The sequence below is a fragment of the Phyllobates terribilis genome, unplaced genomic scaffold, assembly GCF_046119375.1.
Source record: "Phyllobates terribilis strain yellow unplaced genomic scaffold, ASM4611937v1 Scaffold_204__1_contigs__length_3514536, whole genome shotgun sequence".
In the NCBI taxonomy this organism is placed as follows: domain Eukaryota; kingdom Metazoa; phylum Chordata; class Amphibia; order Anura; family Dendrobatidae; genus Phyllobates; species Phyllobates terribilis.
In genome coordinates, this window is record NW_027362964.1 from 33104 (window position 1) to 177282 (window position 144179).

Consider the following 144179-nt stretch of genomic DNA (forward strand, 5'->3'; position numbering starts at 1 on the left):
CCCTGAAAAAAGCCCTCCTGTATCAAGAATCTACCTGCCGGGTCCTCATGAGATTTAGAGATTTGAATTGGACATAAAGATGATATAAGTATGGCCACTCCACCCTTTTTATTATTGTTATAGGCAGAGTAGGCAAAAGGGTAATGATGCACCGCAAATCTAAACGTCCCACTCCGGTTATAATGCGTCTCCTGTAAAAAGGCAATGTCCGCTCTCTGAGCCTTCAACTCCTGCAGTGTGAGCCTTCTTTTTCTAGGGGAATTAAGCCCCTTTACATTCAAAGTGATCAACTTAACCATTGCTAGTGAGAAAAGGTGAGCTACTGCTTATAATCATACTCACTGACAATCGTTGCAGCCTCCCGCCCCATAATGACCTGCCAAGGAGCTCCATGAATAACCCCTGCTCTCTTGATAAGGAAAAGAAAAGGTAAAAAGGAGGGAGGGGAAAGACAGTGGGATGCGGGGGAGACACAGACTAAAACAAACCAACATAAAGAGAAAACATGTACAAATATCAATACAGATCAGAACAATTTTCCCAAGAGTAACTCTTGGAAAAGGGTTATTACTGTGGCACAAGGTGAGCCCACTAAGTTTCAAAAACGTAGTATGCAGTTAAGGGAAATCACAATGTTCTTGCTATCCAACAACCCTTTGGAAAAATATATTGGAGGGAGTCCAGAAAAAGGGGAAAAAAAACTTTCCTGTGAGATGAGAAACAATAACCAAAATCCTTGTCCTGAAACCCAAGGAACCCCACTGGGCATTTATAAACAGGTTGTCAAAGTGACACTTTAAAATATTCATTCATTTAAGGCATAGAAAAAAATCAAACATAAGTATTTCAGAACTTGACGTTGAGTACCGGCTTGTAAGTGAAAAAGAGCGATAAAGACAAAAAGTAAACCCTCTAGCGAAGCCGCTTATGCTCTGGGTTTTACAGTCAACCATAGTTATTCTTATGCACTCCAGAGGACGGGCCCTGCTCCCCAGGCCTGCGAGGCGTCGTTCCCTCTTTGCCCCGCCTCCCCACCTTTTGCCATACGGGAGGTGGAGCCTCCGTGGGGCAAAGATTGTTCCATTCCGGAATGTTCGGTGCTGTTAGTTAGAGGTCCCCACAAAACTTGTCCAAATCCCCCATAGAGCGGAGCGCTGCTGACACCCCATCCCTGCGAGCCATTAAAGCAAAGGGGAAGCCCCATCTATAGGGAATCTTCTTATCCAGGAGCATGCTGAGCAGAGGTTTAAGATGCTTTTGTTACGAACTGCTACAAACACTAAGGAAAGATAGGAAAACTGTCCCTACAATAGGACTAAGCTGATTCCCTACGATGCAGCGGGGGACCTGTTCCTTGTGAACAGACCCGCCTAAGTCCTCGGCTAGTCTGAACACAGATCTATAGATCTAATGGAGGGGTCCCTACAAGAACTAAGGACTGGGATATAGTTGGACACCTCCTAACAGAAATTGTAGCAGAGCAAAGACAAACAAACAAAAAGTACTAGTGGTCAAAAGACCAAGCAAACTACAGAGTAAGGTACAAGGAACCTGGCTAGCTTAAGAGTAAATGTAACACTGAAGTCCAGTAAGGCCAGAAGGGTGGAGCTGGATTATATAGGCAGAAAGTCATGTGACCAACAAAATAGGAAAAAAACTAACAGGAGGGTTCTAACAGTATCCCCTCTTCTATGAGGATCCTCTGGATCCTCCAGGCCCAGGTCTATCAGGAAACCTCCTGTGAAACGCTCCGACAAGTCTAGGAGCAGAGACATCATCCGCCCTTACCCAGGAGTTATCCTCGGGACCGAAACCTTTCCAAGCGACGAGATACTGCAATCTCCCTCTATGCCATCTAGAATTAAGAATGCGAGAAATTTCATATTCACCGTCTTTCACCACCGGAGGAACAGAGACAGTGGCGTCCCTATCAGAAACATCAGCTTTTTTCAATAAGGAAACATGAAACACCCGGATTAATCTTCCAGGAGGTAGGAACCTCCAACCTAACAGCAGATTGGTTAACTACCTGAAGCACCTTAAACGGCCTTACAAACTTCGGGCCCAATTTCTTAGAAGGAATCCTCAACCGCAGATTCTTAGAGGACAACCAAACCATGTCACCAACCGTAAACAAAACCTCTTGACTAGTGTTGAGCGATACCTTCCGATATCGGGAAATATCGGATCGGACCGATACCCAAAAAGTATCGGATATCGCCGATTCCGATACCGAAAACCAATGCAAGTCAATGGGACAGAAATATCGGAATAAAAATAAACCCTTTCTTTCCTTGTAGGTTAATTCTACATGAAGGAAAACAACTAAGAATAATGTATAATGTATTGGGGGAGGTGGGGGAGACAATAAAGGCATAGAGGTTTAGCCCAATCAAATGGAATAGCAGGAATTAATATTTTTTAAGACGTTCTGAGTTACGGAAATATTGACTATGTTAAGTTTTTTTATATTTTGTCAGATATTTATGTTTCATTACTTCCATGCTCTTCACCTTCTTTTTTACTTCTCCCACACTTTCCCCATTCATCATCCTCAGCATCAGCATCTTTTTCATCAACTTCTTCTTCACCTTCTACATCTTTTTCTTCTTCTTCTTCTTCTTCTTCTTCTTCACCTTCTTCCTATTATTCTTTTTTTTTTACATTCTTCATATTCTTCTTATTCAACTATTATTCTTCATATTTTACTTCTTCATCTTCTTCATCTTCTTCTTCATCATATTCTTATTTGTGAAAGGCATTCCTGTAGTTGTTATCTATAAAAGTTTGAACATTACACCTTTCGTTCTGTCCGTCACAAAAGATTTACAACAGGATATGTCCGAGTTCAGTTTGGCCTGCAGTAACAGGTCTTTTCCAGGGGCACCACGAGGAGGAACAGACTCACCCCCATACACTGCTTAGTCATCTTCTGCTTATAATTTAGATATTATCTTTTGCTCTGATTTTTAGTCTTATGCTTAATGTTCTTCCGCTTTTTGTTCTGCAGCTTCTTGTACTTCTGCTTCTTGGTTATCTGTCTCTTGTTCTTCTGTATCTTGGTGGTTGTCTTCTTCTTCTTTGTCCTCTTGGTCAACTTCTTCAGGGTCATCTTCTTGGTCTTCTTCGGGGTGATCTTCAGGGTCGGCGTCTTCAGGGTCGTTGTCTTCCGGGTCCTCGTCTTCGGGGTCCTCGTCTTCAGGGTCATCGTCTTCAGGGTCCTCGTCTTCTTCTGGGTGGTCTTCAGGGTCCTTGTGTTCAGGGTCGTCTTCGGGGTCATCGTCTTCTTCGGGGTCGTCTTCAGGGTCCTCGTCTTCAGGGTCGTCGTCTTCGGGGTCCTCGTCTTCTTCGGGTTGGTCTTCAGGGTCCTCGTCTTCGGGGTCCTCGTCTTCTTCGGGTTGGTCTTCAGGGTCCTCGTCTTCAGGGTCCTCGTCTTCGGGGTCCTCGTCTTCTTCGGGGTGGTCTTCAGGGTCCTCGTCTTCAGGGTCCTGGTCAGGGAGATCCAGAGTGATTACCAAAAACCATTTCAAAAAGCTTGAACTTGGAAATGTAGCAGAAGGTACAAGAAGGCTGAGGAACTGCCGAGAACCAGCTGATGGTACTGGAACCTGGATGGGTAGCAGAAGGTACAAGAGCCAATGGAACTACCGAGGACCAGCTGACGGTACTGGAACTCGGTTACTGAGCAGGAGGTACCTGTGCCAGAAAGCACTACCAAGGACCAGCAGACGTTGGTGGAACTTGGATACCGAGAAGGAGGCACCTAAGTCAAAGGCACTGCCGAGAACCAGCTGACGGTACTGGAACCCGGATGGGTAGCAGAAGGTACCCATGTAAAAAAAAGTTGCAAGGCCGCGAGCCGGCCGCAGTACCAAAACCCACAGTCCTACAGGGGGTGCTTGTCCTATTGGCACTATGGAACCAGCCTTCATTGCCAGATCCTGCAGCCCACATAGGAGTCACCTAAACTGCAGGCACCACAGAGTCGGCTAACCCGACCGCAACACGACAGGACAACGCATTGGAGGCAAAGTGACGTTGACACTACCCGGAAACAGCTGGCGTGCTGGAAACAGGCTGGGCAGGAGGGAGTACCCGTGCCAAAGACACCGCTGGGAAACAGCTGGCGGTGCTGGAACCCAGGGTAAATACTAAAAACAGAGTAGAGCCAGAGGCCTAATTGGAGCAAGTTTAAAATCAATAGTAGTGTGAATGTGGACAGAGCAGGAGAATTTGCCGGACACACGGCAGGGAAACAGATGATGTTACTGAACCCCAATAACACGGCAGCAAGCGTTGACTGTGCAGACGGCACTTCTGAGCAGCAACTAGCAGTATTGGAGCCCAGGGTAAATACTAAAAACAGAGGAGCCAGAGGTGTAATTGGAGCAACTTTAAAATCTGTAGTAGTGTGAATGAGGACAGAGCAGGAGAAATTGCCGTCCGCACAGCAGGGGAACAGCCGACGTTACTGAACCCCAATAACACGGCAGCAAGTGTTGACTGTGCAGACAGCACTTCTGAGCAGCAACTGGCAGTGTTGGAGCTCAGGGATTACAGTTCAGGTGGTAGAAACATGAACACAACAGGAGACCTGGATACTGTTGCCAACCAATTATTTATTCTGGAAGAGGACTGGCAAATTCATGCAAGATCCAGGCCTTGTTCATTTTGAGAAAAGTAAGCCGGTCAACGTTATCGGAGGATAGTCGCATGCGACGGTCTGTTAGTACACCACCTGCGGCACTAAAGACGCGTTCCGATAATACACTAGCAGCAGGGCAAGCTAGCACCTCCAATGCATACTGGCTAAGCTCTGGCCATGTATCCAGCTTACAGACCCAAAACTTGAAGGGAGAAGAGCCGTCTGGGAGTACACTGAGAGGGCAAGACATGTAGTCTGTCACCATCTGACGGAAACGTTGCCTCCTGCTGACTGGAGCCGTCTGTGATGGTGTAGACATTTGTGGCGGCGGGGACACAAAACTTTGCCACATTTGGGCCATACTGGTCTTGCCTTGTGCTGAGGCGCTGCTTCTGCTCCCTCTTTGTGTAGAGCTTCCTCCACTGTCTCGACGCACTGAGCTGCTTTGTAAAGCACTAACAGCACTGCTCTCGGTTGGAATGGAGAACATGATGGAATGCACCAGTGCGTCTTGGTACTCCCGCATTTTAGACTCCCGGTTCAACGGTGTTATGAGGCTTTGTAAGTTGTCCCGGTAGCGAAGATCTAGGAGGGTGGACACCCAATAATCAGCCGTGTTGAGAATGTGGGCGATGCGGCGGTCGTTTCTCAGGCACTGCAGCATGAAATCAACCATGTGCTGCAGACTGCCAACTGGCCAAGAAACGCTGTCCCCTGCTTGAGGCGTGATCTCTGCCTGCTCTGCATCACCCCACCCTCGCTCTAGATACTGACTACTAGAGCATTGTGTACCTCCCTCCTCTGGACAGATGTATTCCTCCTCCATTGACTCCTCCTCATCCTCCTCACAAAGTGTCCCCTGCGTAGGCCTTTGTGAGGAACCATGTTGCGCAGACTGTAGAGAAGCAGATGGCATTTGTGACTCCTCATGCTCCACCTCTTCCAAAACCTCGTCCCTTAGTGCTTGCAGTGTTTTTTCAAGCAGGCAGATATGGGGGATAGTCATGCTGACTAGTGCATCATCTGCACTCGCCATCCACGTGGAATAATCGAAGGCACACAAAACGTGGCAAATGTCCTTCATAGAGGCCCACTCAGTGGTGGTGAAGTGTGAACGGCGCGCACTGCGACTTGTTTGCGCCTGCTGCAGCTGGTACTCCATTACTGTTACCTGCTGCTCACACAACTCTCCAACATATGTAACGTTGAATTCCACCTGGTGGGTAGGTCACATATGATGCGATGTTCCGGAAGATGTAATCGCCGCTGCAGAGCTGCAATGCGCGATCTTGCGATGCTGGAACGCCGCAAGTGAGGGCACTCTATGTGGACCTTGTGAAGCAGTGCATCAAGATTCGGATAGTCCCTCAAAAAACTCTGCACGACCAAGTTGAGCACATGTGCCAGACATGGGATGTGAGTGAGGTTGCCTAGGCCCAGAGCTGCCACCAGATTTCGGGCATTGTCACACACTACCATGCCTGGCTGGAGATTCGCTGGCACAAACCACACGTCGCTCTGCTGCTTGATGGCATTCCAGAGCTCCTGCGCTGTGTGGCTTCGATTCCCCAAAGAAATTAATTTTAATACGGCCTGTTGACCTTTGGCCACGGCTGTGCTCATATCGGTCATCACAGCAGGTAACCGTTCACGGGTCGATGTGGAGGTAGACCGTGACGGCTACTGCAGCGCTGATTCAGAGGAACTGGAGTATGAGGAGGAGCCAGTGTGTACAGACTGGATTCCTGCAATCCTTGGAGTTGGCAGAACACGTACAGCGCCACTCTCAAGATCTGTACCCGGCTCCACAACATTTACCCAATGGGCAGTGAGGAAAAGGTATCGTCCCTGTCCATGCTTACTGGTCCACACATCGGTGGTCAGGTGGACCTTGCTACTGACGGCGTTTTGTAGCGCATGTTTAATTTTTCCCTCCACATGACGTTGCAGGGCAGGGACAGCTTGCCTGCTGAAATAAAAGCGGCTGGGCACGTTGTATTGTGGGACTGCCAATGCCATAAAGTTACGGAAGGTGTCAGTCTCCACCAGCCTGAATGATAGCATTTCAAGGGCCAGTAGTTTAGCAATGCCAGCATTCAGAGCCTGTGCTCGGGGGTGGTTTGCCGAGTATGGGTGCCTTTTCTCCCATGCCTGTGCTAACGATGGCTGTAGACTGGCCTGGGAGTGTGAGGATGACAGGGAAAGTGGTGCTGTGGGTGGAATTACACTGTGTCTCTGTACAACAGTGCCAGAGATTCTTCCATGGCGATCCTGTGAGGAAGCCGAACCAGCTGTGTGTGAGCTGGAGGAAGAGGCTACAACACGAGCTGAAGAGGTGGTAGGTGGCACTGTAGGTTGGCCTATGTCTTCAGTGTGTTTTTGTAACTCCACCACGTGCTTGGTCCGCACATGTTTCCACATATTTGTGGTATTGAGGTTGCTGACACTTTTCCCTCTTTTCACCGTCTGATTACACAGCTTGCATTTGACAAAGCAAATGTCATCTTCAACTGTGTCAAAAAAGGACCAGGCACTGCAAGTCTTGGGAGCGCACGCTTTGGATTTTGGAATAGCCATGCTCCTAATGGGTGCCGAAGTGGAGGCTACAGGCAACCAAGTCTGCTCCCTCCCTCTCCCTCCTTTTTGGACCGTTCGGGGAATCTCTTCCTCAGAGCTGCTCCCACCACCTTCCTGTCCCTCACGCCATGATGGGTCAAAGACCTCATCATCTACACCACCCTCTTCAAACAACTGCTTCTCCTGGGTAGTCTCGACAGCACAGTACGCACCAGAAAGTGGCACCTGAGTCTCATCATCAGATGCGTACTGAGGTGTGCTGCTGACCATAGGCACTGGCCCACCTGCCTCTTCAGATTCAGAAAGACAAAACGGTTGTGCATCACTGCATACTACCTCTTCTTCAAATTCTTGAATTCTGCTTGGCTGGCCCCCTCTTTCCAAGCCAAGAGATTCAGAGAACAGAAGTAGAGATGGCTCCTGTCCAGGGCTCTCTGACTGTCTGGGCAATTTGGCAGGCGGTGAAGAGACAGATGGGTGCTCTTCAGTGCTCAGGACTTGAGAGGATCTGGAACTAATTGAAGTCGATGAGTTAGCTGCCATCCATCCGACAACGGCTTCAATTTGGTCCTCCCGCAGCAGTGGGGTACGGCTAGCTCCTACAAACCTGCGCATAAAGGACTGTTCCCTGGTAAAACTGGGGGATGCTGAGTCACTGGTGCCCGCAGCAGGCACAGAATCCCCCTGTCCTCTCCATGAAGGCACAGAATCCTCATGTCCTCTCCCTGCAGAAACTCCACGACCACGACCACATGCCTTACTCCCTGCCTTCTTCATCTTGATAGACTGATAAAGATAGGCAGAAATGTACTAAGGGCTTAGTGTGCTTATTCCTGAACAGCTGCTAACAGGTATAAGAAACACTCATTTTATAAAGTGTGGACTAGACTTTAATATGAGCTAATGTGGCCCACACAACTGTAAAGTGGAGTGTTTGGTGAACTTTATTTAGTTTTTTTTGTCACAAAAAGACACTGGATGTGCCCAAAGATGTAATACCGATAGTATCACAAACTTTTTGTAGCTATTACAATGTAGGAAGGTAACCTACAATGCAATAGATGAGGCTACAGAAAATAGGCTAATACTAATCTGGCTGGGGCTGCAGGGCACAATGCTGCAGAAAGGCTCCTCTAACTACTCCTATATAGTGTGTTTGGAACCAATTTAGCTGAATACGGATGGAACCACCACACTAATAGGAGAAATGAGGAAAAATTATGAATTAGCAATAAAGGACAATGTATGAGGCAGTGACACACACTGAGTGCACTACAACCAGACGTGGCTGAAGCACACACTACAGGGTGAGCTGCACTCACACACACAGACCTTGCTGACAGCGGTGAACAGTGCAGATGCAGAGCACTGTGCACTAGCGCTGCAAGACAAAAAAAAATTCTCTATCTACTCCTATATAGTGTGTTTGGAACCAATTTAGCTGAATACGGATGGAACCACCACACTAATAGTAGATATCAGGAAAAATTATGAATTAGCAAAAAAGGACAATGTATGAGGCAGTGACACACACTGAGTGCACTACAACCAGACGTGGTTGAAGCACACACTACAGGGTGAGCTGCACTCACACACAGAGACCTTGCAGACAGCGGTGAACAGCACAGAGAACTGTGCACTAGCGCTGCAAGGCACAGCGATTTATAAAGTAGCTTGGGTAAAGCAGAATAGACCAAATAGGTAGCTAAAACTGTCCCTCAGAACAACAGCGTCCTATTCCTAACTGAATTCACAGCAGAGTGAGCTGAAAATGGCGGCGGCGGCTTTTATAGTGCATCATGACATCATTTCAGCAGCCAATCACAGCCATGCCATTAGTTAAGATGCCTACATGCCTAACAGGATGTGCCCACAATTCTTAGGATCCTCATTGGCTGAATAAAATGAAACTGGCTCATTGCATTATGGGAACTTCCGATTCCGGTATACGATATTGTAAAAGTATCGGAATTAAGTATCGGAATTCCGATACTGCGAATATCGGCCGATACCCGATATTTCAGTATCGGAATGCTCAACACTACTCTTGACGTTTCCCGTCAAAGTACCTCTTGGACTTTTTGTTAGCCTCTTGAAGGTTACAACGTACATCAGTCCAAACTCTCTCCAAATCACCGGAAAAATTCTCCTCCTCCGGCTCAGCCGATACCAATTTGGAGAATGACCCAAACGACGGATGTCTCCCAGTACAACAAAAAAATGGAGAACACCCAGCAGAAGAGGATGTATGGTTGTTAAGAGCAAATTCAGCCAGTGGCAAAAACTCAGACCACCCCTCTTGATTGTCAGCCACAAAACAACACAAAAACTGTTCAACATCTTGGTTCTTTCTTTCTGTCTGTCCATTAGACTCAGGATGATATCCAGATGAAAATGACAAATGAACTCCCAACCTGTCACAAAAGGCACGCCAAAAACGAGCCACAAACTGAGGTCCCTATCGGAAACAATGTTGGTAGGAACGCCATGGAGCCTGACAATTTCCTTAACAAAGTGTGCAAATTGAAGTGGTCAGTGGGGCGCTAGAAACTGGATAAGGCGCTGGAAAAGGATAAAACAAACCTCTTTATTGAAGTATTAATGCCCACAACGCATTTCTGCAGCGGTCTGCTGCCTTCATCAGGTGGAGTTAATTTCCTTAACAAAAGCCTTAGCGAGTGTCTTAGCGCAGGGCAGTTTGATGAAGCGAACCAAGTGACACATCTTGCTAAAACGGTCCACGACCACCCAGATGACAGTGAAACCCTCAGAGGCAGGAAGGTCAGTAATAAAATCCATAGCAAGATGCGTCCAAGGTGCACTAGGAACTTCCAGAGGGCAAAGCAACCCCGCAGCAAGAGCATGTGAAGACTTTGATCTAGCACACACAGTACATTGACGCACCCACTTAATGACTTCCTTCTGCCATCCAGGCCACCAAAAACTGCGACCTACAAGTCTCTTAGTCTCCGAAATTCCTGGATGACCTGCCAACCGAGACTCATGACACTCCACAAACAAATCTCTCCTAAAGTTCCTAGGTACAAACAACCTCCCAATGGGAGTGTTAGATGGGGCATCCTCCTGGGCTTTCAGAATCCCATCTTCCAAAACGGAGTCCAATGCTGCTATCACAACACCTTCCTGTAAAATGCTCTCCTCCTTCTCGGTACCAACCATGGGAGAAAAACTGCGAGATAAAGCATCAGTTTTTACATTCTTGGTACCTGGGATGTAAGTAACAGAAAAATTAAACCACGAAAAAAAAAGTGCCCACCTAGCCTGACGGGCATTCAAGCGCTTGGCAGCATCAAGATAGATCAGATCCTTATGATCAGTGAAAACCTGAATAGGAAATTTAGCACCTTCCATGAGATGACGCCAATGTTCAAATGCGAGTTTAATCGCCAGAAATTCCCGATTACCGACATCGTAATTAAGTTCGGTCTCATAAAATTTTTTTGAAAAAAAAGCACAGGGATGTACTCCATCCTTGTTTTCCTAAGACAAAACAGCACCGACCCCCTCCGAAGAAGCATCAACCTCGACCAAAAAAGGCTTGGTCTCATCAGGCTGCATAAGGATGGGGAAAAAACCAAGCAATGTGAACTGAGGACTAAGATGGTACACATGCAAGAAATAGGAGCATGTTCACACTAGCAAAAAGATGCAAAACCTACAAAAGACAAAAAATATATCTCATACCCTACCATCATTATAAATAAATGTAAAGCAAAGTTGCATATGAAATATAGGGTACTTAGTGAACTATTTTTGATCAAAAAAAGTATACAAGCCGTCCCACCAGCGACAAGGTGACCCTAAATTGGGACGGTCCTACACTGTCTATATTAAAAACCTTACTGTATATCAAAGTTGAAGTAATGCATATAAAAAAGAGTAGACAAATAGAACTGGGTCCCAATATCAGACCACCTAAGCCCGTGGTAAGCTACATATATACTAACCAATTATTTCTCATTCCTCATTCTACATTGATAATTTAAATAAAGAGATCAAGGTACTCAGTAAATCTGCTATTTCAAATTTTTATTACTGTTATCACAAGACATACACACACCCCATAAAATCAAGTCAAAAAACCCCTAAGACATAGAAAGCCCCAATAAAATTGAGGCAGTGTGGTCAAGAGATATCACTATAAGCACAAAAAATACAGTTCAGAGAGTAGGAATGTAAGATTATATCAGTAAAATTCCAGACCTCTTAGTTCCATATCCTTAATAATAGATATAATCTTACATTCCTACTCTCTGAACTGTATTTTTTGTGCTTATAGTGATATCTCTTGCATATGAAATATAGGGTACTTAGTGAACTATTTTTGATCAAAAAAAGTATACAAGCCGTCCCACCAGCGACAAGGTGACCCTAAATTGGGACGGTCCTACACTGTCTATATTAAAAACCTTACTGTATATCAAAGTTGAAGTAATGCATATAAAAGAGTAGACAAAGAGAACCGGGTCCCAATATCAGACCACCTAAGCCCGTGGTAAGCTACATATATACTAACTAGCTCAACAAAGGGGATGCGACACCCCTAATTTGCACAGAATAAAAACAAGACAAAAAACCAAGCAATAGTGAACTGAGGACTAAGATGGTACACATGCAAGAAATAGGAGCATGTTCACACTAGCAAAAAGATGCAAAACCTACAAAAGACAAAAAATATATCTCATACCCTACCATCATTATAAATAAATGTAAAGCAAAGTTGCATATGAAATATAGGGTACTTAGTGAACTATTTTTGATCAAAAAAAGTATACAAGCCGTCCCACCAGCGACAAGGTGACACTAAATTGGGACGGTCCTACACTGTCTATATTAAAAACCTTACTGTATATCAAAGTTGAAGTAATGCATATAAAAAATAGTAGACAAATAGAACCGGGTCCCAATATCAGACCACCTAAGCCCGTGGTAAGCTACATATATACTAACCAGCTCAACAAGGGGGATGCCACACCCCTAATTTGCACAGAATGCAAACAAGACAAAAAACCAAGCAATGTGAACTGAGGACTAAGATGGTACACATGTGTGGCACCCCAGGGGTCTGGTTTCCACAGTAATGTAATGTTATGTCTGAGAGCAGGTGGGAGGTCCTTTGGTCAGGGATCCTGTGCATGCCACACCTCCTGCCCAGTCTTGGGAGGGGAAGGACTTCCCCTATATAAACCTGGGGCTGAGGCAGGGTTAGTGAGAAGGAAGACAGAACAAGAGTAGAGAAGAGAAGCAGCATAGCAAGAAACATCAGGAGCTCTGTGGGGAGCAGTGTTACAACGAGTCAGGGGCTGGCAGCTGCAGAGCTCGCCCTGACTGAGAAGATTTCTTACCGGACCCGGAGTCCGAGGCTGTGGGGACTAACTCCTACCCAGCAGCAGAAACCGTCCGGCAGAGGATTTCAGGTCCTCTGGCCCAGAAGCCCGAAGGCACGGTCACACGCGTGGGACCAGCACCGCCATCGTGGAGCGGAAGCCATTAGAAGGCCCCGAGTCACCGGCCATACGGGTGAGCACCACACGGTACACTCAGGGACGTGGGCTACTTATTCCCGCCTCTAGCAAGGTAGCCAGAAGAGTACAGTTAGTTGGGAAGGCCTACAACTCCGCCTGGCCAGGGGAGATCCCATCTGCTCAAGGACTGACCAGGCCCCGATCACTAGCAAGTACTCCGGGAGGGTCTATCTTTGTCACCAGTAAAGACCCTGAACTACACCGCACCGTCTCTGAGTGGTTCCTGCTACCCCCATCATCCACGTCGGCTGCCCTGAGGCCATACCCCTCCCGTTGGGGGTTATACCATCCACGCTGCACCATCCTTCCACCGGCCTCAGCGGTCTGCCCTGCAGCGGCAGCTCCATAGCTGCATTCAACGGGTGGCGTAGTCATCAACCATCTACTGCTAGTACTCTGCCACTTAGTCTGACTCCCTGGGCACGGACCGGGTCACCGCCACGAGACTACAACCCTCAACAGATCCGGCTCCGGGTAAGCTCCCGCGTGCGCAACGCAGCGCGACACAGGCCCAGGGGCGCGTCACATGCAAGAAATAGGAGCATGTTCACACTAGCAAAAAGATGCAAAACCTACAAAAGACAAAAAATATATCTCATACCCTACCATCATTATAAATAAATGTAAAGCAAAGTTGTATATGAAATATAGGGTACTTAGTGAACTATTTTTGATCAAATCTGTATACAAGCCGTCCCACCAGCGACAAGGTGACCCTAAATTGGGACGGTCCTACACTGTCTATATTAAAAACCTTACTGTATATCAAAGTTGAAAGTAATGCCTATAAAAAAGAGTAGACAAATAGAACCGGGTCCCAATATCAGACCACCTAAGCCCGTGGTAAGCTACATATATACTAACCAGCTCAACAAGAGGGATGCCACACCCCTAATTTGCACAGAATGCAAACAAGACAAAAAACCAAGCAATGTGAACTGAGGACTAAGATGGTACACATGCAAGAAATAGGAGCATGTTCACACTAGCAAAAATATGCAAAACCTACAAAAGACAAAAAATATATCTCATACCCTACCATCATTATAAATAAATGTAAAGCAAAGTTGCATATGAAATATAGGGTACTTAGTGAACTATTTTTGATCAAAAAAAGTATACAAGCCGTCCCACCAGCGACAAGGTGACCCTAAATTGGGACGGTCCTACACTGTCTATATTAAAAACCTTACTGTATATCAAAGTTGAAGTAATGCATATAAAAAATAGTAGACAAATAGAACTGGGTCCCAATATCAGACCACCTAAGCCCGTGGTAAGCTACATATATACTAACCAGCTCAACAAGGGGGATGCCACACCCCTAATTTGCAAAGAATGCAAACAAGACAAAAAACCAAGCAATGTGAACTGAGGACTAAGATGGTACACATGCAAGAAATAGGAGCATGTTCACACTAGCAAAAAGATGCAAAACCTATAAAAGACAAAAAATATATCTCATACCCTACCATCAATATAAATAAATGTAAAGCAAAGTTGCATATGAAATATAGGGTACTTAGTGAACTATTTTTGATCAAAAATGTATACAAGCCGTCCCACCAGCGACAAGGTGACCCTAAATTGGGACGGTCCTACACTGTCTATATTAAAAACCTTACTGTATATCAAAGTTGAAGTAATGCATATAAAAAAGAGTAGACAAATAGAACCGGGTCCCAATATCAGACCACCTAAGTCCGCTGTAATCTACATATATACTAACCAGCTCAACAAGGGGGATGCCACACCCCTAATTTGCACAGAATGCAAACAAGACAAAAAACCAAGCAATGTGAACTGAGGACTAAGATGGTACACATGCAAGAAATAGGAGCATGTTCACACTAGCAAAAAGATGCAAAACCTACAAAAAACAGAAAATATATCTCATGCCCTACCATCATTATAAATAAATGTAAAGCAAAGTTGCATATGAAATATAGGGTACTTTGTGAACTATTTTTGATCAAAAAAAGTATACAAGCCATCCCACCAGCGACAAGGTGACCCTAAATTGGGACGGTCCTACACTGTCTATATTAAAAACCTTACTGTAAATCAAAGTTGAAGTAATGCATATAAAAAAGAGTAGACAAATAGAACCGGGTCCCAATATCAGACCACCTAAGCCCGTGGTAAGCTACATATATACTAACCAGCTCAACAAGGGGGATGCCACACCCCTAATTTGCACAGAATACAAACAAGACAAAAAACCAAGCAATGTGAACTGAGGACTAAGATGGTACACATGCAAGAAATAGGAGCATGTTCACCTAGCAAAAAGATGCAAAACCTACAAAAGACAAAAAATATATCTCATACCCTACCATCATTATAAATAAATGTAAAGCAAAGTTGCATATGAAATATAGGGTACTTAGTGAACTATTTTTGATCAAAAAAAGTATACAAGCCGTCCCACCAGCGACAAGGTGACCCTAAAATGGGACGGTCCTACACTGTCTATATTAAAAACCTTACTGTATATCAAAGTTGAAGTAATGCATATAAAAGAGTAGACAAATAGAACCGGGTCCCAATATCAGACCACCTTAGCCCGTGGTAAGCTACATATATACTAACTCGCTCAACAAGGGGGATGCCACACCCCTAATTTGCACAGAATGCAAACAAGACAAAAAACCAAGCAATGTGAACTGAGGACTAAGATGGTACACATGCAAGAAATAGGAGCATGTTCACACTAGCAAAAGATGCAAAACCTACAAAAGACAAAAAATATATCTCATGCCCTACCATCATTATAAATAAATGTAAAGCAAAGTTGCATATGAAATATAGGGTACTTAGTGAACTATTTTTGATCAAAAAAAGTATACAAGCCGTCCTACCAGCGACAAGGTGACCCTAAATTGGGACGGTCCTACACTGTCTATATTAAAAACCTTACTGTATATCAAAGTTGAAGTAATGCATATAAAAAAGAGTAGACAAATAGAACCGGGTCCCAATATCAGACCACCTAAGCCCGTGGTAAGCTACATATATACTAACCAGCTCAACAAGGGAGATGCCACACCCCTAATTTGCACAGAATGCAAACAAGACAAAAAACCAAGCAATGTGAACTGAGGACTAAGATGGTACACATGCAAGAAATAGGAGCATGTTCACACTAGCAAAAAGATGCAAAACCTACAAAAAACAAAAAATATATCTCATACCCTACCATCATTATAAATAAATGTAAAGCTTTACATTTATTTATAATGATGGTAGGGTATGAGATATATTTTTTGTCTTTTGTAGGTTTTGCATAAGGATGGGGGCAGCACTGAACCTCTCCTTGAGATACACAAAAGCTTCAATGGCCTCAGTAGTCCACTGGACCGTATTCGCACCTTTCTTGGTGAGATCGGTCAGCGGCTTAACAATTATAGAAAAATTCTTAATGAATTTTCTGTAATAATTGGCGAAACCCAAAAATCTCTGTATCGATTTCAAACCAATAGGCCTAGGCCATTCCTGTACCGCCTGAACCTTCACCGGGTCCATCTCAAAGCCCTCGCAGGAGATAATGTAGCCCAAAAAACGAATTCTCTGCACAGCGAACTCACATTTCTCCAGCTTAGCAAAAAGTGAATTGTCACTTAACAACTGCAATACCTCACGTACGCTCTGCCAATGAGACTCCAGATCCGGCAAATAAATCAAAATGTCATCCAAATACACCACCACATTCTTACCGATCAATGGTCTTAGGATGTCATTAATAAGGTTCTGAAAAAACGCTGGTGCGTTGGTAAGACCAAAAGGCATAACCAGATTCTCAAAATGACCCACCGGAGTGTTAAAAGCAGTTTTCCACTCATCACCTTCCTTCATACATAACAAATTGTATGTCCCCCGGAGATCAATTTTAGAGAACCACTTGGCCCCCACTAACTGGTTGAACAAGTCAGGAATTAATGGCAGTGGGTAGGAATTGCGTACTGTAATTTTATTAATTTCGCGAAAGTCCAGACATGGACGTAAACCGCCGTCCTTTTTTTTTTTACAAAAAAAAATCCAACAGCCACAGGTGACTTAGAAGGTCTAATGTGACCGGCGGCCAAGCTTGTCTGTATGTATTCCTCCAAGGCCTTTCTCTCAGGGATAGTAAGATTAAATAAGCGACTCCTGGGAAAAGTAGCTCCAGGGACAAACTCAATAGTACAATCATAGTCCCTATGAGGAGGCAAAACTTGCGACTCCTTCTCAGAAAAATCCTTCCAAAATCCTGAATAGGTACAGGTAATTCCCCTCTTTCACAGCAGCAATGCAACCGTTACAACATTTATCATAACACTTAGGACTCCAAGACTTAATTTCATTGGTAGACCAGTCCAGTACAGGATTGTGCAATTTTAACCAAGGTAACCCCAAAACCACTGGAGAAGGCAAATTATTTAATACCGCCAAATCCAAATTCTCTTGGTGAATACCATTAATGGTGAGGGGAAATTCAAAAACCTTGTAATACATTTCAAGGGAGAGCCATCAACAGCAACCACAGAAATAGGGGATGACAAAAGTTTAGATTCTAATTTAAATTTTTCCAAAAATCCCTCATCAATCACATTGAGTGTAGAACCACAATCCACAAATACCTGAAATTCAAACAACTCCTCCTGGAATGAGGTGCTTCCAGAAAGAAATACTCCTTTTGAGTTTGAACAAGCTATACGGGCGTAACTGACCTTTTTTTTTTCCTTGTTCAAACGAAGCACACAGTTCTAAATAAAGTGGTCAGATTTACCGCAATAAAAGCATAATCCCTTAGCAAACCTGCGGTCTTTTTCCTGAGAGTGGGGTGACATGGCCCCAATCTCCATCGGTTCTCCACCTTCCGAGCAGACCCTCTGCAAACTAGGAGCTGCCATAGCAGTAGATTTCTCTTCATTAATCCTAGCACGCAGTCTCCTGTGCACACGTATAGCTAATTGCATTGCCTCCTGCAAGGTTCCAGGTTTTGGGAAGGCAATCAGCAGATCCTTAACCCTTTCACCTAGACCAGCAAGAAACAGACATTTTAATGCTCAGTCATTCCATTCCACTTCAGCTGACCATCTTCTGAAGTATGTACAATAATTTTCCACATCACCTGATCCCTGCTTCAAACGTCTTAATTCAGTTTCAGCAGATGAGACTCGATCAGGATCATCATACAACAACCCCATAGCAGAAAAAAAATCTTCCACAGATCTAAAACACGGATCATTAGGTTGTAGAGAAAAGGCCCATCCCTGTGGTTCTTTGCGCAAAAGTGACATTATAAACCCAATGCGCTGTGATTCATTCCCCGAGGATCTGGGTCTTAAACGAAAATATAATAAACAAGCGTTTTTAAAGGAAAAAAAATATTGCTGTTTACCATAAAAAAATCTGGCAGTCCTACCTTCGGTTCGACAAAATGAGCTCCAGGACAGCTACTCACGTGTTGCTGGAGCTCGGCCACCTCCAAAGACAGTCCGTGCAGGCGTTGAGCCAACTCCTGAACTGACACTGTGCTGAAATCTGGATTTCTTTCCTTAGAGTGTTTTTTTTGGGCTGGACTTACTGTTACGAACTGCTACAAACACTAAGGAAAGATAGGAAAACTGTCCCTACAATAGGACTAAGCTGATTCCCTACGATGCAGCGGGGGACCTGTTCCTTGTGAACAGACCCGCCTAAGTCCTCGGCTAGTCTGAACGCACACCTATAGATATAAGGGAGGGGTCCCTACAAGAACTAAGGACAGGGATATAGTTGGACACCTCCTAACAGAAATTGTAGCAGAGCAAAGACAAACAAAAAGTACTAGTGGTCAAAAGACCAAGCAAACTACAGAGTAAGGTACAAGGCACCTGGCTAGCTTAAGAGTAAATGTAACCCTGAAGTCCAGTAAGGCCAGAAGGGCGGAGCTGGATTATATAGGCAGAAAGTCATGTGACCAACAAAATAGAAAAAAAACTAACAGGAGGGTTCTAACAGCTTTCTCTTCTGCAGGGTAATTCTAGACAGGTCCGGGAAGAGCTGGATGTCCGCCTCCCCTATACTTTATGGCTTTCTGGGCCCTTGCCTTGGCCATTATCTTTTCTTTCAGCTCAAAGTCATGCAAGCAGGAAATGCTGTAATACCTTTTGGCTTCAAGGCTCTGTGAGCTCTATGAAATTTGATCGAGGCAGGCTGGTTATCACCCAGGATAGAGTTGAAGATCTCCTGAAGTATAGCTCTGAGATCCCCCCCCCCTCCGACTCGGGGAGACCCCTCACCCGTATGTTGCTTCTTCTTCCCTATTATCAAGATCTTCAATGTGGGCATGCATATCCTGCATCACTGATTCTTGCTGGGTGGTCACTTGTTGTAGTTTGGTTACATGAGCTCTAGTAGTATTATGATCTTCCTCCAGTATTTCTATACGATTTGCCAAGTGCCTCAGGTCTTGTCTCACATAAGCAATCTCTGAACTGCAGGTATCCTTGACTTCCTTTATAAGGTTTTTGAAGTCTGTCTTGGAGGGTAAATGCTCTAGGTACTTCTGCCATGGGGGGTGGGGGGGGGGCACAGAACTGCAGGCTCCCAACCCGCCATTCATCCTCAGTACAGCCAGGGGAAGAGGACAAGTCTCCACCCCTTTATCATGGACAGTGAAAATATTCCGCTCTCCTTCAATCTCCCCGGCTGCCTGTCTGCTCCTTTTCCCATGGGAATGCATAGAGAAGGTCCCTCCATCTTCTGATGGGGGCTGGGGATGATCAGCAGCACATGCTGTTATTTGTGCAATTGTCTGAGGGGAGGAGGGGGAGGGGGGCTCTGATGTGCACCTCATGTGAGCTGCAACAGTCTTATTTGCAGAGGAGACGACTCCCACAGCTCTGCCTTGGCTTTTTGCTGTTATCTGCCCCGGCAAATCCACATCAGCAGGGGCTGCAAGCTGAGATTGGTTCCCACTCCCCTCACCTCTGTGCTCTGTCTGAAGCTGCTGCATCCCGGTCTGTTCCAGCCAAGATGGCTCCGGGACACCATGAGGTGCTGAGTCCTTCTGAAGAAAGGTGTCCAGTGCGGTCGCTATCACTGGCCCTGGAGTGGATGCCGGTGTCCTAGCATGTCGTGGCCCCATGTGTGCTGTAATTGAGGTGAAAATGCCGGCACTCTGCCTTTTCTATGCCTCTATTGTGTTCAGCTCAGCAGGAGCTCCTCACACACACTTCCTCTCACATTGAGGTCCTGGCCACGCCCCCACTTGGGATGTCTTTGTAAAGGTCCTTGAAGTACTGGAGCCATATGTTCCTGGTCTGGATATGGAGGTTGTAGCTTTTTTGGTTGGATCCTAGGTGGTTTCATAGTTCCCAAAAGCTGTTGTCTTCAAGGGCATCTTGGAGTTGGAGGAGTTTTGTGGAAATGTGTTTTTTCTTTTTCCTTTTGAGGATGGATTTCTAATTTTGTTGCATGGTGTGGTAATTTTCTCTCAGAGTAGAGTTGTTTGGGTCTCTGTGTTTTTTATTTGAGGTCGTTCTTAGAACCTTCCTTATAGCTTTACATTCCTTGTCAAACCAGTTGTTGGGATTTTGTTTACTCAACCTCTTGTTGCTACATCTTTTTGGGTCGGACATTTCTGCCATGGCATAGAGTATGTTGTTAAGGTTCCTTACTGCCAGGTGTACGCCTTCTGCTTTAAGTTCGTACATGTTATTTTGGAAGCGTTGGAGCTTATCCTTGATCTCTGGCCTGTTGATGGCATCTGTATATTTTGGGGCCAACATCTTGGACGAGTTGAAGGAAATAATAGTTTCCGACAACATATAGGGTATTACCGCATTCGGTAGAAATTGCACAATAAATTGTGGGTTCCATTTTTACCTATTAACCCTTGTGTAACTGACAAATTTGCAGCAAATACAAAAATGACATTTTTAGAACTAAAATGTTATATTTACACATCCCAATGTTATGAAATTCTGCAAGGCACCTGTCGGTTCAAAATACTCACTACACCCCTAGATGAATCCCTTAGGCAGTGAAGTTTCCAATATGGGGTCACCTGGTGGGGTTTCTGCTGATCTGGCACTTCAGAGGCTTGTCTCAAGGACCCACAATCTATAATAATAATAATAATAATCTTTATTTTATATAGCACTAACATATTCCGCAGCTCTTTACATACATTATCATCACTGTCCCCTTTGGGGTTCACAATCTAAATTCCCTATCAGTATGTCTTTGAAGTGTGGGAGGAAACCGGAGAACCCGGAGGAAACCCACACAAACACTGAGAGAACATACAAACTCCTTGCAGATGTTGTCTTTGGTGGGATTTGAACCAAGGACCCCAGCGCTGCAGTGCTAACCACTGAGCCACCGTGCTATTCAAACAATCAACCAGACAATGTGAACTGAGGTCTAAGATGGCAGACATACAAGAAACAGAGGCATGTTCACACTAGCAAAAAAGAAGCAAGACAAAAATATATCTCATACCCTACCATAATTATATATAAATGTAAAGCAAAATTGCATAATAAATATAGGGTACTTAGTGAACTATTTTTGATCAAAAAAAGTATACAAGCCGTCCCACCAGCGGCAAGGTGACCCTAAATTGGGACGGTACCTATACTGCCTATATTAAAAACCTTACTGTATATCAAAGTTGAAGTAATGCATATAAAAGGGTAGACAAATAGGACCGGGTCCCAACTCCAGACCACCTAGGCCCGTGGTAAGCTACATATATACCAATCAGCTCAACAAAGGGCATGCCACACCCTTAAATTGCACAGAATGCAAACAAGTCAAAAAACCAGACAATGTGAACTGAGGTCTAAGATGGCAGACATACAAGAAACAGAGGCATGTTCACACTAGCAAAAAAGAAGCAAGACAAAAATATATCTCATACCCTACCATAATTATATATAAATGTAAAGCAAAATTGCATAATAAATATAGGGTACTTAGTGAACTATTTTTGATCAAAAAAAGTATACAAGCCGTCCCACCAGCGGCAAGGTGACCCTAAATTGGGACGGTACCTATACTGCCTATATTAAAAACCTTACTGTATATCAAAGTTGAAGTAATGCATATAAAAGGGTAGACAAATAGGACCGGGTCCCAACTCCAGACCACCTAGGCCCGTGGTAAGCTACATATATACCAATCAGCTCAACAAAGGGCATGCCACACCCTTAAATTGCACAGAATGCAAACAAGTCAAAAAACCAGACAATGTGAACTGAGGTCTAAGATGGCAGACATACAAGAAACAGAGGCATGTTCACACTAGCAAAAAAGAAGCAAGACAAAAATATATCTCATACCCTACCATAATTATATATAAATGTAAAGCAAAATTGCATAATAAATATAGGGTACTTAGTGAACTATTTTTGATCAAAAAAAGTATACAAGCCGTCCCACCAGCGGCAAGGTGACCCTAAATTGGGACGGTACCTATACTGCCTATATTAAAAACCTTACTGTATATCAAAGTTGAAGTAATGCATATAAAAGGGTAGACAAATAGGACCGGGTCCCAACTCCAGACCACCTAGGCCCGTGGTAAGCTACATATATACCAATCAGCTCAACAAAGGGCATGCCACACCCTTAAATTGCACAGAATGCAAACAAGTCAAAAAACCAGACCATGTGAACTGAGGTCTAAGATGGCAGACATACAAGAAACAGAGGCATGTTCACACTAGCAAAAAAGAAGCAAGACAAAAATATATCTCATACCCTACCATAATTATATATAAATGTAAAGCAAAATTGCATAATAAATATAGGGTACTTAGTGAACTATTTTTGATCAAAAAAAGTATACAAGCCGTCCCACCAGCGGCAAGGTGACCCTAAATTGGGACAGTACCTATACTGCCTATATTAAAAACCTTACTGTATATCAAAGTTGAAGTAATGCATATAAAAGGGTAGACAAATAGGACCGGGTCCCAACTCCAGACCACCTAGGCCCGTGGTAAGCTACATATATACCAATCAGCTCAACAAAGGGCATGCCACACCCTTAAATTGCACAGAATGCAAACAAGTCAAAAAACCAGACAATGTGAACTGAGGTCTAAGATGGCAGACATACAAGAAACAGAGGCATGTTCACACTAGCAAAAAAGAAGCAAGACAAAAATATATCTCATACCCTACCATAATTATATATAAATGTAAAGCAAAATTGCATAATAAATATAGGGTACTTAGTGAACTATTTTTGATCAAAAAAAGTATACAAGCCGTCCCACCAGCGGCAAGGTGACCCTAAATTGGGACGGTACCTATACTGCCTATATTAAAAACCTTACTGTATATCAAAGTTGAAGTAATGCATATAAAAGGGTAGACAAATAGGACCGGGTCCCAACTCCAGACCACCTAGGCCCGTGGTAAGCTACATATATACCAATCAGCTCAACAAAGGGCATGCCACACCCTTAAATTGCACAGAATGCAAACAAGTCAAAAAACCAGACAATGTGAACTGAGGTCTAAGATGGCAGACATACAAGAAACAGAGGCATGTTCACACTAGCAAAAAAGAAGCAAGACAAAAATATATCTCATACCCTACCATAATTATATATAAATGTAAAGCAAAATTGCATAATAAATATAGGGTACTTAGTGAACTATTTTTGATCAAAAAAAGTATACAAGCCGTCCCACCAGCGGCAAGGTGACCCTAAATTGGGACGGTACCTATACTGCCTATATTAAAAACCTTACTGTATATCAAAGTTGAAGTAATGCATATAAAAGGGTAGACAAATAGGACCGGGTCCCAACTCCAGACCACCTAGGCCCGTGGTAAGCTACATATATACCAATCAGCTCAACAAAGGGCATGCCACACCCTTAAATTGCACAGAATGCAAACAAGTCAAAAAACCAGACAATGTGAACTGAGGTCTAAGATGGCAGACATACAAGAAACAGAGGCATGTTCACACTAGCAAAAAAGAAGCAAGACAAAAATATATCTCATACCCTACCATAATTATATATAAATGTAAAGCAAAATTGCATAATAAATATAGGGTACTTAGTGAACTATTTTTGATCAAAAAAAGTATACAAGCCGTCCCACCAGCGGCAAGGTGACCCTAAATTGGGACGGTACCTATACTGCCTATATTAAAAACCTTACTGTATATCAAAGTTGAAGTAATGCATATAAAAGGGTAGACAAATAGGACCGGGTCCCAACTCCAGACCACCTAGGCCCGTGGTAAGCTACATATATACCAATCAGCTCAACAAAGGGCATGCCACACCCTTAAATTGCACAGAATGCAAACAAGTCAAAAAACCAGACAATGTGAACTGAGGTCTAAGATGGCAGACATACAAGAAACAGAGGCATGTTCACACTAGCAAAAAAGAAGCAAGACAAAAATATATCTCATACCCTACCATAATTATATATAAATGTAAAGCAAAATTGCATAATAAATATAGGGTACTTAGTGAACTATTTTTGATCAAAAAAAGTATACAAGCCGTCCCACCAGCGGCAAGGTGACCCTAAATTGGGACGGTACCTATACTGCCTATATTAAAAACCTTACTGTATATCAAAGTTGAAGTAATGCATATAAAAGGGTAGACAAATAGGACCGGGTCCCAACTCCAGACCACCTAGGCCCGTGGTAAGCTACATATATACCAATCAGCTCAACAAAGGGCATGCCACACCCTTAAATTGCACAGAATGCAAACAAGTCAAAAAACCAGACAATGTGAACTGAGGTCTAAGATGGCAGACATACAAGAAACAGAGGCATGTTCACACTAGCAAAAAAGAAGCAAGACAAAAATATATCTCATACCCTACCATAATTATATATAAATGTAAAGCAAAATTGCATAATAAATATAGGGTACTTAGTGAACTATTTTTGATCAAAAAAAGTATACAAGCCGTCCCACCAGCGGCAAGGTGACCCTAAATTGGGACGGTACCTATACTGCCTATATTAAAAACCTTACTGTATATCAAAGTTGAAGTAATGCATATAAAAGGGTAGACAAATAGGACCGGGTCCCAACTCCAGACCACCTAGGCCCGTGGTAAGCTACATATATACCAATCAGCTCAACAAAGGGCATGCCACACCCTTAAATTGCACAGAATGCAAACAAGTCAAAAAACCAGACAATGTGAACTGAGGTCTAAGATGGCAGACATACAAGAAACAGAGGCATGTTCACACTAGCAAAAAAGAAGCAAGACAAAAATATATCTCATACCCTACCATAATTATATATAAATGTAAAGCAAAATTGCATAATAAATATAGGGTACTTAGTGAACTATTTTTGATCAAAAAAAGTATACAAGCCGTCCCACCAGCGGCAAGGTGACCCTAAATTGGGACGGTACCTATACTGCCTATATTAAAAACCTTACTGTATATCAAAGTTGAAGTAATGCATATAAAAGGGTAGACAAATAGGACCGGGTCCCAACTCCAGACCACCTAGGCCCGTGGTAAGCTACATATATACCAATCAGCTCAACAAAGGGCATGCCACACCCTTAAATTGCACAGAATGCAAACAAGTCAAAAAACCAGACAATGTGAACTGAGGTCTAAGATGGCAGACATACAAGAAACAGAGGCATGTTCACACTAGCAAAAAAGAAGCAAGACAAAAATATATCTCATACCCTACCATAATTATATATAAATGTAAAGCAAAATTGCATAATAAATATAGGGTACTTAGTGAACTATTTTTGATCAAAAAAAGTATACAAGCCGTCCCACCAGCGGCAAGGTGACCCTAAATTGGGACGGTACCTATACTGCCTATATTAAAAACCTTACTGTATATCAAAGTTGAAGTAATGCATATAAAAGGGTAGACAAATAGGACCGGGTCCCAACTCCAGACCACCTAGGCCCGTGGTAAGCTACATATATACCAATCAGCTCAACAAAGGGCATGCCACACCCTTAAATTGCACAGAATGCAAACAAGTCAAAAAACCAGACAATGTGAACTGAGGTCTAAGATGGCAGACATACAAGAAACAGAGGCATGTTCACACTAGCAAAAAAGAAGCAAGACAAAAATATATCTCATACCCTACCATAATTATATATAAATGTAAAGCAAAATTGCATAATAAATATAGGGTACTTAGTGAACTATTTTTGATCAAAAAAAGTATACAAGCCGTCCCACCAGCGGCAAGGTGACCCTAAATTGGGACGGTACCTATACTGCCTATATTAAAAACCTTACTGTATATCAAAGTTGAAGTAATGCATATAAAAGGGTAGACAAATAGGACCGGGTCCCAACTCCAGACCACCTAGGCCCGTGGTAAGCTACATATATACCAATCAGCTCAACAAAGGGCATGCCACACCCTTAAATTGCACAGAATGCAAACAAGTCAAAAAACCAGACAATGTGAACTGAGGTCTAAGATGGCAGACATACAAGAAACAGAGGCATGTTCACACTAGCAAAAAAGAAGCAAGACAAAAATATATCTCATACCCTACCATAATTATATATAAATGTAAAGCAAAATTGCATAATAAATATAGGGTACTTAGTGAACTATTTTTGATCAAAAAAAGTATACAAGCCGTCCCACCAGCGGCAAGGTGACCCTAAATTGGGACGGTACCTATACTGCCTATATTAAAAACCTTACTGTATATCAAAGTTGAAGTAATGCATATAAAAGGGTAGACAAATAGGACCGGGTCCCAACTCCAGACCACCTAGGCCCGTGGTAAGCTACATATATACCAATCAGCTCAACAAAGGGCATGCCACACCCTTAAATTGCACAGAATGCAAACAAGTCAAAAAACCAGACAATGTGAACTGAGGTCTAAGATGGCAGACATACAAGAAACAGAGGCATGTTCACACTAGCAAAAAAGAAGCAAGACAAAAATATATCTCATACCCTACCATAATTATATATAAATGTAAAGCAAAATTGCATAATAAATATAGGGTACTTAGTGAACTATTTTTGATCAAAAAAAGTATACAAGCCGTCCCACCAGCGGCAAGGTGACCCTAAATTGGGACGGTACCTATACTGCCTATATTAAAAACCTTACTGTATATCAAAGTTGAAGTAATGCATATAAAAGGGTAGACAAATAGGACCGGGTCCCAACTCCAGACCACCTAGGCCCGTGGTAAGCTACATATATACCAATCAGCTCAACAAAGGGCATGCCACACCCTTAAATTGCACAGAATGCAAACAAGTCAAAAAACCAGACAATGTGAACTGAGGTCTAAGATGGCAGACATACAAGAAACAGAGGCATGTTCACACTAGCAAAAAAGAAGCAAGACAAAAATATATCTCATACCCTACCATAATTATATATAAATGTAAAGCAAAATTGCATAATAAATATAGGGTACTTAGTGAACTATTTTTGATCAAAAAAAGTATACAAGCCGTCCCACCAGCGGCAAGGTGACCCTAAATTGGGACGGTACCTATACTGCCTATATTAAAAACCTTACTGTATATCAAAGTTGAAGTAATGCATATAAAAGGGTAGACAAATAGGACCGGGTCCCAACTCCAGACCACCTAGGCCCGTGGTAAGCTACATATATACCAATCAGCTCAACAAAGGGCATGCCACACCCTTAAATTGCACAGAATGCAAACAAGTCAAAAAACCAGACAATGTGAACTGAGGTCTAAGATGGCAGACATACAAGAAACAGAGGCATGTTCACACTAGCAAAAAAGAAGCAAGACAAAAATATATCTCATACCCTACCATAATTATATATAAATGTAAAGCAAAATTGCATAATAAATATAGGGTACTTAGTGAACTATTTTTGATCAAAAAAAGTATACAAGCCGTCCCACCAGCGGCAAGGTGACCCTAAATTGGGACGGTACCTATACTGCCTATATTAAAAACCTTACTGTATATCAAAGTTGAAGTAATGCATATAAAAGGGTAGACAAATAGGACCGGGTCCCAACTCCAGACCACCTAGGCCCGTGGTAAGCTACATATATACCAATCAGCTCAACAAAGGGCATGCCACACCCTTAAATTGCACAGAATGCAAACAAGTCAAAAAACCAGACAATGTGAACTGAGGTCTAAGATGGCAGACATACAAGAAACAGAGGCATGTTCACACTAGCAAAAAAGAAGCAAGACAAAAATATATCTCATACCCTACCATAATTATATATAAATGTAAAGCAAAATTGCATAATAAATATAGGGTACTTAGTGAACTATTTTTGATCAAAAAAAGTATACAAGCCGTCCCACCAGCGGCAAGGTGACCCTAAATTGGGACGGTACCTATACTGCCTATATTAAAAACCTTACTGTATATCAAAGTTGAAGTAATGCATATAAAAGGGTAGACAAATAGGACCGGGTCCCAACTCCAGACCACCTAGGCCCGTGGTAAGCTACATATATACCAATCAGCTCAACAAAGGGCATGCCACACCCTTAAATTGCACAGAATGCAAACAAGTCAAAAAACCAGACAATGTGAACTGAGGTCTAAGATGGCAGACATACAAGAAACAGAGGCATGTTCACACTAGCAAAAAAGAAGCAAGACAAAAATATATCTCATACCCTACCATAATTATATATAAATGTAAAGCAAAATTGCATAATAAATATAGGGTACTTAGTGAACTATTTTTGATCAAAAAAAGTATACAAGCCGTCCCACCAGCGGCAAGGTGACCCTAAATTGGGACGGTACCTATACTGCCTATATTAAAAACCTTACTGTATATCAAAGTTGAAGTAATGCATATAAAAGGGTAGACAAATAGGACCGGGTCCCAACTCCAGACCACCTAGGCCCGTGGTAAGCTACATATATACCAATCAGCTCAACAAAGGGCATGCCACACCCTTAAATTGCACAGAATGCAAACAAGTCAAAAAACCAGACAATGTGAACTGAGGTCTAAGATGGCAGACATACAAGAAACAGAGGCATGTTCACACTAGCAAAAAAGAAGCAAGACAAAAATATATCTCATACCCTACCATAATTATATATAAATGTAAAGCAAAATTGCATAATAAATATAGGGTACTTAGTGAACTATTTTTGATCAAAAAAAGTATACAAGCCGTCCCACCAGCGGCAAGGTGACCCTAAATTGGGACGGTACCTATACTGCCTATATTAAAAACCTTACTGTATATCAAAGTTGAAGTAATGCATATAAAAGGGTAGACAAATAGGACCGGGTCCCAACTCCAGACCACCTAGGCCCGTGGTAAGCTACATATATACCAATCAGCTCAACAAAGGGCATGCCACACCCTTAAATTGCACAGAATGCAAACAAGTCAAAAAACCAGACAATGTGAACTGAGGTCTAAGATGGCAGACATACAAGAAACAGAGGCATGTTCACACTAGCAAAAAAGAAGCAAGACAAAAATATATCTCATACCCTACCATAATTATATGTAAATGTAAAGCAAAATTGCATAATAAATATAGGGTACTTAGTGAACTATTTTTGATCAAAAAAAGTATACAAGCCGTCCCACCAGCGGCAAGGTGATCTGGCACTTCAGAGGCTTGTCTCAAGGACCCACAATCTATAATAATAATAATAATAATCTTTATTTTATATAGCACTAACATATTCCGCAGCTCTTTACATACATTATCATCACTGTCCCCTTTGGGGTTCACAATCTAAATTCCCTATCAGTATGTCTTTGAAGTGTGGGAGGAAACCGGAGAACCCGGAGGAAACCCACACAAACACTGAGAGAACATACAAACTCCTTGCAGATGTTGTCTTTGGTGGGATTTGAACCAAGGACCCCAGCGCTGCAGTGCTAACCACTGAGCCACCGTGCTATTCAAACAATCAGCGTACTAAAAGTCAAGTAGAGCTCCTTCCAATCTGATCCCTGCCGTGTGCTCAAACAGTAGTGTACAACCACATATGGGGTGCTGCCATGTTCAGTAAAAATTGCATAACATATACTGGGGTCCAGTTTCTCATATTATATCACATGTAAATTATATATTTGGCACTAAAACAGTATTTTAGTGGAATAAATTAAATTTTTTGTTTTCACATCTAAATGTTATAGTTTTGTGAATCACCTGTAGGTTAAAAATGATCAATACACCGCTTTATCAATTCCTTGAGGGGTTTAATTTCCAAAATGGGTTCACTTATGGGGGTTTCAGCTGTTTGACCTGTCAGGGGCTCTGCAAATGCGACTTGGCATTAACAATCTATTCCAGACAAATTTATGCTTCAAAAATCATATAGCGCTCTTTCCATGCCATGTGCCAGTTTTCGTCACATATGGGGTATCTGTCATGTGTGTGTGAGATGTGACAGACAGTCGCCCTCGAGTTGTTTGCAGAATATCTTTTCGTTTGACATTACAGACACCTTCTTATCTGTCTCACTCTAGGACCCAGCGTCTACCTCCCTCTGGCTAACTGACACCCAGGCCTGGCTGTTGAAATACTTGCTGTTTGATAGAGGGAGTTGCCGGTGATATTCACTTGTTCTCTTGAGAAGGCTTGGAGCTGTTGCAGTCTGCTTACTTTCTCTTTTGTGCTTGGAGGACGTTAGGAATAATCTCTCTAAAGTTGGCTCAAGCTAAGTTACTTTTCCCCATGTTTGTTTCCTTTGTTGTCTTTAGTTGTTAGTGTTCATCCATCTTGCGTGACAGTATCTTTATGTTCGGAAGAAATTGCATAACAAATTTAAGTTTCTGTTTTCTCCTATTATACACTCTGGAAATTTCAAATTTGGGGTGGGGATAAAACCATATTTTAGCATAGAAAAGTAATTTTCATTTTCACATCCACATTTTAAAAAGTTCTGTGAAGCACCCATTGGTTTAGCAAGCTCAACAAACCCCTACATGAATTCCTTGATGGGTCTAGCTTCCAAAGTGGTGTCACTTGTGGGGCTTTCTGTTGTTTTGGTACCTCCGGGGCTCTGCAAATGAGACATGATTTCTGCAATCCATTGTAGTCAAATTTACATTCAAAATACCAAATGTCGCTTCTTCCAAACCCTGTCGTGTGTCAAACAGAACTTTTTGACTACATGTGGGGTATCGCCTTGCTCAGAAGAAATTAGGCAGCAAATCGCGCTGTCACCTTTTTTATGATACCTCTTGCAAAAGTAAAAATTTGGGGCTAAAGCAACATTTTCGTGAAAAATTAAATGAACATTTTCAATGTGGAGACCAAATGTTATCAAATTCTGTGTAGTAGTTGTGGATTTAAAATGCTCACCATACCCCTGGATAAAATCCTTGAGGGGTATAGTTTACAAAACGGGGGTCACTTCTAGGAGTTTTCTGCTGTTTGGGTACCCTAGGGGCCATGGAAATGCAACATGATGCCCACAATCTATTTCAGTCAAATTTGTGTTCCAAAATTCAAATGGTGCTCCTTCCCTTCCGGGCCTGGCCCTTTCTCCAAACAGAGGTTTCTGACCACATGGGGTATCAGTGTGCTCAGAAGAAACTAGGTAAGAAATTGTGGAGTCCATTTTCTCGTACTATTCCTTTTAAAGAAAAAAAATTGTGGCTAAAGCAACATATGGGAAATGGTATTTGTACAGTATGACTAACAACTTTGAGCATATAAACATTGAAAGTTCATCAAAATTATGATATTTTCACAAATAAACCCAAAACCTATCGATCTAAATTTACAACAAGCAAAGTAAAATGTGTCACGAAAAAAACAAATCTCAGGATCACTGGGATACGTTGAAGTTATTACCACATGAAGTGACACTGGTCAGATTTCAATTCTATGGCCTGGTCAATAATGTTACAGTTGGCTCGGCAACTTAGGGATTAAATTTCCCTCCTCCAGACTCGTTAACAGAACCAACATTTTTTTGGATGAGGGATGAAGAGTGTTGCATTCATTTGTATTTGCGTCTTTATGACTCAAATACAAATGAATCTCTGAACGCGCCGACACTTCCTGGGTGTCACGGGTGTGTCAGAGGTGACAGACAGTTGCCCTGAAGTTAGTTGCAGGAGATCTCTACATTTGGCATTACAGACATCTTCTTGAGACTATCTAAACAGGTTCCAGATGGTATCCGAACGGAGGAAATTAACCTCCACCGCCAAACTCAATCAATATAGTAACAACTAGTGTGGGATATATAAATCCAAACCACCACAAAGAGTAACTAAGGTTTAAAATATATTATATTTATTGGTATTCTTTAAAATTAAAGATATAAAAAAACAGTGGATAACCCATACCACAGATGTAGGGTGTTAAACCATGAATCATTACAAGAGATGTATATACATGCTACTACTTGGCAATATATTTGGGAGGTAAATGATACTGAATTGGGCCCTAATATGCATAGAGAGATATATATTTAACAGGTGAACAGATCAATCCACATCAAAAGATATACACATGCATAATAAATAAGAGCCCAGATTACCTTAAGCCAATGTTTGTATGAATGAAAGCATGGTAAACACCCACCGCTCCGACGATCGTTTCAACACCTTTTTCAAGGAGCGCTGCATATGGGGTGTGCATGTGTTCATTTATATAGGAGTGATGAGATTGAGTTAATCCCCCACAGCTGTGTGAAAGGAACTGCAGAGCCATGTGGCGCGCATGCCTGATGACTGCTTCCTATCAGGCAACTTCCTTCCACGGACGGTGACCAGCAAGCACTCGGTTGCTATGCAACGTGCGTGCCAGTGGTCACATGATCCGTGTGGGGAAGTGCCGGAAGTCAAAGACTTCCTGCATGCGCGACCTGTCTGCTAAAGCATCGGTAAGTATTATAACTACATTGGGGTGAATGAGTGAAGAGACTGAATGAATATTATCGCTGGAGAGTAAGATAAATATGTATATGAGAAAATGAGAGTATTTTATATATAACAGTACCAATGCGTGATATATATATAAGTGTACGGGTGCACATGTATATTATACCACTAGGGACTGAGATGTATATGAGAAGGAAAAATTTATATATAACAATGACTGCTGCATACAATATGTATGAGTGTACAAATGCATGTATATACTATATGTGCGTATATATAAATCCAAGATTGTTATATCACACAGGCCATCAAGACCCAAAACAAATACCATATATAATTATCCTATGCGCCAAGCATAGCCTAAATAAACGGGTTAATTTACAAATATTAATAAACATTCTTAAAGATATATTCTTTGGACACACATAGAGTACATACCTCAACCTCACACAATTAATCTGCAACATGCCCTAACTATTGTATCTCAAACCTACAATATACATGCAAAGTAAATTAAAAAATAAAAAAATAAAATAAATAAATAAATAAATAAATTAAAATTATCCATTGAATGTGCCAAAACCTATTAGACCCATTATGTAAATATGGATTAACAATAAAAAATTGTGTGTGTTGGGAGTGCGAAATGTAAAACAGTTACAAAAGGAAAGTGCATAGAACAAATACAAGAATGTAAATGAAATTAGTGTGTGTGTGAATAATATTAATAAGCATACACTACTGCTAAGTCATCAGGCATGCGCGCCACATGGCTCTGCAGTTCCTTTCACACAGCTGTGGGGGATTAACTCAATCTCATCACTCCTATATAAATGAACACATGCACACCCCATATGCAGCGCTCCTTGAAAAAGGTGTCGAAACGATCGTCGGAGCGGTGGGTGTTTACCATGCTTTCATTCATACAAACATTGGCTTAAGGTAATCTGGGCTCTTATTTATTATGCATGTGTATATCTTTTGATGTGGATTGATCTGTTCACCTGTTAAATATATATCTCTCTATGCATATTAGGGCCCAATTCAGTATCATTTACCTCCCAAATATATTGCCATGTAGTAGCATGTATATACATCTCTTGTAATGATTCATGGTTTAACACCCTACATCTGTGGTATGGGTTATCCACTGTTTTTTTATATCTTTAATTTTAAAGAATACCAATAAATATAATATATTTTAAACCTTAGTTACTCTTTGTGGTGGTTTGGATTTATATATCCCACACTAGTTGTTACTATCTTCTTGAGACTGTCTCTAGGACCAATGCTGTGTTTCAGAGGGAGTTGCCGGCGATATTCATTACTCCTAGTGAAGTCTTCAGTAAGAGCAGTAACTCCTCCTTTCTGGTGTTTGAGGACATGTGCACATTTTTCTGGAGTCGTCTAAAAGCTAAGAAATTTCCCCTGTTTGTCATTCCTTTTTGTCTGTAGAGTTCAGTGGAGATTGACTAGTGCTCCTCTCCTCCCTTCCCTACCCTTAGTCTAACGCCAGGGAAAGGGGGAAACAGCAAAAAGGCAATGGTAGTTACCAGCCAGGATGTCAAGGAACATGCACAACAGGACGCAGCGGGCCCCTTTTTGTTAGAAGGAGGTAACACAGGTGCAGAATGAAGATAACGATAAAGTAGGGACTCGCAAAATCGTGGGGACCCTTGACGGGGATTGCGACCTTACGTATTTTGGCCAAAATATTAACTAATACCTCATATGATATTTTTGCACTTTTTTATCTGACAGGACACAGCCAGGCCCATTAATGGTGACCTTGTGAATTAGGGGCTGGCACCTCTGTGATACACGGATAGGGTGCCGGGCATCCAACCTAATCGAATAGTAGGGGCGTCTAATAGGATGCTGGCTAGGCACGATGCCACATGTATGTGACCTGCACCCTATTCCAAGTTTCATCTGTGTGCAGTTTTAGTGCTAGGCAATCAGGATGAGAGGATGAGAGTGATTGTTCATTAGCATTCTGCACCTGTGTTACCTCCTTCTAACAAAAGGGGCCCTGCTGCGTCCTGTTCTGCATTTTCCTTGACATTATGGCTGGTAACTACCACTGCCTTTTCCTGTTTTCTAATTTGATTTTGGAATTTTTAAAAAAATCTGTTTACTGTTCTGGCTGGGCTCTTTGTTTTTAACGCCAGGGAAAAACAGGGCCAGGAACACTATTGGTTAAGAGCCAATATAGGGTCGATATTTGAGGCAGGGTGTCACTAGACCAAACTAGGAGGTCTCCACTCCCCCCTTTCCCTAGTGTCTGGGCTCCCTTTCCCTCTTCCCTCTGTGTTGCACTAAGTCTTTCCCACACCTTGCGTGACATTATCACCGGCCGAGCACATTTTGAAAGGAGAAAAAAAAAGTAGAAAACTGACACTTTGGTTTTTTTTTTCTCTGTGTGTTTTTGGGCATGGACCTTTTTTTTTTCTCTTTCTCCCTTGGTATGGGTTCAGTTGCAGAGCTCGCAGAGCGGCTGCACATGCTGTCGCTGGAGGTGAATGATGTCCGCGGTGAGGTACAGCAGCAGCATCAGCGGTTACAGGTCGCCAATGTGGGGGTCTCTGCAGGTAGGCCTGTCCAGCCTAAACCCAAAGTTTCCCTCCTAGACAGGTTTTCAGGAGGTAGGGACAATTTGTTTGTATTCAAGGAGGCATGCAAACTGTATTTCAAACTTCATCCTTACTTCTCCGGAAATGAGGAGCAACAGGTTTGAATTGTGATCGCTGTACTGCAGAGAGATCCTCAGACGTGAGGGTTTTCTTTACCGCAGGACTCGGTCTTGGCCCTCATCTATGATGACCCTTACCGAGTCTCCTTGGCTGAGTTTAGGCTATATAGCCTTCTGCAGGGGAATCGGTCAGTAGAAACGTACAGTTCGGAATTCCGTAGATGGGCAACGGATTCCAAATGGAATGACTCAGCCCTTAGAAGTCAATTTTGTGAGGGGCTTACTGAAAGGTTGAAAGATGCCTTGGCATTATATGAAACCCCTCAGTCCTTGGAGGCTGCCATGTCGTTGGCCATACATCTTGATAGATGACTTCAGTATAGACAGGTGAGACCACCTTCTCCGTGGCCTTCTTGTCGGGGTTGTGTACCTCTGTCGGGGGGAGCAGTCTGGGGTGAACCAGTACTGGGGGAGGTGTAGAAACCCATGCAGTTAGGGGGTGTCTCTGCATTATACATCTCCCTGGAGATTCGCAAGATAAAAGGTGTATATTTTTGTTGTGGGAAAAAAGGCCATTTTGTTGGGACCTGTCCTTCAATTCCTAAACAAAAGGAGACTCGATTAACTCTTGGTAGTCTGGAGTTAGATAAACAAGTGGTGCATTTGAGGCCAAACTGCAGTTCCCGCTTTGTCCTGACAGCAGAGGTGGTGCTAAACCGACAAAAATTTCTGTGTTTGTTGACAGCGGAGCCGGAGTCAGCATGCTTGATGCTGAGTTTGTGAAGACTCATGGTCTTGCTTGCTGTACTTTAGATAAACCTATTTCCATTTTTGCCATCGACTCGGCGCCACTTGCACAGAAAGCATTTACTCAGATTGTACATAATGTAAAACTGAGGGTGGGGTCAGTTCATCGTGAAATTATTCCTTGCTATGTCCTGGACAATCTTCCTACACCGATTGTTTTGGGTATTCCGTGGCTTGTTAAACATAAGCCATTGGTGGACTGGCAAGCGGGGAAATTATTGAATAGGGAGATTACTGCCATGCAAATTGTTTAGATATTTCCCTTGCTACTGTCTCTACAGAAATATTACCTGCTTTTCTGTCTGGTTTTGAGGATGTTTTTTCTGAGAGGGGGAGTCAGGATTTTCCTCCTCATCGTGTTTAAAACTGTCCTATTACCTGACCCCCGGTGCTAAACTACCGAAATCCAGACTGTATAATCTTTCTGGCCCTGAGAGATAAGTCATGAAGGATTTCATTGTGGAGAGTCTGAAGAAGGGACAGGAATCCTCTGATTCCTGATTTGTTCAGCCAGGTTGTGGGAGCTTAGGTATTCTCCAAGTTGGATCTAAGGGGAGCCTACAATCTGGTTAGAGTCAGAGAAGGGGACGAATGGAGTTTGGTTATGTCTTTTGGTTTGACTAATACACCTGCGGTATTCCAGCATTTCATAAATGATATTTTTAATTGTTTGGTGGGGCGGTTTGTGGTGGTCTATCTGGACGATATTTTGGTTTACTCACCAGATTTTGAAACTCATCGGGGGCATGTTAAGCAGGTTCTTCAGATATTAAGGGACAACAAACTTTATGCCAAACTGGAAAAATGTGTTTTTGCTGTTCAGGTGGTGCAGTTTTTGGGGTACTTGTTGTCGTCTTCAGGTTTTCAGATGGATCCGGAGAAGATCCGTGCAGTCCTTGATTGGGAACGTCCCGAGAACCTGAGGGCTTTACTAATTTTTACTGGAAATTCATCCAAAATTACTCTGTAATTGTGAAACCCCTTACTGACATGACTAAGAAGGAGTTTGATTTTTCCAAATGGTCGGATGCCTCAGTCCAGGTTTTTTCTTCTTTAAAGAACTGTACCTATACTCAGTCAACCCGATGTTTCCCAACCCTTTATGTGGATGTTGGTGCGTCGGATTTCGGGATTGGGGCTGTGTTGTCTCAGGGTCCGTCCCCTGGTAAATGGCGTCCATGTGCCTTCTTTTCTAAAAAAATTGTCTTCGGCTTAGAGAAATTATGACGTGGGTAATAGGGAACTTTTGGCGATCAAATTGGCGTTCGAAGAATGGCGACATTGGTTGGAAGGGGCTGTCCATCCTGTTACTGTTATTACTGACCATAAGACCCTGTCATATCTCCAGTCAGCTAAACATCTCAAACCTAGGCAAGTCAGATGGTCCCTGTTTTTTAATTAGGTTCAATTTTGATGTCACTTTTCATCCACGGGTCAAAAATGTCAAGAGTGATGCTTTGTCCCGGAGCTTTCCTGGTGGTGGTGAACATGAGAACCCTGTCCCAACATTACAGAAAGGGGTAGTCATTTTGGCACTGTATTCTGAACTGGAGGGTGAGGTGTTGGAGGCTCAGGGGGACACTCCTGCCTCCTGCGCTTCAGGAAGGTTATTTGTACCATTAAATCTGCACCACAAAGTAATTAAAGAGCATTATAACTCTGTGCTTTCTGGGCATCCAGGTGGTAAGGCAACCGCGGACCTCCTCTCTCATCGTTATTGGTGGCCGGGGTTACATCAGGATGTGATTGAACACGTAGCTGCTTGTAGTATTTCCGCGCGTTCTAAGGTTTTCTCATACCCGTCCATCTGGTACTCTTCTTCCGCTACCTATCCCTAGTAGGTCATGGACACACTTGTCCATGGATTTTATTACTGACCTACCAGTTTCTGCAGTCAAAACGGTGGTTTTGGAGGTAATAGATAGGTTCAGTAAAATGGTTCCCTTTGTCACATTGCCTGCACTTCCAAATGCCAAGACAGATGTTCATAAATGAGATTGTGAAGCTTCACGGGGTTCCCTCCGATGTGGTGTCAGATTGGGGGACCCAGTTTGTTTCCAAGTTCTGAAAGGCATTCTGTTCTCGACTGGGGGTGCAGCTGTCCTTTTCTTCTGCCTTTCACCCTCAGTCGAATGGTCAGAGCGAGCGTGTCAATCAGAATTTGGAGACCTACTTCAGGTGTTTCATCTCCGAAAATCAGGAGGATTGGGTATCTTACTTACCGCTGGCAGAATTTGCCATTAATAATCATCGTCAAGAATCCGCTGGCAGGTCACCGTTCTTCGGTGCATACGTTTATCACCCACAGTTTGGTACCTTTAGTGGGGGAGGAGCTTCAGGAGTTCCTGAGGTGGAATGGTATGCTTTGTCGCTTTCCTCGGTATGGCAGGGTGTTCTGAGTAATTTAAAGATCATGGGAGACAGGTATAAACGTATGGCTAACAGAAAATGCTTGCCAGGTCTGGACTTGAATGTAAATAACCTTGCGTGGTTGTCTACCAGGAATATAAGATTGAAAGTTCCTTCTTGGAAACTGGGACTTAGGTTTATTGGTCCCTATAAAATAAACCGCCATCATTAACCCAGCAGCGTTTCGTCTTGAAGTTCCTCAGGCCCTTAAGGTCCACAATGTGTTCTACAGGCCCTTACTCAAAAAGTATATGGAACCTCTTGAGCCCTCACCTCTACCACCGCCCCCAGTAATAGTTGATGGTAATCTGTGTTGCACAGCTTCTGGATACCCACAGTTGCAGTAGAAACTTCACAGAGCAGAGTACTTGGGATAACAAGGTATTACTTCTCAGAACATGAGGTAAAGGAAAAAACGCACAGTCACACAGTACTGCACCAGGAAGTAAGAACAAAACAGAAAATACAAGAGAGATTTTTTTTCTTTTTACAATACAGTAAACAAGGAAACTTTACACAACATCGCCATCTACTGTCAGATCAGCATAAAGTCCTCCTTCACACAAACAAAGAAGTCCACAACTGTTGCATATACCAACAATCTGGAGTTTCAAATTTCAAGGATTGTACATTCTTGTCTCCAACGTCGTTCTCTACAATACTTGGTGCACTGGAAAGGCTATGGTCCAGAGGAGAGTATGTGGGTTTCAGCGTCAGAGGTGAACGCTCCCAGGTTGGTTCGATCATTCCACACCTCTTATCCTGAGAAACCCGGTCCTGAGTGTCCGGAGGCCACTCGTAGAGGAAGGGGTACTGTCACGGGTGTGTCAGAGGTGACAGACAGTCGCCCTACAGTTGTTCGCAGGAGATCTCTACATTTGGCATTATACACATTTTCTTGAGGTTTTCTCTAGGACCCAGCGGCTACCTGGCCTGGGTGTATAAATACCTTCTGTGTTTCAGAGGGAGTTGCCGGCGATATTTATTACTCCTAGTGAAGACTTCAGCAACAGCAGTACTTCCTCTTCTCTGGTGTTTGAGGACATGTGCATATTTGTTTGGAGTCATCTAAAAGCTAAGCAATTTGCCCTGTTTGTCCCTCCTTTTAGTCTTTTGAGTTCAGTGGAGATCGGCTAGTGCTCATCTCCTCCCTTCCCTAGCCTGAGTCTAACGCCAGGGAAAGACAGGGCGAGGAACGCGTGCGGCAATTGGTTAAGAGCCAATACAGGGTCGATAGTTGAGGCTGGGTGACACTAGACCAGACTAGGAGGTCTCCACTCCCCCCTTTCCCTAGTGTCTGGGCTCCCTTTCCCTCTTCCCTCTGTTTTGCACTAAGTCTTTCCCACACCTTGCGTGACACTGGGTTAGTTGAGCTCCAATCAGCTCCCTGATCCAATGTACAGAGATGTACTCATGCTGCTGATGTCACTGCAGCGCGATGAGGTCAACTCATCACCCTACTGATGTCATTGCAGAGCACCATGAAGAAGGAAAAGCCAAATCCTGCAGCAGGTAATGACTCATAGAGACAAATATACTCGGGGGTGCCTTGGTATGGAGAATGGGGTGGGGGCCTTGGTATGGTGAATGTGATGGTCCTTAGTATGGAGAATGGGGTGAGGGGCTTAGTATGAGAATAGGGAGGAGGGCTCGATAATAGAGAAAGGGTAGCATGAGGGTGTTCGCTATGGAGAAGGGGTAGCATGAGGGGGCTCAGTATGGAGAAGGGGTAACATGGGAGGCTCATAAAAGAAAATGGGATAGCATGGGCAGGCTCAGCATGAAGAATGGGGTAGTGTGGGGGCCTCAATGTGGAGAATAATGTAGCATGAGGGGCTTGGTAAGAAGAATAGGGTAGCATGGGGGCTTGGTATGGAGAAGAGGTAGTATGAGATGAGAAAGCTTGATATGGAGAAGGTATATCATAGTGGGGTTTGTCATGGAGAATGTGGTAGCATGGGGAGGCTTGGCATGAAGAATGGGGTAGCATGAGGGGGCTCGGTAAGGAGTATAGAGTTGCATGAGGGGGCTCGGTATGGAAAATGGGGTAGCATGGGGCCTCGGTATGGAGACTGGGATAGCATGAGGGAGTTCTGTATGGAAAATGGGGTAGCAGGGGTAGTATTCAGGTGGCATTATAATGACAATGTCATTTTTAATGGTACTATTTCTGGAAAAATCATCATGGAGTCAGGTACTTATATCTAATGTGCATTTACATTGGTCAGTTTCAGCCTTTAAATGATCGCTGATCTGCTATATGAAGCCAATCGGCAGTCCCATAATAACCTGTTTAGACAGGATGTCATTTTGCTTTCATGTGCACAGAACGAATATTAACATGATCATCCTGTGCACAAAGAAAAGCACTCTTCTCAGCAGTACATGTGTACAAAGGACATTTAAACGGAGTGGTTCACTCCCAAAATGCCAATTAATTTGCTTACACATTTCTATTGGAGACATAGCCCAGGTTATAATTTATTATTTCATGTTTTAGATGCAAATGAGGGCTCTTATGTGCACCCTTGGCTTGGCTAATTATGTCTTCTTAGATCATTACACCCTACCATTTTCAAATTAAAGTCAGTCCCTTTTCTTGATTGACAGAGTTCCATTGGTAATGCTGCAATATCGTACTCATTAATGTGCAGAAACTCTGAATAATATCCTTTGCTTCTATGATCAAAAAGTAGAATAAATAAAGTCCACGTCTCCTTTATACACGGAAAGCAGGGGCGTACATAGAAGTCATGGGGCCCCATAGCAGAAGCTCTAATTGGGCCCCCCCCCCTACAAAAAATAAATATTTGTCTATGTCACAGAAGAGCAGCTCTCATAACTTTCCAGCCTTTAGGCTGTGTGCACACAATGCGTTTTTAATGCGTTTCCGCAGCGTTTTTGCAGCTGCGGAAACGCTGCGGAAACACATTAAAAACGCATGGTAGAAGGGCAGCAATGTTCCCAATGATAATCCGCATGTGCTGTACCCATGCTGCGGATTTTTCTGCAGCGTTTATGCTGCGCTCAAAAATCCGCAGCATGTCCATTAATTTTTCGGAAACGCGGCGTTTTTGCCGCCATTGACTTGCATTAGAACGCGCCAATACCGCAAGACTGCATTTGTACTTGCGTTATTGGCGCATTCTAATGTGCGGATGGTACCCGGGTGTGGAGGAGAGGAGACTCTCCTCCACACCCAGGTACCATTAAAAAGCTGTAAAAACAAGAATAAAATAAAAAATAAGATATATTCACCTTCCGACGGCCCCCGGTCTCCTTCCCTCTGCTTGCGTGCAAGACTGAAGAGTGAGAAATGCAGCAGCTACTGGTACATTTCCCCATCCTCGTATGTGTGGCCCCCTCAATCCCACAATCCCTGGTATGTGTGGCCCCCACAATCCCTGGTATGTGTAGCCTCCTCAATCCCCCAATCCCTGGTATGTGTGGCCCCCTCAATCCCACAATCCCTGGTATGTGTGACCCCCTCAATCCCACAATCCCTGGTATGTGTGACCCCCTCAATCCCACAATCCCTGGTATGTGTGACCCCCTCAATCCCACAATCCCTGGTATGTGTGGCCCCCTCAATCCCACAATCCCTGGTATGTGTGGCCCCCTCAATCCCACAATCCCTGGTATGTGTCGCCTCCTCAATCCCCCAATCCTGGTAAATGTGGCCTCCTCAATCTCCAAATCCTGGTACGTGTGGCCTCCTCAATCCCCAAATCCTGGTACGTGTGGCCTCCTCAATCCCCAAATCCTGGTATGTGTGGCCTCCTCAATTCCCAAATCCTGGTATGTGTGGCCTCCTCAATCCCCAAATCCTGGTATGTGTGGCCTCCTCAATCCCCAAATCCTGGTATGTGTGGCCTCCTCAATCCCCAAATACTGGTATGTGTGGCCTCCTCAATCCATGTATCCTGGTATGTGTGGCCTCCTCAACCCCTCAATCACTGCACACATAAAACAATAAACACTTATACTCACCTTCCTTCCTCACCTCTGCTCCAGCAGCTCATGTCGGCATCTGAGCTGCGCGCGCTCTCAGAAGCTGAGGTGAGCTGCTGCTGCTGCTGGCACATTCACTCCTCTCCACGCCGAGACTATGGGCGTGGAGAAGCTTGAATATGCTTTCTCTTTAGCGGCGGGCAGGCACTGACAGCAGGAGCCGGGGCTCAGCGCTCCTCCGTGCCCGCTACTAAAGAGAATGAATATTCCGTCTTCTCCACGCCCATGGGAGTGGAGAAGAGGGAATATTCATGTACCTTTAGCAGCGGGCACACGTGGTAGCTGCAGCAGCGGCTACTGTGTGTGCTCCGCTCCTCCACTGCCGCAACCCGCTCCTCTGCCGCTGCAACCTCCTACTTACCTATCCTCCTCGCTCCCACGCTGCTTGGGGCCCTCACGGGCCCCCTCCAGCCACGCGCCCCATAGCAGTGGCGTAGTCTGCCGCCATTGGCGGTACGCCACTGACAGAAACTGTACATGTGACTACTCCATGCTTCAGAGAGACGAACCCTTTGAATATTTACTCCTCTAATAAGCTCACGTTTATTACGTTTTCTCGAATCAGATTGATATATTGGGTTGTGCACGCGTCTTCTTGTGCAAAGTGGCTTCGGAGATAAGTGGCAGTTATTTCAGAGGCCATGGACTAACACCCGTCTTCTTCTCTTTTCACACAGGTACATGCTCTTCTCCTGCACAATTCCTCTGCCTGCTGTATATGCCGCCATCTAATGCTCTGCTCTCCTGATTCAACTCACTGGTAGAATTCTCTGCTTGATATTTCTACTTTATCTGTCCCATTCCACTCAATACTCACATATGTCTGTCCTATCCCCACTGTAGATTTTATCTGATGTTTAGAGGTGCCAAACTGCAGAGCCTACAGAGTCCTAGCTCTGTGTTTGATCACCCAGCCATCTCCTGGTGAGATGACCAGCTGCTAATTTAGCCACAAGCAGCTCCCACAATGCCCCTCACCTGATGGTTTAGTGTGCCCTCTATATTTAGAAGATCTTTAAGGGGTGCACACGTGCTGGGTTGTGCACCGTCTTCTTGTGCAAAGTGGCTTCGGAGATAAGTGGCAGTTATTTCAGAGGCAGTTAGTCAGGGCAGGAGTCAGGTAACCAACACTTTGACCACTTACTCTCTTTTAACTATGTTTCTGTTAGCTCTCACTTTTTCCTCTATAGTCCTCCACTTTCTAGTAACCCCTCAAATCCCTACACCTAGTAAGAAACTCTTCATCTCTCCCTCCATCCTCCCCATTCATCTCACCTCCTCCTCCGAATTATTCCTCAAAATTCAATCCTGGATCTCCAAACACAGACAGCCACCTCATGCTCTCTCTTGCTCCCACCTGCTAACACCTTCTCTGCTCCTCCTCACTGCTGGAGATATCTCTCCAAATCCTGGTCCTCCTCGCCATATCCCCACAGTTACTTCTACCTCCTATCCACGACCTTCCACAAACTGTCGCAACCCTTCTAACCTCATACCCATCCAACTAATCCCCACTTCCTTAGTTGCTCTAACAGGAGCTCTATGGAACGCTCGCTCCGTCTGCAACAAACTTTCCTACATCCACGACCTTTTCATTACTAACAAACTTTCGTTCCTCGCCATCACCGAAACCTGGCTCACCCCCTCTAACACACCCACACCCCCTGCCCCAATGGCAAACATGGCGGAGGCGTAGGTTTTCTCCTGTCAGATACCTGCGTTTTCACCCAAATATCACTGCCACCCTCTGTTATACTCCCCTCTTTTGAGGTGCACTGTGTGCGCATCTATTCCCCCTCTGACCTCTAATTGGCCGTCATTTACCGACCCCCAGGGCTAGCCACCACTTTCTTAGACCACTTCACCACCTGACTGCTTCACTTCCTTTCCACTGACATCCCCACTATCATAATGGGTGACTTCAACATCCCCATTGACACTTCCCACTCATCTGTCTCTAAGCTCCTATTCCTCACTTCCTCCTTCGGCCTTGCTCAATGGTCTTCGGCAGCTACTCATAAAGATGGCCACACACTGGACCTCATCTTCACCCGCCTCTTTTCCCTATCTAACCTCTCTAACTCACCCCTCCCTCTCTCTGACCATAACCTCCTCACATTCTCTACCCTCTCCTGTCCAGGTGCACAATCCCCACTCCACAAACTTACACACGCTCGCAGAAATCTCAAACACCTTGACCTACACTCACTCTCTGAATCCCTCCTCCCTCTTGCAGACATAAATTCCTTACACAATGCAGATGTTGCTGCAGCTTCATATAACACCACATAACACCACAATAGCTGCAGCTCTCGACTCGATCGCCCCTCTCACACATACCAAATCTCGCACAATCAACAGGCAACCCTGGCACACCAAACTTACTAAAGAACTGCGACGGGCCTCCAGGGTTGCGGAGCAGAGATGGAAAAGGTCTCACTCCATCGAGCACTTCATCGCATTCAAACAATCCCTCACTATTTTCAAGTCCGCACTCACTACAGCAAAACAATCCTACTTCTCATCTCTCATATCCTCCCTATCTCACAACTAGAGATGAGCGGTGTTCGACTAGAACTGTTCGCCAATCTCAAATTTGAGCTGTTTTGGGCGGTATTGGACGAGCTCGAACGATTTGCAAAAAATTCGGCTGTTCGAGGTTATGTTCGATAACTGTTCGTGCACCAAAAGCATGTCCTGCATGTCTGGCGCTATTTTTGAGCACCAATCATGCAGGGATTGTCTGCCACTCACTGTAATGCCACAGCCATGGTTGTTGTGGCATTACAGTGATTGCCCAAATCGATGGGAACAGTGCCCACAGTGAAACATGAAAAGCCGGCAATTCAGCAGCGGCATACACCGGTACCCGACAATTTAGAACAGAAAGAATAGAGAATCACACATAGATTAGATAGATAGAAACATGTTAGTCACATATATATGAAGTACAGTGACAGTGTTGCTTACTGTACTTGTCATTTAGTGTAAAGGATTTATTAAAAAAAATAATAGTGTTTTCATGCACCGTCTCTTTAAAAAAGCCGGCCGGCATTTCAGCAGCGATACCTGACAATTTAGAATAGAAGGAATAGAGAATCACAAATAGATTAGATAGATAGAAACATGTCAGTCACATATACAGTATATGAAGTACAGTGACAGTGTTGCTTACTGTACTTGTCATTTAGTGTAAAGGATTTATTTAAAAAAATAATAGTGTTTTCAAGCACCATCTCTTTAAAAAAGCCGGCCGGCAATTCAGCAGCAGTACCCGACAATTTAGAATAGAAGGAATAGAGAATCACACATAGATTAGATAGATAGAAACATGTCAGTCACATATATATGAAGTACAGTGACAGTGTTGATTACTGTACCTGTCATGTAGTGTTAAAATAAAGGATTTATTTAAAAAAAAATTGGCGTTTGGTTCCCCATAATTTTAGGCTCTAGCGGATGTTAAGCAGACGGCTGGGGCAGATGTTTGAAGCCTGGGAAGGGGGTAATACCCACGGAGCTTCCCAGGCTACTAATATCAGCCCCCAGCTGAATACCTAGCCTTTACTAGCTATTAAAATGGGGGACCCCCCAAAAAAAATGACGTGGGGTTCCCCCTATTTTAATAGCTAGCAAAGGCTAGGCAGACAGCTGGGGGCTGATATTAATAGCCCAGGAAGGGTGCCATGAATATTGGCCCCCTCCCAGGCTAGAAACATCGGCCATCAGCCGTCCCAGAAATGGCGCATCCATAGGATGCGCCAATTCTGGCACTTAGTCTCGCTCTTCCCACTGCCCTGTAGCGGTGGCAGTGGGGTAATAGGGCTGGGGTTGATGTCAGCTTATAATGCCAGCTGACATCAAGCCCAGGTTAGTAATGGAGAGGCGTCTACAAGACACCCCCATTACTAACCCCATAGTCAAAGTTAAAAGAAAACACAAACACCCAGAATAAAGTCCTTTAATTGAAATAAAGACACAATACTTTATTGTTCTAAATTAAACCATACTTACCATCACGCCCATTCCAGCTGAAGCCAACGATCTCCTGCAATAAAAGTAAAATAATAAAGCAACATCATCCTTACCTTTCCATGGTTCCCACGACAGCTTCAGCTCTGCTACATCGAGATGACGGGCTGGACCGCAGCAGAACGCTGCCATTTAGCTTGCCATGCCGCACACACTGAGAAGCGCAGGCATGCTTGCGCTCCTCAGTGTCTCGCTGTGACAGCATAAAAATGAGACGAGTTCATGTCCAATGAACTTGGCTCACCTCAGACACGTCACTGACAGCGTGGGAAAATTCTCCTGCACTCAGCGCTTCAGCATGAGAATTCTCCCACGCTGTCAGTGACGTGCATGAGGTGAGCCGAGTTCATTGGACATGAACTCGGCTCATCTGGATGCCGTCACAGCGAGACACTGAGGAGCGCAAGCATGCCTGCGCTTCTCAGTGTCTGGGGGATGACAGGCTGGATGGCAGCGTTCTGCTGCGGTCCAGCCTGTCATCTCGATGTAGCAGAGCTGAAGCTGTCGTGGGAACCATGGAAAGGTAAGGATGATTTTGCTTTATTGTTTTACTTTTATTGCAGGAGATCGTTGGCTTCAGCTGGAATGGGCGTGATGGTAAGTATGGTTTAATTTAGAACAATAAAGAATTGTGTGTTTATTTCAATTAAAGGACTTTTTTCTGGGTGTTGTGTTTTTTTTAAATACTTTACTAGAAATTCATGGTGGTCATGTCTAATATTGGCGTGACCCCATGAACTGGCCAGCTGATAATGCCAAGCTGGCCCTAACCCCTTTATTACCCAGTGAGCCACCGCACCAGGGCCCTGGATGAGTTGGGTACAGCGCCAGAAGATGGCGTTTCTATGAACGCGCGTTCATTTTCCGGGGTGGCTGCGGACTGCAATTTGCAGCGGGTGGGGCCCAGAAAGCTTGGGCCTCCCAGCGCTGCGGATTCCAGCCCCCAGCTGCCTAGTTGTACCTGGCTGGACACAAAAATAGGGCGAAGCCCCACGTATTTTTTTTTTTAATTATTTCATGAAATTCATGAAATAATTAAGAAAAAAAGGGCTTCCCTATATTGTTGTGTCCAGCCAGGTACAAATAGGCTGCTTGTGGTTGGGGGCTGCCCGTTCCTGCCTGCTGTACCTGGCTGGACACAAATATAGTGCGAAACCCCACGTCAATTTTTTTTAAATTATTTCATGAAACTAGATGGTGGCCCGATTCTAACGCATCGGGTATTCTAGAATATGTGTGTGGCAGACCGGGCGCAATCAGCAGAGCGGTGTTTAAATTTGGCGCCAAAATCACTGACTGGTCGCGGCCAGCAACCGCGACCAATCAGCAAAGCGGTGTTGAAATTTGGCGACTATATCGCTGATTGGTCACGGCCGGCGGTCGCGACTAATCAGCAGAGCGGGGTTTAAATTTTGCGCCAATAATGCTGATTGGTCGTGGCCAGCGAACGTGACCAATCAGCAAAGCGGTGTTTAAATTTGGCGCCAACAATGGTGATTGGTCACGGCCGCGACCATTCAGCAGAGCGGTGTTTAAATTTGGCGGCAATAATATTGATTAGTCGCGACCGGCAATTTGGAGCCAACAATGCTGATTAGTCGCGGCCGGCAACCGCGACCAATCAGCAGAGTGGGGTTTAAATTTGGCGCCAAAATCGCTGATTGGTGGCGGCCGGCGGCCGCGACCAATCAGCAGAGCCGGGTTTAAATTTGACGCCAATACTGCTGATTGGTCGCGGCCTGCAACCGCGTCCAGTCAGCCGAGCAGGGTTTAAATTTGGCGCCAATACTGCTGATTGGTCGCGGACGGCGATCGCGACTAATCAGCAGAGCGGTGTTTAAATTTTGCGGCAATATTGCTGATTGATCTCGGCCAGCGACCGCGATCAATCAGCAGAGCGGTGTTTAAATTTGGCGCCAATAATGCTGATTAGTCGCGGCTGGCATCCGCGACCAATTAGCAGAGCGGGGTTTAAATTTGGTGCCAATCTCGCTGATTGGTCGTGGCTGGAGTCCGCGACCAATCAGCAGAGCGGTGTTTAACTTTAGCGCCAAGATCACTGATTGGTCGCGTGCAGAGAGCGCGACCAATCAGCGAATCGTATTGGTGAGGACCGGGGAGCGCCGCTGCCTGTGCGGATACTTCCGCTGCGAGAAGCCGGGAGATGAGCGACTGCTCGCAGCAGAAGTATCCCGACCCGCAGCGCCGTTCCCCGGTCCTCCCTTGACACCCTAGCCGTTGATGTCCCCACAGTATCCGCATGATGTTATAAAGATCCGGACATTTCTGTTAAAAATCGCTGATTGGTCGCTGGCGCTGTCCGCGACCAATCACCGATTTGGGCGCCAAATTTAAATATCGGCCGCGACCAATCACCGATCTTGGCTCCACATTTAAACACCGCTGTGCTGATTGGTTGCCGACGCTGGGCGCGACCAATCACCGATTTTTGCGCCACATTTAAATAGCGTCCGCGAAAAAATCAGTACAGCGGTGTTTAAATGTGGAGCCAAGATGGGTGATTGGTCGCGGCCGATATTTAAATTTGGCGCCCAAATCGGTGATTGGTCGCGGGCAGCGCCAGCGACCAATCAGCGATTTTTAACACAAATGTCTGGACCTTTGTAACACCATGCGGATACTGTGGGGACATCAGCGGCTAGGGTGTGAAGGGAGGACCGGGGAGCAGCGCTGCGGGTCGGGATACTTCTGCTGTGAGCCCCCGCTCATGTCCCTGGTTCTCGCAGTGGAAGTATCCGCACAGGCAGCGCCGCTGACATCCATGCGGCTAGGGTGTGAAGGGAGGACAGGGGAGCGGCGCTGACATCCAATTGGTCGCAGCCGCTATTTAAATGTGCCGCACAAATCGGTGATTGGTCGCGGTCTTGACCCGCGACCAATCACTGATCTTGCAGCCAAAGTTAAACACTACTGTGCTGATTGGTCGCGGACGCTGCCCGCGACCAATCACCGATTTGTGCGCCAAATTTAAATATCGGCCGCGACCAATCACCGATCTTGGCTCCACATTTAAACACCGCTGTGCTGATTGGTCGCGGCCGATATTTAAATGTGGCGACCAAATCGGTGATTGGTCGCGGGCAGCGTACGCGACCAATCAGCACAGCGGTGTTTAACTTTTGCGGTAAGATCAGTGATTGGTCGGGTCCGAAGACCGCGAAAAATCATCGAATCGTCTTGGTGAGGACCGGAGAGCGGCGCTGCCTGTGCGGCTACTTCCGCTGCGAGAACCCGAGACATGAGCGGGCGCTCGCAGCAGAAGTATCTCGACCCGCAGCGCCGCTCCCCGGTCCTCCCTTCTGCATGGAGGTCAGCGACGCCGGCGGTCCTTCCGCTGCTACCGGCCGGGAGATGAGCGCCTCGCGCCGCTCATCTCCCGGCTGCATCTCCGTCCCGCAGATGGGTCCGGCGGTCGGGGTCCTTCTGCTGTTACCAGCCGGGAGATGAGCGTCTCGCGCCGCTCATCTCTTGGCTGCATTGCTGCTGAGCTCCTTCCCGCAGATGAGCCGCTAACGGCCGCCATCTTTTTTCAGAAATTCCGCGGCGCTGATTGGCCGCTGCCGGACCAATGAGCGACGTGGGATTTCCTGGACAAACAGACAGACAGACAGACAGACGGGATAAGACAATTATATAGTAGATAATTTAAAAAAAAAAGGGCTTCTCTATATTGTTGTGTCCGGCCATGTACAAATAGGCAGCTGGTGGTTGGGGGCTGCCCGTTCCTGCCTGCTGTACCTGGCTGGACACAAATATAGTGCGAAGCCCCACGTCAAATTTTTTTTAATTATTTCATGAATTTCCTGAAATAATTTAAAAAAATTGACGTGGGGCTTCGCACTATATTTGTGTCCAGCCAGGTACAGCAGGCAGGAACGGGCTGCCCCAAACCACCAGCTGCCTATTTGTACCTGGCCGGACACAACAATATAGGGAAGCCCTTTTTTTCTTAATTATTTCATGAATTTCATGAAATAATAAAAAAAAAAATACGTGGGGCTTCGCCCTATTTTTGTGTCCAGCCAGGTACAACTAGGCAGCTGGGGGCTGGAATCCGCAGCGCTGGGAGGCCCAAGCTTTCTGGGCCCCACCCACTGCAAATTGCAGTCCGCAGCCACCCCGGAAAATGGCGCGTTCATAGAAGCGCCATCTTCTGGCGATGTACCCAACTCATCCAGGGCCCTGGTGCGGTGGCTCACTGGGTAATAAAGGGGTTAGGGCCAGCTTGGTATTATCAGCTGGCCCTAAGCCCGAAATTCATGGGGTCACGCCAATATTAGACATGACCACCATGAATTTCTAGTAAAGTATTAAAAAAAACACAACACCCAGAATAAAGTCCTTTAATTGAAATAAACACACAATTCTTTATTGTTCTAAATGAAACCATACTTACCATCACGCCCATTCCATCTGAAGCCAACGATCTCCTGCAATAAAAGTAAAATAATAAAGCAACATCATCCTTACCTTTCCATGGTTCCCAGGACAGCTTCAGCTCTGCTACATCGAGATGACAGGCTGGACCGCAGCAGAACGCTGCCATCCAGCCTGTCATCCCCCAGACACTGAGAAGCGCAGGCATACTTGCACTCCTCAGCGTCTCGCTGTGACGGCATCCAGATGAGACGAGTTCATGTCCAATGAACTCGGCTCACCTCATGCACGTCACTGACAGCGTGGGAAAATTCTCCTGCACTCAGCGCTTCAGCGTGAGAATTCTCCCACGCTGTCAGTGACGTACATGAGGTGAGCTGAGTTCATTGGATATGAGCTCACCTCATGCACGTCACTGACAGCGTGGGAAAATTCTCACGCTGAAGCGCTGAGTGCAGGAGAATTTTCCCACGCTGTCAGTGACGTGCATGAGGTGAGCTGAGTTCATTGTCGGCTCATCTGGATGCCGTCACAGCCAGACACTGAGGAGCGCAAGCATGCCTGCGCTTCTCAGTGTCTGCGGGATGACAGGCTGGATGGCAGCTTTCTGCTGCGGTCCAGCCTGTCATCTCGATGTAGCAGAGCTGGAGCTGTCGTGGGAACCATGGAAAGGTAAGGATGATGTTGCTTTATTATTTTACTTTTATTGCAGGAGATCGTTGGCTTCAGCTGGAATGGGCGTGATGGTAAGTATGGTTTAATTTAGAACAATAAAGAATTGTGTGTTTATTTCAATTAAAGGACTTTATTCTGGGTGTTTGTGTTTTTTTTAACTTTGACTATGGGGTTAGTAATGGGGGTGTCTTATAGACGCCTCTCCATTACTAACCTGGGCTTGATGTCAGCTGGCATTATAAGCTGACATCAACCCCAGCCCTATTACCCCACTGCCACCGCTACAGGGCAGTGGGAAGAGTGAGGCTAAGTGCCAGAATTGGCGCATCCTATGGATGCGCCATTTCTGGGATGGCTGACGGCTGGTGTTTCTAGCCTGGGAGGGGGCCAATATTCATGACACCCTTCCTGGGCTATTAATATCAGCCCCCAGCTGTCTGCCTAGCCTTTGCTAGCTATTAAAATAGGGGGGACCCCACGTCATTTTTTTTGGGGGGGTCCCCCATTTTAATAGCTAGGAAAGGCTAGGTATTCAGCTGGGGGCTGAAATTAGTAGCCTGGGAAGCTCCGTGGGTATTACCCCCTTCCCAGGCTTCAAACATCTGCCCCAGCCGTCTGCTTAACCTCCGCTAGAGACTAAAATTATGGGGAACCCCACGCCAATTTTTTTTTTAATAAATCCTTTATTTTAACACTAAATGACAAGTACAGTAACCAACACTGTCACTGTACTTCATATATATGTGACTGACATGTTTCTATCTATCTAATCTATGTGTAATGCTCTATTCTTTCTGTTATAAATTGTCGGGTACCGCTGCTGAATTGCCGGCCAGCTTTTTTAAAGAGACGGTGCACGAAAACACTAATATTTTTTTTAATAAATCCTTTACACTAAATGACAAGTACAGTAACCAACACTGACACTGTACTTCTTATATATGTGACTGACATGTTTCTATCTATCTAATCTATGTGTGATGCTCTATTCCTTCTTGTCTAAATTGTCGGGTACCGGTGTATGCCGCTGCTGAATTGCCGGCCGGCTTTTTTAAAGAGAGCGTCTTCTGAGCAGTTTGTCAGCTTTTGGACACCTTTGAAGGTGTTTTATATGTGTTTCTATGTGTTTTTGTTTGCCTGCCATTGGTTTTAATGGTGTTCGACGGTGTTCTAAGGTGTTCGACGAACAGTTCCTCGAACATCCCGGTGTTCGACGAACCGAACCGAACCCGAATACTACGGGGGTGGCTCAACACTACTCACAACTCTAAACAGCTATTTAACACTTTCACGGCTTTCAGTATCACCTCTATGCTGATAACACACAGATCTACCTCTCTGGACCCGATATCTCCTCCCTACTAACCAAAATCCAACAATGTCTGTCCGCCATCTCATCCTTCTTCTCTGCCAGATTTCTAAAACTCAACATGGATAAAACAGAGTGCATCATCTTTCCACCCTCTCATTCATATCCCCCATCTGACCTATCCATCAACATCAATGGCTGTTCACTGTCCCCAGTCCCACAAGCTCGCTGCCTTGGGGTAACCCTGGACTCTGATCTCTCGTTCAAACCACATATCCAAGCCCTTTCCACTTCCTGCCAACTCCAACTCAAAAATATTTCCCGGATCCGTGCATTCCTCAGCAAAGACTCTGCAAAAAACACTAGTGCATGCCCTCATCATCTCCCGCCTTGACTACTGCAACCTCCTGCTCTGTGGCCTCCCTTCCAACACTCTTGCGCCCCTCCAATCTATCCTAAACTCTGCTGCTCGACTAATCCACCTGTCCCCCCGCTATTCCCCGACCTCCCCCCTCTGTCAATCCCTTCACTGGCTCTCCATTGCCCAGAGAATCCTACTTCAAAACCCTAACCATGGCATACAAAGCCATCCACAACCTGTCTCCTCCATACATCTGTGACCTAGTCTCCTGGTACTTACCTGCACGCAACCTCCGATCCTCACAAGATCTCCTTCTCTACTCCCCTCTTAACTCCTCTTCCCACAATCGTATGCAAGATTTCTCCCGTGCATCCCCCCTACTCTGGAACTCTCTACCCCAACACATCAGACTCTCGCCTACCATGGAAGCCTTCAAAAGAAACCTGAAGACCTACCTCTTCCGACAAGCCTACAACCTGCAGTAACCACCACTCCACCACATTACTGCATGGCCTCCTCTACCCCCACCTACTGTATCCTCACCCATCCCTTGTAGAATGTTAGCCCTCGCGGGCAGGGTCCTCGCTCCTCCTGTACCAGTCGCTGACTCGTTTTGTTAAGATTATGTAAATGTTTTTGCTATGTATATCCCTATCACATGTAAAGCGCCATGGAATAAATGGCACTATAATAATAAATAATAATAATAATATATTGATGGGCATAAACAATTTGATCTTTCAACTTTTCTCCCAAAAACCGCAGAATTTCTAAAGTAGACCAATGTGTATCCAGGTGCCGGTGGAGCAGATGCCAAGAAGCTGACAGGACCTTGTCATGTTGTTGAGTGGAAAAAGCTTCAAGAATATGGTTTGGGAGATCACTGAGGCCTGCTATATACAAATTCAGTCCATGTAACTCTTCTAACAGTTTGGAGGGAAGCTGAGCTTTCATGTGCTCATAGGGATGAGCTAGTGAACTTTCTGTCTGTTTTGAGGAATCCAAAAACCTGTATAAAAATACTTAATGTAGAATCTTTATGCACTGATTTCTGATTTCTTCAGCCTCATTGTGAATGTTATTAACTTGTCCAAAGTCAAAAGAAACAGGCTTTGCTTATCTTTCAGGTGCATTTATTTTTTGCCACAGCAATCCACACAAGAGATAGGTGGATTCCACAACGGCAGTCCCAGTCACCCACTGAAAGCCAAAAACCTCTACGTTGTCGGCCGGGAATGGATCAAGCTTCAATAAGAGCCTCTGTAAGCAGTCAGCCAGCACCTTTTAAAGAGGTCTAGTGCTAATCAGTCCAGAACCCTGAAGGACCAACTGCGGATGCATCTACAGTAGTGATGAGTGAGCGTGCTCACAACTGCTCGGTACTCGCCTGGACATCTCACTGTTTGAAATGCTCGGCGAGTACTTTCTGGATGCTCGGGCGGGAGCTTGAGTCCCCGCCCTGGATGTTTGACACTATTTAAACAGCAAGTAAACATATGGGGATTGCCTGCCAGTCACTGAAATGCAGCAGCCATGTTGGTTGTGGCATGACAGTGATAGCATCATCAGGTCTATATAAGAACCTCTGACCCTATGCTCGTCACAGTGTACCATTTAGACAGGCAGAGTAGGGAGAGCTGCAGCTGAGTGATGGAGAGAATTGGCGGTTTATTTAGTGAAGTATTCCACAGAAATATGTATCTAAACTGACAGACCTTCTAATAACTAATCCAGATGCATATCAATCCTGGTCACAGCAGGAGTAAGGCAGGCATAGTTTGTGGACAGCGTATAGAATAGAATATGGTCCATTGCACGTTCTGTCTGCTGCTATTACTGATATCCATAGCTCTAGATATCAGGGCTAACATTCTTTTTGCTCTTAATCATAATTATTTGCTTGAAAAGAAATATAATGCACCATTTTTACTGTTCCATTTGCTTGTTAGCAGCATTCAGCCAGATTTGTTTGATATTAGTAGCATTGCTGTATTGTGGAAGCAGAGAAACTTGTCCATCATCTCAGGTGATCCGATAATAATGCAGTAATAATCCTGACTTTTTTGGTAAATGTGACAAGTATTATACTCCATTTAAAGTCTGCCTGCTGTGTGTTGTTCAAACCTATTCACACTTGGTTGCTGACCAATACCATGCCAATAAGGCCACTACCTAAAACCGTGGTAATCAGACGTAATCCGATATTACTGCGGTAATAATCCTGACATTTTTGGGAGCATGCCAAATATTATACTCCATTTAAAATGGGCAAGGCGTGTGGCAAGGGCCTGGAAAGTGGACGTGATGGTGATGGTGCACGCAAAGGCCGAGGCCTTGGGCAAGCTGAAATTGTGCCTGCTGAGGGAGCACAACAAGCACCCACATCATGTCGCTCTATCTTCCTGTCCCACTTTGTAGGAGGCCGCGGACACCACTATTGAAGCCAGAGCAGTGTGAAAAGGTTGCTGGTTGAATAGCAGATAATGCTTCCAGTTTCTTTGCCACCACCACCACCCTGTCTTCCACACAGTCCAGTCTCAGTAGTCGTGAGTCTGGACCACATATTTCTCACCCTGATCCTCGTTCCTCCCACCATGCCGAGTGCCCAGTGACAAGTGATTCCAAACTTGGGCAGTCTGAAGTGCTGTTCACTTTTCCATTTACAGATTAGGGCCTCTCACCTGGCCCTCTTCAAGCCATGAAAGAGGAGATTGCATATAGTAGCCACAGTCACACATAGGCGACGATGGGAAAGTGCAGTTACTGTCACAAGAGGTGGGTGATGATGATGAGACACAATTGCCAGCAAGCCAAGAGGAGGCCCAGGGTGCATTCGTGCAAGACGACGTGGTGGAAGATGAAGTCACTAACCCAACCTGACAAGGTGACATGCGTGACATGTCATTGCACACTTGCAACCACCTCCATCAGCGTCCACGTCCTTGTTCCAGCGCAGCATTCAATTGTCCCTACCCCAGTCATTTGAACGCAAGTGCAAATAAACTGCCACATTTCTCAAATGCTTGCACTTGAAATGTTGCCTTTTAGGCTCATGGAGATGGAATCTTTCTGCAACCTCATGGTGGCAGCCGTCCCTTGGTACTCGGTTCCCAGCCACCACTATTTCTCCTGGTATGCCGTCCCCACCTTACACACGCACGTGTCAAAGAGCATTAGCCATACCCTCACCAACGCAGTTACTGGGACCACGGACATGTGGACAAGTCCCAGGGACGGTACATCTCACTGATGGCACACTGGGTTTATATTGTGGAAGCTGAGACACAGTCGGACCCTGGGACGGAACAAGTCCTCCCGACGCCAAGGATTGCGGGCCCTGGGTCAATCCGAGTTGCCTCCATATTCTATAGCTCCTGCACCTCCTCCTCCTCTTCAGCCTCCATCTACAAAATGACCACATCAGTCAGAAGCTGGAAGCACTGCAGCACTGCCTCAGCCAAGCGGAAACAGGCTGTGCAGAAGCTAATGTGCTTAGGTAACAAACTGCACAACGCTGCACAGTTATAGATAGCTGTAACAGAGCAGACACATCTGTGGCTGTCACCGCTGAACCCACAGCCAGGCATTGTCGTGTGTGACAATGGCCGGAAACTGATGGCAGCTCTGAGGCTTGGCAACCTTGCACAGGTACCTTGCCTGACCCATCTGCTCAACTTAGTGGTTCAGCTGTTTCTCAAAACCTACCTGGATCTGACTGAGCAGTTTGTGACAGTATGCCGCGTGTGTGCACATTTCAGAAAGTCACCTACAGCTTCTCTTAACCTTGCCGTGCTTCAGCACCTTCCAGCTCATCGACTGGTGTGCAATGTCACCACGCGATGGAACTCAACGTTTCAGATGTTGGTAAGGACTAGTGAGCAGCAGAGGGCAGTTGTTGAGTACCAGCTTCAACACGCCCGTCGGTATTCAGGTCAGCCTCCGCACATAAGAGCTGATGAGTGGGCATGGATGTCTGACATCTGTGCTGCACTACAAAACTTTGAGGACTCCACCAAGATGGTGTGCGGTGATGATGCGATAATTAGCGTCACCATCCATCTTCTCTGCCTACTGAAACGCTCGCTGCTCACAATTAAAGAGGAGGCATTAAAGGCAGAGCACGATGAGATAGAGCAAGGAACTATACAGGGTGATGCCACACAACCCAGCCTCATCTCAACGCGAATTGGGTGATAATGAGGAGGAGGAACAGGAGCTGTTTTCCTGCACTACAGACGGTACTATCCACACAACAGTCATACCGTCTGTTCAGCGTGAATTGCCTGAGGAGAGGGAGGAGGAGGACCAGGAAAAGGATGAGGAGGAGAGCATGGACAGTCGCCCTCTTGGTCAGGACAGGGAAGTCTTGGCTGTTGGCAATCTGGCACACATGGCTGACTTTATGTTCCGTTGTCTTTCCCGTGACCCTCGCATTGTATGCATTTTGGTCAACACTAGTTACTGGTTGGTCACACTTCTAGACCCATGCTACAAGAAGAACTTTTTATCTCTTCTTCCCGTGTCGGAGAGATCTAATAAAATGTTGCAGTACCAGAAGGCTCTTGTTGAAGAATTCTTAAAATTCCCATCTCAAAACGCTGGTGGCAGATTTCACAGTTTGTTGGACAACCAAGGAGTACAGGAGAGGGAGACACAAATACGATGAAGCAGAGGCAGGGGAACACTGTCAAAGGTCTGGGACAGCTTTCTCAGCCCCTCCCAGTGCCCAGGCCCTGATGCGCGGGGTACTCTGACATAATGGAAAAGTTTTGGAAGATGCTGAAAGAGTACCTTGATGACCGTACCAACGTCCTCCGTGATTCCTCTGTGCCTTATAACTATAGGGTATCCGAGCTGGACACGTGGCACTCTATGCCTTGGAGTTAGAGGCCCAGCCCTGCAGCTAGTGTTTTGTCAGAGCGCGTTTTTAGTGCTGCCGGGGGCATTATAACTGATAGGCGCATCTTATAAAAATGAACAAGGGCTTGTAAGGCGGCGGTGTTCACACCATGCAGTAACTGAGGCAGTGACCCAAGCAAGTCCAGCACAAACAGCTTTATTCAGCAACTCACGGGTAAACAGAAAAGTCCTCCGGTTTGCGGCCGAGTTAACACGAGTCCTTAAACAACGGTTGCTGTGGGCAACGGCCACGCCAGGCCACTCAGAGCCTGACAGGTGCAGAGCCTTCCCAGGTGACAGCCGCAGGTGAGTTTGTGACTGCAATGCACTCCAATGGATTTAATAGGTCTCTGTACACATTCTGGGGGATATATAACGTCCCTCGTATACGATCCCGGTCACTGCCTCACATATCCCCCCCCTCTGTTCAAACTTGTGGGGTTGAACATTTGACATCATACAGGGTGCCCGGGACAGGGCATCCGCGTTTGCCTGCGACTTTCCAGGGCGATGTTCTACAGAGAACCTGAAATTTTGCAGTGACACGAACCACCCGGTGACTCGCGCATTCCTCTCCTTGGCATTTTTCATCCATACCAAGGGTGAGTGGTCCGTCACCAAGTGGAACTGACGCCTGAGTAAATAATAACGTAGCGATTCCAAGGCCCTCTTAATAGCCAAACACTTTTTCTTTACCACGCTATAGTTTTTCTCTGCCGGGACAAGTTTTCTACTCAAGTAGGTGACCGGGTGCTCTTCACCATTCACTTTTTGTGACAATACCGCCCCTAGGCCTACCTCCGAGGCATCTGTCTGTACAATGAAGGTTTCCTTGAAGTTGGGGCTGATGAGGACCGGCTGTCCACACAGGGCCAACTTCATTTACTGAAAGGCTTTTTCTGCCTGAGGGTTCCACCGAACCATTACTTGATTTTTTTCCTTTCAAGAGATCGGTCAGGGCCACCATTCTCGCAGCAAAATTAGGTATAAACCGGCGGTAATACCCAAGAATGCCAAGGAGCGCCCTCACCTGCTTTGTACTTGACGGTTTAGGACAATTTTTTATGGCCTCAACTTTATTGATTTGGGACTTGATAATTCCTCGGCCAATCACATACCCCAAATATCGGGCTTTCTCTAGCCCTATCACACATTTTTTTGGGGTTGACGTTAATCGAGCGGCTCTGAGAGAATCCAGCACTGCTTGTGCCTGGGATAGATGCGTATGCCAGTCGGTGCTAAAGATGATAATATCATCTAGATACGCGGACGCGTACACCTGATGAGACTTGAGCACTATGTCCATCAACCACTGGAATGTAGCCGGGGCCCCATGTAGCCCAATAGGTAAAACCACATAGTGATATAGACCCTCCGTAGTTATGAAGGCGTTCAAATCCTTCGCCGATTTCGTGAGAGGCACCTGCCAGTAACCCTTGGTGAGATCGAGCGTGGTAAAGTACTGGGCCTGCCCCAGTCTCTCAATCCGCTCATCCACCCTGGGCATTGGATAAAGGTCAAACTTCAACACTTCATTTAGTTTTCGGAAATTGTTACAGAAGCGTAACGATCCGTCTGGTTTCGAAATCAGTACGTTGGGGCTAGCCCACTCACTCAGTGATTCCTCGATGACGCCTAACTGGAGCATTTGTTTTACCTCAGCCGTGATGGCTTGCCTCTGGGCTTCGGGTACCCGGTACGGTCTCATTCGCACCTTTACCCCAGGTTCGGTGACAATGTCATGTTGGAGAACTGTAGTCCTACCCGGTAGCTCTGAGAACATATCGGTATTCTGCTGCACCAGTGAGCGAGCCTCCCGTCGCTGCTGTTTAGTGAGAGCATCACTTATCCTCACCTCTCCCCCGGACGCATCCCTGGCTGAAGGTAGAGAACTCTCTGGCGATATGCCCAGAGTGACGTCTGTAACTAAACACTCTCGATCTTTCCAAGGTTTTAGCAGGATTACATGATAAAGCTGCTCAGGTTTCCTCCTTCCGGGTTTATACACCCGGTAATTTACCTCCCCCACCTTTTCTCAAACCTCATATGGCCCTTGCCTCTTGTCCATGAGCTTACTCTCAGCTATGGGTACCAGTACTAACACCTGATCTCCCTTATTAAAAGACCTGACTCTGGCTCTTTTATTATATGTGTGTCTCTGGGCTGCCTGGGCATCTAACAGATGTTCTTTCATGATGGGCATGACCGCCGCGATCCGGTCCTGCATACTAGCCACATGTTCAATTATACTCCTATGTGGAGTCGGCTCTTGTTCCCACATCTCTTTGGCTATGTCCAACAGACCCCTAGGGTGTCTGCCGTACAATAACTCAAAGGGAGAGAACCCTGTGGAAGTCTGGGGTACCTCACGGACGGCGAACATCAAATAGGGTAGCAACATGTCCCAATCCCTTCCGTCCTTAGAAACCACCTTTTTTAACATGGACTTGAGGGTTTTATTGAACCGTTCTACTAGCCCGTCGGTTTGAGGATGGTACACCGAGGTGCGCAATTGTTTAATGTTTAGCAGTTTGCACAGTTCCCTTGTCACTTTGGACATAAAAGGGGTCCCCTGATCCGTCAGTATCTCCTTAGGTAGTCCAAGGCAGCAGAACATGGCAAACAGCTCCCGTGCAATCAGATTTGTCGAAGTGTGGCGTAGCGGTGTAGCGGTATAGCCTCCGGGTACTGGGTGGCATAGTCGACGACCACCAGTATATGTTGGTGGCCACGAGCGGATTTTACAATGGGCCCTACCAAGTCCATTGCAATTCGTTCAAAAGGTACCTCTATTACTGGCTGAGGTACCAATGGGCTACGGAAACTTGCGGTGGGTGTGGTCAACTGACATTCGGGGCAGGATTCGCAGTACTTTTGGACCGCCGCGTAAATCCCCGGCCAAAAGAACCGCTGCAAGATACGCTCTTGCGTCTTTTTAACCCCTAAGTGTCTACCCAGAAGGTGTGTGTGTGCCAACTCCAGAACGGTACGACTGAGGTACCACTAACTGTTCCACGACCTCGTCCCTGATTTTGTCTACCCTATAGAGCAACTCACCGTTGACTACCATGCGTGGAAATACAGTATCTGCACCGGGCTGTTGAGCTACGCCATTTACCTTTAACACCCTTTCCCACAGCTCCGAGTCAGAGTAGGATCCTGTAGCTGAGCTGTCCCAAACGTGCCCCGGGACACTTCCAGCTCCAGGATCGATGGGGTCTCCTCGACCTCTCCTGCCAGCACCTCTAGGGGAAACCTATCGGGGTCACACTCTGTCCCTAGGTTGGACACCCCTACAGCAGGTACCCGTGACTCGGGTTCATCGGGTACAGCGCCTGTAACACATTTTACCGGGGGAGAGTGGATTTTGTTTTTCCATAGAGTCCAGAACAGGGTCAAGTCTCTTCTCAACACAGTCCCATAGGGAAGAGTTTTTACCACCCCCACCACATGTTTTATGTCTCCACAAGGCGTGGACAAAACTACCTCCACGGTTGGGTACTCTCAGAGGTCCCCATGGATACACACAACCCCGACTGTCCATCCACTGGGGTTGTCTCCTGCCACCAGCGACCCATGTACCAAAGTCACTAGGCTTCCCGAATCTAAGAGGGCCTCCGTGTGGTACCCATTAACCAGTACCTGGCACAGTTGGGGTTCACTGTCCGGGGGGTCGGCACTCGCAGTGCAGACAGTCTGGGCGTACATTGAGACCTGGCGGATAAACCCGCAGTCCATGGGTTCCGTAGTCAGGGGGCAGTTAGCAATCACATGTCCCGGCCCCTGACACCGCCAGCACCTAATGGTGGAGGTACTGTTAGGTCTTATGACTGTTTGGGAGGGAACTGGTCTCCTACCACTCTCATTCCGGGATACCCCTTCAGCACGGGTACGGTGCTGACTGTCCTCAGCAGAGGGACGCGACCCCTTTCCCGGTTCCTGGGTTGACAGGGATCGGCGTGACAGCCGTGAGGGGGCAGAGTCCCAGATAAAGTCCTGAGTGGCCGAGTAGCGCTCGATCAGGCTGACCACTTGGTCGAGTGTGCCGGGGTCCCCTTGCCCCACTCAACGTTGGATAGCGGCTGGCAGAGTCCTCAGCAGCTGGTCAACCACCACCCTCTCCACCATCTGGGCTGGAGACAAAGTCTCAGGCTGGAGCCACCTCTACCAGCTGCAGCAGGTCATAAGCCTGAGAACGGGCGGGTTGGGTCTCCACATAGGCCCATGTAAATACACGCTGAGCCCTCACATATATATTGACCCCCAGTCGGACAAGGATCTCACCTTTGAGCCTCTGGTAGTCCTGGGCGTCCTCCCGACTGAGGTCGAAGTAGGCCTTTTGGGAATCGCCGACCAGAAACGGAGCCACCACTTCTGCCCACTGACTGGCTGGTCAGGAAGGCTTCCACATCGTCCTCCGGTCCCATCTTCGCTGAGCGAACCTTGTCCCGGGCCTCACTACGTTCTGAGGCTGGTGCTGTTGGCGTCTCCCGCAGGGCAGCAATCTGTTGCAGCAACAGTTCATTTGTTTTTTGCTGCTGCTGGTACAGTAGCTGCTGCTGCTTATGCTGCTGTTCCCGCTCCTGCTGTTGCTGTTGGAGATTCTGGTGCTGCTCCTGCTGTTGCCACTGACACTGCAGCTGCTGCTGCTGGGTAAGTACCAGCTGCTCCATTTTGTCAACGGGGTGGGGCGGAAAGATGGCCGGCCGGATTGTGGTCATGCAGCTGCCGGTGGGGTATGCCTCAGGCACTATGCCCGCATTCTCCACCAAGCTGTAAGGCGGCAGTGTTCACACCGTTATGTAACTGAGACGGTGACCCAAGCAAATCCAAGCAAGCTTTATTCAGCAACTCACGGGGAAACAGAAAAGTCCTCCGGTTTGCAGCCGGGTTAACACGATTCCTTAAACAACGGTTGCCGTGGGCAACGGCCATGCCGGGTCGCTCAGAGCCTGACATGTGCAGAGCCTTCCCAGGCGTGGGTTCAGCCACACTCAATCCTGCTGAGCTTTCCTGCTAAGCTCCTAGCAGGTTCCAATACAGAACAACACTAATCCTTAGTGCAGGGTTTTTAAAGGACCTGTGGCAAGAGCTACTGGAAAACCCCGGTTGGAGGGAGGAGGCCGTCCCACTGCCTTCCTGTAGCCTCCCCCAAGAAATGAAGGCCCTGCCAGGTTTTACTTAATCTGCCTTAGCCAGATAGCCTGACCAGATCAATGCTCACCTTCATTCCTGCATTGCAGCCGCAGGTGAGTTTGTGACTGTGACGCGCCCCTGGGCCTGTGTCGCGCTGCGTTGCGCACGCGGGAGCTTACCCGGAGCCGGATCTGTTGAGGGTTGTAGTCTCGTGGCGGTGACCTGGTCCGTGCCCAGGGAGTCAGACTAAGTGGCAGAGTACTAGCAGTAGATGTTGGATGAATGTCGACTACGCCACCCGTTGAGTGCGGCTTTGAAGCCGCCGCTGCAGAACAGTCCGCTGAGGCCGGTGGTATGTGTGCAGCAATGGTGGTATAACCCCCAATGGGAGAGGTATGGCCTCAGGGCAGCTTGTGCGGATGATGGGGGTGATGGTGGTACACGAGCGCAACAAAGATAACTCGGAGTCTTGATGGTGCAGTTCAGGGTCTTTACTCACGGTTACTCGGTTACTGCTCCAGGCCACCGCTGCAGAGGTGGCCGCCTGTGTCGCGCTGTGCTCACCAGGTGAGGGGCTCGGTTAACCCCCAGGTCTTTCTGGAGTGCTTTGCAGGACCCCCTTTATGTCTCCTGTCTCTGGTCTTCAACCCCACTAGTGACCACGCTTATGTCCAGCTGCCTCGGACCTTCTTGGTGGGCAAACGTTGGCCTGCGTTTCCCAGGTCCTATGTGGTGCCTTTCTAGCGGGTTTGGTGAGGGGCTGCTCCACATGTAATGTCGCAGCCTCCGGTTCTTAGTTGAGGGTAGTTTCTCTCCTCCACTAATTTGGGATCCGGTTCCCTTCTTCTTGACCTGACCCCCCTACTCGGGTAGCGGCGGGCGTGTGGTGGCTACCAGCCAGTCCACACCCCTGGGGTCCCCTCTGTCCTTCTTGGAGCCCAGTCTGCTCCTCTTCCTCCTTCTTCCCTCCTCCAGGCTCAGGCCTCCTGACAGGGCCTGCCTGTGGAGCAGAGCCCATAAAGCAGCTCTGCTCCCTGGCTTCTCCTCCTGACAGGGCCTGCCTGTGGAGCAGAGCCCATAAAGCAGCTCTGCTCCCTGGCTTCTCCTTGCCTGTGGAGCAGAGCCCATAAAGCAGCTCTGCTCTCTGGCTTCTCCTCTCTGAACTCACTCCTTTTCCAAAATGGTGCCCCCCTCTTATACTCCTGTACAGAGTGCACCCAGGATCTACTTCCCCCACGCACACACTACCGGGTTCCCTTCTCTAGGTGTTCCCTCCCCCCACTCCAGCCAGGGACATGCTCACTCGTGCCTGCATAACTAATGGGAGCACCGTCGAGCTGTCCCCCGGAAATGTGGTGTAGTGCATGTGGGTGTTAGGGTCCTGAGCCACACTCCATCCTTACCTGGAAGTGAGATATCGCACATCTGGGTGAGATGCAATACCTCTGTAGCAACCGAACCCTCGGGGTGCTACAACTGCAATGCACTCCAATGGACTTAATAGGTCTCTGTACACATTCTGGGGGATATATAATGTCCCTCGTATACGATCCCGGTCACTGCCTCACAGGCTGGATTGGGCCAGACTTCTCAACACCACTGGATGATAGCAGCGGAACATGAAGTCAAATCCAGTGGGGGTTTTGTGGGGGTCTATTCCCATTAACCTCTTCACACCGAGACAGACAAAATCCTGAAGCGTATACCTATTTTATGTTGTCCTTCTTGTCCTTCTCCTCATCCTCCACCACCATATCACTATGGTGACCGAGATGCAACAGCCACATAATTTTTTAAGGGTGTTTATGATGCCTGTGGGGAAAATTTTTAGAGGCGCTGCCCTGGGACAAGATTGTGGACTTGGTTGCTGATGATGGTGGTTATAAATGTGCAATGACAGGTGCATGGCAGGAGGCATCTTCGCCTGCACCATGGACAGGGGATTGGCGTGCATGCTCAACAGCAGAACTGGCAGTGGTGTCTCCCTTAGACACTGTTTCTGGACCCTGGCATTCGGCCCAACTAGACAGGTGCTTTGCTGTCATGTGCCTGAGCATGCTGGTTGTGGTCAGGCTGGTAGTTTTGCTGCCCCTGCTGATTCTGGCATGGCACATGTTGCAAATGGCCTTTTTGTGGTTAACTTGACAGTCTTTGGAAGACTTAACAGTTGGACTGGCAACTTCCCTCATATTGATGTTCTGGGGAACAACTGCCCGCCTTGTGTCTGTGACCACCCCACTGCTTATTCCTGCCTGTTGTGGTGCTACACCTTCCTCCTCCTCTGTGCTGCCCTCCTTGCTTGCCAGGTTGGCTCAGTGACTTCATCGTCCACCACCTCGTCATCCACATACACACCCTAAGCCTCCTCCTGACTTGCTGGCAGTTGTGTCTCATCATCATCACCCACCTCTTGCCACAGTAATTGCACTTTCCCACCATTGTCTTCGTGTGACCATGGCTGCTCAAATACTTGGGCATCGCTACATGTGATCTCCTCTTGCCCAGCTTGAAGCGGACCGGGCAAGAGGTCCGAATCTATAAATGGAAAAGTGAACAGCTCTTTGGCGTGTCCAAGTGTGGGATCAGTTGTCTCCAGGCACTCGGCATGGTGGGATTAATGATCAGGGTGAGGAATATGTGGTGCAGACTTAAGGCTACAGAGACTAAACCATGTGGAAGACAAGGTAGTTTTGGTGGCAAACTTACTGGAAGCATTATCTGCTATCCAACCAACAACTTTTCACTCTGCTCTGGCTTCAATAGTGGTGTTCTACGGCCACTTACAAAAATGGACAGGAAGGTAGAGTGACATGATGTGGGTGCTTATTGTGCTCCCTCAGCAGGCACAATTTCAGCTTGCCCACGGCTTCAGCCTCTGCGTGCACCATCACCATCACGTCCACTTCCCAGTCCTTTGCTATGCGCTTTGCCCATTTTAAATGGAGTATAATGTTTGTCACAGTCCCAAAAATGTCAGCATTATAACTGCTCTAATATCGGATCATGTTTGGTTACCACGGTTTTAGGCAGCGGCCTTATAGTATGGTATTGCTCAGCGACCAAGTGTGAATAGGTTTGAACAAAAGACAACTTGCAGACTTTAAATGGAGTATAATATTTGGAACGCTCCCAAAAATGTCAGCATTATTACAATAATATCGGATCACGTCTGATGACCATGGTTTTAGGCACTGGCTTAATAGTATTGTATTGATCAGTGACCAAGTGTGAATAGGTTTGAACATTACACAACTGGCAGACTTTAAATGGAGTGTAATATTTGGCACGCTCCCAAAAATGTCAGCATTATTACAATAATATCGGATCACGTCTGATGACCACGGTTTTGGGCACTGGCTTAATAGTATTGTATTGGTCAGCGACCAAGTGTAAATAGGTTTGATCCACACACAACTGGCAGACTTTAAAAGGAGTGTAATATTAGGCACGCTCCCAAAAATGACAGCATTATTACTATAATATCGGATCACGTCTGATGACCACGGTTTTAGGCAGTGACCTAGTAGTATTATGTTGGTAAGGGACCAAGTGTGAATAGGTTTGAACAACACACAACTGGCAGACTTTCAATGGAGTATAATATTTGTCACGTTCCCAAAAATGGATTATTACCACAGTAATATCAGATTACTTGAGATGACGGACAAGTTTCTCTGCTTCTACAATACAGCAATGCTATTAAAATCAAACAAACCTGGCTGTATGCTGCTAACAAGCAAATGGAGCTGTAACAATTATGTATTATATTGCTTTTCAAGCAAATAATCAGGATTAAGACCAAAAAGAATATTAGCCCTGATATATAGGGCTATGGATATCAGTAACAGCAGCAGACAGAATGTGCAATGCACCCTATTCTGTTCTATACACTCTCCACAAACTATGCCTGCCTAACTCCTGCTATCACCAGGATTGATATGCATATGGGTTAGTCCTTAGGAGGACTGTTAGTTTAGATGTTTATTGTTGTGGAATACCTCACTAAATAAACCACCAATTCTCTCCCTCACTCAGCTGCAGCTCTGCCTGTCTGAACTGTAGACTGTGATGAGCATAGGTCATCGAGATTTTTATAGACCAGATGACGCTATGCGGCCAGCCAATCACTGTTACGCCACAACCAACATGGCCGCGGCATTTAAGTGACTGGCAGGCAATCCCCGCATGTTTATTTGCTGTCTAAACAGCGCCAAACATGTGGGTGCGGGAACTTGAGCTCCCGCCCGAGCATCCAGGAAGTACTCACCGAGCGCCGAGCATCTCCTAAACCCTTCATCCAATTTTAATGTGGATATGACTCGCCCCCTGGGCCGTGGGGCACTCGGATCCGGGCAATAGGGAAACGGTGGGAGTAGTAGTGGCAACCCGGTTCCGTGGCTCAGGATGGTCAGGCCAGTGGTAGTCCGTTATGTACTGATGTTTATGTCCGACTACGCCACCCGTGGATTGCGGTTATTAGGAACCGCCGCTGCATGCAGACCGCTGGGGCTGATGAGGTGTGCAGCTAGGGTAGTGTGACTGGAAGAGTGCGGCCCCAGGGCAGTATAGTGGATGGTGGGAGTGATGGTAGTGAGAGTCCCAGTGCTGGTAGTGCTGGAGGAGCAAGGAGCACACAGACAACAGGTTGCAGTCCAGGGTCTTTACTAAAACAGGTAAATTGACCCACAAACAGTCCCGGCTAGGAGGGGACCTGGATGTCTGAGAGCAACGGGGAAATTGGCCCTGGTCAGGGTGAGGGTGTAGGTCTACCGTGCTTTCTGCGCTCCTTCTGGCTATCTCCTCCTGATAGGATAACAGCCCACGTTTCCGAGCTCTCCGTGTATTCTCGCCTGTATGGCCTGCGACGTGGGTTCCTTTCTGCTCCCAGCCTTGTATGGCTTTACTGGTCCCTTCGGTTGTGGCAGGGCCTTCAGGCTTCTTAGGCCAAGGAATGTACAGTCCCTTGCGGACTGGTTCTCTGCTGGGGGATGTGGAATCCTTCCAGCCTCAGACACCAAAGTCTGGTAAAGTTAAGTCTTTTCTCTGCCAAGACAGGCTCTCTTCGCCTCATGTCTCTGACTTGTGGCTCTCCTACTGCCACACTTCCTCTTAGGTGCAATCAACTTTCTGTCCCTGCTCCACTCTGGGACACGTCTCAGTGCTGAGACAGGCAATCCAGTTCTCTCTAACCCTGCCCTCAGTACCAGCTTTTATAGGGGCAGCCAGCTCCCCCTACTGGCCTGAGACAGGAGGCATTGCATGCTAATGTTCCCCTGACTAGAGAACCTCCCCCTTGCTCTCAGACACAGCTTTAATTACACTTGTGGCATCCAGGTCAGGGTGACACATTCCCCCCTAGTGAAATTTAGTACTCCGGGACTAAACAGTAAACAAAGATAATATACATAACAATAAAACATTAATAGACAGACGACGCACAAATTGAGTTCTTAAGGTCACAGTGTGGTCTGTAACCAGGTGTCCATATCACCAAAACAACGGGAGCCTTAACCAGGTGGGGGTCTGTCCTACCCCAAGTCCTTCACAGTCTTAGTTCATTCCTGGGTTAGGCTCAGAATGCAGTCCATACAAGGTCCCGGTTATAAAAAGTCCATAACCTGTGAGTCCTTACGGTAGCTGCAAGAAACTGAAACACACTATTAATAAACATGCAGGTAACTTGGCAAACATTTCAACATTTGGCAACAGGGTTATTTACAATTTAGCACACTCTATATTCTCCAGCGAGCGGGTATCTGCCCCTCTGTGCTCCTGGTTGACCTACGTAGCCCACTGTCTGGTGGTGGACCAACTTGGCTCTCCCCACTAGCGTTAGGGGTACAGCTACCAGCTGGGTGTACAGGTAGGGCAGGCAGCTGTCTGCGGGTCCTTTGGCTTACCGCAGGTATGGCAGGCTCACTGTCAGCAGAGGGTTGACTCTCCTGGGCTGCTGGAACAGGCTCTTCTGCCTCTGGAACCGCTTGCTCCTCTTCACCTTCCGGCTCTAGTGTTGGTTGTTGCTGGGCCGGTTGCAGGAAATGCAGGACGGGTACCACTATAGCATCATTTATGCGAGTCCAGGACTGAGGGATCTCTCCGAGAACGGTGCTGATCATTTCTTCCTTCTCCTCTGCGGGTTCAAGGTCACTCTGATCTTCTTCTGCACTACGGAGTTGCTCGGGGCACCTTTTGAGGTCGTCTCTGGAGACGACACTAGTGGTTTCTCCTCCGTCCTTGGTGATTACGCACACCTTTGGGTTGTCGTGGTCAGACTGCAGTACGGTGTAGGGTTCCCTTTCCCACTGGTCGTCCAACTTATGTAGCCTTCTCTTCCGCTTTAGGACTTGCTCACCAGGGTCTAGGGGACCAGCAGGGGTGTGTTGGTTGAAGAGTTTTTCTTGCCTCTCTCTCACCTGGGCCAGGCTCTTCTCCACACTCTCCTGTACCTTCTTGTACTGCAGTTGCCTTTCCGTATCCCAGTCTGCATCCGGGGAGGTGTCCTCAGGTATTAGGACTCCCATCTCCAGGTCTACAGGCAGCTTACCTGGTCTAGCTCGCATCAGATAAGCCGGGGTGCAGTTTGTAGCATTCACCGGGATATTGTTGTATAGGTCTATCAGGTCCGGCAGTTTTTCTAGCCACTGGCTGCGTTCCTCCAGGGGCAACGTCTTCAGGAGATCAATGACTATATTGTTCATCTTCTCACACATCCCGTTGGTTTGCGGGTGGTAAGGCGTTGTACGAATTTTCTTACAGCCATAGAGGTTGCAGAACTCCTGGAAGATTTCAGCCTCGAACGCTGGACCCTGGTCTGTCAGGACCTGTTCCGGATACCCGTGTGGACGGCAGAAGTACTGCTGGAAGGCTCTGGTCGCTGTTTGGGCTGTCAAGTCCTTTACCGGGACCACCACTAGAAAACGGGAATAGTGGTCCACGATTGTCAGTGCGTAGATGTATCCGGACCGGCTTGGAGCCAACTTGACGTGGTCCAGAGCTACCAGCTCAAGAGGCTGCGTGGTGACGATGGGCCTCAAGGATGTCTTCTGACTGGTGCGGTCCTTCCTCCTCAGGTGACAAGGGACACAGTCTCTGCACCACTTTTCTACTGCTCCTCTCATGCCGACCCAAAAGAACCTTCCTCTTAGTAGGAACTCCAGTTTCTTCCAACCGAAGTGTCCCGCTCTGTCATGGTAAGCCCCCAGGACCATAGCTGCATCCCGCCTTGGGACCAGGACTTGCCAGGTCAGCTCGTGCGTCCGGTGGTTGACAATCCTTCTGCACAACTTGCCTTCGTAGAGGAACAGCTTGCTCTTCTCCTTTCATAGCTGCTTGGCTTCCTCTGGGGCATCTGGATCTAGGCGGGCGTCTTCCCGGGTCAGCAGATCTTTCACCAGGCGGACTGCAGGGTCACTATCTTGGGTCTCGGCCCAGCTGTGGTGAGGTAGGGGATTCATCATCACAGTTGTTAGATCCTCCTCCTTCACGCGGTGAGAGTGTTGAGAGGCTCCATACCGGTGAAACGCGGGGAGTTCTACCTCCTCCAGCTCTTCTGTGTCTTCGTTACCTTCAGGTAAGTGAGGCATTCTTGATAGGGCGTCCGCGTTGGCGTTGGTTTTGCCTGCCCGGTACTTGATCAAGAAGTCATAGTTGGAGAGACGGGCCATCCACCGCTGTTCCAGGGCACCCAGTCTTGCATTGTCCAGGTGTGTCAACGGGTTGTTGTCCGTGTACACGGTGAACTTCGCGGAGGCCAGGTAATGCTTGAAGCGTTCCGTCACGGCCCACACCACCGCCAAGAATTCTAGCTTGAAGGAGCTGTAATTCTCCGGGTTCCTCTCGGTGGGCCTCAGCTTCCGGCTGGCGTATGCGATCACCCGTTCTGTGCCCTGTTAGTTTTGGGACAGTACGGCTCCCAGTCCCACATTACTGGCATCTGTGTGGAGAATGAAAGGCTGGCCGTAATCAAGGTAGGCCAGGATCTCATCCCCCGTGAGGGCCATATTTAGCTGGCGGAAGGACTCCTCTTCCGGTTTATCCCACTTGAAGGGTGGCTTTTGACTCCTGGACTTGGACTGTTCGATCAGGAGGTCCTGCATAGGAGCTGCCATCTTAGTGAACCCGGGGATGAACCTTCGGTAGTAGCCTACCAACCCGAGAAACTGTCTCACCTCTTTGATGTTCGAGGGGCTTGGCCAGCTCTTGATTGCCGTGACCTTGTCAGGGTCGGGGGCTACTCCTTCCGCACTTACCACGTGCCCTAGGTACTGGACCTTTGGTTTCAGCAGGTGACACTTCGATGGTTTCACCTTCAGGCCATAGCCTGCCAGGGCTTCGAACACCTCGGCCAGGTGCTTGAGATGGTCCTCGTAGGTGTTCGAATAGACGATCACGTCGTCCAGGTAAAGGAGGACCGTCTCGAAGTTTCGGTGCCCTAGACAGCATTCCATCAGCCGCTGGAAGGTCCCTGGTGCGTTGCAGAGCCCGAAAGGCATACAGTTGAATTCGCTCAGTCCCATCGGGGTGGTGAAGGCGGTCTTCTCCTTGTCAGCCTCTGCCACAGGAACCTGCCAGTACCCGCTAGTAAGGTCCAAAGTAGAAAAGAAGTTAGCAGATTTTAGTGCGGCTAAAGACTCTTCTATTCTAGGCAGCGGATATGCGTCTTTGTGGGTGATACGGTTGATTTGTCTATAGTCCACGCACATTCTCATGGTGCCGTCTTTCTTTTTCACCAGAACCAAGGGGGCTGCCCAGGGGCTACAGCTATCTCTAATGACCCCAGCTTCTTTCATTTCCCGCAGCATACCCTTGGCGTTCTGATAATGTGCAGGGGGTACAGGTCTGTGCCTCTCTTTTATTGGTAGGTGGCTCCCTGTGGGGATGTGGTGTTCTATCCCTTTTACTCTGCCGAAGTCTAGCGGGTGCTTACTAAAGACTCTCTCGTACTCCTGTACCACCCGGTAGACTCCTTGTTTTTGGTGCAGGGGAGTGGAGTCAGCACCCACATGGAGTTTCTGGCACCAGTCCTCTTTTTGTTTCTGGGAGCCATTACCCTCCGCCTGAGGAGATGGAGGCAAGGGTTCCACGGCCCTGATAGCTTGGTGTTCGACAACAAACAGTTTGGCGAGTGTAGCGTACCTGGGTAAGTGTACTTCCCTCTCCCCAATGTTGAGGATGCGGGCGGGCACCCTCCCATGACGGACATCAACCACCCCCCGGGCTGTCAAAATGGTGGGCCTGCTGTCTGAGTACACGGGTTCTACCATGGCTTGGTAGTCTCTACCTCTCAACCCGATTGCAGTCCGACACCAGATCATCATTTCACTTTTGGGAGGCATGGAAATGGGGAATGGATCACTGAGTCTTACGCTACCGATCTCACCACCAGACAGTTCTACCTGCTGCCGTCTCATCAGGGCTTTTATCTCCTTGTTGAGGACCCTCTGTTGGCTGGAACTAGCATTCACCGCCACCTGTTGTTGAATTACAATTACCTCTGAAAGACAATTTTCAATTATGTTAGTACCCACAGTTATTTTAGGGTGACTTTCATGACGGTCAATGTCCACAATAATCACTCCCTGTGCCGGCAGTTCAACTTTACCAATTTTAATGGTCATCTCCTTGAACCCCATCTGCGGCACGGGTAAGCCATTACTGGCGATGATGCTCAAGTTACTGTCTGGATACCGTGTGATATCAGCATCAGTCCAATACTGCTTAAAAAGTACATAAGGGATTGTGGTTACTTGCGACCCAGTATCCAGCAAGGCGCTCATGGGGATACCGTCCAGCACCTCGGGTAAAACCGGGCGCCCCCCAATGTACTTATCACGCCAATTATAAGGGCCTGGTGATCTTATGCCTGGGGGTCGGCCCTCTGCCCCAGGTAGGACCCGTTTAAATTACAGTACCTGGAAATGTGTCCGGGCTGGTTGCATCGACGGCAAATGGGCTGTCCATCCTCTGCGTAGCGGTCTGTGGGCCTCCCTCGGAACGACGGGATCCTCCTCTGTCGACGCCACGGGACATCCTCCGGACTTGAAGCCAGCTCAATGGGTCTTGACGGGTCCACTTGCAACGACTGGACGGTCCTGGTCAACGCCGCGACGCTCCTGGTCAGCTCCTGGACTTGGTGGTGCAGGCCTTTCGACGGGGCTTGGTTCAGGGCCTGTGCATCAGCCTCCACGGAGTCCATAGAGGAGGGCGCCGCCTCCTGGTGGTAGGTGATAGCAGGGCGCCGGGGGTTTTATAGCGCCACTGGTTGCAGATTCACGGAGCACCCTTATGGCCCTGTCCTTAAATTGGGCAAAGGTCAGGTCGGGGTTCTGAAAGAACATGAGGCGCAGTTGGGCCCTGTGGGCGCTAGACAGCAGACCTTCTATGAATTGTTCTGTTAGCAGCTTATCAGTTTCCTGCACACTGCCAGGGTCAGTTTGTTGAATAGCCCTCAAGGCTTCCTGCAGATTTAGGGCATAGTCTCTGATGCTGTCCTGTGCCCGCTGCTTACATCCATAGAACCTCATTTTAATCTCAGCGGAGGTACGTGTATCAAAGGTACCCCGCAGCCGGGCCAGAATACCCTTCACAGTCCTTTTCTCCTCAGTGGGCCATGATTTTACCTCCCTTTGGGCTGCGCCAGTTAACTGCCCTGTTAATATGCTGACCTTCTGCTCCTCTGTCAGGGGGTAAACCTGGAACAAACTGTATAGCCTTTCCTTGAAGTCAGTTAGGGCATGGGGCTCCCCTGAGTATTTGGGCAGCCAGGCCGCTCCAGGGATGTAGGGCAGGGAAAAGGGCATCACCGCTGCTGCTGCTGCGTTGGTGGTAGTGGGCGCCTCTGTGTCCGACATCTTCCTCCCCCCTAGTTAAGCGTGGCCTACCTTCCGACGATCCTCTTCTGTAGGCCGCGGCTCCGCTGCTGCTGCTATGGACGAGGACCTGGCGTCGCGTCCTGATGACGTCAGCGTCGCTCTCTCTCCCTTCCAGGACCTTGCGCAGCGTCGGTGCGTGGGGCGGAGCTTCGGATCTCGCGCGGTTTTGACGTCCACGCCCCTCTTCTTCCCGCGCGGCGTCCTGAAGATGGCGTCCGATGGCGGGAAGCAGCCGCGGATGGCGGGAAGACGGCCGAAGACGGTGGGAAACGGTCCAAGATGGCGTCTGATGGCGGGAATCGGCTCCGGATGGCGGGAAACGACTCCGGACGGCGGGAAACGGTCCAAGATGGCGTCTAATGGCGGGAATCGGCTCCGGATGGCGGGAAACGACTCCACAGGTAAGTTACAAAAGTCTTTTTCAGGCACGCAGTACCCGGTGATTGCGGGCACGAAATCCTGCCGACTACGCCAAAGCTGACTCGCCCCCTGGGCCGTGGGGCACTCGGATCCGGGCAATAGGGAAACGGTGGGAGTAGTAGTGGCAACCCGGTTCCGTGGCTCAGGGTGGTCAGGCCAGTGGTAGTCCGTTATGTACTGATGTTTATGTCCGACTACGCCACCCGTGGATTGCGGTTATTAGGAACCGCCGCTGCATGCAGACCGCTGGGGCTGATGAGGTGTGCAGCTAGGGTAGTGTGACTCCCCACGGGAAGAGTGCGGCCCCAGGGCAGTATAGTGGATGGTGGGAGTGATGGTAGTGAGAGTCCCAGTGCTGGTAGTGCTGGAGGAGCAAGGAGCACACAGACAACAGGTTGCAGTCCAGGGTCTTTACTAAAACAGGTAAATTGACCCACAAACAGTCCCGGCTAGGAGGGGACCTGGATGTCTGAGAGCAACGGGGAAATTGGCCCTGGTCAGGGTGAGGGTGTAGGCCTACCGTGCTTTCTGCGCTCCTTCTGGCTATCTCCTCCTGATAGGATAACAGCCCACGTTTCCGAGCTCTCCGTGTATTCTCGCCTGTATGGCCTGCGACGTGGGTTCCTTTCTGCTCCCAGCCTTGTACGGCTTTACTGGTCCCTTCGGTTGTGGCAGGGCCTCCAGGCTTCTTAGGCCAAGGAATGTACAGTCCCTTGCGGACTGGTTCTCTGCTGGGGGATGTGGAATCCTTCCAGCCTCAGACACCAAAGTCTGGTAAAGTTAAGTCTTTTCTCTGCCAAGACAGGCTCTCTTCGCCTCTTGTCTCTGACTTGTGGCTCTCCTACTGCCACACTTCCTCTTAGGTGCAATCAACTTTCTGTCCCTGCTCCACTCTGGGACACGTCTCAGTGCTGAGACAGGCAATCCAGTTCTCTCTAACCCTGCCCTCAGTACCAGCTTTTATAGGGGCAGCCTGCTCCCCCTACTGGCCTGAGACAGGAGGCATTGCATGCTAATGTTCCCCTGACTAGAGAACCTCCCCCTTGCTCTCAGACACAGCTTTAATTACACTTGTGGCATCCAGGTCAGGGTGACACAGATACCCTTCAAATGAAAGCTGAAAGTCTGAACTTCAACTGCATCTGAATTGTTTTGTTTAAAATTCATTGTGGTAATGTCTAGAACCAAAATTAGAAAAATGTTGTCTCTGTCCCAATATATATGGACCTAACTGTATGTCTAGTGAAACCTTTTCTTATACTACAAATGAAGTAGCTGAAATTATTTCCAATGTCTGAATTCCCAGTGATTTGGCACAAAGAATACCACATGGCTTGAGGGTAAACTTTCAACCAACAATGTTTAAAGATAATGACAATTTTTGTAAAAGATTCGAGCAAATTTTAAACAAGTACTCTTTCAACTTGTTTGTATTGGCATTCCTTGAGAAAGACGCCAATACAAACCTTTCTACGAACTCAGAAAAAAAGGTACATACCCATGCCTACGCTGCCCGCAATGTAGCAATATACAGCGGGGTGATACTTTTTTCCACCCCCATACCGGGATTAGAATTCAAGGTTTTTTTACTTGTGATTCTTCTTTTGTAGTGTATGCGATCAAATGTCCTTGATGGTCTCATATATGTTGGTGAGACAACCTAACCTATACGAGACCGCATATCTCAAAACAAGTCGAGTATAAGATGTGGGAAGACTTATCTCCCCTTATCTTACCATTTTAATTTAAAGAAGCACTCCGTAGAACAAGTCAATTTTCAGGTTCTGGAACATGTACCACCATTAATATGTGGGGATAATAGGATTCAGGCATTAAAACGTCGTGAAGCTTTTTAGATCCATACGTTGGATACGTTGTAACCTCGGGATTTAAATAGAGAGTATGAGTTATCTAGCTTTCTGTAAATGTATTAATTATTGTTTTTCTGTTTCAGACACGTACTACTTGATTCCTTTCTCTGGAACTGCATGAAATCACATTTCTTCTCATAGAACTTTATTCACTCCTGTGGGTGATGATGTTGTCTGTTGATTAATGCTAGATATCACCTACTCCTCTCTATTTTCTTCTCTTCCTTTCTTTTCTTTTATTTCAATCTAATACTACATTGGGTAGTGATCAGTATATTTCCCTAAATTATTTTTCCTTATATTTTTTTCCCCTTGGTCTAGTTTATCCCTTAAACATGTATTACTATATTTTTCTTACTAATACCATTGGTAGCCAGAGGTCTACGCTTTATGAACACCTGTGATTCTATTATATATATATTCCCCATTCATTTTAACTGCCTTTACCTATTTTTTTCTTTTCTATTTGGATCTGGGTTATTGCAGATCCAATAACATGACACCGGGTGGCGACATACACATTTGTGCTTGTTACTTCCGTGTTTGCGATCATGTGACCTGATCACATGACCAGAAGTGAGTCATGCAGGTCCTTTTGCTCAGATTCCATTGCAACTTATGAAACAGGAAGTGGCCAATTGTCAGATCCTTGTCTCATTACACGGTTGCGTCTAGATCGCAGTTGATTTTTTGTGGTCCTCACTTTAGCCACTCCATTCTAGACGCCTCACTGCTGAACTTTCTAGATCGGAGTTGATCTTTTGAGGTTCTCACATGCTCCTCTTCGATCTAGTGCTTTCAGTGCTGAGGCGTCTAGATCGGAGTTTATCTTTTGAGGTTCTCACATTCTCCTCTTCGATCTAGTGCTTTCAGTGCTGAGGTGTCTAGATTGGAGTTTATCTTTTGTGTTAACCGTTTTAACAGTTCCACTCTAGATGCTTCAGTGTTGAGGTGACTAGATCGGAGTTGCTGGAGTGAGGGCCTCAAGAGAACAACTCCAATGTAGACAGTTCAGCACTGACACCACTAGATCGTAGTTGATTCCAGGAGCTTCTCATACACTCTGCAATCTAGATGCCTCTTCTGGCTTTTTATTGTAGTTTTAATGCTTTTTTATGGAATTGCTCATGTTTTTAATGGAGCAAACATCACAGGTCAAACAGGATTTTTTTATGCACTGTTATATATTTTTTCTATTTTTACACTCTTATACTTTGTGTTTGGGCAAAATTCTTTTTTTTCCAGATTAATAAAACTTGCATTGTCACTTTTTGCAATATAAAAAATTACACTCAGCACTGATTATTCAGTTTTGCCAGAATGTGACTTTTCCCATTTGTCCACAGCCCCGACATAGTGAAGAGTGTGCGGAGCTCCACGGGGAGAGGTGTAAAAGAGCGCCCCCGACAGTCACTATAATATACAAAACAGAATATATACAGTACAGACCAAAAGTTTGGACACACCTTCTCATTTAAAGATTTTTCTGTATTTTCATGACTATGAAAATTGTACATTCACACTGAAGGCATCAAAACTATGAATTAACACATGTGGAATTATATACTTAACAAAAAAGTGTGAAACAACTGAAAATATGTCTTATATTCTAGGTTCTTCAAAATAGCCACCTTTTGCTTTGATGACTGCTTTGCACACTCTTGGCATTCTCTTGATGAGCTTCAAGAGGTAGTCATCGGAAATGGTCTTCCAACAATCTTGAAGGAGTTCCCAGAGATGCTTAGCACTTTTTGGCCCTTTTACCTTCACTCAGTCCAGCTCACCCCAAACCATCTCAATTGGGTTCAGGTCTGGTGACTGTGGAGGCCAGGTCATCTGGCGTTTCACCCCATCACTCTCCTTCTTGTCAAATAGCCCTTACACAGCCTGGGGGTATGTTTGGTGTCATTGTCCTGTTGAAAAATAAATGATGGTCCAACTAAACGCAAACCAGATGGAATAGCATGCCGCTGCAAGATGCTGTGGTAGCCATGCTGGTTCAGTATGCCTTCAATTTTGAATAAATCCCCAACAGTGTCACCAGTAAAGCACCCCCACACCATCACACTTCCTTCTCCATGCTTCACGGTGGGAACCCGGCATTGAGAGTCCATCCGTTCACCTTTTCTGCGTCTCACAAAGACACGGTGGTTGGAACCAAAAATCTCAATTTGGACTCATCAGACCAAAGCACATATTTCCACTGTTCTGATGTCCATTCCTTGTGTTCTTTAGCCCAAACAAGTCTCTTCTGCTTGTTGCCTGTCCTTAGCAGTGGTTTCCTAGCAGCTATTTTACCATGAAGGCCTGCTGCACAAAGTCTCCTCTTCACAGTTGTTGAAGAGATGTGTCTGCTGCTAGAACTCTGTGTGGCATTGATCTGGTCTCTAATCTGAGCTGCTGTTAACCTGTGATTTCTGAGGCTGGTGACTCGGATAAACTTATCCTCAAAAGCAGAGGTGACTCTTGGTCTTCCTTTCCTGGGGAGGTCCTCATGTGAGCCAGTTTCTTTGTAGCGCTTGATGGTTTTTGCAACTGCACTTTCAAAGTTTGCCCAATTTTGCGGACAGACTGACCTTCATTTCTTAAAGTAATGATGGCCACTCATTTTTCTTTACTTAGCTGCTTTTTTCTTGCCATAATACAAATTCTAACAATCTTTCAGTAGGACTATCTGCTGTATTTTCACTGAAAGTCGCACGCGTATTTTCACTGAAACTCAGCAGCCATTTGAAAGACATCAAAAATGGGCTTTTTGGAACAGTGATAGCAATGGTACACATCATAGAGTTTCAGAAACGAGGTCTCCCACATGCGCACTAAGCAAATCATCAATCTAGATCATATGAGGTGAGGTGAGGTGAGGTACAGATCCTCATATGATCTAGATTGATGATTTGCTTAGTGACTTGGCTTGAACAAGTTTTATAAAGATTTTTTCTATTTTTCATTGTTTGACCTGTACTACTGTAATTCATGCTCATGTGGGTATCTATTATGGTGCTCTTTTCTTTTTTTTTTTGGTTAATTATTAATACTTACTGCCTTTTTTTAAACATTGTGTTTTTGTCTGATTTTAAATATTACTAATAAAGAATTCTTTGTATTTTTTGGATAATATTCAGTTTACGTCTTTTTTCTATTTGATATACTTACTAGTTGACGTTGAACAGCGTCACGTTTGGGTCCCTCCTACTAAATTTCTGCATGACTCTATTGGTCAGTTATGTTGACTGACAAAGTTCCGAAGGTAGACAGCAGCAGTGGTCGGCCTCCTACACAACGAGTAAATTATTCATGATCATGAGGCCATCCATCTCCTTAGCTTTCTGTTCCTTGGAATGCAAGCGCATGTATGTAGTAGCAGCTAGGCCTGAGGTGGTCAGCGTTTTGGCGCATATCCTACCTCCTACGAGGATTGCTGGATGTTTTCCTGCTACTATCCCTGTTCTATGACTCCCGTTTAAAAAAAGCTTGATGTGATGAATGATGGATGAGGTGGTGGCAAAGGAGAAAGAGCAGGAGGAACAGGAACCATTCACACCAATGTCAGGTCAGTCAACCACACATGTCTTGTAGGATATGTTTCTGTACCAAAAGGAGAGGTTTGGCTACACAGTTATAGGGTATACAGTGAGTGCAATGCCTACCAAAAATTTTGAGGCACTCCAATGCCCCTTAGAAGTGACATGGAGGTCAGAGGGCCTTAACTAAACCTTTTTTTCCATTTATAGCAACTGGGTCTCCTGTACACTGTTGGCCTAAGCAGTGAATGGAAAGCTTTCCAAAAATTATGAGGAACTGCAATGCCCCTTAAAACAGACGTGGATTACAGCGTACTAAAAACCTTCTACCCATTATTGGGGAGTGGGTCTCCCTTAGTGTTCACTTATGCATTGAAAAGCAAAAGCTGACTAAAAGTGTGGTGGAGGTCGCAGTGGAATAAAAAGACAATATCAATGCCCCTTGGAAGAGACATGGAAATCAATGTAGCTTAACAAGACGATTTTAATGCACTTTGGAAGAGACGTGGAGTTCAGAGTGGTTTAACAAGACGTTTTTAATGCCCCTTGGAAGAGACGTGGAGGTCACAGTAGCTTAACAAGATAGTTTTAATGCCCCTTGGAAGAGACGTGGAGTTCAGAGTGGTTTAAAAAGACGTTTTTAATGACCCTTGGAAGAGACGTGGAGGTCACAGTAGCTTAACAAGACAGTTTTGATGCCTCTTGGAAGAGACTTGGAGTTCAGAGTGGTTTAACAAGACGGTTTTATTACTCCTTGTAAGAAACATGGAGTCCAGATTGGTTTAACAAGACAAGTTTAATGCCCCTTGGAAGAGACGTGGAGTTCAGAGTGGTTTAACAAGATGGTTTTAACGGCCCTTGGAAGAGACGTGAATTTCAGAGTGGTTTAACAAGACGGTTTTAATGCCCCTTAGAAGAGACGTGGAGGTCACAGTGGAATAAAGAGACAATATCAATGCCCCTTGGAAGAGTGGTGGAGGTTACAGTGGAATAAAGATACAATATCAATGCCCCTTGGAAGAGAGGTTGAGTTCAGAGTGGTTTAGCAACACGGTTTTAGTGCCCCTTGGAAGAGACGTGGAGGTCATAGTAGCTTAACAAGACGGTTTTAAAGCCCCTTGGAAGAGACATGGAGGTCACTGTAGCTTAAAAAGATGATTTTAATGTGCTTTGAAAGAGACGTGGAGTTCAGAGTGGTTTAACAAGACGTTTTTAATGCCCCTTGGAGGAGACGTGGAGGTCACAGTAGCTTAACAAGACGGTTTTAATGCCCCTTGGAAGAGACGTGGAGTTCAGAGTGGTTTAACAAGACGTTTTTAATGCCCCTTGGAAGAGACGTGGAGGTCACAGTAGCTTAACAAGACGGTTTTAATGCCCCTTGGAAGAGACGTGGAGTTCAGAGTGGTTTAACAAAACGTTTTTAATGTCCCTTGTAAGAGGCGTGGAGGTCACAGTAGCTTAACAAGATGGTTTTAATGCCTCTTGGAAGAGAATTGGAGTTCAGAGTGGTTTAACAAGACGGTTTTAATGCCCCTTGGAAAAGACGTGGAGGTCACAGTAGAATAAAGAGACAATATCAATGCCCCTTGGAAGAGTGGTGGAGGTTACAGTGGAATAAATATACAATATCAATGCCCCTTGGAAGAGACGTGGAGTTCAGAGTGGTTTAGCAAGACGGTTTTAATGCCCCTTGGAAGAGACGTGGAGGACATAGTAGCTTAACAAGATGGTTTTAATGCCCCTTGGAAGAGACGTGGAGTTCAGAGTGGTTCAACAAGACAGTTTTAATGGCCCTTGGAAAATACGTGGAGGTCACAATAGCTTAACAAGACGGTTTTAATGCCCCTTGGAAGAGACGTGGAGGTCACAGTAGCCTAAAAAGACGGTTTTAGTGCCGTTTAGAAGGGACGTGGAGTTAAGAGTGGTTTAACAAGTCGATTTTAATGCCCCTTGGAAGAGACGTTGAGTTCAGAGTGGTTTAACAAGAAGGTTTTAATGCCCCTTGGAAGAGACGTGGAGGTCACAGTAGCTTAGCAAGACGGTTTTAATGCCCCTTGGAAGAGACATGGAGTTCAGAGTGGTCTAACAAGATGGTTTTAAGACCCTGTGGAAGAGACGTGGAGGTCAGAATAGCTAGACAAGACAGTTTTAATGCCCCTTGGAAGAGTGGTGGAAGTCGCAGTGGAACAAAAAGACAATATCAATGCCCCTTGGAAGAGCTGTGGAGTTCAGAGTTTTTTAACAAGACGGTTTTTAATGCCCCTTGGATGAGTGGTGGAGGTCGAAGTGGAATAAAAAGACAATATCAATGCCCCTTGGTAGAGTGGTGGAGGTCGCAGTGAAATAAAAAGACAATATCAATGCCCAGTGAAAGAGACGGGGAGGTCATAGTAGCTGAACAAGACTGTTTTAATGCCCATTGGAAGAGTGGTGGAGTTCAGAGTGGTTTAATAAGACGGTTTTAATGCCCCTTGGAAGAGACGTGGAGGTCACAGTACCTTAACAAGACGGTTTTAATGCCTCTTGGAAGAGACTTGGGGTTCAAAGTGGTTTAACAAGACGGTTTTATTACCCCTTGTGAGAAACGTGGAGTCCAGATTGGTTTAACAAGACAGTTTTAAAGCCCCTTGGAAGAGACGTGGAGGTCACAGTAGCTTAAAAAGACGGTTTTAATGCCACTTGGAAGAGACGTGGAGTTCAGAGTGGTTTAACAAGATGGTTTTAACGGCCCTTGGAAGAGACGTGGATTTCAGAGTGGCTTAACAAGACGGTTTTAATGCCCCTTGGAAGAGACGTGGAGGTCACAGTGGAATAAAGAGACAATATCAATGCCCCTTGGAAGAGTGGTGAAGGTTACAGTGGAATAAAGATACAATATCAATGCCCCTTGGAAGAGAGGTTGAGTTCAGAGTGGTTTAGCAAAACGGTTTTAATGGCCCTTGGAAGAGACGTGGAGGTCATAGTAGCTTAACAAGACGGTTTTAAAGCCCCTTGGAAGAGACATGGAGGTCACTGTAGCTTAAAAAGACAATTTTAATGCACTTTGAAAGAGACGTGGAGTCCAGAGTGGTTTAACAAGACGTTTTTAATGCCCCATGGAAGAGACGTGGAGGTCTCAGTAGCTTAACAAGACGGTTTTAATGCCCCTTGGAAGAGACGTGGAGTTCAGAGTGGTTTAACAAGACGTTTTTAATGCCCCTTGGAAGAGACGTGGAGGTCACAGTAGCTTAACAAGACGGTTTTAATGCCCCTTGGAAGAGACGTGGAGTTCAGAGTGGTTTAACAAGACGTTTTTAATGCCCCTTGGAAGAAACGTGGAGGTCACAGTAGCTTAACAAGATGGTTTTAATGCCTCTTGGAAGAGACTTGGTGTTCAGAGTGGTTTAACAAGACGGTTTTAATGCCCCTTGTAAGAGACGTGGAGTTCAGAATGGTTTAACAAGATGGTTTTAATGCCCCTTGGAAGAGACGTGGAGGTCATAGTAGCTTAACAAGACAATTTTAATGCCACTTTGAAGAGACATGGAGTTCAGAGTGGTTTAACAAGACGGTTTTAATGCCCCTTGGAAGAGACGTGGAGGTCACAGTAGAATAAGGAGAAAATATCAATGCCCCTTGGAAGAGACGTGGAGTTCAAAGTGGTTTAGCAAGACGCTTTTAATTCCCCTTGGAAGAAACGTGGAGGACATAGTAGCTTAACAAGACTGTTTTAATGCGCATTGGAAGAGACATGGAGTTCAGAGTGGTTCAACAAGATGGTTTTAATGCCCCTTGGAAGAGACTTGGAGGTCACAGTAGCCTAAAAAGACGGTTTTAGTGCCGTTTAGAAGAGACGTGGAGTTAAGTGTGGTTTAACAAGTCGATTTTAATGCCCCTTGGAAGAGACGTTGAGTTCAGAGTGGTTTAACAAGAAGGTTTTAATGCCCCTTGGAAGAGACTTGGAGGTCACAGTAGCCTAAAAAGACGGTTTTAGTGCCGTTTAGAAGAGACGTGGAGTTAAGTGTGGTTTAACAAGTCGATTTTAATGCCCCTTGGAAGAGACGTTGAGTTCAGAGTGGTTTAACAAGACGGTTTTAATGCCCATTGGAAGAGACATGGAGTTCAGAGTGTTCTAACAAGATGGTTTTAATGCCCCTTGGAAGAGACGTGGAGGTCACAGTAGCTTAACAAGATGGTTTTAATGTCCCTTGAAAGAGTGGGGGAGGTTACAGTGGAATAAAAAGACAATTTCAATTCCCCGTGGAAGAGAGGTGGAGGTCACAGTAGCTTAACAAGAAGGTTTTCATGCCCCTTGGAAGAGTGCTGGATGTCACAGTGGAATAAAAACACGATATCAATGTCCTGTGGAAGAGACTTGGAGAACACAGTAGCTTAACAAGACGGTTTTAATGCTATTTGAAAGAGTGGTGGAGGTTACAGTGGAATAAAAAGACAATATCAATGCCCCTTGGAAGAGTGGTGCATGTCGCAGTGGAATAAAAAGACTATATCAATGCCCCGTGGAAGAGGCGTGGAGAACACAGTAGCTTAACAAGACAATTTAAATGCCCCTTGGAAGAGTGGTAGAGGTTACAGTGGAATTAAAAAGACGATATCAATGCCCCGTGGAAGAGACTTGGAGAACACAGTAGCCTAACAACATGGTTTTAATGCCCATTGGAACAGTGGTGGAGATCGCATTGGAATAAAAAGACAATATCAATGCCCATTGGAAGAGAGGTGCAGGTCACAGTAGCTTAACAAGATGGTTTTAAAGCACGTTGGAAGAGTGGTGGAGGCCGCTGTGGAAAAAAAAAACAATATCAAAGCCCTGTGAGAGAGACGTGGAGGTCACAGTAGCTTAAATAGACGGTTTTAATGCCCCTTGAAAGAGCTGTAGAGTTCAGAGTGGTTATCAAGATGGTTTTAATGACCCTTGGAAGAGAAGTGGAGGTCAGAGTAGCTTGACAAGACGGTTTTAATGTCCCTTGGAAGAGTGGTGGAGGTTACAGTGAAATGAAAAGACAATATCACTGCCACGTGGAAGAGACATGGAGGTCACAGTAGCTGAACAAGATGGTTTTAATGCCCCTTGGAAGAGTGGTGGATTTCAGAGTGGCTTAATAAGATGGTTTAAATGCCCCTTGGAAGAGACGTCAAGGTCCCAGTAGCTCAACAAAAGATGGTTTTAATGCCACTTGGAAGAGTGGTGGAGGTTACAGTGGAATAAAAAGACAATATCAATGCCCCGTGGAAGAGACATGGAGGTCACAGCAGCTTAACAAGATGGTATTAATGCCCCTTGGAAGAGTTGTTGAGGTCGCAGTGGAATAAAAAGACGATATCAATGCCCCTTGGAAGAGTGGTGGAGGTCGCAGTGGAATAAAAAGACAATATCAATGTCCCGTGGAAGAGACGTGGATGTCACAGTAGCTTAATAACACGGTTTTAATGCCCCTTGGATGAGTGGTGGAGGTCGCAGTTGAATAAAAAGACAATATCAATTCCCCGTGGAAGAGACGTGGAGGTCATAGTAGCTTAAATAGACGGTTTTAATGCCCCTTGGAATAGCTGTGGAGGTCAGAGTGGTTTAACAAGATGGATTTATTGCCCTGTGGAAGAGACGTGGAAGTCACTGTAGCTTAGCAAAATAGTTTTAATGCCCCTTGGAAGAGTGGTGGAGGTTACAGTGGAATAAAAAGACAATATCAATGCCCCGTGGAAGAGACGTGGAGTATACAGTAGCTTAAAAAGATGGTTTTAATGCCCCTTGGAAGAGTGGTGGAGGTTACAGTAGAATAAAAAAACAATATCGATGCCCCATGGAAGAGACGTGGAGATCACAGTAGCTTAACAAGTTGGTTTTAATGCCCCTTGGAAGAGTGGTGGAGGTCACAGTAGAATAAAAAGACAATATTAATGCCTCTTGGAAGAGTAGTGGAGATCGCAGTGGAATAAAAAAACAATACCAATGCCCTGTGGAAGAGATGTGGAGGTCACAGTAGCTTAATAAGATGGTTTTATTGCCCCTTGGAAGAGTGGTGGAAGTCGCATTGGAATAAAAAGACAATATCAATGCCACTTGGAAGAGACGTGGAGGTCAAAGTAGCTTAAAAAGATGGTTTTAATGCCCCTTGGAAGAGCTTTGGAGTTCAGAGTGGTTTATCAAGATGGTTTTAATGCACCTTGGAAGAGACGTGTAGGTCACAGTAGCTTAACAAGGCAGTTTTAATGCCCCTTGGAAGAGTGGTGGAGGTTACAGTGGAATAAAAAGACAATATCAATGCCCCGTGGAAAAAACGTGGAGTTCAAATTAGATTAAAAAAACGGTTTTAATGCCCCTTGGAAGAGTAGTGGAGGTCGCAGTGGAATAAAAAAACAATACCAATGCCCTGTGGAAGAGACGTGGAGGTCACTGTAGCTTAACAAGACGGTTTTAATGACACTTGGAAGAACTGTGAAGTTCTAAGGGGTTTATCAAGATGGTTTTAATGCCCCTTAGAAGAGACGTGTAGGTCAGAGTAGCTTAGCAAGACGGTTTTAATGCGTATTGGAGGAGCGGTGGAGGTTACAGTAGAATAAAAAAACAATATCAATGCCCCATGGAAGAGACGTGGAGATCACAGTAGCTTAACAAGTTGGTTTTAATGCCCCTTGGAAGAGTGGTGGAGGTCACAGTAGAATAAAAAGACAATATTAATGCCCCTTGGAAGAGTAGTGGAGGTCGCAGTGGAATAAAAAAACAATACCAATGCCCTGTGGAAGAGATGTGGAGGTCACAGTAGCTTAATAAGATGGTTTTATTGCCCCTTGGAAGAGTGGTGGAAGTCGCATTGGAATAAAAAGACAATATCAATGCCACTTGGAAGAGACGTGGAGGTCAAAGTAGCTTAAAAAGATGGTTTTAATGCCCCTTGGAAGAGCTTTGGAGTTCAGAGTGGTTTATCAAGATGGTTTTAATGCACCTTGGAAGAGACGTGTAGGTCACAGTAGCTTAACAAGGCAGTTTTAATGCCCCTTGGAAGAGTAGTGGAGGTTACAGTGGAATAAAAAGACAATATCAATGCCCTGTGGAAAAAACGTGGAGTTCAAATTAGATTTAAAAAACGGTTTTAATGCCCCTTGGAAGAGTGGTGGAGGTTGCAGTGGAATAAAAAGACAATATCAATGCCCCTTGGAAGAGTGGTGGAGGTCGCAGTGGAATAAAAAGACAATATCAATGCCACGGGGAAGACATGTGGAGGTCACAGTAGCTTAATAAGATGGTTTTATTGCCCCTTGGAAGAGTGGTGGAGGTCGCTGTGGTATAAAAAGACAATATCAATGCCCCGTGGAAGAGACGTGGAGGTCACAGTAGCTTAACAAGGTGGTTTTAATGCTCCTTGGAAGAGCTGTGGAGTTCAGAGAGCTTTGACAAGATGGTTCTAATGCCCATTGGAAGAGACGTGTAGGTCACAGTAGGTTAACAAGACGGTTTTAATGCCCCTTGGAAGAGTGGTGGAGCTCGCTGTGGAATAGAAAGAGAATATCAAAGCCCCGTGGAAGAGACGTGGAGGTCACAGTAGCTTAAATAGACCTTATTAATGCCCCTTGAAAGAGCTGTGAAGTTCAGAGTGGTTTAACAAGATGGATTTAATACTCTGTGGAAGAGACGTGGAGGTCAGAGTAGCTTAAAAAGACAGTTTTAATACCCCTTGGAAGAGTGGTTGAAGTCGCAGTGGAACAAAAAGACAATATCAATGCCCATTGGAAAAGTGCTGGAGGTCGCAGTGGAATAAAAAGACAATATCAATGCCCTGTTAAAGAGACGTGGAGGTCATAGTAGCTTAGATAAACGGTTTTAACGCCCCTTGGAAGAGTCAGGCAGGTCACAGTAGCTTAGCAAAAGACGGTTTTAATGCCCCTTGGAAGATTGGTGGAGATTACAGTGGAATAAAAAGACAATATCAATGCCCCGTGGAAGAGAAGTGGAGGTCACTTTAGCTTAACAAGACTGTATTAATGCCCCTAGGCAGAGTGGTGGAGGTCGCAGTGGAATAAAAATACATTATCAATGCACCTTGGAAGAGTGGTGGAGGTCGCAGTGGTATAAAAAGACAATATCAATGCCCCTTGGAAGAGGGGTGAAGGTTAAAGTGGAATAAAAAGACAATATCAATGCCCCGTGGAAGAGACGTCGAGGTCATAGTAGCTGAACAAGATGGTTTTAATGCCCCATGGAAGAATGGTGGAGTTCAGTGTGGTTCAATAAGACGGTTTTAATGCCCCTAGGAAGAGACGGGAAGGTCACAGTAGCTTAACAAAAGACGGTTTTGATACCAATTGGAAGAGTGGTGGGGGTTACAGTGGAATATAAAGACAAAATCAATGCCCTATGGAAGAGACGTGGAGGTCACAGTAGCTTAACAAGACGGTTTTAATGCCCCTAGGCAGAGTGGTGGAGGTCGCAGTGGAATAAAAATCCAATATCAATGCCCCTTGGAACAATGGTGGAGGTCGCAGTTGAATAAAAAGACAATATCAGTGACCCCTTGGAAGAGTGGTGGAGGTCGCAGTAGTATAAAAAGACAATATCAATGAACCTTGGAAGAGGGGTGGAGGTTACCGTGGAATAAAAAGACAATATCAGTGCCCCGTGTAAGAGACGTGGAGGTCACAGTAGCTTAACAAGACGGTTTTAATTCCCCTTGGATGAATGGTGGAGGTCACAGTGGAATAAAAAGACAATATAAATGCCCCGTGGAAAAGACGTGGAGGTCAGAGTAGCTTTAAAACACAGTTTTAATGCCCTTGGAACAGTGGTGGAGGTCGCAGAGGAATAATAAGACAATATCAATGTCCATTGGAAGAGTGGTGGAGGTCGCAGTGGAATAAAAAGACAATATCAATGCCCCGTGGAAGAGACGTGGAGGTCATAGAAGCTTAACAAGATGGTTTTAATGCTTCTTGGAAGAGCTGTGGAGTTCAGAGTGGTTTATCACGATGGTTTTAATGCCCCTTGGTAGAGTGGTGAAGGTTACAGTGGAATAAAAAGACAATATCAATGCCCCGAGAAAGAGACGTGGAGGTCACAGTAGCTTAACAAGACGTTCTTAATACCCCTTGGAAGAGTGCTAGAGGTCGCAGTGGAATAAAAAGACAATATCAATGCCCCTTGGAAGAGTGGTGGAGGTCACAGTGGAATAAAAAGACAATATCAATGCCACGGGGAAGAAACTTGGAGGTCACAGTAGCTTAATAAGATGGTTTTATGCCCCTTGGAAGAGAGGTGTAGGTCGCTGTGGTATAAAAAGACAATATCAATTCCCCGTGGAAGAGACGTGGAGGTCACAGTAGCTTAACAAGACCGTTTTAATGTCTCTTGGAAGAGTGGTGGAGGTGACAGTGGAGTAAGAATACAATATCAATGCCCCGTGGAAGAGACGTGGAGGTCACAGTAGCTTAACAAGATGGTTTAAATGCCACTTGGAAGAGTGATGGAGGTCACAAAGGAATAAAAAGACAATATCAATACCCATTGGAAGATTGGTGGAGGTCGCAGTGGAATAAAAAGACAATAGCAATGCCCCGTGGAAGAGACGTGGACGTCACATTAGCTTAACAAGATGTTTTAATGCCCGTTGGAAGAGTGGTAGAGGTCGCTGTGGTATAAAAGACAATATCAATGCCCCTTGGAAGAGACGTGGACGTCACAGTAGCTTAACAAGATGTTTTTAATGCCCATTGGAAGAGTGGTGAAGGTCGCTGTGGAAATAATAGACAATATAAAAGCCCCGTGGAAGAGACGTGGAGGACACAGTAGCTTAAATCAATGGTTTTAATGCCCCTTGGAATAGCTGTGGAGTTCAGAGTGGTTTAACAAGATTGTTTTAATGCCCCTTGGAAGATACGTGGAGTTCACAGTAGCTTAACAAGACGGTTTTAATGCCCCTTGAATGAGTGGTGGACATCGCAGTGGAATAAAAAGACAATATTAATGCCCCTTGGAATAGACATGGAGGTCACAGTAGCTTAAAATGATGGTTTTAATGTCCCTTGCAAGAGTGGTGAAGGTCGCAGTGGAATAAAAAGACAATATCAATGCCCATTGGAAGAGTTGTGGAGGTCGCAGTGGAATAAAAAGACAATATCAATGCCCCGTGGAAGAGATGTGGAGGTCCCAGGAGCTTAACAAGATGGTTTTAATGCCCCTTGGAAGAGCTGTGGAGTTCAGAGTGGTTTATCAAGATGGTTTTAATGCCCCTTGGAAGAGACATGGAGGTCACAGTAGCTTAACAAGACAGATTTAATGCCCCTTGGAAAAGTGCTGGAGGTTACGGTGGAATAAAAAGACAATATCAATGCCCCAAGGAAGAGACATGGAGGTCACAGTAGATTAACAAGACGGTTTTAATGCCCCTTGGAAGAGTGGTGGAGGTCGAGGTAGAATAAAAAGACAATATTAGTGCCCCGTGGAAGAGACGTGGGGGTCACAGTAGCTTAAATAGACGGTTTTAATGCCCCTTGGAATAGTTGTGGAGTTCAGAGTTTTTTAACAAGATGGCTTTAATTCCCCTTGGAAGACACGTGTAGGTCACAGTAGCTTAACAAAACTTTCTTAATGCCCATTGGATGAGCGGTGGAGGTCGTAATGGAATAAAAAGACAATATCAATGCCCCTTGGAAGAGACAAAGAGGTCACAGTAGCTTTAAAAGACAGTTTTAATGCCCCTTGGAAGAGTGGTGGAGGTGGCAGTGGAATAAAAAGACAATATCAATGGCCAATGGAAGAGTGGTGGAGGTCGCAGTGGAATAAAAAGACAATATCAATGCCCCGTGGAAGAGACGTGGTAGTCACAGTAGCTTAACAAGATGGCTTTAATGCCCCTTGGTAGAGCTGTGGATATCAGAGTGGTTTAACAAGATGGTTTTAATGCCCCTTGGAAGAGTGGTGGGGGTTACAGTGGAATAAAAAGACAATATCAATGCCCTATGGAACAGACGTGGAGGTCACAGTAGCTTAACAAGACGGTTTTAATGCCCCTAGGCAGAGTGGTGGAGGTCGCAGTGGAATAAAAATACAATATCAATGCCCCTTGAAAGAATTGTGGAGGTTGCAATTGAATAAAAAGACAATATCAGTGACCCCTTGGAAGAGTGGTGGAGGTCGCAGTAGTATAAAATGACAATATCAGTGCCCCTTGGAAGAGGGGTGGAGGTAAAGGTGGAATAAAAAGACAATATCAAAGCCCCGTGGTAGAGAGGTGGAGGTCATAGTAGCTGAACAAGATGGTTTTAATGACCCATGGAAGAGTCGTGATGTTCAGTGTGGTTTAATAAGACGGTTTTAATGCCCCTTGCAAGAGACGTGGAGGTCACAGTAGCTTAAAAAAAGACGATTTTAATTCCCCTTGGAAGAGTGGTGGGGGTTACAGTGGAATAAAAAGACAATATCAATGCCCCGTGGAAGAGACGTGGAGGTCACAGTATCTTAACAAGACGGTTTTAATGCCCCTAGGCAGAGTGGTGGAGGTCACAGAGGAATAAAAATACAATATCAATGTCCATTGGAAGAGTGGTGGAGGTCGCAGTGGAATAAAAAGACAATATCAATGCCCCGTGGAAGAGACGTGGAGGTCACAGTAGCTTAACAAGATGGTTTTAATGCTTCTTGGAAGAGCTGTGGAGTTCAGAGTGGTTTATCACGATGGTTTTAATGCCCCTTGGAAGAGTTGTGAAGGTTACAGTGGAATAAAAAGGCAATATCAATGCCCCATGGAATAGACGTGGAATTCACAGTATCTTAAAAAGACGGTCTTAATGCCCCTTGGAAGAGTGTTGGAGGTCGCAGTGGAATAAAAAGATAATATCAATGCCCCTTGGAAGAGTGGTGGAGGTCACAGTGGAATAAAGAGACAGTATCAATGCCACGGGGAAGAGACGTGGAGGTCACAGTAGCTTAATAAGATGGTTTTATGCCCCTTGGAAGAGAGGTGTAGGTCGCTGTGGTATAAAAAGACAATATCAATGCCCCTTGGAAGAGACGTGGACGTCACAGTAGCTTAACAAGATGTTTTTAATGCCCATTGGAAGAGTGGTGGAGGTCGCTGTGGAAATAAAAGACAATATAAAAGCCCCGTGGAAGAGACGTGGAGGACACAGTAGCTTAAATCGATGGTTTTAATGCCCCTTGGAATAGCTGTGGAGTTCAGAGTGGTTTAACAAGATTGTTTTAATGCCCCTTGGAAGATACGTGGAGTTCACAGTAGCTTAACAAGACGGTTTTAATGCCCCTTGCGTGAGTGGTGGACATCGCAGTGGAATAAAAAGACAATATTAATGCCCCTTGGAAGAGACGTGGAGGTCACAGTAGCTTAAAAAGACGGTTTTAATATCCCTCTCAAGAGTGGTGGAGGTCGCAGTGGAATAAAAAGACAATATCAATGCCCATGGAAGAGTTGTGGATGTCGCAGTGGAATAAAAAGATAATATCAATGCCCCGTGGAAGAGACGTGGAGGTCCCAGGAGCTTAACAAGATGGTTTTAATGCCCCTTGGAAGAGCTGTGGAGTTCAGAGTGGTTTATCAAGATGGTTTTAATGCCCCTTGGAAGAGACGTGGAGGTCACAGTAGCTTAACAAGACGGTTTTAATGCCCCTTGGAAAAGTGGTGGAGGTTACGGTGGAATAAAAAGACAATATCAATGCCCCAAGGAAGAGACATGGAGGTCACAGTAGCTTAACAAGATGGTTTTAATGCCCCTTGGAAGAGTGATGGAGGTCGCAGTAGAATAAAAAGACAATATTAATGCCCCGTGGAAGAGACGTGGAGGTCACAGTAGCTTAAATAGACGGTTTTAATGCCCCTTGGAATAGCTATGGAGTTCAGAGTGGTTTAACAAGATGGCTTTAATTCCCCTTGGAAGACACGTGTAGGTCACAGTAGCTTAACAAAACTTTCTTAATGCCCATTGGATGAGTGGTGGAGGTCGTAATGGAATAAAAAGACAATATCAATGCCCCTTGGAAGAGACGTGGAGGTCACAGTAGCTTTAAAAGACAGTTTTAATGCCCCTTGGAAGAGTGGTGGAGGTGGCAGTGGAATAAAAAGACAATATCAATGGCCAATGGAAGAGTGGTGGAGGTCGCAGTGGAATAAAAAGACAATATCAATGGCCCGTGGAAGAGACGTGGAAGTCACAGTAGCTTAACAAGATGGCTTTAATGCCCCTTGGTAGGGCTGTGGAGTTCAGAGTGGTTTATCAAGATGGTTTTATTGACCCTTGGAAGAGACATGTAGGTCACAGTAGCTTAAGAAGAAGCTCTTAATGCCCCTTGGAAGAGTGGTGGAGGTGGCAGTGGAATAAAAAGACAATATCAATGCCACGGGGAATAGACGTCGAGGTCACAGTAGCTTAAGAAGATGGTTTTATGGCCCCTTGGAAGAGTGGTGGAGGTCGCAATGGAATAAAAAGACAATATCAATGACCCGTGGATGAGACGTTGAGGTCACAGTAGCTTAACAATATGGTTTTAATACCCCTTTGAAGAGTGGTGGAGTTCAGTGTGGTTCAATAAGACGGTTTTAATGCCCCATGGAAGAGACGGGGAGGTCACAGTAGCTTAACAAAAGACGGTTTTAATTCCCCTTGGAAGAGTGGTGGGGGTTATAGTGGAATAAAAAGACAATATCAATGCCCTATGGAAGAGACGTGGAGGTCACAGTAGCTTAACAAGATGGTTTTAATGCCCCTAGGCAGAGTGGTGGAGGTCGCAGTGGAATAAAAATACAATATCAATGCCCCTTGGAAGAATGGTGGAGGTCACAGTTGAATAAAAAGACAATATCATTGACCCCTTGGAAGAGTGGTGGAGGTTACAGTAGTATAAAAAGACAATATCAGTGCCCCTTGGAAGAGGGGTGCAGGTAAAGGTGGAATAAAAAGACAATATCAATGCCCCGTGGTAGAGACGTGGAGGTTATAGTAGCTGAAGAAGATGGTTTTAATGACCCATGGATGAGTGGTGAAGTTCAGTGTGGTTTAATAAGACGGTTTTAATGCCCCTTGCAAGAGACATGGAGGTCACAGTAGCTTAACAAAAGACGGTTTTAATTCCCTTTGGAAGAGTGGTGGGGGTTACAGTGGAATAAAGAGAAAATATCAATGCCCCGTGGAAGAGACGTGGAGGTCACAGTAGCTTAACAAGACGGTTTTAATGCCCCTAGGCAGAGTGGTGGAGGTCACAGAGGAATAAAAATACAATATCAATGACCCCTTGGAAGAGTGGTGGAGGTCGCAGTTGAATAAAAAGACAATATCAATGACCCCTTGGAAGAGTGGTGGAGGTCACAGTGGAATAAAAAGACAATATCAATGCACCTTGGAAGAGGGGTGGAGGTTACCGTGGAATAAAAAGACAATATCAATGCTCCGTGGAAGAGACGTGGAGGTCACAGTAGCTTAACAAGACGGTTTTAATGCCCCTTGGATCAGTGGTGGAGGTCGCAGTGGAATAAAAAGACAATATAAATGCCCCTTGGAAGAGACGTGGAGGTCACAGTAGCTTAACAAGATAGTTTTAATGTCTCTTGGAAGAGTGGTGGTGGTTACAGTGGAATAAAAAGACAATATCAATGCCCCGTGGAAAAGAGGTGGAGGTCAGAGTAGCTTTAAAACAGTTTTAATGCCCTTGGAAGAGTGGTGGAGGTCGCAGAGGAATAAAAAGACAATATCAATGTCCATTGGAAGAGTGGTGGAGGTCGCAGTGGAATAAAAAGACAATATCAATGCGCCGTGGAAGAGACGTTAAGGTCACAGTAGCTTAACAAGATGGTTTTAATGCTTCTTGGAAGAGCTGTGGAGTTCAGAGAGGTTTATCAAGATGGTTTTAATGCTCCTTGGAAGAGTAGTGAAGGTTACAGTGGAATAAAAAGACAATATCAATGCCCATGGAATAGATGTGGAGTTCACAGTAGCTTAAAAAGATGGTTTTAATGCCCCTTGGAAGAGTGTTGGAGGTCGCAGTGGAATAAAAAGACAATATCAATGCCCCGAGAAAGAGACGTGGAGGTCACAGTAGCTTAACAAGACGTTCTTAATACCCCTTGGAAGAGTGGTAGAGGTCGCAGTGGAATAAAAAGACAATATCAATGCCCCTTGGAAGAGTGGTGGAGGTCACAGTGGAATAAAGAGACAATATCAATGCCACGGGGAAGAGACGTGGAGGTCACAGTAGTTTAATAAGAAGGTTTTATGCCCCTTGGAAGAGAGGTGTAGGTCGCTGTGGTATAAAAAGACAAAATCAATTCCCCGTGGAAGAGACGTGGAGGTCACAGTAGCTTAACAAGATAGATTTAATGCCCCTTGGAAGAGCTGTGGAGTTCAGAGTGGTTTAACAAGACGGTTTTAATGCCCCTTTGAAGAGATATGTAGGTCACAGTAGCTTTAAAAGACAGTTTTAATGCCCCTTGGAAGAGTGGTGGAGGTGGCAGTGGAATAAAAAGACAATATCAATGGCCAATGGAAGAGTGGTGGAGGTCGCAGTGGAATGAAAAGACAATATCAGTGGCCCGTGGAAGAGACGTGGAAGTCACAGTAGCTTAACAAGATGGCTTTAATGCCCCTTGGTAGGGCTGTGGAGTTCAGAGTGGTTTATCAAGATGGTTTTATTGACCCTTGGAAGAGACATGTAGGTCACAGTAGCTTAAGAAGAAGCTCTTAATGCCCCTTGGAAGAGTGGTGGAGGTGGCAGTGGAATAAAAAGACAATATCAATGCCACGGGGAATAGACGTCGAGGTCACAGTAGCTTAGAAGATGGTTTTATGGCCCCTTGGAAGAGTGGTGGAGGTCGCAATGGAATAAAAAGACAATATCAATGACCCGTGGATGAGACGTTGAGGTCACAGTAGCTTAACAATATGGTTTTAATACCCCTTTGAAGAGTGGTGGAGTTCAGTGTGGTTCAATAAGACGGTTTTAATGCCCCATGGAAGAGACGGGGAGGTCACAGTAGCTTAACAAAAGACGGTTTTAATTCCCCTTGGAAGAGTGGTGGGGGTTATAGTGGAATAAAAAGACAATATCAATGCCCTATGGAAGAGACGTGGAGGTCACAGTAGCTTAACAAGATGGTTTTAATGCCCCTAGGCAGAGTGGTGGAGGTCGCAGTGGAATAAAAATACAATATCAATGCCCCTTGGAAGAATGGTGGAGGTCACAGTTGAATAAAAAGACAATATCATTGACCCCTTGGAAGAGTGGTGGAGGTTACAGTAGTATAAAAAGACAATATCAGTGCCCCTTGGAAGAGGGGTGCAGGTAAAGGTGGAATAAAAAGACAATATCAATGCCCCGTGGTAGAGACGTGGAGGTCATAGTAGCTGAAGAAGATGGTTTAACTGACCCATGGAAGAGTGGTGAAGTTCAGTGTGGTTTAATAAGACGGTTTTAATGCCCCTTGCAAGAGACATGGAGGTCACAGTAGCTTAACAAAAGACGGTTTTAATTCCCTTTGGAAGAGTGGTGGGGGTTACAGTGGAATAAAGAGAAAATATCAATGCCCCGTGGAAGAGACGTGGAGGTCACAGTAGCTTAACAAGACGGTTTTAATGCCCCTAGGCAGAGTGGTGGAGGTCACAGAGGAATAAAAATACAATATCAATGACCCCTTGGAAGAGTGGTGGAGGTCGCAGTTGAATAAAAAGACAATATCAATGACCCCTTGGAAGAGTGGTGGAGGTCACAGTGGAATAAAAAGACAATATCAATGCACCTTGGAAGAGGGGTGGAGGTTACCGTGGAATAAAAAGACAATATCAATGCTCCGTGGAAGAGACGTGGAGGTCACAGTAGCTTAACAAGACGGTTTTAATTCCCCTTGGATCAGTGGTGGAGGTCGCAGTGGAATAAAAAGACAATATAAATGCCCCTTGGAAGAGACGTGGAGGTCACAGTAGCTTAACAAGATGGTTTTAATGTCTCTTGGAAGAGTGGTGGTGGTTACAGTGGAATAAAAAGACAATATCAATGCCCCGTGGAAAAGAGGTGGAGGTCAGAGTAGCTTTAAAACAGTTTTAATGCCCTTGGAAGAGTGGTGGAGGTCGCAGAGGAATAAAAAGACAATATCAATGTCCATTGGAAGAGTGGTAGAGGTCGCAGTGGAATAAAAAGACAATATCAATGCGCCGTGGAAGAGACGTTAAGGTCACAGTAGCTTAACAAGATGGTTTTAATGCTTCTTGGAAGAGCTGTGGAGTTCAGAGTGGTTTATCAAGATGGTTTTAATGCTCCTTGGAAGAGTAGTGAAGGTTACAGTGGAATAAAAAGACAATATCAATGCCCATGGAATAGATGTGGAGTTCACAGTAGCTTAAAAAGATGGTTTTAATGCCCCTTGGAAGAGTGTTGGAGGTCGCAGTGGAATAAAAAGACAATATCAATGCCCCGAGAAAGAGACGTGGAGGTCACAGTAGCTTAACAAGACGTTCTTAATACCCCTTGGAAGAGTGGTAGAGGTCGCAGTGGAATAAAAAGACAATATCAATGCCCCTTGGAAGAGTGGTGGAGGTCACAGTGGAATAAAGAGACAATATCAATGCCACGGGGAAGAGACGTGGAGGTCACAGTAGTTTAATAAGAAGGTTTTATGCCCCTTGGAAGAGAGGTGTAGGTCGCTGTGGTATAAAAAGACAAAATCAATTCCCCGTGGAAGAGACGTGGAGGTCACAGTAGCTTAACAAGATAGATTTAATGCCCCTTGGAAGAGCTGTGGAGTTCAGAGTGGTTTAACAAGACGGTTTTAATGCCCCTTTGAAGAGATATGTAGGTCACAGTAGCTTAACAAGACCGTTTTAATGTCTCTTGGAAGAGTGGTGGAGGTGACAGTGGAGTAAGAATACAATATCAATGGCCCGTGGAAGAGACGTGGAGGTCACAGTAGCTTAACAAGATGGTTTAAAAGCCCCGTGGAAGAGACGTGGAGGACACAGTAGCTTAAATCGATGTTTTTAATGCCCCTTGGAATAGCTGTGGAGTTCAGAGTGGTTTAACAAGATTGTTTTAATGCCCCTTGGAAGATATGTGGAGTTCACAGTAGCTTAGCAAGACTGTTTTAATGCCCCTTGATTGAGTGGTGGACATCGCAGTGGAATAAAAAGACAATATTAATGCCCCTTGGAAGAGACGTGGAGGTCACAGTAGCTTAAAAAGACGGTTTTAATGTCCCTTGCAAGAGTGGTGGAGGTCGCAGTGGAATAAAAAGACAATATCAATGCCCATTGGAAGAGTTGTGGAGGTCGCAGTGGAATAAAAAGACAATATCAATGCCCCGTGGAAGAGACGTGGAGGTCCCAGGAGCTTAACAAGATGGTTTTAATGCCCCTTGGAAGAGCTGTGGAGTTCAGAGTGGTTTATCAAGATGGTTTTAATGCCCCTTGGAAGAGATGTGGAGGTCACAGTAGCTTAACAAGACGGTTTTAATGCCCCTTGGAAAAGTGGTGGAGGTTACGCTGGAATAAAAAGACAATATCAATGTCCCAAGGAAGAGACATGGAGGTCACAGTAGCTTAACAAGATGGTTTTAATGCCCCTTGGAAGAGTGATGGAGGTCGCAGTAGAATAAAAAGACAATATTAATGCCCCGTGGAAGAGACGTGGAGGTCACAGTAGCTTAAATAGACGGTTTTAATGCCCCTTGGAATAGCTGTGGAGTTCAGAGTGGTTTAACAAGATGGCTTTAATTCCCCTTGGAAGACACGTGTAGGTCACAGTAGCTTAACAAAACTTTCTTAATGCCCATTGGATGAGTGGTGGAGGTCGTAATGGAATAAAAAGACAATATCAATGTCCCTTGGAAGAGACGTGGAGGTCACAGTAGCTTTAAAGGACAGTTTTAATGCCCCTTGGAAGAGTGGTGGAGGTGGCAGTGGAATAAAAAGACAATATCAATGGCCAATGGAAGAGTGGTGGAGGTCGCAGTGGAATAAAAAGACAATATCAATGGCCCGTGGAAGAGACGTGGAAGTCACAGTAGCTTAACAAGATGGCTTTAATGCCCCTTGGTAGAGCTGTAGAGTTCAGAGTGGTTTATCAAGATGGTTTTATTGCCCCTTGGAAGAGACATGTAGGTCACAGTAGCTTAACAAGAAGCTGTTAAAGCCCCTTGGAAGAGTGGTGGAGGTGGCAGTGGAATAAAAAGACAATATCAATGCCACGGGGAAGAGACGTCGAGGTCACAGTAGCTTAAGAAGATGGTTTTATGGCCCCTTGGAAGAGTGGTGGAGGTCGCAGTGGAATAAAAAGACAATATCAATGCCCCGTGGAAGAGACGTGGTAGTCACAGTGGCTTAACAAGATGGCTTTAATGCCCCTTGGTAGAGCTGTGGAGTTCAGAGTGGTTTAACAAGATGGTTTTAATGCCCCTTAGAAGAGTGGTGGAGGTTACAGTGGAATAAAAAGACAATATCAATGCCCCATGGAAGAGTGGTGGATGTCGCAGTGGAATAAAAAGACAATATCAATGACCCGTGGAAGAGAGGTGGAGGTCAGAGTAGCTTAACAATATGGTTTTAATGCCCCTTTGAAGAGTGGTGGGGGTCTCAATGGAATAAAAAGACAATATCAATGCCACTTGGAAGAGACGTGGAGGTCACAGTAGCTTATCAAGACTGTTTTAATCCCCCTTGGATGAGTGGTGTAAGTCGCAGTGGAATAAAAAGACAATATTAATGCCCCTTGGAAGAGTGATGGAGGTCGCATTGGAATAAAAGGACAGTATCATTGCTACTTGGAAGAGACGTAGAGGTCACAGTAGCTTAAAAAGACGATTTTAATGTCCCTTGGAAGAGTAGTGGTGGTCGCAGTGGAATAAAAAGACAATATCAATGCCTCGGGGAAGAGACGTGGATGTCACAGTAGCTTAGCAAGATGGTTTTATTGCTCCTTGTAAGAGTGCTGGTGGTTGCTGTGGTATAAAATGACAATATCAATGACCCGAGGAAGAGACGTGGAGGTCAAAGCAGCTTACCAAGACAGTATTAATGTACCTTGGAAACGTGGTAGAGGTCGCAGTGGAATAAAAAGACAATACCAATGCCCCTTCGAAGAGACGTCGTGCTCACAGTAGCTTAACAAGATGGTTTTATTGCCCCCTGGAAGAGTGGTGGAGGTTGGTGTGGTATAAAAAGACAATATCAATGCCCCGTGGAAGAAACGTGGAGGTCAAAGTAGCTTAACAAGACGCTTTTAATGCTCCTTGGAAGAGACGTTGAGTTCAGAGAGGTTTATTGAGATGGTTTTAATGCCCCTTGGAAGATACGTGTAGGTCACACATTAGCTTAATAAGATGGTTTTAATGCCCATTGGAAGAGTGGTGGAGGTTACAGTGGAATAAAAAGACAATATCAATGCCTCGTGGAAGAGACGTGCAGTTCATAGTAGCTTAACAAGACGGTTTTAATGCCCCTTGGTAGAGTGGTGGAGGTCACAGTAGCTGAACAAGACGGTTTTAATGTCTCTTGGATGAGTGGTGGAGGTTACAGGGAAATAAAAAGACAATATCAATGCCCTCAGGAAGAGACATGGAGGTCACAGTAGCTTATCAAGACGGTTTAAATGCCTCTTGGAAATGTGGTGGAGGTCGCAGTGGAATAAAGATAATATCAATGCCCCGTGGAAGAGACGTGTAGGTCACAGTAGCTTAACAAGATGGTTCTAATGCCCCTTGGAAGAGTGGTGGAGGTCGCAGTGGAATAAAAAGACAATACCAATGCCCCTTCGAAGAGACGTCGTGCTCACAGTAGCTTAACAAGATGGTTTTATTGCCCCTTGGAAGAGTGGTGGAGGTTGGTGTGGTATAAAAAGACAATATCAATGCCCCTTGGAAGTAACGTGGAGGTCAAAGGAGCTTAGAAAGACGCTCTTAATGCTCCTTGGAAGAGACGTTGAGTTCAGAGAGGTTTATTGAGATGGTTTTCATGCTCCTTGGAAGATACGGGTAGGTCACATTAGCTTAACAAGATGGTTTTAATGCCCATTGGAAGAGTGGTGGAGGTTACAGTGGAATAAAAAGACAATATCAATGCCTCGTGGAAGAGACTCGGAGTTCATAGTAGCTTAACAAGATGGTTTTAATGCCCCTTGGTAGAGTGGTGGAGGTCGCAGTGGAATAGAAAGACAATTTGAATGCCCTGTGAAAGAGAAGTGGAGGTCACAGTAGCTTAACAATATTGGTTTTAATGCCCCTTGGAAGAGCTGTGGAGTTCAGAGAGGTTTAACAAGATGGTTTTAATGCCCCGAGGTAGGGACGTGTAGGTTACAGTAGCTTAACAAGATGGTTTTAATGCCCCTTGGAAGAGTGGTGGAGGTTACAGTGGAATAAAAAGACAATATCAATGCCCCGTGGAAGAGACGTGGAGATCACAGTAGCTAAACAAGTCAGTTTTAATGCCCCTTGGAAGAGTGGTGGAGGTCGCAGTGGAATAAAAAGACAATACCAATGCCCCTTCGAAGAGACGTGGTGCTCACAGTAGCTTAACAAGATGGTTTTGTTGCCCCTTGGAAGAGTGGTGGAGATTGGTGTGGTATAAAAAGACAATATCAATGCCCCGTGGAAGAAACGTGGAGGTCAAAGGAGCTTAACAAGACGCTTTTAATGCTCCTTGGAAGAGACGTTGAGTTCAGAGAGGTTTATTGAGATGGTCTTTATGCCCCTTGGAAGATACGTGTAGGTCACATTAGCTTAACAAGATGGTTATAATGCCCATTGGAAGAGTGCTGGAGGTTACAGTGGAATAAAAAGACAATATCAATGCCTCGTGGAAGAGACGTGGAGTTCATAGTAGCTTAACAAGATGGTTTTAATGCCCTTTGGTAGAGTGGTGGAGGTCGCAGTGGAATAGAAAGACAATTTGAATGCCCTGTGAAAGAGAAGTGGAGTTCACAGTAGCTTAACAATATTGGTTTTAATGCCCCTTGGAAGAGCTGTGGAGTTCAGAGAGGTTTAACAAGATGTGTTTAATGCCCCGTGGTAGAGACGTGTAGGTTACAGTAGCTTAACAAGATGGTTTTAATGCCTCTTGGAAGAGTGGTGGAGGGTACAGTGGAATAAAAAGACAATATCAATGCCCCGTGGAAGAGACGTGGAGATCACAGTAGCTAAACAAGTCAGTTTTAATGCCCCTTGGAAGAGTGGTGGAGGTCGCAGTGGAATAAAAAGACAATATCAAAGCCCCGTGAAAGAGACGTGGATGTCACAGTAGCTTAAATAGATGGTATTAATGCCCCTTGAAAGAGATGTGGAGTTCAGCGTGGTTTATCAAGATGGTTTTAATGCCCCTTGGAAGAGACGTCAAGTTCACAGTAGCATAAGAAGACCGTTTTAATGGCTCTTGGAAGAGTGGTGGAGGTTACAGTGGAATAAAAAGACAATTTTAATGCCCCGTGGAAGAGACATGGAGGTCACAGTAGCTTAACAAGACGGTTTTAATGCCCCTTGGAAGAGTGGTGGAAGTCGCAGTGGAATAAAAAAAGACAATATCAATGCCCCTTGGTAGAGTGGTGGAGGTCGCATTGGAACAAAAAGACAATATCAATGTCCCGTGGAAGAGACATGGAGGTCACAGTAGATTAATAAGACGGTTTTAATGCCCCTTGGAAGAGTGATGGAGATCGCAGTGGAAACAAAGGACAGTATCAATGCCCCGTGGAGGAGACATGGAGGTCGCAGTAGCTTAACAAGACGGTTTTAATGCCCCTTAGAAGAGTGCTGGAGGCCGCTGTGGAATAAACAGACAATACCAAAGCCCCGAGAAAGAGACATGGCGGTCACAGTAGCTTAAATAGACAGTTTTAAGGCCCCTTGGAAGAGTGTTGGAGGTCGCAGTGGAATAAAAAGACAATATCAATGCCCCGTGGAAAATACGTGGATGTCACAGTAGCTTAACAAGACAGTTTTAATGCTCCTTGAAAGAGTTTTGGAGGTCGCTGTGGAATAAAAAGACAATAGCAATGCCCCGTGGAAGAGACGAGGAGGTCACAGTAGCTTAATAAGACGGTTTTAATGCTCCTTGCAAGAGCTGTGGAGTTCAGAGTGATTTTACAAGATGGTTTTAATGCCCCTTGGATGAAACGTGGAGGTCACGGTTGCTTAACTAGATGGTTTTTATGCGCCTTGGAAGAGTGATGGAGGTCGCAGTGGAATAAAGACAATATCAATGCCCCTTGGAAGAGACGTGGATCTCACAGTAGCTTAACAAGACGGTTTTACTGCACATTAGAAGAGTGGTGAAGGTCGCAGTGGAATAAAAAGACAATATCAATACCCCTTGGAAGAGACGTGGTGGTCAAAGTAGCTTAAGAAGATGGTTTTATTGCCCCTTGGAAGAGTGGTGGAGGTTGCTGTGGTATAAAAAGACAATATCAATGCCCCGTGGAAGAAACGTGGATGTCACAGTAGCTTAACAAGACACTTTTAATGCCCCTTGGAAGAGACGCTGAGTACAGAGAGGTTTATCAAGATGGTCTTAATGCCCCTTGGAAGAGACGTGTAGGTCACAGTAGCTTAACAAGATGTTGTTAATGCCCCTTGGAAGAGTGCTGGAGTTTGCAGTGGAATAAAAAGACAATATGAATGCCTCGTGGAAGAGACGTGGATCTCCTAGTAGCTTAACAAGACGGTTTTAATGCCCCTTGGAAGAGTGTGGAGGTTATAGTGGAATAAAAAGACAATATTAAAGACCCGTCGAAGAGACGTGGAGGTCACAGTAGCTTAAATAAATGGTTTTATTGCCCCTTGTAAGAGTGGTGGAGTTCATATTGGTTTAACAAGATGGTTTTATTGCCCCTTGGAAGAAACGTGGACATCACAGTAGCTTAACAAGATGGTTTTAATGCCCTTGGAAGAATGTTGGAGGTCGCAGTGGAAGAAAAAGACAATATCAATGCCATTTGGAATAGACGATGAAGTCACAGTAGCTTAAGAAGATGGTTGTAATGCCCCTTGGATGAGTGGTGGAGGTCGCAGTGGAATAAAAAGACAAAATTAATGCCCATTGGAAGAGTGATGGAGATCGCAGTGTAATAAAAGGACAGTATCAATGCCCCTTGGTAGAGACGTGGAGGTCACAGTAGCTTAACAAGACGGTTTTATTGCCCCTTGGAAGAGTAGTGGAGGTCGCAGTGAAATAAAAAGACAATATCAATGCCCCGGGGAAGAGACGTGGAGGTCACAGTAGCTTAACAAGACGGTTTAAATGTACCTTGAAAGAGTGGTGGAGGTTGCAGTGGAATAAAAAGACAATATCAATGCCCCGGGGAAGAGACGTGGAGGTCACAGTAGCTTAACAAGACGGTTTAAATGTACCTTGAAAGAGTGGTGGAGGTCGCAGTGGAATAAAAAGACAATATCAATGGCCAATGGAAGAGTGGTGGAGGTCGCAGTGGAATAAAAAGACAATATCAATGCCCCGTGGAAGAGACGTGGTAGTCACAGTAGCTTAACAAGATGGCTTTAATGCCCCTTGGTAGAGCTGTGGAGTTCAGAGTGGTTTATCAAGATGGTTTTATTGCCCCTTGGAAGAGACATGTAGGTCACAGTAGCTTAACAAGAAGCTCTTAATGCCCCTTGGAAGAGTGGTGGAGGTGGCAGTGGAATAAAAAGACAATATCAATGCCATGGGGAAGAGACGTCGAGGTCACAGTAGCTTAAGAAGATGGTTTTATTGCCCCTTGGAAGAGTGGTGGAGGTCGCAGTGGAATAAAAAGACAATATCAATGCCCCGTGGAAGAGACGTGGTAGTCACAGTAGCTTAACAAGATAACTTTAATGCCCCTTGGCAGAGCTGTGGAGCTCAGAGTGGTTTAACAAGATGGTTTTAATGCCCCTTAGAAGAGTGGTGGAAGTTACAGTGGAATAAAAAGACAATATCAATGCCCCATGGAAGAGTGGTGGATGTCGCAGTGGAATAAAAAGACAATATCAATGACCCGTGGAAGAGAGGTGGAGGTCACAGTAGCTTAACAATATGGTTTTAATGCCCCTTTGAAGAGTGGTGGAGGTCGCATTGGAATAAAAAGACAATATCAATGCCACTTGGAAGAGACGTGGAGGTCACAGTAGCTTATCAAGACTGTTTTAATCCCCCTTGGATGAGTGGTGTAGGTCGCAGTGGAATAAAAAGACAATATTAATGCCCCTTGGAAGAGTGATGGAGGTCGCATTGGAATAAAAGGACAGTATCATTGCTACTTGGAAGAGACGTCGAGGTCACAGTAGTTTAAAAAGACGATTTTAATGTCCCTTGGAAGAGTAGTGGTGGTCGCAGTGGAATAAAAAGACAATATCAATGCCCCGGGGAAGAGACGTGGATGTCACAGTAGCTTAGCAAGATGGTTTTATTGCTCCTTGTAAGAGTGGTGGTGGTTGCTGTGGTATAAAATGACAATATCAATGACCCGAGGAAGAGACGTGGAGGTCAAAGCAGCTTACCAAGACAGTATTAATGTACCTTGGAAACGTGGTAGAGCTCGCAGTGGAATAAAAAGACAATACCAATGCCCCTTCGAAGAGACGTCGTGCTCACAGTAGCTTAACAAGATGGTTTTATTGCCCCTTGGAAGAGGGGTGGAGGTTGGTGTGGTATAAAAAGACAATATCAATGCCCCGTGGAAGAAACGTGGAGGTCAAAGGAGCTTAACAAGACGCTTTTAATGCTCCTTGGAAGAGACGTTGAGTTCAGAGAGGTTTATTGAGATGGTTTTAATGCCCCTTGGAAGATACGTGTAGGTCACATTAGCTTAACAAGATGGTTTTAATGCCCATTGGAAGAGTGGTGGAGGTTACAGTGGAATAAAAAGACAATATCAATGCCCCATGGAAGAGTCGTGGATGTCGCAGTGGAATAAAAAGACAATATCAATGACCCGTGGAAGAGAGGTGGAGGTCACAGTAGCTTAACAATATGGTTTTAATGCCCCTTTGAAGAGTGGTGGAGGTCGCATTGGAATAAAAAGACAATATCAATGCCACTTGGAAGAGACGTGGAGGTCACAGTAGCTTATCAAGACTGTTTTAATCCCCCTTGGATGAGTGGTGTAGGTCGCAGTGGAATAAAAAGACAATATTAATGCACCTTGGAAGAGTGATGGAGGTCGCATTGGAATGAAAGGACAGTATCATTGCTACTTGGAAGAGACGTCGAGGTCACAGTAGCTTAAAAAGACGATTTTAATGTCCCTTGGAAGAGTAGTGGTGGTCGCAGCGGAATAAAAAGACAATATCAATGCCCCGGGGAAGAGACGTGGATGTCACAGTAGCTTAGCAAGATGGTTTTATTGCTCCTTGTAAGAGTGGTGGTGGTTGCTGTGGTATAAAATGACAATATCAATGACCCGAGGAAGAGACGTGGAGGTCAAAGCAGCTTACCAAGACAGTATTAATATACCTTGGAAACGTGGTAGAGGTCGCAGTGGAATAAAAAGACAATACCAATGCCCCTTCGAAGAGACGTCGTGCTCACAGTAGCTTACCAAGATGGTTTTATTGCCCCTTGGAAGAGTGGTGGAGGTTGGTGTGGTATAAAAAGACAATATCAATGCCCCGTGAAAGAAACGTGGAGGTCAAAGGAGCTTAACAAGACGCTTTTAATGCTCCTTATAAGAGACGTTGAGTTCAGAGAGGTTTATTGAGATTGTTTTAATGCCCGTTGGAAGATACGTGTAGGTCACATTAGCTTAACAAGATGGTTTTATTGCCCCTTGGAAGAGTGGTGGAGGTTGGTGTGGTATAAAAAGACAATATCAATGCCTCGTGGAAGAGACGTGGAGTTCATAGTAGCTTAACAAGACGGTTTTAATGCCCCTTGGTAGAGTGGTGGAGGTCGCAGTGGAATAGAAAGACAATTTGAATGCCCTGTGAAAGAGAAGTGGAGGTCACAGTAGCTTAACAATATTGGTTTTAATGCCACTTGGAAGAGCTGTGGAGTTCAGAGAGATTTAACAAGATGGTTTTAATGCCCCGTGGTAGAGATGTGTAGGTTACAGTAGCTTAACAAGATGGTTTTAATGCCCCTTGGAAGAGTGGTGGAGGTTACAGTGGAATAAAAAGACAATATCAATGCCCCGTGGAAGAGACGTGGAGATCACAGTAGCTAAACAAGTCAGTTTTAATGCCCCTTGGAAGAGTAGTGGAGGTCGCAGTGGAATAAAAAGACAATATCAAAGCCCCGTGAAAGAGACGTGGTGTAGCGCTGGCGTCCCTGCCCTCTGCTAGGCAGGGACGCTGCTCCCCTCACCGCTCTGCTCCGTGCCCGGCGTCCTCCCTCCGCTCTGCTGTCAGCGCGCGCTCCTTCCCGGCGTCCTCCTCCTGCTCTGCTCTCAGCGCGCGCTCCTTCCCGGCCCCTGTGCTTAGGGCGCGCGCGCGCGCGCTCCCCTCCTCTTAAAGGGGCCGCGCGCGCCGTCCTAAGGAGTCCCCGGCCAATGGCCGGAGGACTTCATCATATATAAGGCACCTCCTCCAAAATGGAGGTGCCCGAGCAATGTTGTTTGCACCTGTGTTTCACCTGTGCTTCAGCCCTCAGGTCCCGTTGCCAGTTACCTGCCTGTTACCTGCCTGTTACCTGTCAGTTACCTGCCTGATTTCTGCCTGTATACTTGTTACCAGTCTGCCAGTCTGAGGTCCGACGGTCTGCCTTACTACTCCTGTCAGTCTGTCTAAAGGACCAGCCTGCCCGCTCACCTGGGAGCGCATATCAGCTACCTGCCTGCTTGCCTGAGGTCCGACGGTCTGCCTTACTACTCCGGTCAGTCTGTCTATGGACCAGCTTGCCCGCTCACCTGGGAGCGCTTCTCCGTTACCTGCCTGCTTGCCAGCCCGGAGGCTCCGTTGTCACGTGCTGTGACCACCAGCTATCTCAGAGACTCTTGCCCGCTCACCTGGGAGCGCTTCTCCGTTACCTGCCTGCTTGCCAGCCCGGAGGTCCCGTTGTCACGTGCTGTGACCACCAGCTATTTCAGAGACTCTTGCCCGCTCACCTGGGAGCGCTTCTCCGTTACCTGCCCGCCTGCCAGCCCGGAGGCTCCGCCGTCACGTGCCGTGACCACCTGCTATTCCAGAGACTCTCGCTTGCTCACCTGGGAGCACACATCTACCATCTGCCTGCTAGCCTACCCGGAGGCTCTGCCATCTCAGGTCGTACCTACCCTTTACCCAGAGACTGCCCTGATCACTTGCCGTAACTCCCTGTCCGTTCATCCAGAGACTGCCACCCGCTCCCTTACAAGGGCCGGCCCCTTGTATCGTAGCTCAGAGGTTCCGCCTCCCGGACCCGTTACAGTTTGCTCGGGCCCTGGAACCCGGTGGCACCCAAGCTCCCTCGCTCACGGACCTGTGTCATGAACTCTCCCGTCAAAGGTCCCAACAGGAGTCCATCCTGGGTCACCTGCGGAATGTTAATACTCGCCTGGACACTCTGACTACACCACCTGCAACCACGGCCAGTACCATGGTATCCTTTTCCGGACCCCGGCTCTCTGCACCTCCTCGCTTCGGAGGCGACTCCGTCCAGGCTCGGGGCTTCATAAATCAGTGCACCCTGCATTTTGAACTATTGTCCCACCAGTTTAACTCCGACCGAGCCAAAATTGCATTCATCATGTCCCATCTCACCGGGGAGGCTCTGGCCTGGCTAAATCCTCTATGGGAGAGAGGAGACCCCCTGGTGTCCGACTTGCCTGCCTTTCTCATGGCTTTCCGGAAAGCCTTCGACGAACCCGGACGGAGGACCTCATCCGCATCATCTCTGCTACGCCTCCGTCAGGGAAGCCTCACCGTGGGTCAATATGCCATACGGTTCCGTACCCTTGCCTCGGAGCTGGCCTGGGATAACGAGGCTCTGGTATCCGTCTTCTGGGAGGGTCTGTCCGGCCGTAATAAAGATGAACTTGCTGGTCGGGACATTCCTACCACTCTCGATGACCTAATAACTCTTGCCACCCGGATTGACCTACGGTTCCAGGAGCGTGCCAAAGAGGTCACCCGTGAAAAGGGGTTTCCACGTCTAGTTCCTACTTTTCTGAAACCCGTCACTCCTTCCGTTTCTCCCCAGGTACACTCTCCTGAGCCTATGCAGGTCGACCAGACCAAGATGGTCAAATCCCGTCAGGACTTACGCCGTGCCGAGGGGAGCTGCTTCTACTGTGGCAGTAAGGAGCATCGGATCCGTGCCTGCCCGGAGAGGTCGGGAGAACGCCTGTGTCTAGGTTCGCTCAGAGGGGTCGATCTAGACAAAAATAAATCCTCTCCATCCCTGCTGCTGTCAGTCTCAGTCATCTGCGGGGAGAATCGTTATTCCGAACTAGCCCAACTTGACTCTGGAGCAGCCGGAAATCTTATTTCACAGTCCCTGGTGGAGAAATACCGCATCCCCACCAAACCTCTGGCTGTACCCTTGTCCGTTGTTGCCGTGGATGGGGGCCTCTTACCTCGCCCCATCCAATTCATCACCGAATCCATTACTCTGCAGGTGGGAATGCTGCATTCAGAGAGTATCTCCCTTCACGTTCTGCCTGGACTCTCTCACGCCCTCTTGCTAGGTCTGCCTTGGCTCCAGAGACATGCACCCGTGCTTGACTGGCAAACCGGAGAAGTCCTTCGCTGGGGACAAGACTGTCATAAAACCTGCCTGGTTCCCGTCCATTCCGTCCGTCCCTCTCCTATCCCAGCTAATCTACCTGGACTTCCGATTCCTTATTGGTCTTGTGCTGATGTCTTTGATATGGAGGAGGCAGAGACATTACCACCTCATAGACCATGTGACTACCCCATCGATCCCGCCAGAGTAATGCAGGTGGCTCCCGTGAGTCTAAATTGTCTCCCTCCTGGTAAGACGTTCGTATCGGTACCTGATCGGGAGAGGATCCTACACTGGGGTCATTCGTCTAAACTAGCTGGCCACGCCGGTCAGAAAAAGACCCTCCAGCTTATTACCCGGCACTACTGGTGGCCTAACCTGCACAAGGATGTTATGGACTTTGTTTCTGCCTGTGTGTCCTGCGCCCGCAACAAAGTTCCGAGACACCTGTCGGCCGGCCGCCTTCTTCCTCTGCCAGTACCTGCTGCCCCCTGGCAGCATATAGCGATGGACTTCATAACTGATCTGCCCGTCTCTGCCGGTTGTACGGTCATTTGGGTGGTCGCTGACCGCTTTTCCAAGATGGCTCACTTCATTCCCCTGCCAGGTCTTCCGTCTGCACCCGAGCTGGCTAAAGACTTTATCCGCCACATCTTCCGTCTTCATGGCCTGCCCCGTCACATCGTGTCGGATCGAGGAGTACAGTTCACTTCTCGTTTCTGGAGAGCCACTTGTAAATTGCTAGACGTCACTCTGGACTTCTCCTCCGCTTACCACCCACAGTCTAATGGTCAAGTGGAGCGGATCAATCAGAACCTGACCAGTTACCTCCGGCACTTCGTTAATGCTCACCATTCTGACTGGGTGGATCTCCTGCCATGGGCCGAATTCTCGTACAACAATCACGAGAGCGAGTCTTCCTCCATATGGGAGAGTACCCGGTCCGCACTCCTTCTGTCATCCGAGCGTATGAAAAGACACGCTGACAAAGGACGTCTGGACCCTCCTCAATTCCGTCCTGGGGATAAAGTCTGGCTCTCGTCCAAATATGTCCGGCTCAAGATCCCTTCCTATAAGTTAGGGCCTCGGTTCATCGGCCCACTGGAGGTCATCAGTCAGATCAACCCGGTGGCCTATAAATTGAAACTCCCGGCCAACTTACGGATCCCTAACTCCTTCCATGTATCTCTCCTCAAACCTGTGGTACTTAACTCTTTTTCCAAGTCTACAGGTACGCCTCCTGCTCCGGTTTCTGCTGAGGACGAGTTTGAGGTAGAGAACATTCTTGCCACCAAAAGGGTAAGAGGAAAGACCTTTTTTCTGGTAGATTGGAAGGGGTTTGGTCCTGAGGAGAGAACGTGGGAGCCCCGGGAGAACATCCATGCCCCTCTCATCCTAGCTAAATTTCTGTCTGGCCTAAAAAAGGGGGGGCCTAAAGGGGGGGGTACTGTAGCGCTGGCGTCCCTGCCCTCTGCTAGGCAGGGACGCTGCTCCCCTCACCGCTCTGCTCCGTGCCCGGCGTCCTCCCTCCGCTCTGCTGTCAGCGCGCGCTCCTTCCCGGCGTCCTCCTCCTGCTCTGCTCTCAGCGCGCGCTCCTTCCCGGCCCCTGTGCTTAGGGCGCGCGCGCGCGCGCTCCCCTCCTCTTAAAGGGGCCGCGCGCGCCGTCCTAAGGAGTCCCCGGCCAATGGCCGGAGGACTTCATCATATATAAGGCACCTCCTCCAAAATGGAGGTGCCCGAGCAATGTTGTTTGCACCTGTGTTTCACCTGTGCTTCAGCCCTCAGGTCCCGTTGCCAGTTACCTGCCTGTTACCTGCCTGTTACCTGCCAGTTACCTGCCTGATTTCTGCCTGTATACTTGTTACCAGTCTGCCAGTCTGAGGTCCGACGGTCTGCCTTACTACTCCTGTCAGTCTGTCTAAAGGACCAGCCTGCCCGCTCACCTGGGAGCGCATATCAGCTACCTGCCTGCTTGCCTGAGGTCTGACGGTCTGCCTTACTACTCCGGTCAGTCTGTCTATGGACCAGCTTGCCCGCTCACCTGGGAGCGCTTCTCCGTTACCTGCCTGCTTGCCAGCCCGGAGGCTCCGTTGTCACGTGCTGTGACCACCAGCTATCTCAGAGACTCTTGCCCGCTCACCTGGGAGCGCTTCTCCGTTACCTGCCTGCTTGCCAGCCCGGAGGCTCCGTTGTCACGTGCTGTGACCACCAGCTATCTCAGAGACTCTTGCCCGCTCACCTGGGAGCGCTTCTCCGTTACCTGCCTGCTTGCCAGCCCGGAGGTCCCGTTGTCACGTGCTGTGACCACCAGCTATTTCAGAGACTCTTGCCCGCTCACCTGGGAGCGCTTCTCCGTTACCTGCCCGCCTGCCAGCCCGGAGGCTCCGCCGTCACGTGCCGTGACCACCTGCTATTCCAGAGACTCTCGCTTGCTCACCTGGGAGCACACATCTACCATCTGCCTGCTAGCCTACCCGGAGGCTCTGCCATCTCAGGTCGTACCTACCCTTTACCCAGAGACTGCCCTGATCACTTGCCGTAACTCCCTGTCCGTTCATCCAGAGACTGCCACCCGCTCCCTTACAAGGGCCGGCCCCTTGTATCGTAGCTCAGAGGTTCCGCCTCCCGGACCCGTTACACGTGGATGTCACAGTAGCTTAAATGGATGGTATTAATGCCCCTTGAAAGAGATGTGGAGTTCAGCATGGTTTATCAAGATGGTTTTAATGCCCCTAAGAAGAGACGTCAAGTTCACAGTAGCATAAGAAGACCGTTTTAATGGCCCTTGGAAGAGTTGTGGATGTTACAGTGGAATAAAAAGACAATATCAATGCCCCGTGGAAGAGACATGGAGGTCACAGTACCTTAACAAGATGGTTTTAATGCCTCTTGGAAGAGTGGTGGAGGTCGCAGTGGAATAAAAAAAGACAATATCAATGCCCCTTGGTAGAGTGGTGGAGGTCGCATTGGAAGAAAAAGACAATATCAATGTCCCGTGGAAGAGAAGTGGAGGTCACAGTAGATTAATAAGACGGTTTTAATGCCCCTTGGAAAAGTGGTGGAGATCGCAGTGGAATAAAAAGACAATATTAATGCCCCTTGGAAGAGTGATGGAGATCGCAGTGGAAACAAAGGACAGTATCAACGCCCCGTGGAGGAGACATGGAGGTCACAGTAGCTTAACAAGACAGTTTTAATGCCCCTTGAAAGAGTTTTGGAGGTCGCTGTGGAATAAAAAGACAATAGCAATGCCCCATGGAAGAGACGAGGAGGTCACAGTAGCTTAATGAGACGGTTTTAATGCCCCTTGCAAGAGCTGTGGAGTTCAGAGTGGTTTAACAAGATGGTTTTAATGCCCCTTGGAAGAAGCGTGGAGGTCACGGTTTCTTAACTAGATGGTTTTAATGCGCCTTGGAAGAGTGATGGAGGTCGCAGTGGAATAAAGACAATATCAATGCCCCTTGGAAGAGACGTGGATCTCACAGTAGCTTAACAAGACGGTTTTACTGCACATTAGAAGAGTGATGAAGGTCGCAGTGGAATAAAAAGACAATATCAATGCCCCTTGGAAGAGACGTGGTGGTCAAAGTAGCTTAACAAGACAGTTTTAATGCCCCTTGGAAGAGTGTGGAGGTTATAGTGGAATAAAAAGACAATATTAAAGACCCGGCGAAGAGACGTGGAGGTCACAGTAGCTTAAATAAATGGTTTTATTGCCCCTTGGAAGAGCGGTGGAGTTCATAGTGGTTTAACAAGATGGTTTTAATGCCCCTTGGAAGAGACGTGGAGGTCACAGTAGCTTAACAAGATGGTTTTAATGCCCTTGGAAGAATGTTGGAGGTCGCAGTGGAAGAAAAAGACAAAATTAATACCCATTGGAAGAGTGATGGAGATCGCAGTGTAATAAAAGGACAGTATCAATGCCCCTTGGTAGAGAAGTGGAGGTCACAGTAGCTTAACAAGACGGTTTTATTGCCCCTTGGAAGAGTGGTGGAGGATGCTGTGGTATAAAAAGACAATATCAATGCCTCGTTGAAGAGACTTGGAGGTCACAGTAGCATAACAAGACGGTTTTAATGTCCCTCGGAAGAGTAGTGGAGGTCACAGTGAAATAAAAAGACAATATCAATGCCCCGGGGAAGAGACCTGGAGGTCACAGTAGCTTAACAAGACGGTTTAAATGTACCTTGAAAGAGTGATGGAGGTCGCAGTGGAATAAAAAGACAATATCAATGCCCCTTGGAAGAGACATGGAGGTCACAGTAGCTCAACAGGACGGTTTTAATATCCCTTGGAAGATTGGTGGAGGTTATAGTGGAATAAAAAGACAATATCAATGCCCCGTGCAAAAGACGTGGAGGTCACAGTAGCTTAACAAGAAGGTTTTAATGCCACTTGGATGAGTAGTGGAGGTTACAGTGAAATAAAAAGACAATATCAATGCACTGTGCAGGAGACATGGAGGTCACAGTAGCTTAACAAGATGGTTTTAATGCCCCTTGGAAGAGTGATGGAGGTTGCAGTGGAATAAAAAGACAGTATCAATGCCCCTTGTAAGAGTGGTGGAGGTCACAGTGGAATAAAAAGACAATATCAATGTCCCATGTAAGAGATGTGGAGGTCACAGTAGCTTAACAAGACGGTTTTAATGCCCCTTGGAAGAGTGGTGGAGGTCGCAGTGGAATAAATAGACAATATTAATGCCCCTTGGAAGAGTGATGGAGGTCGCAGTGGAATAAAAGGACAGTATCAATGCCTCGTGGAAGAGACGTGGAGGTCACAGTAGCATAACAAGACGGTTTTAATGCCCCTTGGAAGAGTGGTGGAGGTCGCAGTGGAATAAAAAGACAATGTTAATGCCCCTTGGAAGAGTTGTGGAGGTCGGTGTGGAATAAAAATACAATATCAAAGCCCCAAGGAATGGACTTGGAGGTCACAGTAGCTTAAATAGATGGTTTTAATGCCCCTTGGAATAGCTGAGGAGTTCAGAGTGGTTTAACATGATGGTTTTAATGCCCCTTGGAAGAGACGTGGAGGTCAGCGTAGCTTAACAAGACGGTTCTAAAGCCCCTTGGATGAGTGGTGGAGGTCGCAGTGGAATAAAAATACGATATCAATGTCCCTTGGAAGAAATGTGGAGGTCACAGTAGCTTAACAAGATGGTTTTAATGCCCCTTCGAAGAGTGGTGGAGGTCGCTGTGGAATAAAAAGATAATAACAAAGTCCCGTGGAAGAGACGTGGATCTCACAGTAGCTTAACAAGACGGTTTTAATGCCCATTGGAAGAGTGGTGGAGGTTGCAGTGCAATAAAAAGACAATATCAATGCCCCGTGGAAGAGACTTGGAGGTCACAGTAGCTTAAGAAGACGGTTTTAATGCCCCTTGGAAGAGTGGTGGAGGTCGCTGTGGAATAAAAAGACAATATCAATGCCCCGTGGAAAAGACGTGAAGGACACAGTAGCTTAGCAAGACGGTTTTAACGCCCCTTGTAAGAGCTGTGGAGTTCAGAGTGGTTTAACAAGATGGTTTTAATGCCCCTTGGAAGAGACGTGGAGGTCATAGTAGCTTAACAAGATGGATTTAATGCCCCTTGGAAGAGTGATGGAGGTCGCAGTGGAATAAAGACAATATCAATGCCCCTTGGAAGAGACGTGGAGGTCACAGTAGCTTAACAAGACGGTTTTAATGCCCCTTGGAAGAATGCTGGAGGTCGCAGTGTAATGAAAAGACAATATGAATGCACCTCGGAAGAGTGGTGGAGGTCGCAGTGGAATAAAAAGACAATATCAATACCCCTTGGAAGAGAAGTAGAGTTCACAGTAGCTTAACAAGACGGTTTTAATACTCCTCGGAAGAGTTGTGGAGGTTACAGTGGAATAAAAAGACAATATCAATGCCCCATGGAAAAGACGTGGAGGTCACAGTAGCTTTAAAAGATGGTTTTAATGCCCCTAGGCAGAGTGGTGGAGGTCGGAGTGGAATAAAAAGACAATATCAATGATCCCTTGGAAGAGTGGTGGAGGTCGCAGTGAAATAAAAAGATGATATCAATGCCCCTTGGAAGAGGGGTGGTGGTTACAGTGGAATAAAAACTCAATATCAATGCCCCTTGGAAGAGACATGGAGTTCATAGTAGCTGAACAAAATGGTTTTAATGCCCCTTGGAAGAGTGGTGGAGTACAGAGTGGTTTAATAAGACGGTTTTAATGCCGTTGGAAGAGATGTCGAGGTCACAGTAGCAGAACAAGACTGTTTTAATGCCCCTTAGAAGAGTGGTGGAGGTTACAGTGTAATAAAAAGACAATATCAATGCCCCTTGGAAGAGACATGAAGGTCACAGTATCATAACAAGACGGTTTTAATGCCCCTTGTAAGAGTGGTGGAGGTCGCAGTGGAATAAAAAGACAATATGAATTCCCCTTGGAAGAGTGATAGAGGTCGCAGTTGAATAAAAGGACTGTACCAAAGCCCCGTGGAAGAGACGTGGAGGTCACATTAGCTTAAAAATATGGTTTTAATGCCCCTTGGAAGAGTGGTGGAGGTTACAGTGTAATAAAAAGACAATATCAAAGCCCCATGGAAGAGACTTTGAGGTCACAGTAGCTTAAAAAGATGGTTTTAATGCCCCTTGGAAGAGTGGTGGAGGTCGCTGTGGAATAAAAAGACAATATCAAGGCACCGTGGAAAAGACGTGGAGGTCACAGTAGCTTAAATATACAGTTTGAATGCCCCTTGGAATAGCTGTGGAGTTCAGAGTGGTTTAACAAGATGGTTTTTATGCACCTTGGAAGAGAATTGGAGGTCACAGTAGCTTAACAAGACAGTTTTAATGCCCCTTGGATGAGTGGTGGAGGTTACAGTGGAATAAAAAGACTATATCAATGCCCCTACGAAGAGACGTCGAGGTCACAGTAGCTTACAAGATGGTTTTAATGTCCCTTGGAAGAGTGGTGGAGGTTACAGTGGAATAAAAAGACAATATCAATGCCCCATGGAAGAGACATGGAGGTCAAAGTAGCTTAACAAGACAGTTTTAATGCCCCTTGGATGACTGGTGGATGTCGCAGTGGAATAAAAAGACAATATCAATGCCCCTTGGAAGAGGGGTGGTGGTTACAGTGGAATAAAAAGACAATATCAATGCCCCGTGGAAGATACGTGGAGGTCATAGTAGCTGAACAAGACGGTTTTAATGTCCCTTGGATGAGTGGTGGATGTCGCAGTGGAATAAAAAGACAATATTAATGCCCCTTGGAAGAGGGGTGGTGGTTACAGTGGAATAAAAAGACAATATCAATGCCCCGTGGAAGAGACATGGAGGTCACAGTAGCCTAACAAGACGGTTTAATGCCCCTTGGATGATTGGTGGAGGTCACTGTGGAATAAAAAGACAATATCAAAGCTCCGAGGAAGAGACGTGGAGGTCACAGTAGCTTAAATAGATGGTTTTAATGCACCTTGGAATAGCTGTTGAGTTCAGAGTAGTTTAACAAGATGGTTTTTATGCACCTTGGAAGAGAAGTGGAGGTCACAGTCGCTTAACAAGACAGTTTTAATGCCCCTTGGATGAGTGGTGGATGTCGCAGTTTAATAAAAAGACAATATCAGTGCACCTTGGAAGAGGGGTGGTGGTAACAGTGGAAGAAAAAGACAATATCAATGCCCCGTGGAAGAGACGGGGAGGTCATAGTAGCTGAACAAGACGGTTTTGATGCCCCTTAGAAGAGTGGTGGAGTTCAGAGTGGTTTAACAAGGTGGTTTTAATGCACCTTGGAAGAGACGTGGAGGTCACTGTAACTAAACAACATGGTTTTAATGCCCCTTGGAAGAGTGGTGGAGATCGCAGTAGAATAAAAAGACAATTTCAATGCCCATTGGAAGAGTGGTGGAGGTCGCAGTGGAATAAAAATACAATATCAATGTCCCGTGGAAGAGATGTGGAGGTCACAGTAGCTTAATAAGACGGTTTTAATGCCCCTTGGAATAGCTGTGGATTTCAGAGTGGTTTAACAAGATGGTTTTAATGCCCCTTGGAAGAGACGTGGAGGTCACAGTAGCTTAACAAGAGGGTTTTAATGCCCCTTGGATGAGTGGTGGAGTTTACAGTGGAATAAAAAGACAATATGAATGCACTGTGGAAGAAACATGGATGTCACAGTAGCTTAACAAGATGGTTTTAATGCCCCTTGGAAGAGTGGTGGAGGACGCAGTGGAATAAAAAGACCATATCAATGCCCCTTGTAAGATTGGTGGAGGTCGCAGTGGAATAAAAAGACAATATCAATGTCCCATGTAAGAGATGTGGAGGTCACAGTAGCTTAACAAGATGGTTTTAATGCCCCTTGGAAGAGTGGTTGAGGTCGCAGTGGAATAAAAAGACAATATTAATGCCCCTTGGAAGAGTGATGGAGGTCGCAATGGAATAAAGAGAATATCAATACCCCTTGGAAGAGACGTGGAGGTCACAGTAGCTTAACAAGACGTTTTTAATGCACCTTGGAAGAATGGTGGAGGTCGCAGTGTAATAAAAAGACAATATGAATGCACCTCGTAAGAGTGGCGGAGGTCGCAGTGGAATAAAAAGACAATATCAATGCCCCTTGGAAGAGACGTAGAGTTCAAAGTAGCTTAACAAGATGGTTTTAATGCCACTCGGAAGAGTGGTGGACGTTACAGTAGAATAAAAATACAATATCAATGCCCCGTGGAAAAGACGTGGAGGTCACAGTAGCTTTAAAAGATAGTTTTATTGCCCCTAGGCAGAGTGGTGGAGGTCGCAGTGGAATGAAAAGACAATATCAATGCCCCTTGGAAGAGTATTGGAGGTCGAAGTGGAATAAAAAGCAATATCAAAGACCCCTTGGAAGATTGGTGGAGGTCGGAGTGGAATAAAAAGACGATATCAATGTCCCTTGGAAGAGGGGTGGTGGTTACAGTGAAATATAAACTCAATATCAATGCCACGTGGAAGAGACATGGAGGTCATAGTAGCTGAACAAAATGGTTTTAATGCCGCTTAGAAGAGTGGTGGAGTTCAGCGTGGTTTAATAAGATGGTTTTAATGCCGCTTGGAAGAGACGTCGAGGTCACAGTAGCAGAACAAGACAGTTTTAATGCCCCTTGGAAGAGTGGTGGAGGTCACAGTGGAATAAAAAGACAATATAAATTTCCCTTGGAAGAGATGTGGAGTGCAGAGTGTTTTAATAAGACGGTTTTAATGCCCCTTGGAGGAGACATGTAGGTCACAGTAGCTTAACAAGACGGTTTTAATGCCCCTTGGAAGAGTGGTGCAGGTCGCAGTGAAATAAAAAGACAATATCAATTCCCATTGGAAGAGTGGTGGAGGTCGCAGTGGAATAAAAGGACAATATTAATGCCCCTTGGAAGAGTGATGGAGGTCGCAGTTGAATAAAAGGACAGTATTAGTGCCCCGTGGAAGAGACATGGAGGTCACATTAGCTTAACAAGATGGTTTTAATGCCCCTTGGAAGAGTGGTGGAGGTCGCTGTGGAATAAAAAGACAATATCAATGCCCCGTGGAAGAGACGTGGATGTCACAGTAGTTTAAATAGACGGTTTTAAAGCCCCTTGGAATAGCTGTGGATTTCAGAGTGGTTTAACAAGATTGTTTTAATGCCCCTTTTAAGAGAGGTGGAGGTCACAGCAGCATAACAAGACGGTTTTAATGCCCCTTGGATGAGTGGTGGAGGTTATAGTGGAATAAAAATACAATATCAATGCCCCTTGGAAGAGACGTCGAGGTCCCAGTAGATTAATTAGAAGGTTTTAATGCCCCTTGGAAGAGTGGTGGAGGCTACAGTGGAATAAATAGACAATATCAATGCCCCTTGGAAGAGACGTGGAGGTCACAGTAGCTTAAGAAGGCAGTTTTAATGCCCCTTGGAAGAGTGGTGGAGGTCTCAGTGGAATAAAACGACAATATCAATGCCCCTTGGAAGAGTGGTGGAGGTCACAGTGGAATAAATAGACAATATCAATGTCTCGTGCATGAAACGTGGAGGTCACAGTGTAATATACGGACAGTATCAATGCCCCGTGGAGAGAAGTGGAGGTCGCTGTAGCTTAACAAGGTGGTTTTAATGTCCCTTGGAAAATTGGTAGAGGTCGCTGTGGAATAAAAAGACAATCAATGCCCCGAGGAAGAGACGTTGAGGTCAGAGTAGATTAAATAGACGGTTTTAATGCCCCTTGTAATAGCTGTGGAGTTCAGAGTGGTTTAACAAGATGGTTTTAATGCCCCTTGGAAGAGACGTGGAGTTCTCAGCAGCCGAACAAGACTGTTTTAATGCCCCTTGGATGAGTGGTGGAGGTCGCAGTGGAATAAAAAGACAATATCAATGCCCCGTGGAAGAGGGGTGGTGGTTACAGTGCAATAAAAAGACAATATCAATGCCCCGTGGAAGACTCGTGGAGGTCACAGTAGCTTAACAAGATGGTTTTAATGCCCCTTGTAATAGCGGTGGAGGTCGCTGTGGAATAAAAAGACAATATTGAAGCTCCGTGGAATAGACGGGGAGGTCACAGCAGCTTAAATAATTGGTTTTATTGCGGCTTGGAAGAGCTGTGGAGTTCCTATTGGTTTAACAAGATGGTTTTAATGCCACTTGGAAGAGACGTGGAGGTCACAGTAGCTTAACAAGATGGTTTTAATGCCCCTTGGAAGAGTGGTGGAGGTCGCATTGGAATAAAAAGACAATATCAACACCGCTTGGAAGAGTTGTGGAGGTCGCAGTGGAATAAAAATACAATATCAATGTCCCGAGGAAGAGACGTGGAGGTCATAGTAGCTTAACAAGATGGTTTTAATGCCCCTAGGCAGAGTGGTGGAGGTCGCAGTGGAATAAAAAGACAATATCAATGCCCCTTGGAAGAGTGGTGGAGGTCACAGTGGAATAAAAAGATGATATCAATGCCCCTTGGAAGAGGGGTGGTGGATACAGTTTAATAAAAACTCAAAATCAGTGCCCCGTGGAAGAGACATGGAGGTCATAGTAGGTGAACAAGATGGTTTTAATGCACCTTGGAAGAGTGGTGGAGTTCAAAGTGGTAGAAAAACACAATACTAATGCCCCTTGGAAGAGTGAGAGAGATCGCAGTTGAATAATAGGATAGTATCAATGCCCCGTGGAAGAGACGTGAAGGTCACAGCAGCTTAACAAGATGGTTTTAATGCCCCTTGGAAGAGACATGGAGGTCACAGTAGCTTAACAAGATGATTTTAATGCCCCTTGGAAGAGTGGTGGAGGTCGCATTGGAATAAAAAGACAATATCAACACCGCTTGGAAGAGTTGTGGAGGTCGCAGTGGAATAAAAAGACAATATCAATGGCCCAAGGAAGAGATGTGGAGGTCATAGTATCTTAACAAGATGGTTTTAATGCCCCTAGGCAGAGTGGTGGAGGTCGCAGCGGAATAAAAAGACAATGTCACTGCCCCTTGGAAGAGTGGTGGAGGTCACAGTGGAATAAAAAGACAATATCAATGACCCCTTGGAAGAGTGGTGGAGGTCGCAGTGGAATAAAAAGATGATATCAATGCCCCTTGGAAGAGGGGTGGTGGATTCAGTTTAATAAAAACTCAATATCAATGCCCCGTGGAAGAGACATGGAGGTCATAGTAGGTGAACAAGATGGTTTTAATGCACCTTGGAAGAGTGGTGGAGTTCAGAGTGGTTTAATAAGACGGTTTTTATGCCCCTTGGAAGAGACGTCGAGCTCACAGTAGCTGAAGAAGACGGTTTTATTGCCCCTTGGATGAGTGGTGGAGGTTACAGTGGAATAAAAAGACAATATCAATTCCCCGTGGAAGAGATATGGAGGTCACAATAGCTTAACAAGACCGTTTTAATGTCCCTTGGAAGAGTGGTGGAGGTCGCAGTGGAATAAAAAGATAATATCAATGTCCCGTGGAAGTGACGTGGAGGTCACAGTAGCTTAATAAGACGGTTTTAATACCACTTGGAGGAGTGGTGGAGGTCATAGTGGAATAAAAACACAATATTAATGCCCCTTGGTTGAATAATAGAACAGTATCAATGCCCCGTGGAAGAGACGTGAAGGTCACAGCAGCCTAAAAAGATGGTTTTAATGTCCCTTGGAGGAGACGTGGAGGTCACAGTAGCTTAACAAGATGGTTTTAATGCCCCTTGGAAGAGTGATGGAGGTCGCATTGGAATAAAAAGACAATATCAACACCGCTTGGAAGAGTTGTGGAGGTCGCAGTGGAATAAAAAGACAATATCAATGTCCCAAAGAAGAGACGTGGAGGTCATAGTAGCTTAACAATATGGTTTTAATGCCCCTAGGCAGAGTGGTGGAGGTCGCAGTGGAATAAAAAGACAATATTAATGCCCCTTGGAAGAGTGGTGGAGTACACAGTGGAATAAAAAGACAATATCAATGACCCCTTGGAAGAGTGGTGGAGGTCGCAGTGGAATAAAAAGATGATATCAATGCCCCGTGGAAGAGACGTGAAGGTCACAGCAGCTTAACAAGATGGTTTTAATGCCTCTTGGAAGAGTGGTGGAGGTCACTGTGGAATAAAAAGACTATCAAAGCCCCGTGGAAGAGACGTTGAGGTCACAGTAGCTTAAATAGATGCTTTTAATGCCCTTTGGAATAGCTGTGGAGTTCAGAGTGGTTTAACAAGATGGTTTTTATGCACCTTCGAAGAGACGTGGAGGTCACAGTAGCTTAACAAGATGGTTTTAATGTCCCTTGGATGAGTGGTGGAGGTTATGTGGAATAAAAATACAATATCAATGCCCCTTTGAAGAGACGTCGAGGTCACAGTAGCTTACAAGACGGTTTTACTGTCCCTTGGAGGAGTGGTGGAGGTTACAGTGGAATAAAAAGACAATATCAATGCCCCGTGGAAGAGACATGGAGGTCACAGTAGCTTAACAAGATGGCTTTAATGCCCCTTGGAAAAGTGGTTGAGGTTGCAGTGGAATAAAAAGACAATATTAATCCCCCTTGGAAGAGTGGTGAAGGTCGTAGTGGAAATAAAGGACAGTATCAATGCCTCGTGGGAGAGACATGGAGGTCACAGTAGCTTAACAAGACGGTTTTAATGCCCGTTGAAAGATACGTGGAGGTCACAGTAGCTTAACAAGACGGTTTTAATGCCCGTTGAAAGAGTGGTGGAGGTCAGAGTGGAATAAAAAGACAATATCAATGAACATTGGAAGAGTGGTGGAGGTCGCAGTGGAATAAAAAGACGATATCAATTCCCCGTTGAATAGACTTAGAGGTAACAGTAGCTTAACAAGATGGTTTTAATGCCCCTTGGAAGAGAGGTGGAGGTCGCAGTGGCATAAACTGACAATATCAATACCCCGTGGAAGAGACGTGGAGGTCACAGTAGCTTTAAAAGATGGTTTTATTGCCCCTAGGCAGAGTGGTGGAGGTCGCAGTGGAATGAAAAGACAATATCAATGCCCCTTGGAAGAGTATTGGAGGTCGAAGTGGAATAAAAAGCAATATCAAAGACCCCTTGGAAGAGTGGTGGAGGTCGGAGTGGAATAAAAAGACGATATCAATGTCCCTTGGAAGAGGGGTGGTGGTTACAGTGAAATATAAACTCAATATCAATGCCACGTGGAAGAGACATGGAGGTCATAGTAGCTGAACAAAATGGTTTTAATGCCGCTTAGAAGAGTGGTGGAGTTCAGCGTGGTTTAATAAGATGGTTTTAATGCCGCTTGGAAGAGACGTCGAGGTCACAGTAGCAGAACAAGACAGTTTTAATGCCCCTTGGAAGAGTGGTGGAGGTCACAGTGGAATAAAAAGACAATATAAATTTCCCTTGGAAGAGATGTGGAGTGCAGAGTGTTTTAATAAGACGGTTTTAATGCCCCTTGGAGGAGACATGTAGGTCACAGTAGCTTAACAAGACGGTTTTAATGCCCCTTGGAAGAGTGGTGCAGGTCGCAGTGAAATAAAAAGACAATATCAATTCCCATTGGAAGAGTGGTGGAGGTCGCAGTGGAATAAAAGGACAATATTAATGCCCCTTGGAAGAGTGATGGAGGTCGCAGTTGAATAAAAGGACAGTATTAGTGCCCCGTGGAAGAGACATGGAGGTCACATTAGCTTAACAAGATGGTTTTAATGCCCCTTGGAAGAGTGGTGGAGGTCGCTGTGGAATAAAAAGACAATATCAATGCCCCGTGGAAGAGACGTGGATGTCACAGTAGTTTAAATAGACGGTTTTAAAGCCCCTTGGAATAGCTGTGGATTTCAGAGTGGTTTAACAAGATTGTTTTAATGCCCCTTTTAAGAGAGGTGGAGGTCACAGCAGCATAACAAGACGGTTTTAATGCCCCTTGGATGAGTGGTGGAGGTTATAGTGGAATAAAAATACAATATCAATGCCCCTTGGAAGAGACGTCGAGGTCCCAGTAGATTAATTAGAAGGTTTTAATGCCCCTTGGAAGAGTGGTGGAGGCTACAGTGGAATAAATAGACAATATCAATGCCCCTTGGAAGAGACGTGGAGGTCACAGTAGCTTAAGAAGGCAGTTTTAATGCCCCTTGGAAGAGTGGTGGAGGTCTCAGTGGAATAAAACGACAATATCAATGCCCCTTGGAAGAGTGGTGGAGGTCACAGTGGAATAAATAGACAATATCAATGTCTCGTGCATGAAACGTGGAGGTCACAGTGTAATATACGGACAGTATCAATGCCCCGTGGAGAGAAGTGGAGGTCGCTGTAGCTTAACAAGGTGGTTTTAATGTCCCTTGGAAAATTGGTAGAGGTCGCTGTGGAATAAAAAGACAATGAATGCCCCGAGGAAGAGACGTTGAGGTCAGAGTAGATTAAATAGACGGTTTTAATGCCCCTTGTAATAGCTGTGGAGTTCAGAGTGGTTTAACAAGATGGTTTTAATGCCCCTTGGAAGAGACGTGGAGTTCTCAGCAGCCGAACAAGACTGTTTTAATGCCCCTTGGATGAGTGGTGGAGGTCGCAGTGGAATACAAAGACAATATCAATGCCCCGTGGAAGAGGGGTGGTGGTTACAGTGCAATAAAAAGACAATATCAATGCCCCGTGGAAGACTCGTGGAGGTCACAGTAGCTTAACAAGATGGTTTTAATGCCCCTTGTAATAGCGGTGGAGGTCGCTGTGGAATAAAAAGACAATATTGAAGCTCCGTGGAAGAGACGGGGAGGTCACAGCAGCTTAAATAATTGGTTTTATTGCGGCTTGGAAGAGCTGTGGAGTTCCTATTGGTTTAACAAGATGGTTTTAATGCCACTTGGAAGAGACGTGGAGGTCACAGTAGCTTAACAAGATGGTTTTAATGCCCCTTGGAAGAGTGGTGGAGGTCGCATTGGAATAAAAAGACAATATCAACACCGCTTGGAAGAGTTGTGGAGGTCGCAGTGGAATAAAAATACAATATCAATGTCCCGAGGAAGAGACGTGGAGGTCTTAGTAGCTTAACAAGATGGTTTTAATGCCCCTAGGCAGAGTGGTGGAGGTCGCAGTGGAATAAAAAGACAATATCAATGCCCCTTGGAAGAGTGGTAGAGGTCACAGTGGAATAAAAAGATGATATCAATGCCCCTTGGAAGAGGGGTGGTGGATACAGTTTAATAAAAACTCAAAATCAATGCCCCGTGGAAGAGACATGGAGGTCATAGTAGGTGAACAAGATGGTTTTAATGCACCTTGGAAGAGTGGTGGAGTTCAAAGTGGTAGAAAAACACAATACTAATGCCCCTTGGAAGAGTGAGAGAGATCGCAGTTGAATAATAGGATAGTATCAATGCCCCGTGGAAGAGACGTGAAGGTCACAGCAGCTTAACAAGATGGTTTTAATGCCCCTTGGAAGAGACATGGAGGTCACAGTAGCTTAACAAGATGATTTTAATGCCCCTTGGAAGAGTGGTGGAGGTCGCATTGGAATAAAAAGACAATATCAACACCGCTTGGAAGAGTTGTGGAGGTCGCAGTGGAATAAAAAGACAATATCAATGGCCCAAGGAAGAGATGTGGAGGTCATAGTATCTTAACAAGATGGTTTTAATGCCCCTAGGCAGAGTGGTGGAGGTCGCAGCGGAATAAAAAGACAATGTCACTGCCCCTTGGAAGAGTGATGGAGGTCACAGTGGAATAAAAAGACAATATCAATGACCCCTTGGAAGAGTGGTGGAGGTCGCAGTGGAATAAAAAGATGATATCAATGCCCCTTGGAAGAGGGGTGGTGGATTCAGTTTAATAAAAACTCAATATCAATGCCCCGTGGAAGAGACATGGAGGTCATAGTAGGTGAACAAGATGGTTTTAATGCACCTTGGAAGAGTGGTGGAGTTCAGAGTGGTTTAATAAGACGGTTTTTATGCCCCTTGGAAGAGACGTCGAGCTCACAGTAGCTGAAGAAGACGGTTTTATTGCCCCTTGGATGAGTGGTGGAGGTTACAGTGGAATAAAAAGACAATATCAATTCCCCGTGGAAGAGATATGGAGGTCACAATAGCTTAACAAGACCGTTTTAATGTCCCTTGGAAGAGTGGTGGAGGTCACAGTGGAATAAAAAGATAATATCAATGTCCCGTGGAAGTGACGTGGAGGTCACAGTAGCTTAATAAGACGGTTTTAATACCACTTGGAGGAGTGGTGGAGGTCATAGTGGAATAAAAACACAATATTAATGCCCCTTGGTTGAATAATAGAACAGTATCAATGCCCCGTGGAAGAGACGTGAAGGTCACAGCAGCCTAAAAAGATGGTTTTAATGTCCCTTGGAGGAGACGTGGAGGTCACAGTAGCTTAACAAGATGGTTTTAATGCCCCTTGGAAGAGTGATGGAGGTCGCATTGGAATAAAAAGACAATATCAACACCGCTTGGAAGAGTTGTGGAGGTCGCAGTGGAATAAAAAGACAATATCAATGTCCCAAAGAAGAGACGTGGAGGTCATAGTAGCTTAACAATATGGTTTTAATGCCCCTAGGCAGAGTGGTGGAGGTCGCAGTGGAATAAAAAGACAATATTAATGCCCCTTGGAAGAGTGGTGGAGTACACAGTGGAATAAAAAGACAATATCAATGACCCCTTGGAAGAGTTGTGGAGGTCGCAGTGGAATAAAAAGATGATATCAATGCCCCGTGGAAGAGACGTGAAGGTCACAGCAGCTTAACAAGATGGTTTTAATGCCTCTTGGAAGAGTGGTGGAGGTCACTGTGGAATAAAAAGACTATCAAAGCCCCGTGGAAGAGACGTTGAGGTCACAGTAGCTTAAATAGATGCTTTTAATGCCCTTTGGAATAGCTGTGGAGTTCAGAGTGGTTTAACAAGATGGTTTTTATGCACCTTCGAAGAGACGTGGAGGTCACAGTAGCTTAACAAGATGGTTTTAATGTCCCTTGGATGAGTGGTGGAGGTTATGTGGAATAAAAATACAATATCAATGCTCCTTTGAAGAGACGTCGAGGTCACAGTAGCTTACAAGACGGTTTTACTGTCCCTTGGAGGAGTGGTGGAGGTTACAGTGGAATAAAAAGACAATATCAATGCCCCGTGGAAGAGACATGGAGGTCACAGTAGCTTAACAAGATGGCTTTAATGCCCCTTGGAAAAGTGGTTGAGGTTGCAGTGGAATAAAAAGACAATATTAATCCCCCTTGGAAGAGTGGTGAAGGTCGTAGTGGAAATAAAGGACAGTATCAATGCCTCGAGGGAGAGACATGGAGGTCACAGTAGCTTAACAAGACGGTTTTAATGCCCGTTGAAAGATACGTGGAGGTCACAGTAGCTTAACAAGACGGTTTTAATGCCCGTTGAAAGAGTGGTGGAGGTCAGAGTGGAATAAAAAGACAATATCAATGAACATTGGAAGAGTGGTGGAGGTCGCAGTGGAATAAAAAGACGATATCAATTCCCCGTTGAATAGACTTAGAGGTAACAGTAGCTTAACAAGATGGTTTTAATGCCCCTTGGAAGAGAGGTGGAGGTCGCAGTGGCATAAACTGACAATATCAATACCCCGTGGAAGAGACGTGGAGGTCACAGTAGCTTAACAAGTCGGTTTTAATGCCCCTTGGAAGAGTGTTGGAGGTAGCTGTGGAATAAAAGGACAGTATCAATGCCCAAAGGAAGAGACGTGGAGGCCACAGTAGCTTAACAAGACGGTTTAATGCCCCTTGGATGATTGGTGGAGGTCACTGTGGAATAAAAAGACAATATCAAAGCTCCGAGTAAGAGACGTGGAGGTCACAGTAGCTTAAATAGATGGTTTTAATGCCCCTTGGAATAGCTGTGGAGATCAGAGTAGTTTAACAAGATGGTTTTTATGCACCTTGGAAGAGAAGTGGAAGTCATAGTAGCTTAACAAGACAGTTTTAATGCCCCTTGGATGAGTGGTGGATGTCGCAGTGGAATAAAAAGACAATGTCAATGCCCCTTGGAAGAGGGGTGGTGGTTACAATGGAATAAAAAGACAATATCAATGCCCCGTGGAAGAGACGTGGAGGTCATAGTAGCTGAACAAGACAGTTTTAATGCCCATTGGATGAGTGTTGGAGGTCGCAGTGGAATAAAAATACAATATTATTGCCCCTTGAAAGAGTGATGGAGGTCGCAGTGGAATAAAAGGACCATATCAATGCCCCTTGTAAGAGGGTGGAGGTCGCAATGGAATAAAAAGACAATATCAATGTCCCATGTAAGAGATGTGCAGGTCACAGTAGCTTAACAAGATGGTTTTAATGCCCCTTGGAAGAGTGGTTGAGGTCGCAGTGGAATAAAAAGACAATATTAATGCCCCTTGGAAGAGTGATGGAGGTTACAGTGGAATAAAAAGACAATATTAATGCCCCTTGGAAGAGTGGTTGAGGTCGCAATGGAATAAAGACAATATCAATGCTCCTTGGAAGAGACGTGGAGGTGACAGTAGCTTTAAAAGATGGTTTTAATGCCCCTAGGCAAAGTGGTGGAGGTCGCAGTGGAATGAAAAAACAATATCAATGCCCCTTGGAAGAGTATTGGAGGTCGCAGTGGAATAAAAAGCAATATCAATGACCCCTTGTAAGAGTGGTGGAGGTCGCAGTGGAATAAAAAGACAATATCAATGTCCCATGTAAGAGATGTGCAGGTCACAGTAGCTTAACAAGATGGTTTTAATGCCCCTTGGAAGAGTGGTGGAGGTCGCAGTGGAATAAAAAGACAATATGAATGCCCCTTGGAAGAGTGATAGAGGTCGCAGTTGAATAAAAGGGCAGTATCAAAGCCCCGTGGAAGAAACGTGGAGGTCACAGTAGCTTAACAAGATGGTTTTAATGCCCCTTGGAAAAGTGGTGGAGGTCGCTGTGGAATAAAAAGACAATTTCAAAGCACCGTGGGAAAGACGTGAAGGTCACAGTAGCTTAAATAGACGGTTTGAATGCCCCTTTGAATAGCTGTGGAGCTCAGAGAGGTTTAACAAGATGGTTTTTATGCACCTTGGAAGAGAATTGGAGGTCACAGTAGCTTAACAAGACGGTTTTAATGCCCCTTGGATGAGTGGTGGAGGTTACAGTGGAATAAAAAGACAATATCAATGCCCCTACGAAGAGACATCGAGGTCAAAGTAGCTTATAAGACGGTTTTAATGTCCCTTGGAAGAGTGGTGGAGGTTACAGTGTAATAAAAAGACAATATCTATGCCCCGTGGAAGAGACATGGAGGTCACAGTAGCTTAACAAGACAGTTTTAATGCCCCTTGGATGAGTGGTGGAGGTCGCAGTGGAATAAAAATACAATATCAATGTCCCGTGGAAGAGACGTGGAGGTCACAGTAGCTTGACAAGATGGTTTTAATGACCCTTGGAAGAGTGGTGGAGGTCGCTGTGGAATAAAAAGATAATAACAAAACCCCGTGGAAGAGACATGGAGTTCACAGTAGCTTAAATAAATGGTTTTATTGTTCCTTGGAAGAGATGTGGATTTCATAGTGGCTTAACAAGATGGTTTTAATGCCTCTTGGAAGAGATGTGGAAGTCACAGTAGCTTAACAAGATGGTTTTAATGCCCCTTGGAAGAGTGGTGGAGGTTACAGTGAATATAAAGACATTATCAATGCCCCATGGAAGAGACGTTGACGCAACTGTACCTTACCAAGACGGTTTTAATGCCCTTTGGAAGAGTGGTGGAGGTCACAGTGGAATAAAAAGACAATATCAATTCCCATTGGAAGAGTGGTGGAGGTCGCAGTGGAATAAAAGGACAATATTAATGCCCCTTGGAAGAGTGATGGAGGTTGCAGTTGAATAAAAGGACAGTATTAATGCCCCGTGGAAGAGACATGGAGTTAACAGTAGCTTAACAAGACGGTTTTAATGCCCCTTGGATGAGTAGTGGAGGTTTTAGTGGAATAAAAAGAGAAAATCAAAGCCCCGTGGAAGAGACGTGGAGGTCACAGTAGTTTAAATAGACGGTTTTAATGCCCCTTGGAATAGCTGTGGATTTCAGATTGGTTTAACAAGATTGTTTTAATGCCCCTTGGAAGAGACATGGAGGTCACAGCAGCGTAACAAGACGGTTTTAATGCCCCTTGGATGAGTGGTGGAGGTTATAGTGGAATAAAAAGACAATATCAATGCCCCTTGGAAGAGACGTCGAGGTCCCAGTAGATTAACAAGGAGGTTTTAATACCCCTTGAAAGAGTGGTGGAGGCTACAGTGGAATAAATAGACAATATCAATGACCCTTGGAAGAGACGTGGAGGTCACAGTAGCTTAACAAGGCAGTTTTAATGCCCCTTGGAAGAGTGGTGGAGGTCTCAGTGGAATAAAAAGACAATATCAATGCCCCTTGGAAAAGTGGTGGAGGTCGCAGTGGAATAAAAAGACAATATCAATGCCCCTTGGAAAAGTGGTGGAGGTCGCAGTGGAATAAAAAGACAATATCAATGTCCCGCGCATGAAACGTGAAGGTCACAGTGTAATATACGGACAGTATCAATGCCCTGTGGAAGAGAAGTGGAGGTCACTGTAGCTTAACAAGATGGTTTTAATGCCCCTTGGAAAATTGGTGGAGGTCGCTGTGGAATAAAAAGACATTATCAATGCCCCGAGGAAGAGACGTTGAGGTCACAGTAGCTTAAATAGACGGTTTTAATGCCCCTTGGAATAGCTGTGGAGTTCAGAGTGGTTAAACAAGATGGTTTTAATGCCCCCTGGAAGAGACGTGCAGTTCTCAGCAGCTTAACAATACGGTTTTAATGCCCCTTGGATGAGTGGTGGAGGTCGCAGTGGAATAAAAAGACAATATCAATGCCCCGTGGAAGAGGGGTGGTGGTTACAGTGCAATAAAAAGACAATATCAATGCCCCGTGAAAGACTCGTGGAGGTCACAGTAGCTTAACAAGACGGTTTTAATGCCCCTTGGAATAGCGGTGGTGGTCGCTATGGAATAAAAAGACAATATTGAAGCTCCGTGGAAGAGACGGGGAGGTCACAGCAGCTTAAATAATTGGTTTTATTGCGGCTTGGAAGAGCTGTGGAGTTCCTATTGGTATAACAAGATGGTTTTAATGCCCCTTGGAAGAGACGTGGAGGTCACAGTAGCTTAACAAGATGGTTTTAATGCCTCTTGGAAGAGTGGTGGAGGTCGCATTGGAATAAAAAGACAATATCAACACTGCTTGGAAGAGTTGTGGAGGTCGCAGTGGAATAAATAGACAATATCAATGTCCCGAGGAAGAGACGTGGAGGTCATAGTAGCTTAACAAGATGGTTTTAATGCCCCTAGGCAGAGTGGTGGATTTCGCAGTGGAATAAAAAGACAATATCAATGCCCATTGGAAGAGTGGTGGAGGTCACAGTGGCATAAAAAGACAATATCAATGACCCCTTGGAGGAGTGGTGGAGGTCGCAGTGGAATAAAAAGATGATATCAATGCCCCTTGGAAGAGCGGTGGTGGATACAGTGGAATAAAAACTCAATATTAATGCCCCGTGGAAGAGACATGGAGGTCATAGTAGGTAAACAAGATGGTTTTAATGCACCTTGGAAGAGTGGTGGAGTTCAGAGTGGTTTAAAAAGACCGTTTTTATGCCCCTTGGAAGAGACGTCGAGCTCACAGTAGCTGAAGAAGACGGTTTTATTGCCCCTTGGATGAGTGGTGGAGGTTACAGTGGAATAAAAAGACAATATCAATGCCCCGTGGAAGAGACATGGAGGTCACAATAGCTTAACAAGACCGTTTTAATGCCCCTTGGAAGAGTGATAGAGATCGCAGTTGAATAATAGTACAGTATCAATGCCCCGTGGAAGAGACGTGAAGGTCACAGCAGCTTAACAAGATGGTTTTAATGCCTCTTGGAAGAGTGGTGGAGGTCGCTGTGGAATAAAAAGACTATCAAAGCCCCGTGGAAGAGATGTGGAGGTCACAGTAACTTAAATAGACGGTTTTAATGCCCTTTGGAATAGCTGTGGAGTTCAGAGTGGTTTAACAAGATGGTTTTTATGCACCTTGGAAGAGACGTGGAGGTCACAGTAGCTTAAAAAGATGATTTTAATGCCCCTTGGATGAGTGGTGGAGGTTTTGTGGAATAAAAATACAATATCAATGCCCCTTTGAAGAGACGTCGAGGTCACAGTAGCTTACAAGACGGTTTTAATGTCCCTTGGAAGAGTGGTGGAGGTTACAGTGGAATAAAAAGACAATATCAATGCCCCGTGGAAGAGACATGGACGTCACAGTAGCTTAACAAGATGGCTTTAATGCCCCTAGGAAGAGTGGTGGAGGTCGCAGTGGAATAAAAAGACAATATTGGTGCCCCTTGGAAGAGTGATGAAGGTCGCAGTGGAAGAAAAGGACAGTATCAATGCCCCGTGGGAGAGACGTGGAGATCACAGTAGCTTAGCAAGACGGTTTTAATGCCCGTTGGAAGATACGTGGAGGTCACAGTAGCTTAACAAGACGGTTTTAATGCCCGTTGGATGAGTGGTGGAGGTCAGAGTGGAATAAAAAGACAATATCAATGAACATTGGAAGAGCGGTGGAGGTCGCAGTGGAATAAAAAGATGATATCAATTCCCCGTTGAAGAGACGTGGAGGTCACAGTAGCTTAACAAGATGGTTTTAATGCCCCTTGGAAGAGTGGTGGAGGTCGCAGTGGCATAAACTGACAATATCAATACCCCGTGGAAAAGACGTGGAGGTCACAATAGCTTAACAAGTCGGTTTTAATGCCCCTTGGAAGAGTGTTGGAGGTAGGTGTGGAATAAAAGGACAGTATCAATGCCCCATGGAAGAGACGTGGAGGTCACAGTAGTTTAAATAGACGGTTTTAATGCCCTTTGAAATAGCTGTGGAGTTCAGAGTGGTTTAACAAGATGGTATTTATGCACCTTGGAAGAGACGTGGAGGTCACAGTAGCTTAACAAGACGGTTTTAATGCCCCTTGGATGAGTGGTGGAGGTTATGTGGAATAAAAATACAATATCAATGCCCCTTTGAAGAGACGTCGAGGTCACAGTAGCTTACAAGACGGTTTTAATGTCCCTTGGAAGAGTGGTGGAGGTTACAGTGGAATAAAAAGACAATATCAATGTCCCGTGGAAGAGACATGGTGGTCACAGTAGCTTAAGAAGATGGCTTTAATGCCCCTTGGAAGAATGGTGGAGGTCGCAGTGGAATAAAAAGACAATATTAATGCCCCTTGGAAGAGTGATGAAGGTCGCAGTGGAAGAAAAGGACAGTATCAATGCCCTGTGGGAGAGAAGTGGAGGTCACAGTAGATTAACAAGATGCTTTTAATGCCCCTTGGAAGAGCTGTGGATTTCAGAGTGGTTTATTAAGATGGTTTTAATGCCCTTGGAAGAGACTTGTAGGTGACAGTAGCTTAACAAGATGGTTTTAATGCGACTTGGAAGAGTGGTGGAGGTCGCAGTGGAATAAAAAAACAATATCAATGCCCCGTGGAAGAGACGTGGAGGTCACAGTATCTTAAAAAGACGATTTTAATGCCCCATGGAAGAGGGTTGGAGGTCGCAGTGGAATAAAAAGACAATATCAATGCCCCGTGGAAGAGACGTGGAGGTCACAGTATCTTAAATTGATGGTTTTAATGCCCCTTGGAAGATCTGTGGAGTTCAGAGTGCATTATCAAGATGGTTTTAATGTGCCTTGGAAGAGAAGTGTAGGTCACCGTAGCTTAACAAGACGGTTTTATTGCCCCTTAGAAGAGTGCTGGAGGTCGCAGTGGAATAAAAAGAAAATATCATTGCCTCTTGGAAGAAACTTGTAGGTCACAGCTGCTTAACAAGATGGTTTTAATTCCCCTTGGAAGAGTGGTGGAGGTCACAGTGGAATTAAAAGACAATATCAATGCCCCGTCGTAGAGACGTGGTTGTCACTGTAGCTCAACAAGACGGTTTTACTGCCCCTTGGAAGAGTGGTGGACGTCGCAGTGGAATAAGAAGACAATATCAATGCCCCTTGGAAGAGTGGTGGAGGTCTCAGTGGAATAAAAAGACAATATAAATGCCCCGTGGAAAAGGCGTGGAGGTCATAGTAGCTGCACAAGATGGTTTTAATGCCCCTTGGAAGAGCTGTGGAGTTCAGAGTGGTTTAACAAGATGGTTTTAATGCCCCTTGGAAGAGACGAGTTCACAGTAGCTTAACAAGACGGTTTTAATGCCCCTTGGAAGAGTGGTGGATGTTACAGTGGAATAAAAAGACAATATCAATGCACCGTGGAAGAGACATGGAGGTCAAAGTAGCTTAACAAGCCGGTTTTAATGCCTCTTGGAAGCGTGGTAGAGGACGCAGTGGAATAAAAAGGCAATATCAGTGCCCCTTGGAAGAGTGTTGGAGGTCGCAGTGGAATAAAAAGACAATATCAATGTCCCTTGGAAGAGACTTGGAGGTAACAGTAGCTTAATAAGATGGTTTTAATGCTCCTTGGAAAAGTGGTGGAGGTCGCAGTGCAATAACAATACAATATCAATGCCCCTTGGAAGAGTGATGGAGGTCGCAGTGGAATAAAAAACAATATCAATGCCCCCTGGAAGAGACATGGAGGTCATAGTAGCTTTACAGAATGGTTTTAATGAAGCTTGGAAGAGTGATGGAGTTCAGAGTGGTTTAATAAGATGGTTTTAATGCCCCTTGGAAGAGACGTCGAGGTCACAGTAGCTTAACAAGACGGTTTTAATGCCCCTTGGTTGAGTGGTGGAGGTCGCAGTGCAATAAAAAGACAATATTAATGCTCCTTGGAAGAGTGATAGAGGTCGCAGTGGAATAAAAGGACAGTATCAATGCCCCTTGGAAGAAACGTGGAATTCACAGAAGCTTAACAAGAGGGATTTAATGCCCCTTGGAAGAGGTGTGGAGTTCAGAATAGTCTAACAAGTCTGTTTTGATGGCCCTTGAATGAGATGTGAAGGTCACTGTAGCTTAACAAGACTGCTTCAATGCCCCTTGGAAGAGGTGTGGAGTGAAAAGTGGTTTAACAAGACGGTTTTAATGCCCCCTGGATGAGAAGTGGAGGTCACAGTAGCTTAACAAGACGGTTTTAATGAACCTTGAAAAAGTGGTGGAGGTTACAGTGGAATAAAAAGACAATATCAATGCCCCATGGTAGAGACTTGGAATTCACATTAGCTTAACAAGACGTTTTTAATGCCCCTTGGAAGAGTGGTGGAGGTCGCAGAGGAATAAAAAGACAATATCAATGCCCCTTGGAAGAATAGTGGAGTTCGCAGTGGAATAAAAAGACAATATCAATGACCCGTGGAAGAGACGTGGTGGTCACAGTAGCTTAACAAGACTCTTTTATTTCCCCTTGGAAGAGTGGTGGAGGTCGCAGTGGCATAATAAGACATTATCAATGCCCCGTGGAAGAGATGTGGAGGTCTCAGGAGCTTAACAAGACGGTTTTAATGCCCCTTGGAAGAGCTGTGGAGTGAAGAGTGGTTTAATAAAGCGGTTTTATTGCCCCTTGGAAGAGACGTGGGGGTCACAGTAGTTTAACAAGACTTTTTTAATGCCCTTTGGAAGAGCTGTGGAGTACAGAGTGGTTTAACAAGACGGTTCAAATGCACGTGGAAGAGACGTGGAGGTCAAATTAGCTTAACAAGACAGTTTTAATGCCCCTTGGAAGAGTGGTGGAGGTCGCAGTGGAATAAAAAGACAATATCAATGCCCCTTGGAAGACTGGTGGAGGTCGCAGTGGAATAAAAAGACAATAAAAATGCCCCGTGGAAAAGGAATGGAGGTCATAGTAGCTGCACAAGACGGTTTTAATGCCCCTTGGAAAAGCTGTGGAGTTCAGAGTCGTTTAACAAGACGGGAATAATGCCCCTTGGAAGAGGCGTGAAGGTCACAGTGGCTTAACAAAACGGTTTAATGACCCTTGGAAGATTGGTGGAGGTTACAGTGGAATAAAAAGACAATATCAGTGCCCCGTGGAAGAGACGTGGAGGTCACAGTAGCTAAACAAGACGGTTTTAATGCCCCTTGGAAGAGTGGTGGAGGTCGCAGTGGAATAAAAAGACAATATCAATGCCCCTTGGAAGACTGGTGGAGGTCGCAGTGGAAAAAAAAGGCAACATCAATGTCCCGTGGAAGAGACGTGTTGGTCACAGTAGCTCAACAAGACAGTTTTAATCCCCTTTGGAAGAGTGGTGGAGGTTACAGTGGAATAAAAAGACAATATCAATACCCTTTGCAAGTGATGTGGGGATCACAGTAGCTTAACAAGACGGTTTTAGTGCCCCTTGGAAGAGTGGTGGAGGTCGCAGTGGAATAAAAAGACAATATTAATGCCCCTTGGAAGAGTGATGAAGGTCGCAGTGGAAGAAAAGGACCGTATCAATGCCCCGTGGGAGAGAAGTGGAGGTCACAGTAGCTTAACAAGACGGTTTTAATGCCCATTGAAAGAGTGGTGGAGGTCGGAGTGGAATAAAAAGACAATATCAATGAACATTGGAAGAGTGGTGGAGGTCGCAGTGGAATAAAGAGATGATATAATTTCCCCGTTGAAGATACGTGGAGGTCAAAGTAGCTTAACAAGTCGGTTTTAATGCCCCTTGGAAGAGTGTTGGAGGTAGCTGTGGAATAAAAAGACAATACCAATGCCCCGTGGAAGAGTGGTGGAGGTCGCAGTGGAATATAAAGACAATATCAATGCCCCATGGAAGAGTGGTGGAGGACGCAGTTTAATAAAAAGACAATATCAATGCCCCGGGGAGAAGACGTGAAGGTCACAGTAGCTTTACAAGACGGTTTTAATGACCCTTGGAAGAGTGGTGGAGGTTGCTGTGATATAAAAAAGACAATATCAATGCCCCGTGGAAGAGACGTGGAGGTCACAGTAGCTTAACAAGACACTTCTAATGCCCCATGGATGAGTGGTGGAGGTCGCAGTGGAATAAAAAGACATTATCAATGCCCCTTGGGAGAGACGTCGAGGTCACAGTAGCTTAACAAGATGGTTTTAATGCCCCTTGGTTGAGTGGTGGAGGTTACAAGGGAATAAAAAGACAATATCAATGCCCCGTGATAGAGACGTGGAGGTCACAGTAGCTTAATAAGATGGTTTTAATGCCCCTTGGAAGAGTGGTGGAGGTCGCAGTGCAATAAAAAGACAATATTAATGCCCCTTGGAAGAAACGTGGAGTTCACAGAAGCTTAACAAGAGGGATTTAATGCCCCTTGGAAGAGGTGTGGAGTTCAGAGTAGTCTAACAAGTCTGTTTTGATGGCCCTTGGATGATATGTGAAGGTCACAGTAGCTTAACAAGATTGCTTCAATGCCCCTTGGAAGAGGTGTGGAGTGCAAAGTGGTTTAACAAGACGGTCTTAATGCCCCCTGGATGAGAAGTGGAGGTCACAGTAGCTTAACAAGACAGTTTTAATGAACCTTGAAAAAGTGGTGGAGGTTACAGTGGAATAAAAAGACAATATCAATGCCCCGTGGTAGAGACTTGGAATTCACATTAGCTAAACAAGACGTTTTTAATGCCCCTTGGAAGAGTGGTGGAGGTCGCAGAGGAATAAAATGACAATATCAATGCCCCTTGGAAGAATAGTGAAGTTCGCAGTGGAATAAAAAGACAATATCAATGACCCGTGGAAGAGACCTGGTGGTCACAATAGCTTAACAAGACTCTTATTTCCCCTTGTAAGAGTGGTTGAGGTCGCAGTGGCATAATAAGACATTATCAATGCCCCGTGGAAGAGATGTGGAGGTCTCAGGAGCTTAACAAGACGGTTTTAATGCCCCTTGGAAGAGCTGTGGAATGAAGAGTGGTTTAATAAAACGGTTTTATTGCCCCTTGGAAGAGACGTGGGGGTCACAGTAGCTTAACAAGACTGTTTTAATGCCCTTTGGAAGAGCTGTGGAGTACAGAGTGGTTTAACAAGACGGTTTAAATGCACGTGGAAGAGACGTGGAGGTCAAATTAGCTTAACAAGACAGTTTTAATGCCCCTTGGAAGAGTGGTGGAGGTCGCAGTGGAATAAAAAGACAATATCAATGCCACTTGGAAGACTGGTGGAGGTCGCAGTGGAATAAAAAGACAATAAAAATGCCCCGTGGAAAAGGAATGGAGGTCATAGTAGCTGCACAAGACGGTTTTAATGCCCCTTGGAAAAGCTGTGGAGTTCAGAGTGGTTTAACAAGACGGGATTAATGCCCCTTGGAAGAGGCGTGAAGGTCACATTGGCTTAACAAAACGGCTTTAATGACCTTTGGAAGATTGGTGGAGGTTACAGTGGAATAAAAAGACAATATCAGTGCCCCGTGGAAGAGACGTGGAGGTCACAGTAGCTAAACAAGACGGTTTTAATGCCCCTTGGAAGAGTGGTGGAGGTCGCAGTGGAATAAAAAGACAATATCAATGCCCCTTGGAAGACTGGTGGAGGTCGCAGTGGAATAAAAAGGCAACATCAATGTCCCGTGGAAGAGACGTGGTGGTCACAGTAGCTCAAAAAGACAGTTTTAATCCCCTTTAGAAGAGTGGTGGAGGTTACAGTGGAATAAAAAGACAATATCAATGCCCTGTGGAAGTGACGTGGGGATCACAGTAGCTTAACAAGATGGTTTTAGTGCCCCTTGGAAGAGGGGTGGAGGTCGCAGTGGAAAAAATAGACAATATCAATGCTCCGTGGAATATACGTGGAGGTCACAGTAGCTTAACAAGATGGTTTTAATGCCCCTTGGAAGAGTGCTGGAGGTCGCAGTGGAATAAAAAAACAATATCAATGCCCCGTGGTAGAGTGGTGGAGGTCGCAGTTGCTTAACAAGACGGTTTTAATGCCCCTTGAAAGAGAGGTGGAGGTCACAGTAGGTTAACAAGACGGTTTTAATGCCCCTTGGAAGAGCTGTGGAGTTCAGAGTGGTTTAACAAGATGGTTTTAATGCCTCGTGGAAGAGATGTGGAGGTCACAGTAGCTTATGAAGCCGGTTTTCATGCCCCTTAGAAGAGTGGTGTAGGTTACAGTGGAATAAAAAGAAAATATCAATGCCCCGTGGAAGAGACGTGGAGGTCACAGTAGCTAAACAAGATGGTTTTAATGCCCCTTGGAAGAGTGGTGGAGGTCGCAGTGGAATAAAAAGACAATATCAATGCCCCTTGGAAGAATGGTGGAGGTCGCAGTAAAAAAAAAAGGCTACATCAATGTCCCGTGGAAGAGACGTGTTGGTCACAGTAGCTCTACAAGACAGTTTTAATCCCCTTTGGAAGAGTGGTGGAGGTTACAGTGGAATAAAAAGACAATATCAATACCCTTTGCAAGTGATGTGGGGATCACAGTAGCTTAACAAGACGGTTTTAGTGCCCCTTGGAAGAGTGGTGGAGGTCGCAGTGGAATAAAAAGACAATATTAATGCCCCTTGGAAGAGTGATGAAGGTTGCAGTGGAAGAAAAGGACCGTATCAATGCCCCGTGGGAGAGAAGTGGAGGTCACAGTAGCTTAACAAGACGGTTTTAATGCCCATTGAAAGAGTGGTGAAGGTCGGAGTGGAACAAAAAGACAATATCAATGAACATTGGAAGAGTGGTGGAGGTCGCAGTGGAATAAAGAGATGATATAATTTCCCCGTTGAAGATACGTGGAGGTCAAAGTAGCTTAACAAGTCGGTTTTAATGCCCCTTGGAAGAGTGTTGGAGGTAGCTGTGGAATAAAAAGACAATACCAATGCCCCGTGGAAGAGTGGTGGAGGTCGCAGTGGAATATAAAGACAATATCAATGCCCCATGGAAGAGTGGTGGAGGACGCAGTGGAATAAAAAGACAATATCAATGCCCCGGGGAGAAGATGTGAAGGTCACAGTAGCTTTACAAGACGGTTTTAATGACCCTTGGAAGAGTGGTGGAGGTTGCTGTGATATAAAAAAGACAATATCAATGCCCCGTGGAAGAGACCTGGAGGTCACAGTAGCTTAACAAGACACTTCTAATGCCCTATGGATGAGTGGTGGAGGTCGCAGTGGAATAAAAAGACATTATCAATGCCCCTTGGGAGAGACGTCGAGGTCACAGTAGCTTAACAAGACGGTTTTAATGCCCCTTGGTTGAGTGGTGGAGGTTACAAGGGAATAAAAAGACAATATCAATGCCCCGTGATAGAGACGTGGAGGTCACAGTAGCTTAATAAGATGGTTTTAATGCCCCTTGGAAGAGTGGTGGAGGTCGCAGTGCAATAAAAAGACAATATTAATGCCCCTTGGAAGAAACGTGGAGTTCACAGAAGCTTAACAAGAGGGATTTAATGCCCCTTGGAAGAGATGTGGAGTTCAGAGTAGTCTTACAAGTCTGTTTTGATGGCCCTTGGATGATATGTGAAGGTCACAGTAGCTTAACAAGACTGCTTCAATGCCCCTTGGAAGAGGTGTGGAGTGCAAAGTGGTTTAACAAGACGGTCTTAATGCCCCCTGGATGAGAAGTGGAGGTCACAGTAGCTTAACAAGACAGTTTTAATGAACCTTGAAAAAGTGGTGGAGGTCGCAGAGGAATAAAATGACAATATCAATGCCCCTTGGAAGAATAGTGGAGTTTGCAGTGGAATAAAAAGACAATATCAATGACCCGTGGAAGAGACGTGGTGGTCACAATAGCTTAACAAGACTCTTATTTCCCCTTGGAAGAGTGATTGAGGTCGCAGTGGCATAATAAGACATTATCAATGCCCCGTGGAAGAGATGTGGAGGTTTCAGGAGCTTAACAAGATAGTTTTAATGCCCCTTGGAAGAGCTGTGGAATGAAGAGTGGTTTAATAAAACGGTTTTATTGCCCCTTGGAAGAGACGTGGGGGTCACAGTAGCTTAACAAGACTGTTTTAATGCCCTTTGGAAGAGCTGTGGAGTACAGAGTGGTTTAACAAGACGGTTCAAATGCACGTGGAAGAGACGTGGAGGTCAAATTAGCTTAACAAGACAGTTTTAATGCCCCTTGGAAGAGTGGTGGAGGTCGCAGTGGAATAAAAAGACAATATCAATGCCACTTGGAAGACTGGTGGAGGTCGCAGTGGAATAAAAAGACAATAAAAATGCCCCGTGGAAAAGGAATGGAGGTCATAGTAGCTGCACAAGACGGTTTTAATGCCCCTTGGAAAAGCTGTGGAGTTCAGAGTGGTTTAACAAGACGGGATTAATGCCCCTTGGAAGAGGCGTGAAGGTCACATTGGCTTAACAAAACGGCTTTAATGACCCTTGGAAGATTGATGGAGATTACAGTGGAATAAAAAGACAATATCAGTGCCCCGTGGAAGAGACGTGGAGGTCACAGTAGCTAAACAAGATGGTTTTAATGCCCCTTGGAAGAGTGGTGGAGGTCGCAGTGGAATAAAAAGACAATATCAATGCCCCTTGGAAGACTGGTGGAGGTCGCAGTGGAATAAAAAGGCAACATCAATGTCCCGTGGAAGAGACGTGGTGGTCACAGTAGCTCAAAAAGACAGTTTTAATCCCCTTTAGAAGAGTGGTGGAGGTTACAGTGGAATAAAAAGACAATATCAATGCCCTGTGGAAGTGACGTGGGGATCACAGTAGCTTAACAAGATGGTTTTAGTGCCCCTTGGAAGAGTGGTGGAGGTCGCAGTGGAAAAAATAGACAATATCAATGCTCCGTGGAATATACGTGGAGGTCACAGTAGCTTAACAAGATGGTTTTAATGCCCCTTGGAAGAGTGCTGGAGGTCGCAGTGGAATAAAAAAACAATATCAATGCCCCGTGGTAGAGTGGTGGAGGTCGCAGTTGCTTAACAAGACGGTTTTAATGCCCCTTGAAAGAGAGGTGGAGGTCACAGTAGGTTAACAAGACGGTTTTAATGCCCCTTGGAAGAGCTGTGGAGTTCAGAGTGGTTTAACAAGATGGTTTTAATGCCTCGTGGAAGAGATGTGGAGGTCACAGTAGCTTATGAAGCCGGTTTTCATGCCCCTTAGAAGAGTGGTGTAGGTTACAGTGGAATAAAAAGAAAATATCAATGCCCCGTGGAAGAGACGTGGAGGTCACAGTAGCTAAACAAGACGGTTTTAATGCCCCTTGGAAGAGTGGTGGAGGTCGCAGTGGAATAAAAAGACAATATCAATGCCCCTTGGAAGACTGGTGGAGGTCGCAGTGGAAAAAAAAGGCTACATCAATTTCCCGTGGAAGAGACGTGTTGGTCACAGTAGCTCTACAAGACAGTTTTAATCCCCTTTGGAAGAGTGGTGGAGGTTACAGTGGAATAAAAAGACAATATCAATACCCTTTGCAAGTGATGTGGGGATCACAGTAGCTTAACAAGACGGTTTTAGTGCCCCTTGGAAGAGTGGTGGAGGTCGCAGTGGAATAAAAAGACAATATTAATGCCCCTTGGAAGAGTGATGAAGGTTGCAGTGGAAGAAAAGGACCGTATCAATGCCCCGTGGGAGAGAAGTGGAGGTCACAGTAGCTTAACAAGACGGTTTTAATGCCCATTGAAAGAGTGGTGAAGGTCGGAGTGGAATAAAAAGACAATATCAATGAACATTGGAAGAGTGGTGGAGGTCGCAGTGGAATAAAGAGATGATATAATTTCCCCGTTGAAGATACGTGGAGGTCAAAGTAGCTTAACAAGTCGGTTTTAATGCCCCTTGGAAGAGTGTTGGAGGTAGCTGTGGATAAAAAGACAATACCAATGCCCCGTGGAAGAGTGGTGGAGGTCGCAGTGGAATATAAAGACAATATCAATGCCCCATGGAAGAGTGGTGGAGGACGCAGTGGAATAAAAAGACAATATCAATGCCCCGGGGAGAAGACGTGAAGGTCACAGTAGCTTTACAAGACGGTTTTAATGACCCTTGGAAGAGTGGTGGAGGTTGCTGTGATATAAAAAAGACAATATCAATGCCCCGTGGAAGAGACGTGGAGGTCACAGTAGCTTAACAAGACACTTCTAATGCCCTATGGATGAGTGGTGGAGGTCGCAGTGGAATAAAAAGACATTATCAATGCCCCTTGGGAGAGACGTCGAGGTCACAGTAGCTTAGCAAGACAGTTTTAATGCCCCTTGGTTGAGTGGTGGAGGTTACAAGGGAATAAAAAGACAATATCAATGCCCCGTGATAGAGACGTGGAGGTCACAGTAGCTTAATAAGATGGTTTTAATGCCCCTTGGAAGAGTGGTAGAGGTCGCAGTGCAATAAAAAGACAATATTAATGCCCCTTGGAAGAAACGTGGAGTTCACAGAAGCTTAACAAGAGGGATTTAATGCCCCTTGGAAGAGATGTGGAGTTCAGAGTAGTCTAACAAGTCTGTTTTGATGGCCCTTGGATGATATGTGAAGGTCACAGTAGCTTAACAAGACTGCTTCAATGCCCCTTGGAAGAGGTGTGGAGTGCAAAGTGGTTTAACAAGACGGTCTTAATGCCCCCTGGATGAGAAGTGGAGGTCACAGTAGCTTAACAAGACAGTTTTAATGAACCTTGAAAAAGTGGTGGAGGTCGCAGAGGAATAAAATGACAATATCAATGCCCCTTGGAAGAATAGTGGAGTTCGCAGTGGAATAAAAAGACAATATCAATGACCCGTGGAAGAGACGTGGTGGTCACAATAGCTTAACAAGACTCTTATTTCCCCTTGGAAGAGTGATTGAGGTCGCAGTGGCATAATAAGACATTATCAATGCCCCGTGGAAGAGATGTGGAGGTTTCAGGAGCTTAACAAGATAGTTTTAATGCCACTTGGAAGAGCTGTGGAATGAAGAGTGGTTTAATAAAACGGTTTTATTGCCCCTTGGAAGAGACGTGGGGGTCACAGTAGCTTAACAAGACTGTTTTAATGCCCTTTGGAAGAGCTGTGGAGTACAGAGTGGTTTAACAAGACGGTTCAAAAGCACGTGGAAGAGACGTGGAGGTCAAATTAGCTTAACAAGACAGTTTTAATGCCCCTTGGAAGAGTGGTGGAGGTCGCAGTGGAATAAAAAGACAATATCAATGCCACTTGGAAGACTGGTGGAGGTCGCAGTGGAATAAAAAGACAATAAAAATGCCCCGTGGAAAAGGAATGGAGGACATAGTAGCTGCACAAGACGGTTTTAATGCCCCTTGGAAAAGCTGTGGAGTTCAGAGTGGTTTAACAAGACGGGATTAATGCCCCTTG